General features: G+C 46.4%; 3 protein-coding genes across 10 annotated transcripts; 1 reads left to right on the top strand and 2 right to left on the bottom strand.

Annotated features, from left to right (window-relative positions):
• The first annotated feature begins 10,353 nt into the window (after positions 1–10,353).
• On the top strand, positions 10,354–25,678 carry LOC133381900 (zinc finger protein ZFP2-like). 3 transcript variants are annotated; one of them, XM_061621470.1, is made up of 7 exons: positions 10,354–10,462; positions 11,965–12,108; positions 13,642–13,719; positions 14,642–14,722; positions 16,133–16,219; positions 17,589–17,669; positions 23,721–25,678. In XM_061621470.1, the coding sequence occupies exons 2-7, from the start codon at positions 12,075–12,077 to the stop codon at positions 25,577–25,579; spliced, it is 2,220 nt and encodes a 739-aa protein (XP_061477454.1). In that variant the 5' UTR covers positions 10,354–10,462; positions 11,965–12,074; the 3' UTR covers positions 25,580–25,678. The 3 variants fall into 3 exon arrangements, with proteins under 3 accessions (XP_061477454.1, XP_061477455.1, XP_061477456.1); XM_061621471.1 differs by lacking the exon at positions 10,354–10,462 and adding an exon at positions 10,472–10,809; XM_061621472.1 differs by lacking the exon at positions 10,354–10,462 and adding an exon at positions 10,994–11,302.
• On the bottom strand, positions 17,043–60,363 carry LOC133381898 (zinc finger protein 91-like). 6 transcript variants are annotated; one of them, XR_009761748.1, is made up of 3 exons: positions 60,261–60,349; positions 59,589–59,666; positions 17,043–17,268 (listed from the first exon to the last, which is right to left on the bottom strand). XR_009761748.1 is itself a non-coding variant. In XM_061621469.1 (3 exons), exon 3 carries the CDS (start codon positions 43,878–43,880, stop codon positions 41,544–41,546), a length of 2,337 nt encoding a protein of 778 aa, XP_061477453.1. In that variant the 5' UTR covers positions 43,881–43,948; positions 59,589–59,666; positions 60,261–60,349; the 3' UTR covers positions 38,560–41,543. The 6 variants fall into 6 exon arrangements, 2 of the variants coding, with proteins under 2 accessions (XP_061477453.1, XP_061477452.1); XR_009761750.1 differs by lacking the exon at positions 17,043–17,268 and adding an exon at positions 37,009–38,385; XM_061621469.1 differs by lacking the exon at positions 17,043–17,268 and adding an exon at positions 38,560–43,948.
• A 14,808-nt stretch (positions 60,364–75,171) lies between these two features.
• Positions 75,172–78,825, bottom strand: LOC133379114 (zinc finger protein 501-like; the record flags this gene model as incomplete). Its single annotated transcript, XM_061613721.1, has 3 exons — positions 78,682–78,825; positions 76,954–76,967; positions 75,172–76,360 (listed from the first exon to the last, which is right to left on the bottom strand). Coding segments are annotated over exons 1-3 (1,347 nt in total), but the record flags the coding sequence as incomplete, so codon positions are not given.
• Positions 78,826–102,865: the final 24,040 nt, after the last annotated feature.

Here is a 102,865-nt window from a genome sequence, read left to right as displayed (position 1 = left end):
AGAACGATGGTCTCAGGGAAGGAGAGCATCCAGCCGAGGAAGAGGGAAAGGATCCCCTAGAAGGGACCCATTCCTTGGGGGATGAGCAGCTATCCTCTCGTGCCGAGGATATATCTCCAGGGGGTGGAGGGATCCTTGTAGTGGGTGATTCGATCATTAGGAACATAGACAGTGGGGTGTGTGATGGGCGTGTAGACCGCAAGGTGTTTTGCCTCCCTGGTACGAAGGTTGTGGATATCGCCCGTCGTTTAGATAGTTTGGTAGACAGTGCTGGGAAGGAGTCAGTGATCGTGGTGCACGTTGGCACCAACAACATGGGGAAATGCAGCCGTGAGGTCCTGGAAGCAAAATTTAGGTTGCTAGGTAGGATGCTGAAAGCCAGGACCTCCAAGGTGGCTTTCTCTGAAATGCTACCAGTTCCACGCGCAGGACCAGCCAGACAGGCCCAGCTTCGCAGTCTCAATGCGTGGATGAGACAATGGTGTCGGGTGGAAGGGTTCGGATTTGTTAGGCACTGGGGAACATTTTGGGACAAGCCGGGCCTGTACAAAAGGGACGGGCTCCACTTGAACCAGAATGGAACCAGACTGCTGGCACTTAAAATTAAAAAGGTGGCAGAGCAGCTTTTAAACTGACTGAGGGGGGAAACCCGACAGGAGCTGAGGAAGGTCCGGTTCGGAATAAACCTCCCCCCTGGGATAAAAACCAAAGAAATGATGAAAGTTTAAAAGGGGTAGGCCTAGAAGTAGGCATTGTGAGAGCAGGGGCACAGGATATAAATTCAGAAGAGCAAAATTACCACAGGCCTAACCATAAGTGCCAAAGACACTTGAAGAGAGACACTGCTTACAAGTGCCTGTATGCTAATGCTAGGAGCCTGCGAACCATGATGGGAGAACTGGAGTGCTTGGTCTTAGAGGAGAGCATTGATATAGTGAGCATAACGGAGACCTGGTGGAATGGAGAAAACCAGTGGGATACGGTTATCCCTGGATATAAACTATATCGGAAGGACAGGGAAGGACGTATTGGTGGCGGAGTCGCTCTATACATGAAAGAAGGCATTGAATCCAGCAAGCTCGAAACCCCAAAAGAGGCAGGCTCCTCCACAGAATCGTTGTGGGTGGTGATACCGTGCCCCAGGAGGGACTTAATACTGGGAACGATCTATCGTCCCTCTGATCAAAATGCTCAGGGAGACCTTGAGATGAGATATGAAATTGAGGAAGCATCCAAACTAGGAAATGTGGTAGTAATGGGTGACTTCAACTACCCGGACATAGACTGGCTGCATATGTGTTCCAGTCATGACAAAGAAGCAAAGTTTCTAGATATTCTAAATGACTATGCCCTAGACCAGTTGGTCATGGAACCGACCAGAGGGACGGCAACCCTGGACTTAATCCTCAGTGGGGACCGGGACCTGGTGCGAGATGTAAGTGTTGTTGAACCGATTGGGAGCAGTGACCACAGTGCTATTAAATTAAACATACATGTAAATGTCCAATTGCCAAGAAAATCCAACACGGTCACATTTGACTTCAAAAGAGGAAACTTCACAAAAATGAGGGGATTGGTAAAAGGAAAGCTGAAAAACAAAGTCCAGAGGGTCACATCACTCGAAAATGCTTGGAAGTTGTTTAAAAACACTCTATTAGAAGCTCAACTGGAGTGCATACCGCAGATCAGAAAAGGTACCGTCAGGGCCAAGAAGATGCCAGCATGGTTAAGGAGCAAAGTCAAGGAAGCTCTTAGAGGCAAAAAGTCTTCCTTCAGAAAATGGAAGTCTTGTCCGAATGAAGAAAATAAAAAAGAACACAAACTCTGGCAAAAGAAATGCAAGAAGACAATAAGGGATGCTAAAAAAGAATTTGAGGAGCACATTGCTAAGAACATAAAAACCAACAACAAAAAATTCTATAAATACATTCAAAGCAGGAGACCATCTAGGGAGACAATTGGACCCTTGGACGATAAGGGAGTCAAAGGTGTACTAAAGAACGATAAGGAGATTGCAGAGAAGCTAAATGAATTCTTTGCATCTGTCTTCACAGTGGAAGATATAGGGCAGATCCCTGAACCTGAACTAACATTTGCAGGAAGGAATTCTGAGGAACTGAGACAAATAGTGGTAACGAGAGAGGAAGTTCTAAGCTTAATGGACAATATAAAAACTGACAAATCACCGGGCCCGGATGGCATCCACCCGAGAGTTCTCAAAGAACTCAAATGTGAAATTGCTGATCTGCTAACTAAAATATGTAACTTGTCCCTCGGGTCCTCCTCCGTGCCTGAGGACTGGAAAGTGGCCAATGTAACGCCAATCTTCAAAAAGGGATCCAGAGGGGATCCCGGAAATTACAGGCCAGTTAGCTTAACTTCTGTCCCTGGAAAACTGGTAGAAAGTATGATTAAAGCTAGATTAACTAAGCACATAGAAGAACAAGCCTTGCTGAAGCAGAGCCAGCATGGCTTCTGCAAGGGAAAGTCCTGTCTCAGTAACCTATTAGAATTCTTTGAGAGTGTCAACAAGCATATAGATAGAGGTGATCCAGTGGACATAGTGTACTTAGACTTTCAAAAAGCGTTTGACAAGGTACCTCACCAAACGCTTCTGAGGAAGCTTAGCAGTCATGGAATAAGAGGAGAGGTCCTCTTGTGGATAAGGAATTGGTTAAGAAGCAGAAAGCAGAGAGTAGGAATAAATGGACAGTTCTCCCAATGGAGGGCTGTAGAAAGTGGAGTCCCTCAAGGATCGGTATTGGGACCTGTACTTTTCAACTTGTTCATTAATGACCTAGAATTAGCAGTGAGCAGTGAAGTGGCCAAGTTTGCTGATGACACTAAATTGTTCAGGGTTGTTAAAACAAAAAGGGATTGCGAAGAGCTCCAAAAAGACCTCTCCAAACTGAGTGAATGGGCAGAAAAATGGCAAATGCAATTCAATCTAAACAAGTGTAAAATTATGCATATTGGAGCAAAAAAATCTTAATTTCACATATACGCTCATGGGGTCTGAACTGGCGGTGACCGACCAGGAGAGAGACCTCGGGGTTGTAGTGGACAGCACGATGAAAATGTCGACCCAGTGTGCGGCAGCTGTGAAAAAGGCAAATTCCATGCTAGCGATAATTAGGAAAGGTATTGAAAATAAAACAGCCGATATCATAATGCCATTGTATAAATCTATGGTGCGGCCGCATTTGGAATACTGTGTACAGTTCTGGTCGCCTCATCTCAAAAAGGATATTCTAGAGTTGGAAAAGGTTCAGAAGAGGGCAACCAGAATGATCAAGGGGATGGAGCGACTCCCTTACGAGGAAAGGTTGCAGCATTTGGGGCTTTTTAGTTTAGAGAAAAGGCGGGTCAGAGGAGACATGATAGAAGTGTATAAAATTATGCATGGCATTGAGAAAGTGGATAGAGAAAAGTTCTTCTCCCTCTCTCATAATACTAGAACTCGTGGACATTCAAAGAAGCTGAATGTTGGAAGATTCAGGACAGACAAAAGGAAGTACTTCTTTACTCAGCGCATAGTTAAACTATGGAATTTGCTCCCACAAGATGCAGTAATGGCCACCAGCTTGGATGGCTTTAAAAGAAGATTAGACCAATTCATGGAGGACAGGGCTATCAATGGCTACTAGCCGTGATGGCTGTGCTCTGCCACCCTAGTCAGAGGCAGCATGCTTCTGAAAACCAGTTGCCGGAAGCCTCAGGAGGGGAGAGTGTTCTTGCACTCGGGTCCTGCTTGCGGGCTTCCCCCAGGCACCTGGTTGGCCACTGTGAGAACAGGATGCTGGACTAGATGGGCCACTGGCCTGATCCAGCAGGCTCTTCTTATGTTCTTATGTAATTTGTTCTAACACCCAATTATTGGCCTTTTTCACGGTCCATGGTACCCGTAAATCTCTACTCCAACACCACATTTCAAATGAGTGGATTTTTCTTTTCACTGTCCAACTTTCACATCCGTACATAGAGATCAGGAATACCATGGTCTGAATGATCCTGACTTCGGTGTTCAGTGACACATCTTTGCATTTGAGGAGCTTTTCTAGTTCTCTCATAGCTGCTCTCCCCAGTCCTAGCCTTCTGATTTCTTGACTATTGTCTCCATTTTGGTTAATGACTGTGCCCAGGTATTGATAATCCTGGATGTTTGGTATTGATAATCCTGGTTGGCCACTGTGAGAACAGGATGCTGGACTAGATGGGCCACTGGCCTGATCCAGAAGGCTCTTCTTATGTTCTTATTAACCAGTTGCCGGAAGCCTCAGGAGGGGAGAGTGTTCTTGCATTCGGGTCCTGCTTGCGGGCTTCCCCCAGGCACCTGGTTGGCCACTGTGAGAACAGGATGCTGGACTACATGGGCCACTGGCCTGATCCAGCAGGCTCTTCTTATGTTCTTATGTTCTTATGATATTAACCGAACTTGCTAAACAAGTTACAGCATGAAGTCTTTTCCCCTGCAAGAATGAGATTTTGTAGGAGGGGAGAAAAAATGACAGGAATTAAGAGATTTCGAGGGGCATGAAAAAAACTGTCATCTCGTACTGTGGCCAGGCTTATCTGTAAGAAAAAGCGGTAAAAAACCAGAATGCTGAAAAGATATTTATTGTTCTGTACGAAGGTACTATTAAAAATATATTGGAAAAGTATTTGCAAAAAAATTTTTTTGAAAAATAATTGCAAAAGCTAGAAATTATATTACAAGATGCTCTTAGAAGCTCAAAGCCCATCTAAGAGCATCTTGTAATATAATTTCTAGCTTTTGCAATTATTTTTCAAAAAAAATTTTTTGCAAATACTTTTCCAATATATTTTTAATAGTACCTTTGTACAGAACAATAAATATCTTTTCAGCATTCTGGTTTTTTACCTCTTTTTCTTGCATTTTGTGGATGCTAGACACTTTATTTTTTTTTTCAGGCTTATCTGTGCACTGATGAACACTCTTCTAGTTGACAGGGCCTTAAATGTAAAAGCTGCTCAAAGCAGCTGTGGCCTATTGAGCAGTTTTAGCAAACAGCAAGGAACCTGCTGATTAAAATATTACGAAGAATTTTAATATGGGAAAGGCTTACAGGGAGCCATTACCTAATATCTACATTTCTTAAATTTGGTTAAGCTACTTGACTCTACCTTTCCATTTTGATTTTTGCTTTATGAAGCCCAGCGAGGTTTAAAAGCTTGCTGTTACCAAATGGAAGTTCTGCCTGCCAAGGTTGAACAAATTTTAAGAATGGAGATGAGTGCATTACAAAAACAAAGTAAAATACAAGAACCAGTCATCATCATATTAAAAAAATACAATATTATACATTTAAAGGCCTGGGAAAATAAGAAAATGTAATATTGGCTACCAAGCAAACTTATCTGGAGAGGAAGATCTATAAAGAGGGTGTCACAACTAAGAAGGCACCCTCTCTGGTCACCACTTGCTTCACCTTGTCATTTCGTAGTAATATTGTGAATTTACAGTGTAGCTTTTTAAAACTTAGAATTCTGAACCCAGGAATAGATGTTGCAGTAGGTCAGTTTGAAGAGTCATTTGAGACTTCATAAACCTATGTTTTATGAACCTGGGAATGAGCATCCATTTTTTAAAAAATGTTAATCTTTATTAAGTTAAAATCAGTACAATGTCCAATTCATTTTTACCTTCATTTATCATAGCAGGGGAACTGGCTCTGAGGCTGCCAGGCCGCGTGGGCGCCGTCTCGGCAGCGGTTGCTAGGAGACGGTGTCCGAGTGGCCTACCAGCCTCAGCCAGTTCCCCTGCTCCGGAAAGGAGCAGTGTGGCGCTGATGGGTGGGAGCGGCCGCGATGGGGCTGAGGAGTCTGTGTGTGCGGTCGTTCCGAATCCGGTTGGGGGAAGAAGGACCGGTTTGAGGCCGGGTCGTTTGTAGGCCGTCGCGCAGAGGGAGAGAGAGAGAGGGAGAGAGAGATTTGTCTTGAGTCTGCTGTATTTAGTGAAGCTTGAGTCTGCTGTATTTAGTGAGCGGCCTGCCAGCCTCAGCCGGTTCCCCTGCTCCGGAAAGGATGGCCGGCCGCTTCACTAAATACAGCAGACTCAAGCTTCACTAAATACAGCAGACTCAAGACAAATCTCTCTCTCTCTCTCTCTCTCTCCCCCCCCTCTCTCTCCCTCTGCGCGACGGCCTACAAACGACCCGGCCTCAAACCGGCTCCTTCCACCAGCGGCCTTCTTCCCCCAACCGGATTCGGAACGACCGCACGCACAGACTCCTCAGCCCCATCGCGGCCGCTCCCGCCCATCGGCGCCACGTGGCTACAGCCTCCACTCACCACCCCCTCACCTGTACTTCTGTGGCCGGCGGGAGCAGCTAGGCTCTGCTGCACAGGGTGGGGGGGCGCGGCGGCGACTCAACTCCTCCTCCTCCTCCTCTCTCTCTCCAGTCCCTCCCTCAATTACAAAGGGCGGGAAGGCGGCCAGCCACAGCCTTCACGCATGCGTGTGTCAATCATGCATGCGTGGCTGAGCAGCACGCTCAAAAGCCGGAGATTAGCCTCTTCAAAGGAATTATGGCCAGAGGCCGGAGACGGCCCCCTTTTGTCAGAGACTCCGGCAGAAAACCGGAGACCTGGCAACCCTACAAATGACATTCCCAGCAACTGGTATTCAGAGACATTTCCTGCCTCCGACAGCGGAGGGAGCAACAGAGCCATTGTGGTTAGCAGCCATTGAGCCTCTAGAAATGTGTGCAACCCGCTTTGAAAGCCATCCAAGTTGGCAGGCATAGAATCATAGAATAGTACAGTTGGAAGGGGCCTGTAAGACCATCAAGTCCAACCCTCTTGGTCATCCCAAAGTGCAGCTGCTGTTCCCTCCTGCCCCATGCAAGGCGGCTTACTCTGCACCAGGACAGCCCCCCCCAAAAAATCTGGAGGTTGCAAGAAAACCAGGCAATGGAAGCAATGGAGTCTGGGCTCTGTTTTGCATTACATGGGATTGGAGTTGATTGCACGGAGAAGCCCTCAGGTTCTTAAAAGGGGTGGAGCCTGGGAGTTTATTCCCCTCTCCTCCATCCCCACTTTCCCCCCTTCTTTGTGAAGGAAACTGACCAGGCCGGAACAGGGAGGTGCAACGACCAACCAGAGACTCAGAAAAGCGGAGGAAGACATGCAGCCTTCCGGTCCTTATTCGGAGGCTGGAACTGGTTTAATTGTCGTCATACCTCTTTCATCCCCCCTCCTTGTGTTTCTTTGGACCGGCAGCCTTCCGCATTGCTGCTCTTGTGTGGGAACAGGAAGTGTTCCGGAGTCTAAGGACCACCCTATTCCTTTGGCCCATTAACCATTAGAGTTTTGTTGACCATTTCCTCCACCGGAGGAACCGCTCGCTCTCACATTCGTCACTCAATTTGAGAGCAAATCTAGAATGAGGGAGTGCGAAGGAGCCAGCCTGTGAGGTGGCAGGGCGGGTGCTGAGGGAAGAGGGCAGTCGCTGCGCTCTCTCCTGATCTCTCTCTCTCTCTCCTCCTTGGCTGCGCCTGCCGCTTCCCAGCAGTGGTGCCTAGGGCAGGGGCGGCGGCTTGTGGTGTCACCCCTGTCTTGTGGTGTCACCCGGTGCGGCCCGCACCCGCGGCACCACCCTAGTGACGCTCCTGAAGCCATAGGGAGACAAGGTGAAGTCTCCAGCACTATTGTTTACAGGGATTGGCTGGTGGTGCTGCCTAGCAGTGGGATCAATCCAGACAAGACCGAGACACTGCTGGTGAACGCCTTCCCCGCTCAGATGGTGGATGTTCACCCTGTTCTGGACGGGGTTACACTTCCCCTGAAAGAACAGGTACGTAGTTTGGGGGTTCTTTTTGATTCTTCCTTGTCTCTCGAGGCCCAAGTGGCCTAGGTGGCACGGAATGCATTTTACCATCTTCGTCTGGTAGCCCAACTACGCCCCTATCTGGACAGGGACGACCTCGCCTCCGTTGTTCATGCTCTGGTAACTTCAAGATTGGATTACTGTAATGCGCTCTACATAGGGCTGCCCTTGAAGACAGTTCGGAAGCTTCAGCTGGTGCAGAACGCGGCTGCCAGACTATTGACGAGGACCAGTCGGTCTTCGCATATAACACCTATTCTGGCGCGTCTGCACTGGCTTCCTATTTGCTTCCGGGCGAGATTCAAGGTGCTGGTTTTGACCTATAAAGCCTTACACGGCGTGGGACCTCAATACCTTGTGGAACGCCTCTCTCGCTATGAACCTACCCGTTCACTTCGTTCAGAATCTAAGGCCCTCCTCCGGGTACCAGCTCATCGGGAAGCCCGGAGGGTGGTTACTAGATCTAGGGCCTTTTCTGTGGTGGCCCCTGAGTTGTGGAACAGCCTCCCCGAAGAGGTACGCCTGGCACCTACACTTCTATCTTTCCGGCGCCAGGTAAAGACCTTTTTATGCTCCCAGGCATTTTAATCTTTTAATTTTCTTAATCTTTCTACTTTTAACATGTATCCTTTTTAATTTGTGTTGTATTTCGTTTTTGTTGTGCTTTCTGTTGTTTGTTTGTACATGTTTTTGTGATTTTTTACTATGATATATTATATTTTATCTTGTTTGTTCACCGCCCTGAGAGCTATTCTGCTAAGGGCGGTATATAAATTGAAATAATAAATAAATAAATAAATAATCTTGTGAGACCTGTGCTAGAGCGGAGTGAGAAAAAATGAAAATGACGATCCTGACTGGTGGTGTCCTGAGGTGGTGCCTAGTGAAAGGCGGTAGCCACAAGCAGGTGGGAACCTGACAGGGGGAGCAAAAGGTGGGAATGTCACAAGGACCACTATCCTGGAGGTAAGTAGTGACTTAGGATCAGGTAGATACTTTAGCTAAAACTTGGGTGCTCCACTACCGAGTAAAATCTGGAAGAGAAAAAGAAATACGGAGGAAGCAGGAGCCAAAGGAAGGGCCCTCCCGTGAAGATTAGGGTTAGGGTTAGATTCAAATCAGAGCTGAACGAGGCAATTGCAGAAACTCCTGAAAATGAAGTGTCTGAACCTGAAGTGGAGGATGATGAAGGATGTGCTACTCGCGACGAGAGTGCTTCTGTGCACGTTCAAAAAGCATTGCCGCCACCACGCCAGCTTATTGAGCGACCAGGAGACGCTGTACCTGGTGAAGCTGCCCATCCCGGCCGAGCTTCAAGCTGCTGTTGAAGGACAGATTATGTTGAGGCTTGTAAAGAATCTTTTTTTAAAACAACAACACAATGTTAATATTTTGTTATTTAAATTTCTGTGTACTGTATTCTCTTTTGATGTGTATTTTGGATTTCTGTGGTTTTTGTGTGAGTGAGCCGCCTTGAGGGCCTTTTAGCCAAAAGGCAGCATAGAAATAGAATTAATAAACAAAATAAATAAATAGCCCACAGCAGAGTTTGGAGTGGTCGCCGCAAATTACATATATTCCCCTATTAGCTCTTCATTATTTTAGCTGGGAAAGACTGGCATCTCATGGAATTCCTGGGGTGTATGATTTGTCCTGGCCCAGAGCAGATTTTGGGGTGGGCACCCCCAGTTACTTATTTTTGTCTGTCTCTTTTTCTCTATTTCTTTTTTACATCGATGCCTTTATCCATGCCCTGTGCCCAGCAGAAGCTCTGGGCCAGGCGGGGTGCACTGGCCTCTCGTAGAGGATACCCTCCCCTTTCCTGGGGTGTATGATTTGTCCTGGCCCAGAGCAGATTTTGGGGTGGGCACCCCCAGTTATTTATTTTTTCCTGTCTCTTTTTCTCTATTTCTTTTTTACATCGATGCCTTTATCCATGCCCTGCGCCCAGCAGAAGCTCTGGGCCAGGCGGGGTGCACTGGCGTCTCGTAGAGGACATCCTCCCCTTTCCTGGGGTGTATGATTTGTCCTGGCCCAGAGCAGATTTTGGGGTGGGCACCCACAGTTACTTATTTTATATGAATTCATGACATCATTACGTGTTTATGATACTATCAGACTCTGGAGGATGTTGATTGCATAAATGTATTGTTATTCCTGACGGGGAGAGTCCCCCGATCACAGCAATATATCATACAGGCTACTCCAACATATATTTTGGCCTTCAGAGACATCCTAACTTTGGCCTGAAGTTGCTGAAGCTGTCAATTTTCTCCGTTTTCAGCGTTTTGAACTTTCAGGCAAATAAGGAACTGGGAGCCAAACCCAGAGGCCTGACGTAGCAGGAACCTCTGCGCCTGCGCCCTGGATTTGCACCAGGGGTAGAGCCTGCGAGTAGTTTGCCCAGAGCGCGCCTGGCATTCAGTCCTCCAGCGGGGAAAGGAACTGAGCTCTGCTTCCTAGAGAGGCAGGATGTGGTCATGCAAATGGGAGGGAGGGAGGAAGACAATAGCGAAGCAAACAGGCTTGATTAATTTCCTAAGAGGAGGAGGAGGAGGAGGAAGGCTGGATCGTGGCCAATCGCAAGAGAAAGGAAGACGGGCAGCAGTGGGGGTGAGGAAGGGTCAGGAGTTTGCCTTTGGGGGGCGGAAAGAGGGAGAGAGCCTCCCCACACATCTCCACCGGAATCCATGGGGGGCAGTCGCATGCATGCAACCTAGGGGCAACATTGGGGGCCGAACAGCTGCAGCGCTTCCATTGCACGAAGATCCTCTTTGAAGCGCCCTCTGCCCCAGGAGTGGGGGTGGGAAGAGACGCCCTGGTGCAGAGGGGACCCCCGGGTGCCGGGGCTGAGAAAGCCGGCCTACCTCGCTGGGCTGCTGTGTGAGGACAAAAGGGGAGCAGGAGCAGGTGTTCCCTCCTCCCAAACGCCTTGGAGAAGAAAGCAGATAAAAACAAGAGTAAGCAAGCGAATAAGTAAGCAATATTTTCCCCACATCCAAACGGGGGCTGTTTTATTGCCCATTCTGGCCACAGTGGGTTTCTGTGAGCCCATTTCTGCACTGCGGTAGTTCCTGGGAGGAAACACGCTTTTTGTAGAATCATAGAGTTGGGAGGGACCTGTAAGACCATCCAGTCGAACCCCCAGCTCAGTGCTTACCCTCTCCCCCAAATGAACTTTGGCTCTTCTTGGGATCTCCTCAAACGTCCCTCCCCATTGTAGATACTCTCTCTCTGTCTCTCTCTGTCTCTCTCTCACACACACACACAAACACATTAGGACAATCATCTCCTTGCCTTCCTGACCTTACAACATCATTGCTGCTGCTGAAGGTTGGGGACGGGGAGATCAACCTACATTTCCCACTCTGGGGCCCTTGGAGGAAGGTCTGAATAAACATGTGTGGCCAGCAAATAAGCTCATCTCAGTCATCCAAACTGCAGCCCTGCAAGGTAGGCAAGAGTGGTATCAGCCTCCCGCTTTGCACCCCAGCTGCTGACTTTAGAGAAGAGGCCAGTTTTATTTCATTAGAAATTAAATGATCAGAAAGTCATTTACTTGAGGAATTGGGAAGAGTGACCAGGGATGATATTTTTGAAAGTTGGCTGTGTTTTTGTCAGCTTCATGGAAACAGAGGAAGGTGCCTTATATTGACTTGGTCCACCTAGCTCAGTATTGTCTACACTGACTGGCAGCTGCTGTCCTGGGTTTCAAGCAGGGAGCCTTTCCTTGCCCTGCCTGGAGATGCTGCTGAGAATTGAACCCAGGACTTTTTGCATGCAAGGCAGATGTCCTTCACCTAAATGGCCGTGTTGAGAAGTTCTGCATTTGATCCTAATGTTTTGCTCTTTTGGGGAATGGGCCAAGGTAATTGCCCTTTCTGCTTACGGCATTCACAGCCCTCCAGTCTCAAAACCAGCTGTGGGAACCCTTTCTGGGTCTGTGGGCCAGATCCTTACTTGGCCCTCAGGATCCAACTTTGATGCGTGGGAGGAGGTCTTTGAATGCTGTGAATGATTGAACCACACCCTGTTCCCCTTTCCCTTTCAAGCTGGATGCAATGGTCTGTGCCGAAGAGGCTGTCTCTTGAGCAGAGGGCATGTTCTTCTTCCAGGGTCTGGTGAACTTTGAGGAGGAGGAGGAGGAGGAGGCAGCAGCTGTGCATTTCACGGAGGAGGAGTGGATCTCCTGGATCCGGGCCAAAGCGCTCCGCACAGGGAAGCCATGGAGGAGAATTATGAGATTGGAGCCTCTTTCAGTAAGGAGACACGTTTTCTTAACTGATAGATGTTGAAGGCCATTTGTACCAATGATGCATGGAGTGGAAAGTCAGTTTCTCACTAGGGATTCTGGGAGCTGTAGTCCAAACTCTACAGTGGGAAGAGCTGCTCCCTTGGAGCTTGGGAGAGTCCTCTCTCCCTCTCCCTCCCTCTGCCCAGTGTTTGCCTTTGGGGCCTAGGCACCCCTGTGCTTAGTCTGTGAGCAGGACTGGTGCCTGCCTGGATCCTAACCTCATGCATCGGAGTTGAAGTCCTTGCCAGTTCTCAAGACAGCCCTAGCGCAGTTTCTGCAAGAATGTTGCTGCATTCCGCATATTGTTGTGCGTTTCGGTTGAGGAAGATTCTCTGGAGAAGCTCTCCATATAGATGCCACTGAAGAAGACTTGTTTCAAGTCGAAATGTGTTTGGCAAATTATGTGAGATATCTTGTGCATTTTATCCTTGCATTTTATATTTCTGTGTTAGCACACCTCTGCCTTTTATTGCTGTCTTGTCATTGGGAGTGTATGTACATCTTGTCTACAGAGCTAGCAGTTCACATCACACTCTGTGTGGTAAATTGCAGGTGCATTAGAAATTGGACATTATTGTGCACTCAGCCATAGAATATATTTTCCATCATTCACTTCTACATATATTTTTCAGAATCATACCATGACTTAGACCTTCACTTTATGTGCTTTTGCATATTTTGTCTAATTCAGCATGTGCATGGTTGGTACCAGAGATGGATTATGGGGGGTAGGGGGTGGGGAAAAAAAACTCTCTCTGACAATTTTCTCACTCCCCCACCCACCACCCCCATTGCTGGAGCCCTTTCGATATGCAAATTATAACTGAATCATAAACTGGAAGTTAAAATTAAGCTGCCATCCCAAACATGCTTGCGTCAGAGTTGATTCCTCAAAATCAATAGGACGTTTTTCAGAGAAAATGCATTTAGGAGCATTTATTTATAAGCAACACACCATCATTTCCCTTTCAGAGATCCAAACCATATACTCTGGCCCTGTTCTGTCTCTTCCCGACTCCAGCATTGATATTTGCATATACATTCTCAAGCTACGACACTGAAAAGCTTATGGGAGCATTTCTGGCTACACAAATATCTTGCGGTGGCTTCACTCTTAATCTGCATGGAGAAAGGTTTCCTCCAGAAGTGTAAATGTGAAGTGCAGCCCTGCTCCCTTTTGGAAGAGGAGGAGTAGGGTGAAGCTCTCAGGGCTGGTTTTCACTCTCTTTGTGACGAGATGATGTTGTCCAAATGAAAACAGCCGGGTTGGCTGAGTACCACCGTGCCCTCCCCAACAGACAGTTCAGGTTGGGCGTCATATCCAGTGAGCGCATGTTCCCAAGTGCCAGGCTGACCCTGCTGGGACCACATGGCCCCGTCCTCTTCAGGGAGTTAACATGTTCCAAACAATCCCTCCTCTTAGCTACAAATGGCTTGACTTGGAATGGCTGAATATCTTGTGGTCAAAAGTAACTAGTCCTGTCTGTTTCCTTGGAAGAATCGGAGCTGAATTCCTGTTTGGAAGACGGAGAGGATCTTCTTCTTCAGGTTCCCAAAGAGGAGGAGACCTCAGCAGGTCGGTGCTTAGCTGTGCTGTGGGGCCCCTTTTGGTCTGGGAATTGAAGCTTTTTTCTGTTCCTGAGTAATATCATCCAGGGGAGAGTCACCCATCAGGCTGTGAATTCTCCTGGTGGACATCTCGGATGGTTTTAAAAGGGGCTAAGGAAAATGGCTTCATCCCCAGTCTGTGTCTGTTGGAATTACTTTTTAAGATGTTTTTGTTTTAATATATTTTAAAGCCTGTTTTTAATGATGTGTTTGAGAGTGTTTTTAGTGTTTTCGCTTGCCACCCTGGGCTCCTACTGGGAGGAAGGGCGGGATATAAATCTAAATAAATAAATAAATAAATGCATGGAAGAGAAGGCTCTCAAGGGCCACCAGTCCTGATGTTTATGGGCCACCTCCGGAATTACGGGAAGAGCAACAGGAGATGGGCTCTTGCCTTTCTTAGCTTTGAGGTTGTAGAAATGGTTTGATATGGAATCCCTGACTTTTTATGTTTTATTTATTTTATTTATTTATTTAGTTTAATTCATATGCCGCCCTAAGCCCAGGGGCTCTCTGGGCGGTGTACATAACAATAAAACTACAAGAAATATATAAATACAATAATACAATAAAATCAAACCAAACAGACGTAAGCTAAAATAGTCAGAGCAGCAGCAAAATACATCAATAAATATTAATAGTACACATTAAAATGCCTGGGAATATAAAAAGGTTTCACCTGGCGCCGAAAAGATAGCAGCGTCGGCGCCAGGCACACCTCATCGGGGAGACCATTCCACAATTCGGGAGCCACAACTGAAAAGGCCCTATTTCTAGTCACCACCCTCCGAGCTTCTCGATGGGATGGTACTCGGAGGAGGGCCTTAGATGTTGAGCGCAGTGTACGGGTAGTGGTTAAAAGTAACTCATCTTGTCTGTTTCCTTGAAAGAACGAGACCTCGCTTCCTGTAAGGAAGAAGGAGAAAGTCTGTTTATCCAGGTCATCAAAGAAGTGGAGGAGACCTCAGCAGGTTGGTGCTGAGCTGTGCTGTGGAGCCTCTTTTGGTCTGGGGATGGAAGCATTTTTCTGTTCCTGAGTAATGTCATCCAGGGGAGAGTCACCCATCAGGCGGTGAGTTCTCCTGGTGGACATCTCGGATGGCTTCAAAAAGGAAGCTGGATAGATGCATGGAAGAGAAGGCTCTCAAGGGCTACAAGTCATGATGGCTGTAGCCTTCTGTCCTTGTTTTCTTAAGAAGATGTTTTGTTTTAAAGGTGAGTTCGGTCCTTCATCATTTTTTTGCCCCCCTGGATTCCCTTTGGAAGGAAGGACAGGATATAAATTTTATTAGTATTATTAGGACTGATTGTGGGATTCCCATACACATTGATTCAGGCCCTGTGGAGATGCTGGACTAGACAGGACTTTGGTTTGATCAAGCTCATCTCATGCTATAAAGAGGAAGGTTGGCTGTCAGGTGGAAGTTCCCCTTCTGTCCACTGAGAGATTCCCCAAATTAAAATATCTGGCTTGGATAATCAAGTTATCAATGGCTTGGATAATCTTCTGGACTGGAATGACGTGATGGAGCTTGATATAGAGAAAATCTATGGAATTAACTGCAGCCATGTGACAATGGAAAAACTCTTAAGAGATGAGCCAGTGCATTTTGTAAAAAAGAAGAACACAGATATGACTTTACAACAGTATTTCAGCAACTTATTCAGAATGGATGGCAAGAAAATATTTGGGATAGAGGAAATTCCCATCAGACTCTTATTATATGACTATGGCTATGACAGCAAGATTACTATGGGATATTGATAATGGAAGAATGGATACTGAAATTACTGGACTTAACAGGACTATTGAAGATGGAAGATGGAATTAATAGGGATAATGGAATAATGGCTATTGAAATTATTGGACCTAACAGATTCTGATGAGATGGATTAATCGATATGTTTATTTGGACTATGGTTATGACAATAAGATTATTATTATTATTAACGAGATGGGTTAATCGACATGTTTATTTGGAGAAAAATTGATAGATATATTTCTTAAAGAATTGAAACCTCTCTTTGACTTTTTGTGGAAAGAATAAAGTAATGTTTATGAGATTTGATGATTAATTAAGATAACTACTGGAGGAAAGTGATTTTATAATATAATTTAAGAGACAGGATTGTTATATATTGTAGACCTATAACTGATCTGCGACAAATGGGAAGTCAACATTTTATTTTTTTGTTTAATCATTTTTGTTTTGTTTTGTTTTTTGTCTTTGAATGTTTTATGATTTTGTTTTGTTTGTTTTATGAAAATTTGAATAAAAATTATTGTAAAAAAAAAAAAAAATCTGGCTTGGATTCCAGACCCTGACAGTCTGAAGGAGACCCAGCTAGTACCGAAAGTAACTTGTGTGTTTCCTTGAAAGTGCTAGGCCTCATTTCCTGTTGGGAAAGAGGAGAAGAAGATCCACTTATCCAGGGTCTCAAAGAAGAGGAGGCAGAGACATCAGCAGGTAGTGTTGTGGGGCCCTTTGTGGAACTGAAGATTCCCCACCCACCCCTCTTGTTCCTGAATAATGTCATCCAGGGCAGGCTAACCCATTAGGCTACGAGTTCTTCTCATGGTTTTTCCCTTTCCATTCCTCTGCCACCTAAAAATCTCACCACATCTCATTCCTCGGAGTTTCTCTTCATCCACAGACCTTCGGTTGTGAAGGATGAAATGGTCCCATCCCACCCAGGATTCTGGGCAGGACTGTGGACCATTGATCTTAAGAAGAGACGCAGTGGTAAATTTTGGGACGCAGGAGCCCCAAACATTCAAACCTAAAGCTTCTGTCCCAAACATGAGTATCTGGCACTTAATTTCCAAGTTAAAGACTATTAAAATTTGAATAGATAATAGTTGCAGCGGCACCGGATTCTTCCCATTCTCTGTGGTGTGTGTACTTTGGGTTACTCGCTTTCGTTGTCAGGGACTATTTGTGCCACAGACTCCTTTTTCTGGTTGTGGATCCTGCAGACTACTTGATGGCTGGTCCTTCAAGAAAGGAGGTAGACAGTCGAAGAGGACTTAGAGGCCATGCATGCTCTGCAAGAGGGTCCCCGTCTCGCAGTCATGCAGCTGAGATCTTGCCAGGCTGCACCTGCCTGAAGCCAAATTCAGCATTAATTGTAAAAATGAGCCCCTCTGAACAAAAGTGGCTCTTGCTTCTCATTAAGCCCTGCATCAAATGGAGCTAGAAGCTTCTCAGCACAGATATTATCTGGCAAAGCTACACAGCTCAGGTTTTGCACAGGTTTTTATATGAACCCTTTTTAAACCCAAGACACATTCTAAAGCATATTTATTGGTTTATTTAAAAATGTATAGCTCACTTTTCAAGGAAGGCAATGGTAAACCACCTCTGAATACCGCTTAACATGAAACCCTATTCATAGGGTCACCATAAGTCGGGATCGACTTGAAGGCAGTCCATTTCCATTTTCTTTTCGAGGAACTTCTTCCACACAGCAGCTGACAATTTCCAATAAAAGCCAAACTTCACAGGAAAAATAATATCTATATAGAAAACAGAATAAAAGACCTAATAAGGATTATAAAAACAGTAATTAATAATTCTTGGTGGGGGGGACAAAAAGCTTCCAACAAACTTGGAAAGCGTAAGAATGTCTGGGTTTGTTTCACTTCAAAGGTAAGAGAACTCCAAAGAACTGGCTCCACAGTGCTCAAGGCACATGGCCCGAGTTGCAGGCTGTTGGCAAGGCTTCACCCCTTTGCTCTCGTTCAAAATGTTTTGAGCGTTCAGATTTGATTTGGAATTCCCAAATACTTTGTGGTCAAAAATAACTAATCTTGCCTGATTTCCTTTTTTTTTAAAGAACCAGACCTCATTTCCTGTTGGGAAGAAGGAGAAGATCCGGTGATGCAGGAACCCAAAGAAGAGGAGGAGACCTCAGCAGGTAGATTTATTTATTTATTATTTAATTTATGTCCCGCCCTTCCTCCAATAAGGAGCCCACATGTCCTGTGGGGCAGGAGGGTGGACTCGAGGCACTGTTCTGGGTCAGATCACTCTAGCTGTCTGTCCTTGGGGTTCAGAAAAGCAAAAAGGGACTTTGCTTTATTTTTAATCGGATTTCACAATGGAAACCAAACTCTTGGCAGGGGCTGCAGGTCCTTGGTTCAGAGGACAGGGATTTGTTTACTCCTTCAAAAGCCTCCGTGAGAAATGGAATCCCTTTGGCTCTGTAAGGACTAGTGAGAAGATTGGCCGGCTGCCAAAGCTGTTTACATTGATTGCCAGAATTTCACACACCCACGAGCCCAAAAAGTTTATTTAAAAAAGAAAATACAGAATAAAGGATCTCTGTTTCAAAGGGGGTGGATAGGAGAAATCCACAACAGTAGGGCCCCGCTTCTTGGTGCACCACTTTTTGGCATTCCGTTAATACGGCGCCAGTGGGGTGATCAGCTGGAGGGGGGTGGAGCTCCCCGCACTCGAGCTGATCGTGCTGATCAGCTTACTACAGCTGATCTTCTCCCCTTCTGGTGCAATCAGTGGGTTAGGTTCCAAACCCTCGTGCTACAGCTGATCCACTTTTCGGTGTTTTTTGCTTTCCGGCGGGGATCTGGAACCTAACATGCTATTTGAGTGGGGCCCTACTGTATATTCCAATGATTTTAAAAAGCTGCCTGACTGCCAGCAATTCCCAACAATACATTTTGATTCTACAATTGCAATCCTATGTATAATTAACTTAGGAGTAAGTTCCACAAGGTTCTTTCTTCTGAGAAGTCATGCAGAAATCCAACTTGCAAAATAGAGCCCTTGTTCAACAAGGACTGTCTTAAGTCAGTTGAAATGCATCCTGTATTTATCTATTTAACAAAATCTATGTACTGCTTACTCGACAGAAAGCCTCTAAGTGGTTCACAAAGAACAATTTAAAATATGCATTTAAACAAGGAGAAATTAAAAGAGAAATCTAACAGGTAAAGGAAACTGGGTTTAGGCTAACCTAACCTGTTCCCTCAAAACCTTTTTTAAAAATGTGCCTGGCATTTTTATTTTTAATGTGGGGAAGGGTCACCGGCCAGAAAGGGGCTTCCCTCTCCCCTCCCTCTCCATGTGAAGCGGGCGAGGAGCTTCAGCCACTTTGCTCTTTAAGGGTTAACCAGTGAGGACAGACCGAAAGGGAAGAGCCCAAAGGAGGGACTTCCCCTTCCCGCCCCACCTCTCTGCAAGAAATGCAGGGGGAGCCTCGAAACAAAGGTATGCAATTGGGGCAGAGGGGAGGGTGGGTGAGGGCGAGGACGCCCCTGAAGCGCCCCTCCCAGCAGACCCTCCAGATCGGAGGCTGCAGCTCTGCCCTGTCCCGTCTGCCTCTCCCCTGAGATGAGCTGGCTGTGTTGGGGCCGGATCGAAGCATCCCTCGGAACATTTGTGGTTCTGGTGATGAATTTCAGGGCCTTCAGCTTGGAGATGGAGGCGCCTGATAGTTGGAACAGAGCTAAGGAGACAACAGCGCGGTGAATGGGCCGGTTCTTCATGTGTCCTCATTTGTCCTCTGGTTCACCTGTTGAATAGTGAGGCTCTTCTTTCAGTGCCTTCATTGTGCCTGTTGCACTGTGTGTATTTGTGTGTGCTTAATTTCGTTTAAAGCAACACAACAGCAGCAAAGTAACAGCAGATGTCGAAATGCGAGTGTGCCAGCATGTGCTTGTGTTTGCCTAGGAAAGCAGGCTTTTACCCTGCATCAGCATCACTGAGACTGGAGACTTGGTAAAATAAGAAAAGCTTCTTTATATGTAGAAATCCATAGTAGATGGAAAAGCAAACCTATTTTAAAGCAAGTAGGCAGGACTTACTTAGGTATTACAGTTTTTATTCTGTAGGAAACGAATACTGATTTTTTAAAAAATAATACTGATTTTTCTGCAATGACCAACTGGTTTGACAATAAACTATTATATGGCCTGTATGTATTTATACATCTGCAGTGTGTGTGTAGTCTTTCCAACAACCCTGTGAGGTAGGGTTGGAAACCAAGGTAGCTCACAACAAGAAATAAAGCCATTTAAAACCCAATAACATAAAGCTAGAATAAACAGTTGGAAAACAGCCTAAAGAGGCATGATTCTGAATTTTGGGTTGGGTGAATGAAGTTTATTTATTTATTATTTGATTTATATCCCGCCCTTCCTCCCAGTAGGAGCCCAGGGCAGCAAACAATAGCACTAAAAGCACTTTAAAACATCATAAAAACAGACTTTAAAATATATTAAAACATCTTTGAAAATATTTTTTAAAAGCTTTAAAAAAGCATCTTATTTTTAAAAAAAGAAAAGGCTTAAAAACATATTAAAAAGCAATTCCAACCCAGACTCAGTCTTGGATAAGATCTCAACTTAAAAGAACAAGTTGAAAGAACAAGTTCCTTATCACTTGAGGCTGTAGTTCTCTGCACACTTCCCAGTTTGAGTAAGCCCCATTGAATACATTGGGACTTGCTTCTGAGTAAACAAACATCGGATTGCACTATAAATATATTTACAGATTGTGTAATTCATAGACGTATTTGATAGTCATGTTTATGTAAATATTTTTCATACTGTGTCCCAATAAGTATTTGATTTCACACTATGGTTGTAGATGATTTTTCCCTCTACATTTTAAGTGTGCCCTTCTTCCTGGGGGTGGTCCATTGTTTTCATCCTGAGGGGAGGATAGGCTGAGAGATGGTGAGTAGCACATTTAAGGTCTCTTCACCTCCCCCCCTTTTTAATTTGTATTTATTTTATATTTCTCCAATATCTTCCCCTGGCTGTTTTTATTTATTTTAAATATTTTTAGATTAAATCAATAGGAAATCATAATTGTGAACCTCCCTAAAAGCAATTTACCTATCCTTATGTTTTGGCAAAGTGATGGTGTGAAGGCCTGCTGGTAGAACAAGAGACCATGTTTGAGGCATGTTATAAGGTGTTTGAGGACTTTGTCACACATTACTTTTTGAGACCTGCAGATTCATGTTGGAAAGAAGAGGTGCACGTATTGAATGGTGGCTTGGGTGCTGTTTTTTCAGTCTACGCTGCATGCGTAGCGAAGGTGATACATCATCTAGCAGCTAGCTTCATAACGTGAGAATGAAAAACATTTGGATCACCATTCACTTGTTTACTTTTCTCACTATTGAGACCACTTCATATATTACTTTTTCATACACAGAAATTTAATCTTTGTATAGGAAAAAGTATTTTGTAAAATGTGAAGGACGGTGGCTGCCCAGTCAGTATAACCACTGTACAAGATCTACTCAGCCACTGTAATTACCTGTTTGTTTTGAGTGCCCTTTTGTCTGGGTCTTGGTTCAGGTGTGTATCCAACTTTGATGTGCTTATGGAAGGGGTGTGCAAGTAGTGCCCCCCCCCAAGTGTGGAGGCTTGGACAAACATTGTGTTATGGAAAACCAAAGTCTGTGTGAAAGTACATATTTGGAAATGCCATCAGTGTAATCCTAAACACACTTAATAAATAATATCGAACTTGCACATCACAAAATATATTATGGTCATGTCCATAAGCACCAGGAGGGTAGTCACCCAGGGGGTCTTAGTCCCTCTGCTTTTTTGGGAGCAGGGTCCCTATGTCTCCAGGCATCCTACAGTCAGCATGAAAAGGGAGTGTGTTAGTCACTGAGAAGAGTCTTCTAATATGCTTCCTTGCCTTTCCTGCTGAAAGGAGATGAGTCAGCCACTGAGAAGACTCTTCTCAGTTGCTAACGCTCTCCACTTACATGCTGATTGGCTCCTAGAGATGTTTGTTGTTGTGAGAGAATGCATTAACAAAGATCTCATTCTTAATCCAGGAGCAAAAAAGGGTGTACGTGGCTGTAACTATCATGAAGGGACCCTGCAGCTCTGAATTTTCTACTAAACAACTGATAAATACCTATGTAACTTTGTGTCTGGAGACTTATGATTAAGAATCACTTTCCATAATTGTAAGGAGGTGTGTCCACACGCATGCATCCCAGGTACCTAAATGAGGGGTGGGAGCAGCATAGGGACATGAGCAGGTGTCTTATTCTAGGGGTTCCCAAACTTTTCTTCTACATAGACCACTTGAAAATTGCTGAGGGTCTGAAAGTATCTGAAAATTTACTATGGGCATATGCAAGATAATTAACTCCCATTAGTGATAAGAGCAAGAATTTGGGCTGTGCGTATGATATTGTAATTTTAATTTTGCTAGTTGTTTATGTCACTACTATTGCCATTCCATCCAGTGATATAAGGGAATTACGGTTTACGAGTAACATTAGTACAAAAAACATTACAAAGGATTCTGTATGGTCTGGTATGGGAGGAGGTCCATGGGGGTGACACCATGAGTTACCGCACTGGGTGACACCAACCCTAGTGACGCCACTGCCCTTAAGGAGGCATTAATTAAATATACTAATCATTCAGCCACTCCCCATCTGGCAGATTTGATTACCCAGGATGGGCAAGGGTCAAGCGAGCAGGTAGTGGCCCTCAATTCTCCCAGAATCCTGTCCACATCCTCAGGCTTCACAAGCTGAAAAGTATCCATGGGAAAATGACCAGAGGAAGCTTCAGGGACATCTGGCACAACTGTAGTTAATGAGGAGTCCAATTCAGTCCGAATGCAAGCAATTTTATCTGCAAAGTGCCTCGAAAACATGCCACAGTTAGCGACTGAGGGTTCAGAGTCTCATGTAGGGCCAGAGCCCCAAAGACCCCGGACCACTCAGAAAAGCATCACCGGATGACACTGAGCAGACACAATGGTGGCAGAGAAGTGCACTTTCCTCGCTGCCATCACAGCCACATGATAGCCTTTGTTAAATCAGAAGCGGACAGAGTTCTTCTCCATCGTCGCTCTAGCTGTCGTCCCTGCCGCTTCATCAGGCCCAAGGTTTGAGTAAACCAAGGTGTATTATGGGCCTTCCCTGGTGGGAGAGGATGCTTTGGAGCAATAATGTCCACCGCTTGGGTCACCTCCGTATTCCAGAGATTGACCAGGGCTTCGGCAGTATCACCAGCCATGCTGGGAATGTCCCCCAGAGCATTCAGGAAACCATCTGGATCCATGAGTCTCTGGGGGCGGACCATCTTAATCAGGCCTTCACCCTTGTGAAGGTTACCAGGGGCACAAAGTCTAAACCTTGTCAGATGTTGATTTGTCCGTGACAAGGGAGTCGCTAAGAACCCCTCCACCCTCAGATCACCTTCCTGTCCTGAACAGGAGACAAGATCAAGTGTGTGTCCTGCCACATGCGTTGGTCCCCACCCACCACCCCCTGGATCTAGGCACGAAGATGTCTTGTATCCCTTCCCCTGGTACGGCCAGTCTGCCTCCCACCACTATTATGTCCCCTGCCCAATAATGGCAGGCCCCGCCTACTCCTACCCCGGCACATGTTCAAAGAAGCCCGAGACTGAGGGACATTGTTACTGCCTTTTCTAGTGAATCATGTCTTCTCATTACGTGTCCAAAGTGTCATGGAAACCTGAATCCAAGATGGTTGTGTAGCAAAGAATTGTGGGGTTTCATATGTTAATGCGGGATCTAACAGCGCTACTCGTACTTGTCCTTTGTTCTTCCCCAGTAGCATCTTCCAGCACTATTTTGGGAGGGAGGGGATGCAAACTGCCTTCTGGGCAGTGGAAAGGGCCATGTTCCTGTCAGACAGGATCCATCCTAGGTTTGTACATTCCAGCTGTGCATAAGTACTGGGCTGTCCACCTTAAATGGAGGAACAAGAGAGCAGATTTTCATTAGAATTCTCTCTGTGTGTGTCCCTTTTCACAACCTGCTACCAAGCAACTACTGCTAAACTAACTCCGTACAAGGCCTCAAGCTTTGACAGGTAAACTCTGATATCAACAGAGCTCCCAGAAATATGTTTTCATAAGTACGAATCATAATATATTCACAGGATTTCTCCACAGCATTTTATCTCCTTTCCTTTCCTTTCCATCAGGATACATCTGGGGGGTCAAGGCTGAGGGAGAACCATCTGAAGTATCACTGGAAAAAGCTGAGGAGCACGTGCAGGAGCAGAAACTGAGGAGTCAAGATGGAGCAAAGAGACAAGAGGAGAGACAGACTCACACAGGGGACAAACCTCATACATGCTTGGAGTGTGGAAAGAGCTTCAGATGGAGTAACGCCCTTACTTCGCATCAAAGATGTCACACCGGGGATAAACCTTATAAATGCTTGGAGTGTGGAAAGAGCTTCAGGTGGAGTAGCGACCTTACTTCGCATCAAAGAACTCACACAGGGGACAAACCTTATCAATGCGTGGAGTGTGGAAAAAGCTTCAGTGAGAGATGCACCCTTACTTTGCATCACAGAACTCACACAGGGGACAAACCTTATAAATGCTTGGAGTGTGGAAAGAGCTTCAGTCAGAGTGGCCAACTTACTTCTCATCAAAGAACTCACACTGGTGATAAACCTTATAAATGCTTGGAGTGTGGCAAAAGTTTCTGTCAGAGTAGGGACCTTACTTGTCATTACAGAACTCACACAGGGGACAAACCTTATAAATGCTTGGAGTGTGGAAAAAACTTCAGTCACAGTAGCAACCTTACTTCACATCAAAAATGTCACACCGGGGACAAACCTTATAAATGCTTGGAGTGTGGCAAAAGCTTCAGTCGGAGTAGCGAGCTTACTTCACATCAAAGAACTCACAGAGGGGACAAACCTCATAAATGCTTGGAGTGTGGAAAAAGCTTCAGTCAAAGTAGCCACCTTATGGTGCATCAAAGAACTCACACAGGGGACAAACCTTATCAGTGCTTGGAGTGTGGAAAGAGCTTCTGTCAGAATAGCCATCTTACTTCGCATCACAAAACTCACACTGGGGACAAACCTTATCAATGCTTCGAGTGTGGAAAAAGCTTCAGATGGAGTAGCGCCCTTACGGTGCATCAAAGAAGTCACACAGGGGACAAACCTTATCAATGCTTCGAGTGTGGAAAAAGCTTCAGATGGAGTAACGCCCTTACTTCACATCAAAGAATTCACACAGGGGACAAACCTCATAAATGCTTGGAGTGTGGAAAGTGCTTCAGTGAGCGATGTGCCCTTACTTTGCATCACAGAACTCATACAGGGGACAAACCTTATCAATGTTTGGAGTGTGGAAAGAGTTTTTGTCAGAGTGGCCAGCTTGCTTCGCATCACAAAACTCACACCGGGGACAAACCTTATAAATGCTTCGAATGTGGAAAGAGCTTCAGTGAGAGTGGCCACCTTACTTTGCATCACAAAACTCACACAGGCAACAAACCTTATCAATGCTTGGAGTGTGGCAAGAGCTTCAGTCAGAGTAGCAACCTTACTTCGCATCAAAGATGTCACACTGGCGACAAACCTTATAAATGCTTGGAGTGTGGAAAGAGCTTCAGGTGGAGTAGCGCCCTTACGATGCATCACAGAACTCATACAGGGGACAAACCTTATCAATGTTTGGAGTGTGGAAAGAGCTTTTGTCAGAGTGGCCAGCTTGCTTCGCATCACAAAACTCACACCGGGGACAAACCTTATAAATGCTTCGAATGTGGAAAGAGCTTCAGTCAGAGTGGCCACCTTACTTTGCATCAAAGATGTCACACTGGCAACAAACCTTATAAATGCTTGGAGTGTGGAAAGAGCTTCAGTCAGAGTAGCAACCTTACTTCGCATCAAAGATGTCACACTGGCAACAAACCTTATAAATGCTTGGAGTGTGGAAAGAGCTTCAGGTGGTGTAGCGCCCTTACGATGCATCAAAGAAGTCACATGGTACAAACCCTATCAGTGCTTGGAGTGTGGAAAGAGTTTCAGTGACAGTAGCCACCTTACTTCGCATCACAAAACTCATATAGGGGACAAAACTTATCAATGCTTCGAGTGTGGAAAGGGCCATCGACCATGGTATCCTTGTGGGAAGATTGGCTGAGTTGGGAGTGGGAGAGACTGAATGGTGGTGGTTCTGCTCCTATTTGGTGGGTCACCTCCAGAAGGTGGTGCTTGGGGAACATTGCTTGGCACCCTGGATTTTCCAGTATGGGGTTCCGCAGGGGTCAGTTCTGTCCCACATGCTGTTCAACATATACATAAAACTGTTGGGTGTGGTCATATGAGGCTTTGGAGTGCGTTGCCATCAGTATGCTGATGACACGCAGCTCTATTTCTCCTTTTCAGGTGAGGCTGTCAATGTGCTGAACCCATGCCTGAGGCTCTGGCAGCCTCGGTGGCACAGAGTGCCTTCTACCAACTCTGGTTGGTGGCCCAGCTGTGCCCCTATCTGGACAGGGATAACCTGGCTTCAGTTGTCCATGCTCTGGTAACCTTCAAGTTAGATTATTGTCATGCACTCTACGTGGGGCTGCCTTTGAAGATGGTTCGGAAACTGCAGCTTGTGCAAAATGCAGCGGCCAAATTGGTAACAGGGACCAGATGGTTCGAACATATAAAACTGATTCTGGCCCACTTGCATTGGCTGCCTGTACGTTTCCGAGCTTGATTCAAGGTGCTGGTTTTAAGCTATAAAGCCTTACATGGCTTGGGACCACCATATCTGATGGAACGCCTCTCCCGACACGAACCCACCCATACACTATGCTCAACATCCAGGGTGTTGGCTGTGTGTGTCTATGTGCTTAATTTAATTTAAAGCAACACAATAGCAGCAGAGTAACAGCAGTCGTTGAAATGTGAGTGTGCCAGCACGTGCGTGCATTTGCCTAAGAAAGCAGGCTTTTACCCTGCAACAGCATCACTGGGACTTGAGACTTAGTAAAATAAGAAAAGCTACCTTATTTACAGAAATACATAGTACATAGAAAGGCATACCTAGTTCTTGCTAAGTTGGAGGCTTAACGCCCAGGTGCGGGAGTTAGCCCCATGGCTTGGAGAGAGAGAGAGACAAAGGGATGTCTCGTCTCTCCTGGACAGCTGGAGGACAAAGGAGTGGAAAGGGCGGAAGGAGGAGGGGCAGGTAAGCTTCCCTAAAGACGTCACAGTCTAGCAACAGAAGGAAGTCAGTCAGAGCATCACAGGTAAAGGTAAACAAGCCTCTCCATCTGGAGGACCCTAGCTCTATCTCCCTTCTGGTACACAAGCAAAAGACCAAACCAGGAGTTGCTCTTGCCCCACTTCCAACACAAGGCCCTCCTCCCAGTGTCTCCTCCGAGGGAAGCTGGGAGTCTGGCAACAAGGTAGAGGGCCTTCTCAGTGGTGGCCCCCAAATTATGGAATGCTCTGCACCTGGCACCAACACTGTTATCTTTTCAGCACCAGGTTAAGACTTTCCTCTTCTCCCAGGTATTTTAGCATGTGTTTTTAAATTGCTTTTTAAAAACTGTGTTTTTAAATATGTATATATATTTTTTAATGTTTTAATTGTTGTAAACCGCCCAGAGAGGTTTGGCTATGGGGCGGCATACAAATGTAATAAATAAATATAAATTAATTGCAGTAGATGAGCAAATAAATAACTCTCCTTCCCACCCCAAAAAATCCCAAGCTACTGTTTCAGACTGGGGGAGGATGCTGCCCCCTCCTCCCCTTCCTGCCCCAGCAGAAGCCCCCTTTGCTGCTGCCCCACTGATGTTTGGGGTGGGATCTCTGCTCACCTGGAGGCTCCTCCATGCCCAGCAGAGGAGGGGCCCCATCCTCTCTCCCCCTCCTCTGCCCCACATCCAACTCCATAGTGGGACTTACTCTGCTCAGCCCCAGAAGAACAGCTGCCCAAGCCCCACCCCTTTGCCCTGGGGATTGGGCAGGAACTCAGGGGGTTCCGATCTGAGGTGGCATCATCGGTCGCCAGGCAGGAGAGTCCCGAGAACTTCAGGCACTTGTCACAGAAAGGGGGAAAATTTAGATTTATCTCTGATCTATCTGCCCCTCCCAGATTTGCAGGGGGGGGATCATGGCTTATTCTGACGTATTGGTTCTTTCATTGCACATGAGTAAATATGTTGCTGCCAGCAATAGATCCGTAAAGAGCAAGGGCGTTTCGGGGCAGTCGTTCCAATCTGTGCTAAGCGACTTCGGGGGCTGTTGGAGCAAGTAAGGAGCAACTCTCTGGCAGCCGTGGGGTTGCTGCACACCCGAGAAGAGCACCCCCGCCCCACAGACACACAAGACTGTGACCCCAGACCCTTTTCCTTTTTTTTTTATCATTAATTTTTATTCAAATTTTCAAAAACAAAACAAACAAAACAAATTAATAACTATTACAATAAAAACTATTGACTTCGATTTGTCTTAGATTAGCTATGTCTATAATATATAACAAACCTGTCTCTTAATAAAATTATACAATCACCTTCCTCCAGTGGTTATCTTAATTGGTATCAAATCTCATTAACATCATTTTATTCTTTCCCCAAAAAGTCAAAGAGAAGTTACTAATCCTTGAGATATATATCCATCAATTTTTCTCCAAATAGACATGTCAATTAATCCATCTCTTCAGGTCTACTAAGTCCAGTAATTTCAATAGCTCTTCTCCCATTCTCCCCTTATCAGTATTGATTCCATCTTCCATCTTTGCACACCCAATAATCTTGGTCTTGCTGCCATAGTCATATAATAAGAGTCTGATAGGGATTTCTTTCATCACAGATATTTCCTTGCCATCAATTCTGAATATATTACTGAAATGTTGTTGTAAAGTTGTATCTCTGTTCCTCTTTTTTACAGAATGCACTAACAGATCTCTTGAGAGTTTTTCCATTGTCACATATCTGGAATTTATTCTATAAACTTTCTCTATTTCAAGTTCCATCAAATCCTTCCAATCCAGGAATTTTTTCGAGTCGTTGATATCTTTATCTCTAATCTCTTCACCAATTCCTTCAGGGACAGCGTTGAATTCCAAACAGTAATATTTGTCTTTAGGATCCATCACAACGTAAAATCCAAATCTTTTTCCAGGTCCATATTTGATAAATCTATTCCAATCTCCAGGGCTTGAACCTTCCCTTTGATCTTTCTTTCATCTTCTTTTTCTTGTCCAATTATAGAATCCTTAATTTCTTTCAGCTCCTGTCTCATTTTGCCAAATCCAATTTTCATCTCTTGTCTGTTCTGTCCCAGCTCTTGTTTCGTTAGCTTAATCTCATTCATTATTTTCTGAAACATATTTAGAGAGAGAACCCCTTCCTGAACATCCAGGGTCTCAGCCACCTCCTTGATTGTCATTCTTAAAACCAAAAGAACAAAACCCCTTCAATTCCAATATAGTCTCTATTCTCAAGCAAAGAACAGTTTATTTCTTTTTCCAGTCACAAATGAGTTAATCTTCCGAAGCCAGATGACATCACCCTCTAGACAGCACGAACTGCCTTATCTCTTATATGTCCAAAACAAATTTAGTTCACAGCGTCCAAATGATTAGTGGCATAAGGAATAAGCAGATTCGCCAAAAAAAAAAGTAGACCAGAAAAAATAGTCCCAGACATATAATACTCAAATATCAGATAAATCAAATCTTCTCTTCAAATTAGATACCTCTCATCCGTTTATATCTTTAAAATGCTCAATTCCATGCCAGCTTTTTGCAATAAAAAACAAAGATAAGCTATTTCGATTTTCTTCCTCCTTAATTCCGTATGTAAAAGAGAAAGTTATAACTCACCCAGGGCTTCTTTGTTGCTGACTCTTTGACAAATCTCTTTTGCAGTAACAATAACAAAATAATGATAATAGACAGGAGGGTGCTTGCCTGTTAATTTCCGTTTTTCTTTGAAGAAAAAAAAATGTATCGCTTAATCAGTTAGAGCCTGTTTGTAATCCCTGGCTTCGTCCGACGCTGTTGGCTACTTTCCTTCATAGGCGAATCCAATGAATTCCAGTCCAACAAACAAAACAAAGCTTTCTGTGGATAATCTCTTCATTTCTTCCTTGCCTGGGAGAAAATTTTTCCAGTCAAAAAGTCTTCTGACTGGTTTTATAACTGAAAAAGCTTCCTCTGAGATGGGAGCTCATCTCAAAGGCTGCACAGGCGGAGCGATTCCTCCTGGGAAGTCCACCCCGGACCCTTTTCCAATTCTCTGACCCCGGGGGACCCTCAACACACATCACCCCCCTCCACCTTCCTCTGCTGTGTCTTAGAAAAAGAACATTGTGGGGGTCTCACTGGGACAACCCCATGAGGGTCTGTCACATCCCCCTCTTGCAAACCCAAGAGCCGGGGGCACCTTGAGGGTCACTCCCCTCCCCAGGAGGAGTGGGAGCCCCCTGTAACTCACTGGGCATTACTGCCCCCCTCCGGTTGCCAGGGGAGAATAGCAGTCAGCTGGGGGTTGCCCCCACACCCTCCAAAAGAGGCATCTTGCTTGAAGGTGGGAACCGAAGAAGAAGCCCTTCCCCCCAAAGTGACAACGAGTGAAAGGTCAAATATAACGTACAAATCACCAGGTAAGAAATGGTCAGAATAACGGAATAAAGTGCAGTGTGAAAGCACCCAGAGAGGTTTTTGCTTTTCCAGAGATGGGTGAGCACCCAAGATCGATGCTGAGGTCAAGGTGGCTGCATAAGCCAAAGTGGCCTCTTAACTGTCCAGTTTTCCCCCATCATATCCCCCTCTGGCAGTTTCTAGCTGCCAAATTCAATATTCAATGACATTTCATGTATTACTTTATCTACTTCCTCTAGATCAACGTTACCCAACCTTTTTCGACCCAACGCCCCTTTGCAAAATCTGTTTGTGCCCAACGCCCCCCTCAGATTAAGTATATGCCAATGCTTCCTATTATACTTAATATACTTAACAACAAACTCATTCAGTTTACCGGCATTCTTTCGTTAAACGAGTTCATTTAAACATCACAGAAACAACGGGTAGCGAGCGTGTCCCATTCCTGAAGAAAACCAGCGAATAACTGACTGTCTGCAACACCCGTTTGCACACGGCACTCATCCGTTGGAAGAATGCGCCCTCCACCAATACACCCAGCTTATCAAACACTCTCTCGTGATTGGTTCCAACATCCCTCAAGACAGCATCGGAACATTACCTAGTGCTGGGGAGTGGCTAATATCCCCATTCCTTGATATGACACTGGCCGCTATTCAGAATTTCTTTTCTAAAGAGCACACATTATTTATAGTGTTATTTCCATGAATTGAGACTATTAAATACATTCTAACTGGGGACAAAACAGTTTCAAAATTAATGATTTGTGTATTAAATAAAATTAAACTGAAATGCTTCAACTGTTGCATCAGACCACCAAATGTCAACGCCCCCCCTAATGAACCCAAACACCCCCTAAAGTTTGTAGTCATGCCAATGCCCCCTGAAAGGCTGTAATGCCCCCCTGGGGGGGCTACCACCCACGTTGGGAACCGCTGCTCTAGATCCTCCCTCTGTCATTGTTACCTTCATGTTCATCATTCATACATCAGCTTTTTGTGATGGACGTAGTAGTCTTTGTCACACAGCGACTAATACAACATAACACCAACTGGACTATTACATATATGAGCACGAGCAAGCATAATCCCATTATAACATCTTTTGGCAGATTTTTTACAAGGCCTCCTAGCCATCCCCCTGGATTCAGTAGCCATCCCCACCAAACAAAATCGCTACTCCGATCAACATAAGCTACTTTTGCTATTTGCTCGGCATGATCTATTCGGGAGTTGGCATGGGATTCAATCTCTCCAGCTGAACTGTTTATGTAGGAACAACATTCGCTTCCAATGAGGGCGCAATTTCCTCCATCCGTAGTGAGCAAATAGTCAAGCGCCACCCTCTTTTGGAGAGCCATAGAATCATATGACAGCTGACAAAGCGTCAAGGCGAGTTAAGCAGCAGAGCGAAAAGAGGGTAAGTAGCTCCCATTTATTCCATTATTTAATTGAAGTAAAACAGCTCAGAGCAATAAGTAATAAGGGCAGCCCAAGGTCACCCTGAGCTAGGAGCCAAATCCTGAAAGAACCTATATCTTAGGAGACAGATCCTAGGAGAAGGAAGCCCATAGAAAGCTAGTTTTCACCACCACCCTAGCAGGAAAGCTTCAGGGGACACTGTAAACAAGGCTAAATTCCAGTCGGAGAGAAGGGGGAAAAGGAAACTCCACCGACACATACAGGGAGAGAGTCAGCTCAGTCCTTGCTAAAAAGGGCAGCTTCAGCCTTCCTGAAACACAACCACAAGCTCTGTTTCCCTAGGTTAAAGAAAGGTCAGGCTGTTCTAGGTGGGAAAACAACAAACACAAAAGACTTGCCTGGAAGGCGCAGCCCCTTGATTAGATTAAAAGCATCCAAAAACTTAAACAGCCCCGCCCCTTGCTCAGGAAGGAAGGAAGCTTGAGAGAATACTAAAGTGTTAAGCCCCAGCTGATAGCCATCAGCCTCAAGTAACACATCATTGGCTGGCAGCAGTAGCTGGGAGGAACCAGCCACACATATAAAGTCAGAGCACCCTAGCGAGGGAGCCTGCTCCACGAGCTAGAGGGAGCCCCAGCTGACGAAGTGTCAAGGCGAGTTAGGCAGCAGAGCGAGTTAGGCAGCAGAGCGAGTTAGGCAGCAGAGCGAGTTAGGCAGCAGAGCGAGTTAGGCAGCAGAGCGAGTTAGGCAGCAGAGCGAGTTAGGCAGCAGAGCGAGTTAGGCAGCAGAGCGAGGAAGGCAGCAGAGCGAGGAAGGCAGCAGAGCGAGGAAGGCAGCAGAGCGAGGAAGGCAGCAGAGCGAGGAGGCCAGGGCCCCCCACTCTGCCCGTCTGTTCCCTGACCTCAACTAAACCACAGTCTCCAACCCATTGACGTAATAAACCTTAAACAAAACTATGCAGGTAAGAAGCCAGCAGGGGTGTGGGGGCTTTCCAGTGTTTTGCACTGCCTGCAGCATGTACGACTATCTGCCTGTTGGACAGAAGTCGTGGGTGTGCTCTCAGTGCAATGAGCTCCTGGCTCTCCGGGAACGACTTCATTTCCTTGAGGCCAAGGTGGCCGACCTGGAAAAGCTGAGAGAGGCAGAGAGGTGTGTGGAGGAGGCCTTCAGGGCCTTAAAAGCTTTAAAAGAAGATTAGACCAATTCATGGAGGACAGGGCTATCAATGGCTACTAGCCATGATGGCTGTGCTCTGCCACCCTAGTCAGAGGCAGCATGCTTCTGAAACCCAGTTGCCGGAAGCCTCAGGAGGGGAGAGTGTTCTTGCACTCGGGTCCTGCTTGCGGGCTTCCCCCAGGCACCTGGTTGGCCACTGTGAGAACAGGATGCTGGACTAGATGGGCCACTGGCCTGATCCAGCAGGCTCTTATGTTCTTAGATCACTGCACTCTGCAGGTGAGGGCCTCCTGCAGATACCATCTTATCAGGAGGTCTATTCTGTACAACATAGGAAATGGACCTTTAGTGGGGCAGTACGTACCCTGTGGAATTACCTCCCCTTAAATATGGACAGGCACCATCTCTGATATGTTTTTGGACACCTTTTGAAGACTTCCAACAAGCCTTTTAAGTTGAGACCTATCCCAGTCTGCTTCTGTGTTGGAATTGCTTTCTAATATGCTTTTAAACCTTTAAAAAGAAAACAATATGTTTAAAAAAATAGTCTTGAAACCGTTTTTCAATTAAATGTTTGTAAAGTTGTTTTGTTTTCACGTATTTTAATGTCTGTTTTTATGATGTTTTAAAGTGTTTTTAGTGTTTTTGTTTGCTGCCCAGGACTCCTGCTGGGAGGGAGGGAGGGATATAAATGAAATAATAAATAAAGTCTTTAAGAAATGAATGTTGTAAAACTACTCCTCTGTCCATTCCCCAGTATTTTTCCTGATATCTCCCAAGTCCCAAGCATTCTTGGGAGGGATCTCCAAACAAGAGCCTGTCTATTCAGATGACTGCTGTCAGTACACATGCAAGCTTAGGTGAGCACGTCAGAGGTGTAAGGAACCTAAATAGCCTCCGGGCAAAGGGGAGAGCGTGAGGACCCTGGATCCTGTGCATTCATAGCAAAGAGGCTGTCCAGGTGGTTTCACCCACCCCCCACTTCCCCCATGTTAACCCCTTAGATCTTCATCCCAGGCAACTACTAAGTCCCCTTTTCATCCTCCCAACCCCATTTCTGAAGCCCTCCTCTCATCTGTTAACAAAAGAATCCAACCCCCATTCCAGATCACAGCAGCCTCTTTCCTTACCCTTTCCTGCCACCTACTGTATTGCCCCCGAGCAGTGGGCACTCAAGGTTCAGGCATACCAGAGAGGCGTAAGTTTGCTTAAAAGGAGAGGTTTATTGGATAACTTTCTACCCACACGTGCACCCAATAAGGTGGAACAAGCTGAATGGCTTTGCACAAACCCCTGCCAGCCTGAACCCCAAACTGGGCAACAAGGAACCCTTTTATAGGATACATGTTTACAGCACAGTAACGAGCAACTAATTACTACAAAGGATTAAGTCACTGCTTTCCCAGCATAGCACTCCAGTGACGGAGGCTCTTTCCAGAGTCCAACATCATAACAATAGCTGATAAGCACAGCCTCTAGTTTCCTGGCGGGGAGGTGAATTGCTCCAAGGTCCACACTATCTGGTTCATAAGGCACCTTCCCAGCATCCCTGGCAGAGCATCAGACGGGAATGCTCATCAGCAGCCTCAGATTAGGCACCAGGTGGCTCTGAGCTCACATTGGCCGTCCCTTGACCCATCTCACACTGAAAGCTAGACTAGAGAAAACTAAGACTGGGGGGGAATACAAGCTCCCCCTACCTACAGGCAGCTATTCTGCTGATGAAGAGGCTAAGCATCTGCCCACGGGCCAATTCATTCCACCCCCAATGGTCAAGGGGCAGCCCAATGTGTCTTTGTCCCATCCTTCAACCTCGGTGGGGTATCAGTCATTCTCTAAAGTAGCACATTACATACTAATACTACACCACCAATATACACAAGTAGGAAGCCACATATAACAGTGATCCCAAATGCAAAACCAGTAACTGACCACCCCCTGCTCCCCTGCAACCAGGCTGGGCTCAGGTTACAGCTTGAGTCCGATTTCTAGTATACACCCCCACAATTGAACAGACACAGCATGATGCATGACCGTATTGCAAAAGCCTATCAGCATGATTCCTAAAGGGAAAAGTCATCAAACACCTCATATCCCCCCACGCATGCAAACATCAGAAGCGAACAGCATTTCAAAAGGCAGTACTGAAGTCATCAGAAGTCTTGCAGCAAATCAGTACACAGTCCCATATGCCTAACCCCCGCCCCAAGCCACGTGGTCACCCACCCGGCCCTTTGTCTTGGGGCTTCAGGGAGTTTACGATCCACGCTGATCCACGCTGCTGCCTGCAGGATCTCGGGACTCCAGGAACAGATGTGTCTTCTCATCAGCGTGCAGCAGGACGTAGCCAGTTCCTTCTCCCTCTTGGCTTTGGGAAAAGTCTTTAGGACGGTCCACTTCATCGCCTTCTCCCTACCCTATATGAAAGTTCCGCCACAAGTCTTTATCTGGGGGCATCTTCTTCAGGGCTAGCTGGCCTAGCCCTCCCAGGTTGACAGCAAGAAATTGGCTCTGTCCTCCCTCACAATAAATTGTGGGCTCAAACAAAGGCAAATAACCCTCCCTGTGTCTCTCACTCTCTAAACTCACAGGGCACGGGGTGCCTCTCACTGATGGAATTTGCCCAGGGACTGCCCCCAGGGCCAGTTCTAAAGGGCGGCCAGGTGAGGCACTGGCCTGAGGGCCCCAGAGCTACAGGAGCCCCTCTGCTCCCCTTCCATGATACATCCCCGCACGCCCCCCACCTACCTGTCAGCCGGCTTTTTAGCATTGCCTTTAATGAAGATGGCGGCCGCAGCTTCCCTAAGGTACTGAAGTCGCTGCCGCCATCTTAGTTGATGGCAGTGATGTGCACACGTAGCAAGCACAAGTGCCATCAACAAAGATGGCAGCAGAGGCATCATCCCCTTAAAGAAACCATGGCCGCCATTTTCATTAAGGGCAATGGTAAAAGACAAGAGACAGGTAGGTGGGGTGGGGGGCTGCACGCGCATGCGCGCATGAGCACATGCACGCACACATGCTGGAACCTAGGGCAAGCTGATGCCCAAGGTCCCCGACATGTCTGGAGCCGGCCCCGACTGCCCCATCATAGGAACTGCCTCCCCCCACAAGACCGTTATGGGGCAGCGAAGGGGCAAAGTCACTGGGGAACTTTATCCCTCCCATCTCTCCAGGTGCTGGAAGCTTCCCTTGGGCTTGCATTCCCGCCTCTGGCTTTCCCTTCTCCACTTTTTCTTGCACTGCCATTTCTCCAGGCACTGGCAGCTACGAGTGCACGTACGCCTCCAGCTCCTCCTCCTGCCCTTCCTCCTCCCCAGCTGGCACACACAGAGCAAACAGCTTCTTCTCCTGCACTTTCTCTTTCACAGCAGGCCCACGTGGAGCAGAGAAATCTATCAGCAGCATCTCGTCTTCAGCCGCTTCCCCACTTTCTTCCAGGGCCGCTTCCTCTTCATTTTCCAGCCTGCCTTCCGTCAACTTCTGGGGCTTAACTTCCAGTGTTTTCCTGTCCTCTCCTCTGGCAGGTTCCTGGAAATCACAGCTTCTTCCTCTTCCCCCGCTACTGACGGCAACTCCTTGCAGTCCATCCCCTCTAGCTGCCTGTTCTGGGTGCCCTGCAGCTGGGCTCCTGGGCCACTCCTGACCCCTTGCAGCGGCTGATAAGGTGGGGCTCTTGCCTCCTTGCACGGGGTCTCCTTTTCCTCTTCAGAGATGCTCTCAAATATCTCTCCCATCTGTTGCCGGTGCGCCTGCCACTCCTGTTGCCTTTGTGGCTGCTCCTCCTGGCTCTCTCTCTTCTGTACGAGGGGGCAAGCTTGAACCACAGGCACTGCTGCCTCGCTTTTCCCCTCGCTCTCACCGTCTCCCTGATCTTCAGTTTCAGGGTCACAGTCAGGAGAGGTGTTGATGCTACGCACTTTGGTGTGCTCTGGGCATTTCTTCCGGGTTCCGCAAATGAGCCTACCCGCCAAATTTTCAGCTTTATGTCACAGAATCTACACTCTGCTCCTCCTTGCAGCTACCAGTCTAGCTGGCACGCAGTCTCCCTTTACTTGTGGCCATGCTGTTGCTAATTGCTTTGTGCCTGGGGCCCACATCTCATGCTGCAGCCAATCCAGAAGTCAGTTCTTCCATCTGACAACCGCATCCTCCTTCCCTCTGATGTGTCTGAACATCTCGGCTCTTTTAGTACCCTGCTTGCTGCGCCAAATGTATTGCCCCCCAGCAGTGGGCACTTAAGGGTCAGGGGTACCAGAGAGACATATGACACAGACTCAGCAAGTTTGCTTAAAAGGAGAGATTTATTGGATAACTTTCTACCCGCACATGCACCCAATAAGGTGGAACAAGCTGAATGACTTTGCACAAAGCCCTGCCAGCCTGAACTACGAACTGGGCAACAAGGAACCCTTTTATAGGATACATGTTTACAGCACAGTAATGAGGAACTTGTAAAGGCTGGCTGGGGTACTCCCCCATGCCTTCCTTTGTCCCAGGAGTCAATCCCCAACCCAGGGCAATTGATCCTGGCAAATATCCTGCTTTGCCAAGGCTGTGCATGCTCACAACAGCCCTGTAAGGTAGTCAACTGCCACCACCCTCCTTACTGGTTAGCCACTCTGTGTTGAAGGGGAACCCAGAGCCCAGTCACCCACCCAGGCTTCTACAGGGCAATTTATTTATTTATTTATTAAGCTTATAAACCGCCCGACTAGCAATAGCTCTCTGGGCGGTAAACAAAGTACAGTAAAATCATAATACAATACCAGAGGACATAAAAACAATCAAAAATCAATTACAACAATTTGTATAAATTTAAGTTAAACTAAATTAAAATGCTTCGGTGAAAAGAAAGGTTTTCACTTGGCGCTGAAAAGAAAACAGCGTCTGCGCCAAGCGCACCTCCACAAGGAGACTGTTCCACAATTCGGGGGCCACCACTGAGAAGGCCCTAGATCTTGTCACCACCCTCCGGGCATCCCTATGAGTAGGGGCCCGGAGGAGGGCCTTCGTTGTGGAACGTAGTGTACGGGCTGGTTCATATCGGGAGAGGCGTTCCAACAGGTATCGTGGCCCTGCGCCGTATAAGGCTTTATAGGTTAATACCAACACTTTGAATCTAGCCTGGAAGCTTATTGGCAGCCAGTGCAAGCGAGCCAGAACAGGTGTTATGTGCTCGGACCGCTTGGTCCTTGTTAGCAGTCTGGCTGCCGCATTTTGCACTAGGTGTAGCTTCCGAACAGTCTTCAAAGGTAGCCCTACGTAGAGCGCATTGCAGTAGTCTAAGCGTGAGGTTACTACAGCATGTACGACTGATGTAAGGTCCTCTTTACTCAAATAGGGGCGTAGCTGGGCTACCAACCGAAGTTGGTAGAACGCATTCCTTGCCACCGAGGCTACTTGAGCCTCAAGTGAGAGGGAAGAGTCAAAAAGGACTCCCAGACTACGAACCCGCTCCTTTGGGGGGAGTGTAACCCCATCCAGGACAGGGTATATATCCACCATCCGATCAGAGAAACCATCCACCAACAGCATCTCAGTCTTGTCTGGATTGAGCTTCAGCTTGTTAACCCTCATCCAGTCCATTGTCGCGGCCAGGCATCGGTTCAGGGCATCGACAGCCTCACCTGAAGAAGTTGAAAAGGAGAAGTAGAGCTGTGTGTCATCACGAGCAAGAGCCAAAATACACTCCTTGTTCCTAAACGCTTTAGGTAAAACACTTTAAACTTACATGGTAGTTATGGTCGATGGTAAGGACTGAATTTAGGACTGGTCTCTCTTGTGAAATGAACACACACTGATAATAAAATTAAAGTTTATTTAAAAATAAAAGAAAAGTAAAAGAATACAAATACAAAGGTAACAAGATAAAAGAGGTGCACAAGGTCTAGCAGTAAAATATTTCCCTAAAGACCACACCCAAAGGGGCAAGGTACAGCAGACGATGTGAGAGTTCAGTCACAAACAAAAATAACAAAGTCTATCTAGCCTATGCTATACTTACAGAACTAGCCTTCTCCCCTCAGAGAGTTTCTGGTCAGGAAGATAAGTTGCAACCACAACTGAGCAGCATCAAGCAGGCATGATGGCTCCCAAAGGTGGAATAAAAACCTAGGCTTTCTGCCCCACACTTATGGCAAAAATCCCTGGCAACAGTCAGAGGCAATTAACCACTGAAGGATGTTATGATGAGATGAAAAAACTCCTTCCTCACAGGACACAAGGCGCCTCCTCCTCCAACTCCCCAAGGTTTATGGCCTGGACGGCACCAGGCCCCTTTGCTGATCACAAGGTGTTAGCTGGGCCTTGTCATCATCCTCAGCTGCGCTGTAAAACGGCCAAGTCATGCCTGTGAGCAAAACCGGTTGTTAACCTTTCAGGATCTTAGGCTATCAAAAGAGTATCAAGAAGAAAGACCCCACAATTCCTTGCTCTGCAGCCATTTTAGTTGCAGGCCAGGGGCAAGCTGGCATGACACAACTAATTACTACGAAGGATTAAGTCACTGCTTTCCCAGCATAACACTCCAGCGATGGAGGCTCTTTCCAGGGTCCTACATCATAACAATAGCTGATAAGCGTAGCCTCTAGTTTCCTGGCAGGGATTGCTCCAAGGTCCACACTATCTGGTTCATAAGGCACCTTCCCAGCATCCCTGGCAGAGCATCAGACGGGAATGCTCATCAGCAGCCTCAGATTAGGCACCAGGTGGCTCTGAGCTCACATTGGCCGTCCCTTGACCCATCTCACACTGAAAGCTAGACTAGAGAAAACTAAGACTGGGGGGGAATACAAGCTCCCCCTACCTACAGGCAGCTATTCTGCTGATGAAGAGGCTAAGCATCTGTCCAGGGGCCAATACACCTACAAAGAACAGCTCAATGGGTGTGGGGAGAAGAGGAGGAGGAAGCCAGAGCCCCCCCTAGAGGCTGAGTGTATCACTACACCATGACAACAATTTAATATGTCTATTATATAGAGGGACAAATATTTCAAGACAACACTTTGGCATTGGCTCTCACAGCAGTGTGCAAATAAACAACAGATGATACAATACAACAATAAAACAAGTGGCCACAGCAGAAAGTTTAAAACAGCAGCAAACAGAAAGACCTAAGTCCCCTCCCCAGCAGTCTTGTGATTGAAACTGCAGCCTCCCTCACACGGCTGAATTTTGTCTGCATGCGTGTGTGTTTCATATATATCGTATAAATTCCAGGAAAAGCTATAGGCAACTGAGCATCACATATTGCTTGATTCTTAGCCTGGCCACCAGGGGAAACTGGGGCATGATGATTCCTCCCTCCCCCCCAAAAAAAAACTCTACAGAGAACAAGCAGATTGGTTATTATGTTAGGAGGTTAGGATTCACTGAGTGTCTTTTGGGGATGATGGATGAAAGAGACTCTTACCATCTCTCTCCTTACCTCCCTTGAAGTCTCCTGGTCCACCCCTCCCTCAGTCTCTGAAGCCCCTTCCCAAATCTACTCTCTCTCTTCCCCTACCCGTCCAGCCCAAGGAGAAGATCACCCCCACAGAGGATGATTCACCATCACACAACACTTTGCTGATTTGCACCGTGGACGCCTTCCCCCCCTCAAAGATCGATATCAAGTGTTCAGGAATGGGAAGAAGGAGAGCAGAGTGTGGACCACAGATGTCACCCGGAATGAGGACTGGACATTCCAGATCGAGGTGAAGCTGGAGGTGCAGCCAAAGCGCGGAGATATCTACACCTGCCAGGTAGAGCATGCCCGCTTCGAGGGCTCTGTCACCTTGCAGTAGGGTATGACAGCCCTGATCCATCTTCCTAATCTCCTGGAGTGGAGGCAGACTCTTTCAAAAGGGGGCACCCCTGGGCCAAGGTCTCTCTGGGGATGCATCCTTTGGGCGCTTATCCCAGGCCTGCCTTTCCTCACTCAAAGCTTCTTCTTTGATTTTCTTTCTTCAGATGCACAATCGGACTCTGCCAAGAGCAAGATGTGGATGGGGATCGTGTGGCAACTGGATTCACCTTCTACCTGAAGAGCAAGAAAGGTAATGAGGGCAGTGCCGGGGGAAGTGGAAGTTTAATGTAATAGTCCAGTTGGTGTTATGTTGTATTAGACACTGTGTGACAAAGACTACTAAGTCCATCACAAAAATTGATGTTCGAATGATGCACATGAAGGTAGCAATGACAGAGGGGGAGGATCTACAGGAAGTAGATAAAGTAATACATGAAATGTCATTAATTGAATATTGAATGTGGCAGGTAGAAACTGCCAGAAGGGAGGATATGATGGGGAAAAACTGGACAACTGAGAGGCCATTTTGGCTTCTACAGCTGCCTTGGCCTCAGCATCCATCTTGGGTGCTCACCCATCTCTGGAAAAGCCAAAACCTCTCTGTCTCTGCAAAGGAAAAACTGACAGGCCTCAAAAATAGCAGGTGAAGGGAAGTGGAGCAGTCTGTGGTTAAGCTAAGAGGAGAAGATTCTCGGGGGTCTGAAACTCCGCATAAAAATCCTGTTGGTAGCCATATGGATCCTTTGATGCAAAGAAAGAGTTGAATTCTGCTTAAAGCTATTTCCACATTCAAAGCATTTATACATCTCTTCCCTTGTACGGATCCTTCGATGTGCCTGAAGGTAGCCATTCTGACAAAAGGTCTTTCAACACTACAACCAGGTATAAGGTTTGTCCCCTGTGTGACATCTTTGATATGAAGTAAGGTGGCTACTCTGACTGAAGCTCTCTGCACACTCCAAGCATTGATAAGGTTTATTTATTTATTTGTTTGTTTATTTATTTGTGAGTTCTTTCATGCACCGTAAGGGCACATCTCTCACTGAAGCTTTTTTCACACTCCAAGCATTTATAAGGTTCGTCTCCTCTGTGAGTTCTTTGATGCAAAGTAAGGTGGCTACTCTGACAGAAGCTCTTTCCACACTCCAGGCATTGATATGGTTTGTCTTCTATGTGAGTTCTTTGATGCACCATAAGGTGACTACTCCGACTGAAGCTTTTTCCACACTTCAAGCATTGATAAGGTTTGTCCCCTGAGTGAGTTCTTTCATGTGTACTAAGGGTGCCACTCTGACTAAAGCTCTTTCCACACTCCAAGCATTGATAAGGTTTCTCCCCTGTGTGAGTTCTTTCATGTGTACTAAGGGTGCCACTCTGACTGAAGGTCTTTCCACACTCCAAGCATTGATAAGGTTTCTCCCCTGTGTGAGTTTTGTGATGCACTGTAAGGGTGCTAATCCATCTGAAGCTCTTTCCACATTCGAAGCATGTATAAGGTTTGTCTCCTGTGTGAATTCTTTGATGCACTGTAAGGGTGCTACTCCACCTGAAGCTCTTTCCACATTCAAAGCATGTATAAGGTTTGTCCCCTGTGTGAGTTCTTTGATGCATAGTAAGGTTGCCACTCTGACTGAAGCTCTTTCCGCACTCCAAGCATTCATAAGGTTTGTCCCCCGTGTGAGTTTTGTGATGCGAAGTAAGGGCACTACTCCGACTGAAGCTCTTTCCACACTCCAAGCATTTATAAGGTTTGTCCCCTGTATGAATTCTTTGATGCAGCGTAAGGCAGCTACTCCACCTGAAGCTCTTTCGACACTGCAAGCATTGATACGGTTTGTCCCCTGTGTGAGTTCTTTCATGTATCCTAAGGGTGCCACTCTGACTAAAGCTCTTTCCACACTCCAAGCATTTATAAGGTTTGTCCCTCGTGTGAGTTTTGTGATGCCAACTAAGGGTGCTACTCTGACTGAAGCTCTTTCCACACTCCAAGCATTTATAAGGTTTGTCCCTCGTGTGAGTTTTGTGATGCCAACTAAGGGTGCTACTCTGACTGAAGCTCTTTCCACACTCCAAGCATTTATAAGGTTTGTCCCTCGTGTGAGTTTTGTGATGCCAACTAAGGGTGCTACTCTGACTGAAGCTCTTTCCACACTCCAAGCATTTATAAGGTTTGTCCCTCGTGTGAGTTTTGTGATGCCAACTAAGGGTGCTACTCCGACTGAAGCTCTTTCCACACTTCAAGCATTTATAAGGTTTGTCCCCTGTGTGAGTTCTGTAATGACAAGTAAGGTAGCTACTCTCTCTGAAGCTCTTTCCACACTCCAAGCATTTATAAGGTTTGTCCCCCGTGTGAGTTTTGTGATGCGAAGTAAGGTGGCTACTGTTACTGAAGCTCTTTCCACACTGCAAGCATTGATACGGTTTGTCCCCTGTGTGAGTTCTTTCATGTATCCTAAGGGTGCCACTCTGACTAAAGCACTTTCCACATTCCAAGCATTTATAAGGTTTGTCCCCTGTGTGACATCTTTGATGTGAAGTAAGGGTGCCACTCCGAGTGAAGCTCTTTCCACACTCCAAGCATTTATAAGGTTTGTCCCCTGTGTGTGTTCTTTGATGCACCATAAGGGTGTTACTGCGACTGAAGCTCTTTCCACACTCCAAGCATTGATAAGGTTTGTCCCCTGTGTGAGTTCTTCTATGTTTACTAAAGCCACTACTGTCACTGAAGCTCTTTCCACACTCCAAGCATTCATAAGGTTTGTCCCCTGTGTGAGTTCTTTGATGCAAAATAAGGTGGCTACTCTGACTGAAGCTCTTTCCACACTCCAAGCATTTATAAGGTTTGTCTCCCGTGTGAGTTCTTTGATGAAAAGTAAGGGTGCTACTCTGACTGAAGCTCTTTCCACACTCCAAGCATTTATAAGGTTTGTCTCCCGTGTGAGTTCTTTGATGCGAAGTAAGGTGGCCACTCCGACTGAAGCTCTTTCCACACTCCAAGCATTCATAAGGTTTGTCCCCTGTGTGAGTTCTGTGATGCAAAGTAAGGGTGCTACTCTGACTGAAGCTCTTGCCACACTCCAAGCATGTATGAGGTTTGTCTCCCGTGTGAGTTCTTTGATGAAAAGTAAGGGTGCTACTCTGACTGAAGCTCTTTCCACACTCGAAGCATTTATAAGGTTTGTCTCCTGTGTGAGTTCTTTGATGCGAAGTAAGGTTGCTACTCCACCTGAAGCTCTTTCCACACTCCAAGCATGTATGAGGTTTGTCCCCTGTGTGAGTCTGTCTCTCCTCTTGTCTCTTTGCTTCATCTTGACTCCTCAGTTTCTGCTCCTGCATCTGCTCCTCAGCTTTTTCCACTGATACTTCAGATGTTTCTCCCTCAGCCTTGACCCCCCAGATGTATCCTGATGGAATGAAAAGGAAAGGAGATAAAATGCTGTGGAGAAATCCTGTGAATATATTATGATTTGTACTTTGAAAACATATTTCTGGGAGCTCTGTTGAGTAGTATGTGCTTGGTAAGATGCAGAGAGAGACAATTGTAACAAAACTCTGCTCTCTTGTTCCTCCATTTAAGGTGGACAGCCCAGTACCTATGCAAAGCTGAAATTTACAAACCTAGGATGGATCCTGTCTGACAGGAACATGGCCGTTTCCAATACCCAGAGGGAAACTCACATCCCCTCCCTCCCTCCCTCCCAAAAAGGTTAGTCCCCTGTTACCTGCAACACGAGACAGTGCTGGAAGATGAGACCCCTAGATGAGCTGCTGGGGAAGAACAACGGACAAGTACGAGTAGCGCTGTGACTAATGACGCAGCTGAGTGAAAGCCGAAAGGAAGCCCAGAGGTTGATGCGCACAGATGCAGAAGGAGAGTCGCATCAATATTACAATACTTGGTGTGAGTGAATTAATATGGATGGGAATAGGACATTTTCAGGCAGCTACAAAATATTTTATGCAGGAAATGATAAATTAAGAAGAGACGGGATTGCTCTAATGGTGAGAAGTGACATAGCAAAAGCAATTTGGAGCTATAATGCAAAATTTGAGTGAGTGACGTCAATGAGATTTAATGGGAAACCTATCAACATAACTATCATCTAAGTCCATCTCCAATTGCAAACACAGAAGAAGAGGAAATTGAGAGATTTTACGCAGAAGTACAGGAAGAAATTAAAGGAAATTTAAACCATGAGTAGGGATGTTGAATAATCAACAGGGGAACACACTGACTGACTGAGATGAAATAAAAGGAAGATGGAAGCAATACACTGAAGAACTCTATAAAAGAGAAGCCAGGATGACAGATTCATTCACGGAGGAACCATATGATGAAGAATCAGAAATTTTAGAATGTCAGGTGAAAGCTGCTCTTAAAATACTTGGAAGAAACAATCACCAGGAATAGATGGCATAACAATAGAGTGGCTACAAGCTACTGAGTCTGAATCTGTCCAAATTTTGACAAAACTTTGTCAACAGATATTTATTTATTTATTTATTTATTTATTTATTTATTTATTCTGTTTTCATCCCGCCCTTCCTCCCAGCAGGAGCCCAGGGTGGCACGCAAAGCACTAGAAACACTTTAAAACATAATAAAAACAGATCTTAAAATACATTAAAACAAAACAGCGTTAAAGAAATATTAAAAAAATCTTTTTAAAAAGGGTTAAAAACATTATTAAAGGAACATATTAAGCAATTCTGACACAGACTGTCCACAGACAGTTACCCAATGCTCTTCTCTGAGAGTGACCCTGTGGATAGGATCGGAACCACCATAAAACAGTGCCTCCAATACCCATATCTGTTGGTTCTGTTGGTTCTGGGGGATGTCAACATCCATGCCGAGGCCACCTTATCCGGGGCAGCTCAGGAATTCATGATATCTATGACAACCATGGGACTGTCCCAATATGCCATTGGCCCAACACATGTAGCAGGGCATACTCTAGATTTGGGTTTTGCAACTGGACATGGAGTTGATCTCAATGTTGGGGGCCTTACATCAGTCCCTCTGTCATGGACAGATCACTGCTTGCTGAAGTTTAAGACTTACAGCAGCTTTTGCCCTCTGCAAGGGTGAGGGACCTATTAAGGTTCAGGACAGACAAAAGGAAGTACTTCTTTACTCAGCGCATAGTTAAACTATGGAATTTGCTCCCACAAGATGCAGTAATGGCCACCAGCTTGGATGGCTTTAAAAGAAGATTAGACCAATTCATGGAGGACAGGGCTATCAATGGCTACTAGCCGTGATGGCTGTGCTGTGCCACCCTAGTCAGAGGCAGCATGCTTCTGAAAACCAGTTGCCGGAAGCCTCAGGAGGGGAGAGTGTTCTTGCACTCGGGTCCTGCTTGCGGGCTTCCCCCAGGCACCTGGTTGGCCACTGTGAGAACAGGATGCTGGACTAGATGGGCCACTGGCCTGATCCAGCAGGCTCTTCTTATGTTCTTATGTTCTTAAGGTGGTCTGCCCCCAGAGACTAATGAATCCGGATGGTTTCCAAAGGGCTCTGGGAAGTTTTCCGGCTGATAGGGCTGGCGCTCCTGTTGAAACCCTGGTTGAACTGTGGAATACAGAAATGACCTGGGCGGTTGACACGATTGTTCCTGAGCGCCTTCTCCTGTGTAGAGCTCATACAGCTCCATGGTATACCCCAGAGCTGAGAGCAATAAAACAGTCTAGGAGATGACTTGAGTGCAGATGGAAACGAGCTCCTGGTGCATGCAGTTACACACTGGTAAGTGTCTATGGTAAGCTGTATTTAGGGGCAGTGAAGGGAGCAAAAAAACAATATTTTGCTGCCACTATCAAGCCATCAATCTGCCATCCAGCGGAGCTCTTCAGAATTGTCCGGGGACTATTACACTCTGGCCCCAGGGACATGGTAGAACCATCTGAGGCCCGCTGTAATGAATTTGCTAGGCACTTCCAGGATAAAACCTTTAGCATCCACCAGGACTTAGCCTCCAGTGTTATAGCAGGTGAATCAAGTGGGGTATCCAGAGCAACAAAGGCTCTTGCCATATATGGAGCGAGAAATGCCAGACGTCCAAGGAATTTCAGAAGGAAATCACCCTGTGCTTTATAGATTACAGCAAAGCCTTTGACTGTGTAGATCATGAAAAACTATAATAATAATAATAATAATAATTTAATTTTTAGGCCGCCTATCTGGCCGAAGCCACTCTAGGCGGCGTCCATATTAAATTCAATAAAATACAAAATACAGTAAATACAATAAATACAATAAAATACAAATAATCATCAGTGACAGAATAGCAGCAATTGTAATACATAGCAGCGGGGATTGAGTATATAATTAGCCCATCCCGATAGTCTCAAAGGCCTGACCAAACAGCCAAGTTTTTAATGCCCGGCGGAAAGTATCCAGGGAAGGGGCATGTCGAAGATCGAACGGGAGGGAATTCCAGAGAGTGGGGGCCGCCACCGAAAAAGCCCTCTCTCTAGTCCCCACCAACCTAACTACTTTTGTTGGTGGGATTGAGAGAAGGCCCTGCGTGGCGGATCGTGTCGGGCGGCATAGTTGGTGACGCTGGAGGTGCTCCTTCAGATAAACCGGGCCGAAACCATATAGGGATTTAAAGGTTAACACCAACACCTTGAATTGGGCCCGGAAAACTACTGGAAGCCAGTGTAGATTAAATAATACTGGTGTAATATGATCACGGCGACGGCTGTTTGTAAGTAAACGAGCCGCCGCATTCTGTACCTGTTTATTTAATCTATACGCAGAACATATCATACGGAAAGCAGGATTGGACCAAGAAGAAGGAGGTGTGAAAATTGGAGGGAGAAATAGCAATAATTTAAGATATGCAGATGATAAAATACTACTATTTTGGGTGTGGAAGAATTTGCGGTGGTTCCGTTGTCATGGACAGATCACTACCTGGTTAGGTTTAGACTCGCTGGGACTCAGAGCCTCTGCAGGGGTGGGGGACCTATTAGAATGGTCCGTCCCAAGAGGCTGATGGATCCGGACGGCTTTCTGATGGCTCTTGGAGATTTCCCTGTTGCCTTGGCAGGCGATCCTGTCGAAGCCCTGGTTGATCTTTGGAATAGGGAAATGACCAGGGCGGTGGACACGATCGCTCCCGAGCGTCCCCTCTTTCAGAGTGGAGCCAAACCGGCTCCATGGTTTTCCAAGGAGCTGGTGGTGATGAAAACATGTCAGATGGGGACTAGAGCGACGTTGGTGGAAAACTCAGAGCGAATCTGATCGATCTCGGGCTAGAGCCTACTTGAAGGCCTACTCCGAGGCAGTACAGGCTAAGAAGAAATCTTTCTTCTCGGCCTCCATTGCGTCTGCTGGGAGCCATCAAGCGGAACTGTTTCGAGTGGTTAGGGGGCTTTTAACTACTAGCCCCCATGAAGGTATTTCTGACCACTCAGCAGGCCGCTGTCAAGAATTTGCACGGCAGTTTGTGGACAAAGTCACTCAGATTCGCTGTGATTTGGACGCTAAAATTGATACAGTCTCTGAGGATGTAACTCCGGCACCTGTTTGTCCAATTAAAATGGATTCTTTTCAACTTGTTCTACCCGAGGATGTGGACAAGATCCTTGGAGCGGCGCGCGCCACTACGTGTGTACTGGACCCTTGCCCTTCCTGGCTCATTAGAAGTACCAGAGGGGGACTGGTCGATTGGATCAGGGGAATAGTTAATGCCTCTCTACAACAAGGCAGAATTCCATCATGCTTAAAGGAGGCAGTTATAAGACCACGGCTGAAAAAGCCCTCCCTTGATCCCTCTTTATTGGGTAACTACCGGCCAGTCTCCAATATTCCATTTTTAAGCAAGATAATAGAACGTGTGGTGGTCGCCCAACTCCAGAGATTCCTGGATGATACAGATTATCTAGATCCATTTCAATCTGGTTTCAGACCTAGCTATGGGACAGAGACGGCTTTGGTCACCTTGGTGGATGACCTACGCAGAGAACTGGACAGGGGAAGTGTGTCTCTGCTGGTTCTTCTGGACCTCTCAGCGGCTTTCGATACCATCGATCACGGTATCCTTCTGGGCCGCCTTGCTGAGATGGGACTTGGGGGCACTGTTTTACAGTGGCTCCAATCCTTCCTGGAGGATCGAACCCAGAAGGTGGTACTGGGGGACTCCTGCTCGACCCCTTGGCCATTGACCTATGGGGTCCCTCAGGGTTCTGTTTTGTCCCCCATGTTATTTAACATCTACATAAAACCGCTGGGAGAGGTTGTCCGGGGTTTTGGGGTTCGGTGCCATCAGTATGACACTCAACTCTATTTCTCTTTTCCACCTGAAGCCAAGGAAGCCGTACAGACCCTAAACCAGTGTCTGGCATCAGTGATGGACTGGATGAGGGTAAACAAGTTGAGATTAAATCCTGACAAAACAGAGGTACTCCTGGTCAGTCGGAGGGCAGATCAGGGAATAGGGGTTCAACCGGTACTGGATGGGGTCGCACTCCCCCTGAAGTCTCAGGTTCGCAGTTTGGGTGTACTCCTGGACTCAGCTTTGAATTTGGAGGCCCAGATTGCTACTGTATCCAGGAGCGCATTTGCCCAATTAAAACTGGTGCGCCAGCTGCGCCCGTTCCTGGAGCTACCTGATCTGACTAGGGTGATGCATGCCTTGGTTACATCCCGCTTAGACTACTTTAATGCGCTCTACGTGGGGCTGCCTTTGAAGACTGTTCGGAAACTTAAATTGGTACAAAGAGCTGCAGCCAGAGTGCTAACCGGGGCTGGTTACAGGGACCATATAACTCCCCTGTTACAACAGATCCACTGGCTGCCAATTTGTTTCCGGTCACAATTCAAAGTGCTGGTTTTGACCTACAAAGCCCTATACGGCTCAGGTCCAGACTATTTGACAGATCGTATCTCCCTACATGAACCTGTCCGGGATTTGAGATCTTCAGGTGAGGCCCTTCTTGTGTTCCCCACACCTTCGCAAGCACATATGACGCAGACACTATATAGGGCCTTTTCTGTGGCCGCCCCTAGCCTGTGGAACTCCCTTCCGAGTGAGGTGTGATCAGCTCCCTCCTTGCTGTCTTTCCGGCGACCAGTAAAGACTGTTTTATTTCAATGGGCATTTGGGACAGAGAACGACCAGGATTAATGTCTTATAGGCTTGGTGATCACATTATATGATTATTATTTTAAATTGTTTGCTGTTTTAACTTTTATCTTATAGTCTTTAATTGTCCCTTATAGTTTAATTCTTTTTTAATAATATACTCTGTATGTTTTAATGATGTTGTTTTTAGTTGTAAGCCGCTCTGAGTCCTATTGGAAAAGGGCGGGGTAAAAATAAAGTTTTATTATTATTATTATTATTATTATTATTACTAGCAGAAACCAGAAATGATTTGAAATGAATGCTGATGAAAGTTAAAGAGGAAAGCACAAAAGCAGGACTACAGCTGAACGTCAAGAAGACTAAAGTAATGACAAGAGAAGATTTATGTAACTTTAAAGTTGACAATGAGGACATTGAACTTGCCAAGGATTATCAATACTTCGGCACAGTCATTAACTAAAGCGGAGACAATAGTCAAGAAATCAGAAGAAGGCTAGGACTAGGGAGGGCAACTGTGAGAGAACTAGAAAAGGTCCTCAAGTGCAAAGATGTATCACTGAACACCAAAGTCAGGATCATTCAGACCATGATATTCCCGATCTCTGTGTATGGATGTGAAAGATGGACAGTGAAAAAGGTGGATAAGACAAAAATCAACTCATCTGAAAGGTGGTGTTGGAGCAGAGCTTTGCGCATACCATGGACTGCAAAAAAGACAAATAATTGGGTGTTAGAACAAATCAAACCAAAACTGTCATTAGAAGCTAAAATGATGAAACTGAGATTATCATACTTTGGACACATCATGAGAAAACATGATTCACTAGAAAAGACAATAATGCTGGGAAAAACAGAAGGGAGTAGAAAAAGAGGAAGAACAAACAAGAGATGGATTGATTCCATAAAGGAAGTCGCAGACCTGAACTTACAAGGTCTGAATAGGGCGGTTTACAACAGATGTTACTGGAGGTTGCTTATTCATAGGGTTGCCATAAGTCATAATGAAGGCACATAACAACAAAAACCTTGAAATGCAGGAAGCTGCTTTAGACTGAGGATCATTGGTTCATGTCTACTCATCTGAACAGGGTGGTTCATGACAGATGCTCTTGGAGGGCACTGATTCATAGGGTTGTCATAAGTTGTAGTCGACTTGGAGACACATAACAACAACAATCCAGAGCACAGCCTTTTCCCAATTTCTTGGATTAGTTTCAGTTGGTACAGCTTGAGGACGTTGACAAGGTGCTTCGACACGTTCGTGCAACCACTTCTGTGCTGGATCCTTGCCCTTCTTGGCTAATAAAAGCTAGCAGGGATGGAACAGCCGGCTGGGCCAGGGAGATGATTAATGCCTCTCTGCGAGAGGGGGTGGAACCTGGCTGCCTGAAAGAGGCGGTAGTGAGACCACTCCTGAAGAGACCCTCCCTGGACCCAGAAAATCTTAACACAATACGCTCATGGCAAATGTTCCATTCCTGGGCAAGGTGCTGGAACGAGTGGTTGCAGTCCAGCTCCAGACACTCTTGGATGAGACTGATTATCTGGATCCATTTCAGTTGGGTTTCAGGCCTGGCTTTTGCACAGAAACAGCCTTGGTTGCCCTGTATGATGACCTTTGTCGGGAGAGAGACGGGAGGAGTGTGACTCTGTTGATTCTCCTTGAGGCCAAGGTGGCGGACCTGGAAAAGCTGAGAGAGGCAGAGAGGTGTGTGGAGGAGGCCTTCAGGGACGTTATAGCTGTGTCCCACTCCAACGATGATAGCTCTCCTGCTATCATGGAGAACGATGGCCTCAGGAAAGGAGAGCATCCAGCTGAGGAAGAGGGAAAGGATCCCTTAGAAGGGACCCATTCCTTGGGGGATGAGCAGCTGTCCTCTCGTGCCGAGGATATATCTCCAGGGGGTGGAGGGATCCTTGTAGTGGGTGATTCGATCATTAGGAACATAGACAGTGGGGTGTGTGATGGGCGTGTAGACCGCAAGGTGTTTTGCCTGCCTGGTGCGAAGGTTGCGGATATCGCCCGTCGTTTAGATAGTTTGGTAGACAGTGCTGGGAAGGAGTCAGTGGTCGTGGTGCACGTTGGCACCAACGACATGGGGAAATGCAGCCGTGAGGTCCTGGAAGCAAAATTTAGGTTGCTAGGTAGGATGCTGAAAGCCAGGACCTCCAAGGTGGCTTTCTCTGAAATGCTACTGGTTCCACGTGCAGGACCAGCCAGACAGGCCCAGCTTTGCAGTCTCAATGCATGGATGAGACGATGGTGTCGGGTGGAAGGGTTTAGATTTGTTAGGCACTGGGGAACATTTTGGGACAAGCCGGGCCTGTACAAAAGGGACGGGCTCCACTTGAACCAGAATGGAACCAGACTGCTGGCACTTAAAATTAAAAAGGTGGCAGAGCAGCTTTTAAACTGACTGAGGGGGGAAACCTGACAGGAGCTGAGAAAGGTCCGGTTCGGAATAAACCTCCCCCCTGGGATAAAAACCAAAGAAATGATGAAATTTTAAAAGGGGTAGACCTAGAAGTAGGCATTGTGAGAGCAGGGGCACAGGATATAAATTCAGAAGAGCAAAATTACCACAGGCCAAACCACAAGTGCCAAAGACACTTGAAGAGAGACACTGCTTACAAGTGCCTGTACGCTAATGCTAGGAGCCTGCGAACCAAGATGGGAGAACTGGAGTGCTTGGTCTTAGAGGAGAGCATTGATATAGTGAGCATAATGGAGACCTGGTGGAATGGAGAAAACCAGTGGGATACGGTTATCCCTGGATATAAACTATATCGGAAGAACACGGAAGGACGTATTGGTGGTGGAGTCGCTCTATACATGAAAGAAGGCATTGAATCCAGCAAGCTCGAAACCCCAAAAGAGGCAGACTCCTCCACAGAATCGTTGTGGGTGGTGATACCATGCCCCAGGAGGGACTTAATACTGGGAACGATCTATCGTCCCCCTGATCAAAATGCTCAGGGAGACCTTGAGATGAGAGATGAAATTGAGGAAGCATCCAAACTAGGAAATGTGGTAGTAATGGGTGACTTCAACTACCCGGACATAGACTGGCTGCATATGTGTTCCAGTCATGACAAAGAAGCAAAGTTTCTAGATATTCTAAATGACTATGCCCTAGACCAGTTGGTCATGGAACTGACCAGAGGGACGGCAACCCTGGACTTAATCCTCAGTGGGGACCGGGACCTGGTGCGAGATGTAAGTGTTGTTGAACCGATTGGGAGCAGTGACCACAGTGCTATTAAATTAAACATACATGTAACTGGCCAATTGCCAAGAAAATCCAACACGGTCACTTTTGACTTCAAAAGAGGAAACTTCACAAAAATGAGGGGATTGGTAAAAAGAAAGCTGAAAAACAAAGTCCAGAGGGTCACATCACTCGAAAATGCTTGGAAGTTGTTTAAAAACACTATATTAGAAGCTCAACTGGAGTGCATACCGCAGATCAGAAAAGGTACCGCCAGGGCCAAGAAGATGCCAGCATGGTTAACGAGCAAAGTCAAGGAAGCTCTTAGAGGCAAAAAGTCTTCCTTCAGAAAATGGAAGTCTTGTCCGAATGAAGAAAATAAAAAAGAACACAAACTCTGACAAAAGAAATGCAAGAAGACAATAAGGGATGCTAAAAAAGAATTTGAGGAGCACATTGCTAAGAACATAAAAACCAACAACAAAAAATTCTATAAATACATTCAAAGCAGGAGACCATCTAGGGAGGCGATTGGACCCTTGCATGATAAGGGAGTCAAAGGTGTACTAAAGAACGATAAGGAGATTGCAGAGAAGCTAAATGAATTCTTTGCATCTGTCTTCACAGTGGAAGATATAGGGCAGGTCCCTGAACCTGAACTAACATTTGCAGGAAGGGATTCTGAGGAACTGAGACAAATAGTGGTAACGAGAGAGGAAGTTCTAAGCTTAATGGACAATATAAAAACTGACAAATCACCGGGCCCGGATGGCATCCACCCAAGAGTTCTCAAAGAACGTAAAGGTGAAATTGCTGATCTGCTAACTAAAATATGTAACTTGTCCCTCGGGTCCTCCTCCATGCCTGAGGACTGGAAAGTGGCAAATGTAACGCCAATCTTCAAAAAGGGATCCAGAGGGGATCCCGGAAATTACAGGCCAGTTAGCTTAACTTCTGTCCCTGGGAAACTGGTAGAAAGTATTATTAAAGCTAGATTAACTAAGCACATAGAAGAACAAGCCTTGCTGAAGCAGAGCCAGCATGGCTTCTGCAAGGGAAAGTCCTGTCTCAGTAACCTATTAGAATTCTTTGAGAGTGTCAACAAGCATATAGATAGAGGTGATCCAGTGGACATAGTGTTTGACAAGGTACCTCACCAAAGGCTTCTGAGGAAGCTTAGCAGTCATGGAATCAGAGGAGAGGTCCTCTTGTGGATAAGGAATTGGTTAAGAAGCAGAAAGCAGAGAGTAGGAATAAACGGATAGTTCTCCCAATGGAGGGCTGTAGAAAGTGGAGTCCCTCAAGGATTGGTATTGGGACCTGTACTTTTCAACTTGTTCATTAATGACCTAGAATTAGGAGTGAGCAGTGAAGTGGCCAAGTTTGCTGACGACACTAAATTGTTCAGGGTTGTTAAAACAAAAAGGGATTGCGAAGAGCTCCAAAAAGACCTCTCCAAACTGAGTGAATGGGCGGAAAAGTGGCAAATGCAATTCAATATAAACAAGTGTAAAATTATGCATATTGGAGCAAAAAATCTTAATTTCACATATACGCTCATGGGGTCTGAACTGGCGGTGACCGACCAGGAGAGAGACCTTGGGGTTGTAGTGGACAGCACGATGAAAATGTCGACCCAGTGTGCGGCAGCTGTGAAAAAGGCAAATTCCATGCTAGCGATCATTAGGAAAGGTATTGAAAATAAAACAGCCGATATCATAATGCCGTTGTATAAATCTATGGTGCGGCCGCATTTGGAATACTGTGTACAGTTCTGGTCGCCTCATCTCAAAAAGGATATGATAGAGTTGGAAAAGGTTCAGAAGAGGGCAACCAGAATGATCAAGGGGATGGAGCGACTCCCTTACGAGGAAAGGTTGCAGCATTTGGGGCTTTTTAGTTTAGAGAAAAGGCGGGTCAGAGGAGACATGATAGAAGTGTATAAAATTATGCATGGCATTGAGAAAGTGGATAGAGAAAAGTTCTTCTCCCTCTCTCATAATACTAGAACTCGTGGACATTCAAAGAAGCTGAATGTTGGAAGATTCAGGACAGACAAAAGGAAGTACTTCTTTACTCAGCGCATAGTTAAACTATGGAATTTGCTCCCACAAGATGCAGTAATGGCCACCAGCTTGGATGGCTTTAAAAGAAGATTAGACCAATTCATGGAGGACAGGGCTATCAATGGCTACTAGCCATGATGGCTGTGCTCTGCCACCCTAGTCAGAGGCAGCATGCTTCTGAAAACCAGTTGCCGGAAGCCTCAGGAGGGGAGAGTGTTCTTGCACTCGGGTCCTGCTTGCAGGCTTCCCCCAGGCACCTGGTTGGCCACTGTGAGAACAGGATGCTGGACTAGATGGGCCACTGGCCTGATCCAGCAGGCTCTTCTTATGTTCTTATGTTCTTATGTTCTTATCTCTCAGCAGCTTTCAATACCATCGACCATGGTATCCTTCTGGGGAGACTGGCTCAGTTGGGAGTGGGAGGTACTGCATTGCGGTGGTTCTGCTCCTACTTGGCAGGTCGCCTCCAGAAGGTGGTGCTTGGGGAACATTGCTCGGCACCCTGGACTCTTCAGTATGGGGTTCCACAGGGGTCAGTTCTGTCCCCCATGCTGTTCAACATCTACATGAAACCATTGGGTGTGGTCATCTGGAGCTTTGGAGTGCATTGCCATCAGTATGCTGATGACACGCAGCTCTATTTCTCCTTTTCATCTTCTTCAGGTGTGGCTGTCAATGTGCTGAACCAGTGCCTGGCTGCGACAATGGACTGGATAAACTGAGGCTCAATCCAGACAAGACTGAGATGCTGCTAGTGGGTGGTTCTCCTGACCAAATTGTGGATGTCCAACCTGTCCTGGATGGGGTTGCACTCCCCCTGAAGGAGCAGGTTCGTAGCTTCGGGCTTCTCCTAGGACCATCTCTGTTACTTGAGGCTCAGGTAGCCTCGGTAGCACGGAGTGCCTTCTACCAACTTTGGTTGGTAGCCCAACTAAGTTCCTATCTGGACAGGGAAAACCTGGCTTCAGTTGTCCATGCTCTGGTAACCTCCAAGTTAGATTACTGCAATGTGCTCTATGTGGGGCTGCCTTTGAAGACAGTTCGGAAACTGCAGCTTGTGCAAAATGCAGCGGCCAGATTGGCAAAAGGGACCAGATGGTTTGAACATATAAAACCAATTCTGGCCTTCTTGCATTGGCTACCTGTATGTTTCCGAGCTCGATTCAAGTTGCTGGTTTTAACCTATAAAGCCTTGCACGGCTTGGGACCGCAATACCTGATGGAACACCTCTCCAAACACGAACCCACCCGTACACTAGGCTCAACATCGAAGGCCCTCCTCCGGTGCCTACTGCGAAGGAAGCTGGGCATCTGGCAACAAGGGAGAGGGCCTTCTCGGTGGTGGCCCCCAAATGATGGAATGCTCTTTCTGATGAGGTGCGTCTGGCATCAACACTGTTATCTTTTCGACGCCAGGTCAAGACTTTCCTCTTCTCCCAGGCGTTTTAGCATGTGATTTTTTAAATTGTTTAAAAATTTTAAAGATGTGTTTTTAAATTTGTATATTTGCTTTTAATGATTTTAGTTACTGTAAACCGCCCAGAGAGCTTTGGCTATGGGGCGGTATATAAATACAATAAATAAATAAATAAAATAAATCTCACCAAGTCGGCCCAGAAGGATACCATGGTCAATGGTATCAAAAGCCACTCAGAGATCAAGTAAGAAGAACAGGGTCACACACATCCTGTTTTCTCCTGTAAAGGTTATCCATCAGGGCAACCAAGGATGATTCAGTCCCATAACCAGGCCTGAACCCAGACTGGGATGGGTCAAGATAATTTGCTTCATCCAAGAGTACTTGCAATTGCTGGGCCACAACCGTCTCAAGCACCTTCCCTAAGAAGGGGGTATTTGCAACCGGTTGGTAGTAGTCATAAACCAATGGGTCCAGGCTGGAACCACTCCCTCCTGCAATGATGCATTGAGCACACCCTGGATCCACTCGGTCAGACCCCCTCAGCAAGCTTTAATAAGCCCAGTAGGGCAAGGGTCAAGAGGAGACATTGCTGGCCACATCATCGCATCAACTGAAACCGTTCCCAAGAAGGTGCAGCAGACGATGCACTGGACACCTCATTGGGGACTACAGTAGATGTGGAGGGGGCATCAAGACTGCTACGGAGGTGAGAAGTTTCACTCTCAAAGTGCGTAAGTGGATGTGCCATAAAGGTTCTCGGTGTGGAGAAACTGGGTAACACCTTTTGATTTAGTAGGGAACTTACCCCAGGTGTAGGAAGAGGTAGCGGAAGTAGCTCCCACCGATTTGCACCCATTTCAGGAAAAACATCACTCGCTAAACAGTTTGTCTGCCGGGCTACCCAAAAACAAGGAGGGCAGGGCCACGTTTGTTTTCCTGAATTAAACAGTGACCTTAACATTGAAAGAATAGCCTCACTATTAAACTATCACAGCTGAACGAAAGGACAAAGGAGGACACAGGAAGAAGCTGTCTCATAACGAATCAGTCCATTTCTCTCATGATTGTCTACTTAGCTCTGTTCTATGAAGCGTCTACATCTCGAAGCTTGAGGCCATGAAATTGATAATCGTAACCACAAATATTCAGGGGAGGAGGCAGACGGGACGGGGCAGAGTTGCATCCCCAAATCTGGAGGGTCTGTGGGGAGGGGGCACTTAAGGGGGGTCCTTGCTCTCTTCTACCCTCCCCTCCCCCCAACTGCATACCTCTGTTTCGAGGCTCCCTCCGTGCAACCCCGCTCTGCAACATCGCTGCACACCAAGAGGAGCTCCTCCGGTGCTTCCAGACTGCATTTCTTGTGGAGAGGCGGGGTGGGAAAGGGAAGTCCCTCATTTGCGCTCTTCCCTTCTGCTCCGTCATTGGTTAACCCTTAAAGTGGCTGAAGCGCCTTGCTGCTTCACAGGAGAGCGAGGGGAGGTGGGAAGCCCTTTTCTGTCCATTGTCCCTTCTCCATAATAAAAATAAAAATGCATTGCACATTTTTTAAAAAAGGCTTCAACGGAACAGCTTATGGCATCCTAAACCCTCTTTTCTTTACCTGTCAGATTTCTCTGTGCAAGGACTTTTTGTGTTGACTTGTATTGGCGCTGAAGGAGAGCAGGGCTCTCATGCCTTTAACAGCTGAGTGGCAGGCATATATTAAACAGAGTAAGCTTTTCTGGTCCAGAACTGAAATTATGGGGAAAGCTTCACCTGTTTGATATTGTATTTGTCAGGCATCTTGTTACTTGTGTGTGACCTCAGATTGATCTTTGGGAACTCCTCCCCCTCCATCTGCAAAAGAGGGTGCACATTTGCTCATGACGTGAAGGGCAAGTACGTTTGTGTCATTGTCTGTGAGTGCAGCAGAGGGTGTGAGCCACATTTAGTGGACAGGGCCCAGAAAATCCTCTTAAGAACATAAGAACATAAGAAGAGCCTGCTGGATCAGGCCAGTGGCCCATCTAGTCCAGCATCCTGTTCTCACAGTGGCCAGCCAGGTGCCTGGGGGAAGCCCGCAAGCAGGACCCGAGTGCAAAAACACTCTCCCCTCCTGAGGCTTCCGGCAACTGGTTTTCAGAAGCATGCTGCCTCTGACTAGGGTGGCACAGCACAGCCATCATGGCTAGTAGCCATTGATAGCCCTGTCCTCCATGAATTTGTCTAATCTTCTTTTAAAGCCATCCAACCTGGCGGCCATTACTGCATCTTGTGGGAGCAAATTCCATAGTTTAACTATGCGCTGAGTAAAGAAGTACTTCCTTTTGTCTGTCCTGAATCTTCCAACATTCAGCTTCTTTGAATGTCCACGAGTTCTAGTATTATGAGAGAGGGAGAAGAACTTTTCTCTATCCACTTTCTCTTGGCAGTTTGGCCCCTCTGGTTGCCCAGGGAAAGGCGTAGGAGTGGTGGGAGGCCAGGCCTTGAGGGAGGAATCCCAAGCGAGTGAGGAGTGGAGGAGGCCAGCAGCAGGACTGAAGTAGACGGCCAGTGAGGCTGAATCCCAGAACTTGTCTACTAAGCTACTTAGCTGAATCCCAGAAGCAGAACCTGATGACTCTTCCCACATCCCCAACATAAAAAAAGGAAGCACGCCTCTCATCCTGCCTGATCCAAGGGCCAGGAGGAGCTGTGGGTGAGAATTCGCACATGTCGCTCGTGCATGCAGTAACTCTCGCAAGGGCCCCCCAGCTATGTACATATGTGCATAAGTCCTTGGAGGGGCAGCATCATGAGTACTCTGGGCCCCATGAACCCTCTGGGTGGCCCACAAACCTGACCTCGGGGGTTGTGGCACCAAAGGCACTCCTTGGCCAGGGTGCAATTTTTTATAACACACATCCCATTTAGGTTTTTAGAACACTTTCTGTATTTTTTTTATTTAAATGCATATTTCTGGTTTAATAACCTAACTTCCATTTAGATTTTACGCATGGACAGTTTGATTTCCTATTTATTTTACTGACAGGTTTGTTTCCAGTTTAATAACTGGCATAAATACTTATTTCAGTCTATTAAAAAAAGACATCATCTTTGCAAGACATCAGGTTTCCCGGTTGATTTCCTTTTTGCATTCCCAGTTCTATCTCTTCTTTCTAAAGTCATCCTAGACTTTTGGCAAATGATTCCTCTTCTGGAAGATAAAAGGGTGCTCTGAAAAAACCGTTTGGCTCATAAGCTATTGTCATGTGACCTCTAGCAAAGCATACCTGTGAAACATCAGGTTAGTCATTCCAACTCTGAGAAAGATTTGAATCCTGGGCGATACACGCTTCATGATCAAGGAGCTGCGGCCATAAAAAGAAAATCGATTCCATCAAAATATATTTATTAGCGACGTTCTGACACCTGGTGCAGGAAGAGGGAGCAGGAAGTATCTCCCACCAATTTGCACCCTCTTCAGGAAGAACGTCACTCGCTAAACAGTTTGTCTGCCGGGCTACTCTAAAACAAGGAGGGCAGCCACGTTTCGGCTTTCCTGAATTAAATGGCGACCTTAATTCTAACCGAACAGGAAACTGGGGAGGGCTGGCAGAATGAAGGCATTGAAAGAAGAGCCTCACTATTCAACCATCACAGCTGAACCAAAGGACAAACGAGGACACATGAAGAGGAGGCCCATTTAGCGCCCTGTTGCCCACTTAGCTCTGTTCCGACTATGGGGCGCCTCCATCTCGAAGCTGAAGGCCACGAAATTCATCAGCGGAACCGCAGATGTTCCGAGGGATGCTTCGATCCGGCCCCCCACAGCCAGCCCAGCCCAGGGGAGAGGCGGACGGGACGGGGCGGAGCTGCAGCCTCCGATCCGGAGGGTCTGCGGGGCGGGGGCGCTTCAGGGGGCTCCTCCCCTCTCCCACCCTCCCCTCCGCCCCATTGCCTACCTTTGGCTCCAGGCTTCCCCCACGCAACCCCACTCGCCAACATCGCTGCGCACGAAGAGGGGCTCCTCCGGTAATTCTAGCCTGCATTTCTCGCCCCAGAGGCGGAGCAGGAAAGGGAAGTCCCTCCTTTGCGCTCTTTCCTTCGACTCTGTGGTCCTTTGTTAACCCTTAAGGAGCAAAGTGGCTGTAGCCAGTGGCGTCAGTAGGGTTGGTGTCACTCGGTGCGGTAACTCATGGTGTCACCCCCACGGACCTCCTCCCATACCAGACCAGACAGAATCCTTAGTAATGTCTTTTGTACCAATGTTACTCGTAAATTGTAATTCCCGTATATCACTGAATGTAATAGCACACACACAGAGCCAATGGGAACCACAGATGTGATGGGAGGCAGGGAGAAGTGAGTGGGCAAAGGGTGCAGGTGCAATGCCGAGGTGCCGTCTCAGCAAAACTGACGCCAGTCCTAGTGGGTAAGCCCCATTCAACAGGGTGGGATTTACTTCTGAGTAAACATGCACAGGATTGCAAGGTGGGGGGGAGGAATAAATCCCCCTCCCTCAACCCCAGCTTAGCCCTTCCCTACTTTAAATTTGACAATGAGGACACTGAACTGCGAAAAAGACAAATAATTGGGTGTTAGAACAAATTAAACCAGAACTATCACTAGAAGCTAAAATGATGAAACTGAGGTTATTATACTTTGGACACATCATGAGAAGACATGATTCACTAGAAAAGACAATAATGCTGGGAAAAACAGAAGCGAGCAGAAAAAGAGGAAGACCAAACAAGAGTTGGATTGATTCCATAAAGGAAGCCGCAGACCTGAACTTACAAGATCTAAACAGGGCGGTTTACAACAGATGTTACTGGAAGTTGCTTATTCATAGGGTTGCCATAAGTCATAATCGACTTGAAGGCACGTAACAACAAAAACCTTGAAACGCAGGAAGCTGCTTTAGACTGAGGATCATTGGTTCATCTAGTTCAGTATTGTCTGCCCTGACTGGCAGCAGCTCTCCAAGATTCCAGGCAGGGGCTCTTTCCCAGATATGTCGGCGATCGAACCTGGCCCTTCTGCATCCAAGGAGGTTCTCTTCTAATGAGCTTTGTTTCGTTCCCCAAATGGTGAGTCCCCCTTCAAAAGAGCCACCACCTGTCCGCTGCTGAAGTGTATCCAGGGGGTGGAAGGGGGTGAGCAGCCTCAATGTCAAAGCAGGGGCAGAGAAAGGGCGGGCCTTGGCCTTGTTGGAGGCAGGTGTTCGTGGGGGCCATTACTGGCCCTGGGCTCACAGCCCCCCAAAAGTCTGGTGCCAGCCCTAGACCAACCCCTCTCCTAACATCAGAGGAGCCTGGCTGCTGGGTCAGGCCCAGAGCCCAGCATCGTGCCCTCAGTGGCCAACCAGAGGCCCCACTGGGAAGCCTGAAAGCAGGCCTCGAGGGCAACAGCAACACTCACCCCCAAATGACATTCCCAGCAACTGGTATTCAGAGACATTTCCTGCCTCCGACAGCGGAGGGAGCAACAGAGCCATCGTGGTCAGCAGCCACTGAGCCTCTAGAAACGTGTGCAACCCACTTTAAAAGCCATCCAAGTTGGCTGGCATAGAATCATAGAATAGTAGAGTTGGAAGGGGCCTATAAGGCCATCAAGTCCAACCCTCTTGGGCATCCCAAAATGCAGCCGCTGTTCCCTCCTGCCCCATGCAAGGCGGCTTACTCTGCACCAGGACAGCCCCCCCCCCCAAAATCTGGAGGTTGCAAGAAAACCAGACAATGGAAGCAATGGAGTTTGGGCTCTGTTTTGCATGACATGGGATTGGAGTTGATTGCACGGAGAAGCCCTCAGGTTCTTCAAAGGGGTGGAGCCTGGGAGTTTATTCCCCCCTCCTCCGTCCCCACTTTCCCCCCCTTCTTCGCAAAGGAAACTGACCAGGCCGGAACAGGGAGGTGCAACGACCAACCAGAGACTCAGAAAAGGGGTGGAAGACATGCAGCCTTCCGGTCCTCATTCGGAGGCTGGAACTGGTTTCATTGCCGTGTACCTCTTTCATCCCCCCTCCTTGCGTTTCTTTGGACCGGCACCCTTCCACATTGCTGCTCTCGTTTGGGAACCGGAAGTGTTCCGGAGTCTAAGGACCACCCTACCCCTTTGGCCCATTAACCATTAGAGTTCCATTGACCTTTTCCTCCACCGGAGGATCCGCTCGCTCTCACATTCGTCACTCAACTTGAGAGCAGATCTAGAATGCGGGAGTGCGAAGGAGCCAGCCTGTGAGGCGGCAGGGCGGGCGCTGAGGGAAGAGGGCAGTCCCCGTGCTCGCTCCTGATCTCTCTCTCTCCTCCTTGGCTGCGCCTGCCGCTTCCCAGTGGCGGTGCCTAGGGCGGGGGGGGGGGGGTCGGTGGCTCGTGGTGTCACCCCATCTCGTGGTGTCACCCAGTGCAACCCGCACCTGTCGCACCGCCATAGTGATGCCCCTGCAAACGAGTGCCTAATAGAGGGGAACTGTACTTCATACGATTTGGAAATGATGCTTCTTTTAATGCAACTTAAAATAGCATTTGCCTTTTTTGCAGCAGCATCACTGTGGTGAGCCCCCCCCAGGTGGCAGTGGATGGGTGGGGGTGAGTCAGAGGATGTGGACTTGGACTGGGATGAATCTCCCATAGAATCATAGAATAGTAGAGTTGGAAGGGGTCTATAAGGCCATCAAGTCCAACCCCCGCTCAATGCAGGAATCCAAATCAAAGCATTCCCGACAGATATCTGTCCAGCCAGGGAGGGTTCAAGTAGCAGGTCCAGCTTCCAGAGACTCCCAGCTCTGTCTTTGACACTATAGCTCCCCAACTCCAGACCCCCCAGAGGGAGTTCAGCCTGTTCCATCAGAAGCCTCCCAGTCAGGCACTCCTCCACCCCCTGTGCCTGAACTGACAGTTAGCAACCCCCTTCCATCGGAGGGGGAAGACAAGGGACTGGCCAAAGCCCCTCTTCACCCTGCACTCAGAGACACATGCGGTGGGAAGTTCAACAGACAGAGCTGAGGCTTCTTGTTGTGTAAATTTGTATTGAAACAATAAAGCAGAGATCAACAGCAGTCTGAAATCCTGCATGCAGGCGTGTATGTATTTACCTTAGAAGCAGGCTTTTACCCTGCACTGAGATCACTGAGACTTAAAACTTAGTACTTTCAAGGGCTGCAAGTCTTGGCTGCTGTTGTGGACTGATACGGCTGCCACCAGCTCCCCAGGGTTACAAGGAAGTTGCCTTATGATCAGCCTAGTTCAATGTTGCCTTTACTGTAATGTCTGCACTGACTGGCAGCGTCTCTCTGGGATTTCAGAGAGGGAGTCTTTCTCGCCCTTTGTGGAACTGCTGGGGACTGAATTGGACTGATCTTCCTTCAAGCCAAGCAGAGGCTCTGCCCCTGAGCTGCAGTTGGCATCTCTCTCTCTCTCTCAGCTGAGAGACTCGGCCTTTAGCGGTTGACTGCAACTGCAGCAGACCTGCCAAAGAGTGACACATTTGCACAAAACAAACCTCCAGGGGGTGCCCTGCTAAGCCAGAAGGCTGGTCAGAAACCTTAATTAGGGCCCGTCCAAACTCGCCTGGATAATCCCCTTTTTCCCTATTCACTTTGTGATTGGGTAGTCCCCACTTCTCTTGTTTGTCTGCTGTTTAAAATATTAAGAAATCCGTTCTTTTTTCACCCATACATTAAACACATTCTTTTCGGTTATTCCCAAAGCTCCACCTCTCAGTCTACCCCTATGAGGCAATTGGTTCACAATATATGACGTGTGCTCTCCCCCCTTGCAACCAAGCCTACTAACGCGCACGGGTGCAAGGCAAGAAACCCCAAGCCAGGCAGGGTGGGAGTTGCAATGGATCTCACCCGAGATGGGATGGGGGGAGGCAAAAGCCTCCTGTGGGCTATGCCGGCTTTGCCTTGGGATAGCCACCCGACCCAAATACAGTCAAGTGACAGAACTGGGGCAGGCACAGACACCACCACCCCAGTGCCCCACTGCAGTGTTTTCCACAGAACTATTTCCTGCTGGGGATAATTCTTCCCAGTTGCACATTTGGTGAATCAGGTTTGGATTACAGCCTAAACTGGCCAAGTCAGTGCATCTGACCACCTTGCAGTGGAGATGCCAGCACCACTGTGGGCAGCGCTGCGTGCAGATCTCCATCCAGTACCCGATTATTTCCAACTGTAAATGCTCCTGCTAGGGACGGGGGAAGAGAGGGGGCGAGGGAGCCACATGCTGCTCTTCAGCCCCCTCGTGCCACTAACGGCAAAAACGGCAGAAGAGCATCTCCCCCCCCCTCCTCTCTGTCGGCCTCTTCCTCACCCACCCACTTTTCAAAAATAAAGCGAACTCCGTTGGACGTGCGATGTCCAGAAGTGCATTCAGTACTCAAGATGAGGCCAAACGGGTGCCTAATAGAGGGGAACTGTACTTCATGCAATTTGGAAATGATGCTTCTATTCATGCAGCTTAAAATAGAATTTGCCTTTTTTGCAGCCACATCACTGTTGTGAGACCCCCCAGGCGGCAGTGGATAGGTAGAGGTGAGTCAGAGGATGTGGACTTGAACTGGGATGAATCTCCCATAGAATCATAGAATAGTAGAGTTGGAAGGGGCCTATAAGGCCATCAAGTCCAACCCCCGCTCAATGCAGGAATCCAAATCAAAGCAGTCCCGACAGATGGCTGTCCAGTCAGGGAGGGTCCAAGTAGCAGGTTCAGCTTTGAGGGAGCCCCAGCTCTGCCTTTGACACTTCAGCTCCCCAACTCCAGTCGGCCCAGTGGGAGTTCAGCCTGTTCCATCAGAAGCCTCTCAGTCATGCTCCTCCACCTCCTGCGCCTGAACTGACAGTTAGCAACCCCCTTCCATCGGAGGGGGGAGATGAGGGACTGGCCGAAGCCCGCCTTCGCCCCACGCTCTGAGACGCGTGCGGTGGGAAGTTCAACAAACAGAGTGGAGGCTTGTTGTTGTGTAAATTTGTATTTAAAGAAGACTTTCCTGTTCTCCCAGGCATTTTAGCATGTGTTTTTAAATTGTTTTAATTTTTTTAATTATGTTTTAAATTGTTTTTAAAATATATGTTTTTAAATTTGTATATTTGTTTTTAGTTACAGTAGGGCCCCACTCATACGGTGGGTTGTTCCGGACCCCCGCTATAAAGCGGAACCCTTTGAATAGAATGGCGCACGATGCCCCAAAACCGCTGTAAAAGCGGAACAAGCGCCATTTGAGTGGGGCTTTAGTCTAATTGCATCTAATTAAGACTGCCACATTAGCAAAGTGCCTTAAAGAGGGGCCCTACCGTACTGTAAACCTAGAGCTTGGAAAAGTTACTTTTTTGAACTACAACTCCCATCAGCCCAATCCAGTGGCCATGCCACCTGGGGCTGATGGGAGTTGTAGTTTTAAAAAGTAACTTTTTCCAAGCTGAGAGCTTCGGCTATGGGGCAGTTTATACATACATACAATAAATAAATAAATAAATAAAGCAGAGTTCAACAGCAGTCTGAAATACTGTGTGCCTGCGTGTGTGTATTTACCTGAGAAGCAGGCTTTTACCCTGCACTGAGATCACTGAGACTTAACTCAGTAAAATAAGAAAAGCTACTTTATTTATAAAAATACACAGTAGATAGAAAGGCATACCTACTTCTAACTAACTAACTAAGTTGGAGGCACATTGCCCAGGCTTGGGAGTCACCCTCATGGCTCAGGAGGGAGAGCAGAGACAAAGGGGTCTCCTCTCTTTAAGAAGAAGAGAAAGGAAGGAGGGGCAGGCCAGCTTCTCTGAGCATATCCCTTACAAGGGGAGGAAAACAAGCAGAGAACAGCACAGGTAAAAGTAGGCCAGCCTAGCCAGCTGGAGGACCCTCACTCTATCCTCCTTCTGGAATACAAACAGAAGAACTCAAACAGGAGTTGCTCTTGCCCCACTTCCAATAAGAAATGCATATGAAAGAGGAGAAAGAGCGAGCAGGTGCAATGAAAAAAAAAACAAATCTAGGGGACTAGAATATTGGTGAATCGCGTCCCTTGCCAAGGTGTCTAATGCAGCCGAAGCGTTTCAAGAAGAGTCACTCCTGCATCTGGAGATGGTGGGAGGATGAGGGGCAGAGTGTAGATGGGGGCATGAGATTTCTGCTGCTGTTTATGCAATTGACCCATGCGATGTGGGGGGCTGGGAAGTGGAATATCCACACAGCCTCCTGGAAGGAGAAGACAACGATCCCTTAAAAACATGTAACAAGAAAATGATTAAGAATAAGAATTCTGAATAAGAGTTACTCGTAGCAAACCGGGTGTCATGGAGTCTGCCACTCTAGCCCTCTAGGAGAGATTTAAAATAGATCCAGCTCTGTGGATTCCCATTCTATTTATTCTTTCATTGTGAAGTTTCAAAAGATGGCCTTAAGTTAGAAGTAGGTATGCCTTTCTATCTACTATGTACTTCTACAAATAAGGTAGCTTTTCTTATTTTACTAAGTCTCAAGTCTCAGTGATCTCAAAGCAGGGGAAAAGCCTCTCCTGGGGACCTTGTCCTTGGGGTGCCCTCCTTCTTCCTTGGGACAACCCCATTGACTGGGGGGCTCCCAGCTGCCCTCCTTCCAAGCCAATTCTCCCTCTTTCTCTGCCCCCCCACCCCATATTGCTCCCTCAGTGGAGGACACAGAGGTGGAGGTGGACTTCTATTTATTTATCTCCAAAAACAAACAGTCTTCCCAAGCAGCTCTGGGAAGTGAAAGTGACCTGGGAGGGGAGAAGGAAGAGGGCAGAAACAGGATGGAAAGAGATTGGGTGGCCACTGGGTCTCTGGCAGGGGAACAGGAATCTTCTCTCACATCCTTCACAAACTAAACTTCCCAGAATTCTCTGGAGGAAGCCATGACTGTCTCACGTGAAATCAAAGTCTGGTGTGGGTGTGGCCCCCTGACTAGGCAAGCCCAGCAGCTGTGAGTCTGGCTTGTAGAACACTGCCAATGGTTCTTACTGAGCATGCTCCATGTTATCATTGGCTTCCAGCCAAAATTTATTAATTAAAAATCAGCCAGGCATTTTTTCAACTTTTAAACTGCAGCAGATGAAGGTCAGAGTATGGGGCAAGGTCAGTAATAGGATTGCAGGTACTCTGTGAACATGGCTGATTTTTAATGAATTTCAACAGATTATGAGAACTTTCGGAGAAAAACATCCAAAAGGGCTCTCGGTTTTCTCTCTCTCTTTTTAGACTTTGAACTCTCGATTCTCTCTGACTGTTTTGTGTTTCACCATGAAAATTGACAGGGTTGTTAAGCAAGCGTTTCTGAGTTCAGGACTGTGAGTTTTGTCAGGATTTGTTTTGAAATGAGCTTATAGGAAGCCTCAGAATGGCATGGGGGTATTTTCAATTTAACATTGCGGAATGCAAAAAACCCTTGCTGACTATAGTATACAGCCACTCTCGTGGCTACATAATAACGTGGCACGCAGATTAATATCTGCCTTTTTATAGTATGGGGAAATTATGGGGAAAGCTTCACCTGTTGATATTCTTTCTGTTGGATATCTTATTATGAGTGTTAAAATGGAAATGGACTGCCTTCAAGTCAATCCCAAACCTACGAACAGGGATTTCATGGTAAGCAGTATTCAGAGGGGGTTGACCATTGCCTCCCTCTGAGGCTAGCCCTCCCCAGCTGGCCAGGGCCTGCTCAGCTTGCCACAGCTGCACAAGCCAGCCCCTTCCTTGTCCGCAACTGCCAGCTGGGGGGCAACTGGGCTCCTTGGGACTAAGCAGCTTGCCCACAGCTGCACAGGTGGCAGGGCACTTAACCCCTGAGCCACTCACTGTGGAGATGATCATTAGCTCGACCTTGACTCCCAGGAGACACGAGCAGGGATTTGAACTCACAGACTCTGGACTCCCAGCCAGGCTCTCCTCCCCATTGTGCTATACCAGCTGTTATTTGAGTGTTACCACTAGATTATTTTTGGTGCTCCACTCACATCTGCAAAAGAGGCTACAAATCTGCATTTAACACGAAGTGTAGGCACATTTTATGCAAATTTGTGTCTTTGAGGAGTGCAGCAGAGGGCCCAATCTGCATAGAGTACAGAGCCCAGAAAATCCTGTTGATAGCCCTGCTTCCTTGTATGGATCCTTTGATGCACACAAAGTGTTGAACTCTGCTTAAAGCTCTTTCCACATTCCAAGCATGTATAAGGTTTGTCCCCTGTATGAGTTCTGTGATGCAAAGTAAGGTGGCCACTCCGACTGAAGCTCTTTCCACACTCCAAGCATTTATGAAGTTTGTCCCGTGTGAGTTCTGTGATGCGAAATAAGGTTGTCACCCTGACTGAAGCTCTTTCCACACTCCAAGCATTTATAAGGTTTGTTCCCTGTATGAGTTCTGTGATGCAAAGTAAGGTGGCCACTCCGACTGAAGCTCTTTCCACACTCCAAGCATTTATGAAGTTTGTCCCGTGTGAGTTCTGTGATGCGAAATAAGGTTGTCACCCTGACTGAAGCTCTTTCCACACTCCAAGCATTTATAAGGTTTGTTCCCTGTATGAGTTCTGTGATGCAAAGTAAGGTGGCCACCCTGACTGAAGCTCTTTCCACACTCCAAGCATGTATAAGGTTTGTCCCCTGTATGAGTTCTGTGATGCGAAATAAGGTGGCCACTCTGACTGAAGCTCTTTCCACACTCAAATCATTTATAAGGTTTGTCCCGTGTGACATTTTTGATGCGAAGTAAGGTGGCTACTCTGACTGAATGTCTTTCCACACTCCAAGCATTGATAAGGTTTGTCCCCTGTATGAGTTCTGTGATGCGAAGTAAGGTGGCCACTCCGACTGAAGCTCTTTCCACACTCCAAACATTTATAAGGTTTGTCCCCTGTGTGAATTCTTTCATGTTTACTAAGGGTGCTCTTGTCACTGAAACTCTTTCCACACTCGAAGCATTTATAAGGCATCAGGCTGGAAGAAAGATGGCGACTATCACAAGTAAATTTATCTCTCTCCTCTGCTAGGAGGCTTTTTGGCAGGTTTATATAAACACAAGTCTGAATTTCTGGACGGGTCACTGTTTTATTAACTTTCCAACCCTTATTAATATTTTTAAAGTTTTAAAGTAACCCGGGACTAGAGCCCCGGGCGAGTTTTATTTCAACGTTCCAAGATATTCTTTCCTGCCTAGCCTCAAATCAACTTAGAACATTTAAAAAGTCTTAAAAGTCCAGAAGACAAGAAGTAAATAATGAAATGTTAGCTGGAGGAGGTAAAGAGCATAAAGCATAAAGTTACAAGAGGAAAGCCATTAATTACTAAAGCCGATGAGAGTTTGCTCCCACCTGACAATCTACTCCAGCCAAGGTAAGTTGTCTTATTAATAGCATTCTCCTGTCCTCGCCAATTTACACCCTGGGGGAAACTCTCTAGTATCAACAGGGCTAGATAAAATAAAAATAAAAAATAAAAAAGGAAAATGGTCTTCACCAGGAAAAGATACAAAGAGCTTGGCCTAGTGCCAGAAGCAGACATGGTCCCTTTAAAGACCCGGCAAGCTAAGATCACACAGTATTTTTCTCCTAAGAACGAACAGCTATCCATACTGAGACAGCCCAGATTTTTCCAACATCCTTAACACAACATGCTCTTGACTGGTCCTTAAACTATAAAAATATCAGTTATAGTTTTAGGGATGGCTTGATTTCTTCTGAGTCTTTAAATCTGGCCAAAGAAATAGCGGCAGCTGAACGCTGGACGTGTTCCCAGGGTGAAGGCATGGACAAGGGACATGTGGAGGGTTTACCTGAAACCACTCCCTTGCCTTCTCCAGACAACGTAGCAGATCCATCTCCCAGCATAAATATCACCCCTTCAGCAGGATGGTTTTTTATGATCCTGGAAGAACTGGATGTAGTCAAAACCTTTATCTCTGAATGTAACAACCTCCTGACTACACTGGTAAATGGCATGGGGAATTTTATACAGAGAAAGAGTGATAAAGAGGTAGGAGCTGGCCATGACACAAGGTCGCAGAAAAGGACCAAGATTAAAGTAAAGCCTGGAAAAGGGAAGATTTCCCTTAAAAAGTCATAAAAAATCGTAATTTCCCCAGTATAAAAACCTGGATTTTAAACCGTTATTCAAATTACTCGAGCCTTTAAACAAGATCCTGGCGGCAGGTTCATCACAGACATCTAAGGATTCCACATCGACCATATCAAAAGCATTAAACTACTCCCGTTCAAGCGAGGAACAGCACGGGCTATCGTCTCTTTTATGAGCCCCACCCTAGCGAGAGTGGTCTACAAGAATAGAGCTGCTTTGGAGGAGGTAGGGGTCCCAGTGACGAGATACTTTGTAAATGAGATCATACCGCAACCTTTAGTTTTTCGTAAGTCAACACCAATAATCAAAAGTCTCCACTCTCCACAGCCCCTACCTGCCAGTACATCAAGCTGTGCACTCAGCATAGCGATGCCCTCTTCGCCGCCCTGCCCAGAGCTTACGACAACTTGATCCCAAAGATTTTCTAACGAACCCTTTTATTTGGAAGAAGCACAGTTGATTAAGTCCTTTTGCGACCTACCAAAGTCAGAGCAAATCGCCATTACTTCCAGGCTGGTTCGACTTACAACATTATTAGAAAACTTGCAAGTGGATAAAGCTTCTCCTAATAATGTGCCAGGTTCAATGTCCTCTAACTGGTTGCACCTCCAGTCCTCCAACTCTCCTCCCAAACTCTTTGTTCAGCCTGCTATGTTGAACAATTCTATGAACTCTATCCTTTCAAGTACTACTACCACCCAAGCGGCCATAGAAACAAAATTGTCATCATGCCTCCATGTTTTGAACAACATGCGAAATAATGCCATGGATAGCCAGCGACCTGGGAGGACAAGGAATTTATTGGGTCCCTCCTGGACAGAAAGGCGTTATTTGGACCCCGATGAACTAGGATCACCAGTAAAACCAGCACCTATTTTGTGCTCTCTGAGAAGTCATACCGGGCTCCCCCTCTCTAATGTTTGTACATTAAACCCAGATATCGATGAAATTATGGAACTCAGTAACTCAGAGAAATGACGGAAACAGCCAAGTAAAACCCATTCTCCTCCTCTAATTCCCACTCGGCCACGGCCCTCTCCCCATATAGGGGATACTAATAATCCCCCTTACATGCTTCGCCCCAACGTTACAAACTCTGATATAATTCTCCTTTCGTGGAACATTGCGGGCTGGAACAATAAGGCAAGTGACCTAGAGTTTATAAACTTTTTACAAGCTTATGACATCCTTTGCCTTCAAGAGACTTGGCTACTGGATCCTCATTCTTTAGCTCTCCAAGGTTTTAAATCCTGGGATAAATCGGCAACGAGGACTGCCACCAGAGGTCGAGGCAGTGGTGGCTTAGCAACTTTAATAGCCACCACGTTGAATGTAGTTGTAACTGAACCCCCCGAACCAACCCCAGATTTCTGTCTGGTTTTAATAATATGCTTTACTGATCTTCCCCCCATCTTATGTTTAAATGTATATTTTCCCTCTTCTCCCCCACAAATTGCACTGTTTAACTGCAGCACATTAGAGAATTATTTGAAAAAGCTCTCAATTGATTATCCATCGCATTTGCTTTTAATTTGCGGTGACTTAAATGCAAGACTGGGTCCGAGTTACCCGCTTTTGGGAAATTTAGCTGGGGTTTCTCTTGACGACCAGTCAGTGTTACCTCGGTCGTCAAGAGATAAGATCTTTAATTCAAATGGGAGGGCCTTATTTCGACTACTGGTTAGACAGCAATTAATTTGCTTTAATGGAACGTACTTGGATTCCTCACACGGTTATTATACTTTCATTACAGGGAGAGGGGTAAGTGTGGTGGATTATATCCTTGGATCCCCTTTATTATTGTCCTCTGTTAAAGAATTGTCTGTTATAAGCAGGCCAGATAGTGACCATCTACCCCTTTCCCTTACCCTTCAAGGCCAAATTAATCACACTTCCTTAGGTCCCTGTAGTGTAGTATTAGATAGTTTGTCTGGAACCAAACATCTGAAGTGGACAGTAGACATTGCAATGGCAGTAAAACAGTCTTTGGGAACAACAGCCTTGTTAAATCTTTGCCAACAGGCCACCTCTACTCCAGAGGCCATTCTTGAAATATATGAGATGATTGCCACTGCCCTTAAGCAATTGGTGACCTCCTCTGCCCCTGTTAAACCAGTAGGTGGCCCTAAAACATGGTTTGACAGGGAATGCCGAATAAAGAAGAGCGAGTTGTGTGCCCAAATAAAAAATACCCGCCGGGATGCCTCAGATGAAGCCACTCTGCAATTACTTTCATTGAAAAGGGCTTACAAGAGGCTCCTTAAAGAGAAAAAACAAGCTTACTTTGCGAATAACTAGAGAGACTTAGGCCAGGCCCTATTACAAGGAAATGACCTGGAATTTTGGAAGCTTGTTCAGGGGGGGTTTGCCCAAAGTCTTTCCGTCCCTATTCCCCCGATTCTCCCCGAAACCTGGGTATTACATTTTAGCGCTATTTTCGGGTCTGTGTCATTAACACCACCCCATTTGTCTGACGATTTGCTAGCCCTTCCAGCGTGGCCCCCAGTCTCCAGTACAGAGATTGGAGATTTGATTTTGGCTCTTCGTGCAAATAAAGCGCCTGGGGAGGATATGCTGCCTTCTGAGATCTTTTTGGCAGAAATCTCATGGTGGGCCCCCCTTCTTGCTATTCTCTTCACACATATTAACACCATGGGAGCCGTACCCTTGGGATGGCGTACTAGTATAATTGTACCTATTTTTAAGAAAGGGGACCCTTCAGACCCCCGTAACTATAGGCCTATTAGCCTCCTTGACATCACTGCCAAATTATATGGGCGCTTCCTTTTGAATAAACTTATGGACTGGGATACTAAGCATTCGATTTTCATCAGGAACAGGCGGGATTCAGAAAGGGCAAGAGCACAATGGACCAAGCCTATATTTTACACCATTTAATATCTAAATCTTTAAAAGGGCCAAGCTCATCGCTATATGTTGCGTTTATAGACGTTGCTTCAGCTTTTGACTCGGTGGATAGGGAGTTGTTATGGCATAAACTGGATAAAACTAATATAGATAAAAGGCTTTTATGGCTAATTAAATCTCTTCATCAATCTAATTTCCTACGTGTCCGTCTAGGTAGGAATGGTGCTCTCTCCCGTGAAATTCCTGCTTCAAAAGGGGTCAAGCAGGGGTGTATATTGGCCCCCTTTCTTTTTAACTATTTTATAAACGATATTATCCCTGCACTGACTTCAAATAGATTCCCCCCCTCTCTGTGGGTACCAAAAAAATATCAGCTTTATTGTATGCAGATGATTTGGCCCTTTTTTCTTTAAATAAAATCGGCCTAAAAAGAATGCTAATCTGCTTAGGGGAATATTGCCACGCCCAGCATTTCCAGGTTAACCATACAAAACCTAAAATTATGGTTTCCAGGAAACATAGTAAGGCCAAAACAAACTGGACTTTGAATGAGAAACCGTTAGAACAAGTTCAGTCCTTTAAATATCTCGGTATAACTTTTAACTCCAAACTCTCATGGAAACCCCACCTTGAAGACACCAAACTATCAGGTGCAAGAGTTTTAGGACAAATGAAAAGGTTTTTTTACACCCGTGGGGGACAGTTGATTATACCTATGTTGAAAATTTTTACTGCCAAAGCCCTACCCAAATTACTGTATGGGGCAGAACTCTGGGGCCACTCATTTAAAGCCACTCTTGAGACCCTTCAAAATTCCTTCATGAGACAGATTTTGGGGCTCCCTCGTGGAACACCATCTGCTCATGTAAGGACCGAACTAGGCCTTCCATCTCTGACAGCCAAAATAGATCTGGCTGTGCTAAAGTTCTGGAGGAAGATCTTAATGGCGGACGAGACTTCCATCGTCAATTGGCAAGAACAATTACAGAAAGGAGGCTGGGCCCAAGCCACTAGAGCTCTAATAGATTTTTATAATCTCTCCCCTGGAGACCTTCTATCTTTTTCCCCATTGGAGCTTCACAACTGGATTTTGAACTTCAACGCAGACCAAGATAGGGCTTCCATAGTGTCATCGGCCTTTTCACAGTGGTTCCCCCTTGTAAAGGTAAATCATGCCATCCCATCATATTTTATTATTTTAACTAGTGCTCCTGTACGTAGAGCCTTCACCGGGATAAGATTCCAGACGATGGACACAGCTTTTTTTGGAGGGTAGATACAAGGGAATACCGAGAGCAGAGCGTTATTGTGTCTGTGGAAATAAGGCCATAGAGGATCTCGTCCATTACATGTTAATGTGTCCACTGTAAAATGACCCAAGACAAAAATTCTTGGAACCCTTGATTAGTTCCAGGGTGGGGCTACCCCCCAATATTTTAATAGTTGACTTATTGGTGGACAAGCAAATTACGGTTACATTGGCGGTGGCAAATTTTGCTCTTGCTGCAAAAAGGTCAGAGCAAAATATGTCAAATTACAATCTCATTAGATTTTGGATTGTTGTAACTGTTCTTGTCTGGATATAAATGTATTTTATTGCCATAGTGTTCATAGTTTGTTATGCAATGGCCTATGGCTATAAGCAAATAAAATTTGTTGTTGTTGTTGTCTTTCCACACTCCAAGCATTGATAAGGTTTGTCCCCTGTATGAGTTCTGTGATGCAAAGTAAGGTGGTCACTCCGACTGAAGCTCTTTCCACACTCCAAGCGTTTATGAGGTTTGTCACCTGTGTGAGTTCTTTTATGTTTACTAAAGGCACTACTGTCACTGAAGCTCTTTCCACACTCTAAGCATTTATAAGGTTTGTCCCCTGTGTGAGTTCTTTGATGCAAAATAAGGTGGCCACTCTGACTGAAGCTCTTTCCACACTCCAAGCATGTATAAGGTTTGTCCCCTGTATGAGTTCTGTGATGCAAAGTAAGGTTGCCACTCCGAATAAGGTTTGTCCCCTGTGTGAATTCTTTCATGTTTACTAAGGGTGCTCTTGTCACTGAAACTCTTTCCACACTCGAAGCATTTATAAGGTTTGTCCCCTGTGTGACATCTTTGATGTGAAGTAAGGGTGCCACTCTGACTGAAGCTCTTTCCACACTCCAAGCATTTATAAGGTTTGTCCCCTGTATGAGTTCTGTGATGCAAAGTAAGGTGGCTACTCTGACTGAAGCTCTTTCCACACTCCAAGCATTTACAAGGTTTGTCCCCTGTGTGAGTTCTGTGATGCAAAGTAAGGTGGCTACTCTGACTGAAGCTCTTTCCACACTCCAAGCATTTATAAGGTTTGTCCCCTGTATGAGTTCTGTGATGCAAAGTAAGGTGGCCACTCCAACTGAAGCTCTTTCCACATTCCAAGCACGTATAAGGTTTGTCCCCTGTATGAGTTCTGTGATGCGAAATAAGGTGGCCACTCCGACTGAATGTCTTTCCACACTCCAAGCATTTATAAGGTTTGTCCCCTGTATGAGTTCTGTGATGCAAAGTAAGGTTGCCACTCTGACTGAAGCTCTTTCCACACTCCAAGCATTTATGAGGTTTGTCACCTGTGTGACTTCTTTGATGCGAAGTAAGGGCGCTACTCTGACTAAAGCTCTTTCCACACTCGAAGCATTTATAAGGTCTGTCCCCTGTGTGACATCTTTGATGCGAAGCAAGGGTGCTACTGTCACTGAAACTCTTTCCACACTCAAAGCATTTATAAGGTTTGTCCCCTGTGTGGCTTCTTTGATGCAATATAAGGTGGCCACTCTGACTAAAGCTCTTTCCACACTCGAAGCATTTATAAGGTCTGTCCCCTGTGTGAGTTCTTTGATGCAAAGTAAGGTTGCTATCCTGACTGAAGCTCTTTTCACACTCGAAGCATTTATAAGGTTTGTCCCCTGTGTGAATTCTTTCATGTTTACTAAGGGTGCTCTTGTCACTGAAACTCTTTCCACACTTGAAGCATTTATAAGGTTTGTCCCCTGTGTGACATCTTTGATGTGAAGTAAGGGTGCCACTCTGACTGAAGCTCTTTCCACACTCCAAGCATTTATGAGGTTTGTCCCGTGTGAGTTCTTTGATGCACCGTAAGGGCGCTACTCCACCTGAAGCTCTTTCCACACTCCAAGCACTTATGAGGTTTGTCCCCTGTGTGAGCCTGTCTCTCCTCTTGTCTCTTTGCTCCATCTTGACTCCTCAGTTTCTGCTCCTGCATCTGCTCCTCAGCTTTTTCCAGTGATACTTCAGATGGTTCTCCCTCAGCCTTGACCCCACAGAAGTATTCTGATGGAATGAAAAGGAAAGGAGATAAATGCTGTGGAGAAATCCTGTAGATATATTATGATTTGTACTTTGAAAACATATTTCTGGGAGCTCTGATGATTTCAGAGTTTAACTGTCAAACTCGAGGCCTTGTATGGAGTTAGTTTAGCAGTAGTTGCTTGGTAACAGGTTGAGAAAAGAGATACGGAGAGAGGCAATTTTAACAAAAATTTGCTCTCTTATTCCTCCAATTAAGGTGAACAGTCCAGTATTTATGCACAACTGGAATTTACAAACCTAGGATGGATCCTGTCTGACTGGAACATGGCCCTTTCCACTGCCCAGAGGATAGCTCACATCCCCTCTATCCCTCCCAAAATGTTAGCCCCCTGTTACCTGCAATACGAGTGCTAGAAGATGAGACCCCCAGGTTAGAAGGCACTCACTGAGCTACTGGGGAAGAACAAAGGACAAGTACAAGTAGTGCTGTGACTAATGATGCAGCTGGGTCAATGCCAAAAGGAAGCCCAGAGGCTGATGCACACATCAACCAAGTCTATGCTCCAATGGCAAAGACATGCAAGTAAAGCAAAGGCTCTTACCACATATGGAGTGAGAAGTGCCAGATTACAGCAAAGCCTTTGACTGTGTAGATCATGAAGAACTATGGAATGCTTTAAAAGCAATGGGGGTGCCACAGAATCTGATTGTCCTGATGCGCAGCCTGTACTCTGTACAAGAGGCTACTGCAAGGACAGAATATGGAGAAACCGACTGGTTCCCAGTTGGAAAGGGTGTCAGACAGGGGTGTATTTTATCACCCTGTTTGTTTAATCTATATGCAGAACATATACAGAAAGAGGGATTGGACCAAGATGAAGGAGGTGAGAAAATTGGAGGAATATCAATAATTGAAGATATGCAGATGATACCATACTATAACCCTAAAATAACGACAAAAGAAGAGTTATGTAACTTCAAAGTTGGCAACAAGGACACTGAATTTGTGAAAGATTACCAAACTGGAGACAATAGTCAAGAAATCAGAAGAAGTCTTGGACTCTGGAGGGTAACTATGGGAAAAGATCCTCAAATGCAAAGATGCATCACTGAACACCAAAGTCAGGATCATTCAGACCATGGTATTCCCAATCTCTGTATATGGATGTGAAAGTTGGACAGTGAAAAGAAAAATCAACTCATTTGAAATGTGGCATTGGAGGAGAGCTTTGCGGGTACCATGGACCGCGAAAAAGAGAAATAATTGGGAGTTAGAACAAATTAAACCAGAACTATCACTAGAAGCTAAAATGATGAAACTGAGGTGCATATTTTGGACACATCATGAGAAGACACAATTCACTAGAAAATACAACAATGCAGAGAAAAACAGAAGGGAGTAAACAAATGGGAAGGCCAAACAAGAGATGGATTGATTCCATAAAAGAAGCCACAGATCTGAACTTACAAGATCTGAACAGGATGGTTCATGACAGATGCTCTTGGAGGTCACTGATAAATTGTAACTGACTTAAAGGCACATAACACACACACACACACACATACACTATGTGAGTTCGGCTTTAATTGATCCAAGAGAGCCCAGTATGCCATAAACTTATCTAGGAGGAATTATCTTTAAAAGATGGGCTGAGATATGCAGCCTTTGTCCCTCATCCACCATCAGGAAAAAGCCTGCAGTTGACCAGCCAAACAGCTTTACACCTGACAGGACCAATATCCTGGAGGTAAGCAGTGACTTTGGATCAGGTAGATACTTGAGCTAAAAGTCTGGTTCCCCACTTCCGAGTAAAAGGATTTTGAGGTGCTAAAGAAAAGCTGACTCTTCAGATTGGTGGCAGCAATAGAGGGAGAGTGTTGGTTGTAGGCCTTACAGGAAGTTAAAGAGGGCTCTCACTGGGAAGCACAGGGTGTGCTGTCCTAGGATCTTAGAATTATCAGTGCTAAATTGGCCCCCCAGAGTCTTCCTGTTTGGGAAAGGGGGGTGTAGGAAATGATGGCAGCTCTACTGGATAATCTGAAATGCATAGTGGGTCAGATTTGAGAAGCAGGGGTGCCAGGAAGGGAGTAAGAAGGCTATCCTTAAACTCTCCTAATTCTAACAGCATAAATCGCCATCTCATTAATCTCCTGCACGATCTCCTTGTACAGAGCTCTCTGGTCTGGATCCAGCTGAGCCCGTTCCTCCTGGGTGAAGTGCAAGGACACTTCCTCAAAGGTAACCCATCCCTGGAAGAAGAAAACCATTGCCTTCCTCATTAATACTTCCAGTCAAGGCGTGGACATCATCTGCCCTCCACTCGCACTATGAAGAGAGATGGGGCAAGCAGGATCTTTTCCTTTGTTGTTGTTGTTATGTGCCTTCAAGTCGACTACGACTTATGGCAACCCTATGAATCAGCGACCTCCAACAGCATCTGTCATGAATCACCCTGTTCAGATATTGTAAGTTCAATTCTGCGGCTTCCTTTATGGAATCAATCCATCTCTTGTTTGGCCTTCCTCTTTTTCTACTCCCTTCTGTTTTTCCCAGCATTATTGTCTTTTCTAGTGAATCGTGTCTTCTCATGATGTGTCCAAAGTATGATAACCTCAAGTTCATCATTTTAGCTTCTAATGTAGTTTTGGTTTAATTAGTTCTAACTGTTGGTCAGTGACGCAGGTTGTGAGACTCACAGACAAGGTTTTTAGCAGAGAGAGAGAAACCTGAAGCAGAAGGGTTAAACTGTGAGAACAGAGTTCCAGACAATCAAGGTCAGTCTGGCTAGCTGAAAGTGTGATAAGCTGGGAACTGGCAGGATCTCGGGTGTGGGGGAAGAATTGTCAATGGAGGAAGATGTCTCTAATGTCTTTGCCTAGTAAAGACTCTTACATGAAACTTGCCTGGCCTGTCTTATTCCTGTTCTAAACGGCTCTTGGATCCATACCACGTCTCACCTACACACGCAGAGAGCTACAGGGGTTATGGGCCCAGATTATGAGGCGTTGTAGCGGGTTCGAGAGCTGGTGAAGTGGCATTGTTGCAGAGAGAAACAAACGCAAGTGAGAGGCAAGTAAGAGTGAGCAACATGGCTGTGAATCTGTCTTCCAGGATGCCGATGGAGAGACTGAATGCTGTAAATTACTCCAGCTGGAAGTGGAGAATGAGAGCTGTTCTGATTAAAGAGGATTTAAATGATGTCGTGGATAACCCCCTTCTGGCAGCTCCTTCAGCAGCGTGGCTGAAGCAAGACGAGAAAGCGAAGGCTTTTATTACTCTGGGGCTATCAGATTCACAACTGTTGCTGGTGAGTAATGAGCCGACTGCTAATCAGATGTGGGAAAAGTTAAGAGCTGCACATGTACAGCAAACTGCAGGAAGCAGGCTGTGTTTGGCACGGAAGCTTTATCAGATGCGTTTTACTGATGATGTGACTATGGAAGAGCATTTGGCTGAATTTCGTAGATTAAATGCTGAGCTGCAAGATCGAGGCGTGAATCATAATGACTTGCAGATGGTTTATCTCCTGTTATCTTCATTTGATCAAAAATGGGACGTGCTGGTTGCTGGTCTTGAAAGTCAACCAGACGGGACTCTATCATTGGACTTTGTGGAACAGAAACTTCAACAAGAGTGGTGTAGGAGACAAGAAAACAAGAAAATGGACTTAAAAGAGGCTGAGACTGTGTCTGTACAACGGAATCAAAGAAGCAGGGAAGAGACTAAAACATGTTATTTTTGCGGCTCACGTGGGCATATACAGAGACATTGTTTAAAGAAGAGGAATTACAGAGACTTTGAAAGTCAAAGGGCAAGCGTGAACTTTGTTTCTAAAGAGAGCAATAAACTGATTAACTCTAAGTGGCTTCTTGACAGTGGAGCGTCTAATTGCCTAATCACAGACTCTAGTTTATTTTACACTTCAAAGCCGTCGCAGGAGAAGCTTTATCTGGCTGACGGATCTACTCAGGACGCTACAGCAAGAGGAACGCTGAAGATGGGTAATTTGGGAATTTTAACAGATGTATTATTGATTTCTGGTTTAAAATATAACATTCTATCAGTGAGAAAATTGGCTCAAATAGGTTGTAAAGTTACATTTGAAGGGGATAGATGTTTTGTGAGAAAAGATGGTGAAATATGCATGCAAGGGAAATTACAGAACAACATGTTTATAGTTGAATGCAAGATTGATAAAGACATGTGTGCTTGGATAGCAGTAAATAAAGAGAAACATGAGAATTGTGTCCATGAATGGCACAGAAGATTAGCACACGGACATTTTCAAAAGATACAAAACACCCCAAAATATAGTCAAGATTTGAAGTTAACACACTGTGAGCATGTGGATGAGTGTGAGGTATGTTATAAAACAAAAATGACTATGAATCCAGTAAATAAGAGCTGTGAAAGCACGACTTCAGAACCCTATCAGCTTATACATGTGGATTTAGCTGGTCCTTTTCAGTGCTCAAAAGGTGGAGCAAGGTTTTATTTAGTGACTGTGGATGATTTTTCCAGATTTACACATGTGTTCTTATTGAAAAAGAAAAGTGACGCAGAAGAGAAATTAAAGACATTCATACAGAGAACAGAAACACAACATGGGGTTGTTATCAAAAATATCAGATCAGATAGAGGAGGCGAATTTACCAGTAATTCATTTCAAACATATTTGGAAAAGAAGGGAATAATTCAAAGTCTAACCGCTCCCTGCAGCCCATCCTCCAACGGCACAGCAGAGAGGAGGAACAGGTCTTTGCAGGATTCATTGAGAGCAATGCTAGCAGATGCAGATATGAATCAAACTTATTGGGGTGAATGTATACTGTACACTGTTTATATTCAGAACCGCCTAATGCACAGAACAATAGGCATGTCTCCCTATGAGAAACTGACTGGAAGAAAACCCAGGGTGACACACATAGAACGTTTTGGGGCAAAATGCTGGGTACATGTTGCAAAACACTCAAGAGCACAAGCAGGACGCATTTTGGGAGTTCAGAATTCATATTACAGAGTTTGGTTACCTGAGAAACAACAAGTGGTGTTAAGCAGAAACATAAAAGTGATAGATAAACCTTGGAGAGACAGTCAAACAGTGATCTTAGAGAGTGAAAGCAAACAGGAAGCTGCTGATGTTCCTTTCGGGCAGCAAATTCCATTAAAAACTGCTTTAACAGATTTAATACACGGTGGCAAACGTACTGTTAAAAGACTGAGAGGTCAAGACATAACAACACATGATACAGAAATGCCAAGTACGAGTGCTGGTCCAACTAAAGTTGAAAGTGAGGAAGAAATGGAAATAGATAATGTCAGGAGATCAGAGAGAAAAACGAAAGGTCAACCTCCTCAGAGATTTGCATTTAATGTTACACAACAGAATAATGAAACAGATGAAATTCCAGAGGAATGGGAAAAAGAGGGGCCTATAGATAAAGAAACAATGGATCTAATGTGGAAGTATTGTGTTGAAGAATGAAATGTAATGTATCATCAAAGAAAAGCAAACATGAATCTGTGAAACTTGTGTAAATAAAGAATAAAGAGAAACTGAACTGAACTGAAACTGTAAATAGAAACTGTAAGAAACCATGTACTGAAATGTATTTGTAATGAAGGTTAATGTTATAGAGATGTAATAATTGTAACTTGATGTTTTGTGGTCTGTAAGTCTCAGGTGGGGGCTGTTGGTCAGTGACGCAGGTTGTGAGACTCACAGACAAGGTTTTTAGCAGAGAGAGAGAAACCTGAAGCAGAAGGGTTAAACTGTGAGAACAGAGTTCCAGACAATCAAGGTCAGTCTGGCTAGCTGAAAGTGTGATAAGCTGGGAACTGGCAGGATCTCGGGTGTGGGGGAAGAATTGTCAGTGGAGGAAGATGTCTCTAATGTCTTTGCCTAGTAAAGACTCTTACATGAAACTTGCCTGGCCTGTCTTATTCCTGTTCTAAACGGCTCTTGGATCCATACCACGTCTCACCTACACACGCAGAGCGCTACACTAACACCCAATTATTTGTCTTTTTCGCGGGTCATGGTATGCACAAAGCCACATTTCAAATGAGTTTATTTTTTTCTTATCCGCTTTTTTAACTGTCCAACTCTCACATCCATACATAGAGATCGGGAATACCATGGTCTGAACGATCCTGACTTTGGTGTTCAGTGATACATCTTTGCATTTGAGCACCTTTTCTAGTTCTCTCACAGCTGCCCTCCCCAGTCCTAGCCTTCTTCTGATTTTTTGCCTTTTGTCTCCATTTTGGTTAATGACTGTGCCGAGGTATTGATAATCCTTGACAAGTTCAAAGTCCTCATTGTCAACTGTAAAGTTACATAAATCTTCTGTTGTCATTACTTTAGTCTTCTTGATGTTCGGCTGTAGTCCTGCTTTTGTGCTTTCCTCTTTAACTTTCATCAGCATTCATTTCAAATCGTTACTGGTTTCTGCTAGTAGTATGGTATCGTCTGCATATCTTAAATTATTGATATTTCTCCCTTCAAATTTCACACCTCCTTCATCTTGGTCCAATCCCTCTTTCTGTATATGTTCTGCATATAGATTAAACAAACAGGGTGATAAAATACACACCTGTCTGACACCCTTTCCAACTGGGAACCAATCGGTTTCTCCATATTCTGTCCTTGCAGTAGCCTCTTGTGCAGAGTATAGGGTGCGCATCAGGACAATCAGATGCTGTGGGACCCCCATTTCTTTTAAAGCATTCCATAGTTTCCATGAACAGAGCATTCCATGAACAGAGTATCCAAAATGCAACATGAACAGAGTTATAGCTATGAAATTGGTGAATTCCATGTGAGGGATTATTAAGACACAGATTGAAAATAAAACTGCCAATATCATAACTCCATTATACACATCTAAGATGTGATCCTACTTGGAATTATACAGCCAGCATGGATTTTTTGCATTCTGCAATGTTAAATGGAAAATACCTCCCCATGCCATTCTGATCCTTCCGACAAGATCATGTTGAAATAAAACCTTACAAAACTCACAGTCCTGAACTCAGAAATGCTTTCTTAACAACCCTGTGAATTTCCATGGTGATACACAAAACAGTCAGAGAGAATCGAGAGTTCAAAGTCTAAAAAGAGAGGAAAAAAACCCAGAGCCCTTTTGGACTTTTTTCTGCCAGAGTTCTCATAATCTGTTGAAAGTCATTAAAACTCAGCCATGTTCACAGAGTACCTGTAATCCTAATACTGACCTTGCCTCATACTCTGACCTTCATGTGCTGCAGTTTAAAAGTTAAAAAAAAAAAGTCTGGCTGATCTTTAATTAATTTAAGAAATGTTGGCTGGAACCCTATGATAAAGTCAGACATGCTCAGTAAGAACCAACTGTCAGTGTTCTCACAGCTGCTGGGCTTGGCTAATCAGGGGGCCACGCCCACACCAGACCTTGAATTCATTTGAGACAGTCATGGCTTCCCTCAGAGAATCCTGGGAAGTGTAGTTTGTGAAGGGTGCTGAGAGGAAACTCCTGTTCCACTGACAGAGCTTCAGTGGCCATATAGTTTAACAGTCAGCCACTCTGACTGAAGGTCTGTGAGGGGAACAGGGCGTCTCCTTGCAACTCTCAGCACCCTTCACTAACTACACTTCCCAGGATTCTTTGAGAGCAGCCATGACTGTCCAAAGTGGAATAAAGGCCTGGTGTGGATGTGGCCAGGGACAGCTTTGCTTTAAATTTGGGTGGGAGGCTACATGTGCCTGCTGTAGAATAAAAAGGTGGGGGAAATGCTGAAAAGCAATGATACTGTTGCGTGCCACCCCAGTCTCCAAGCAGTGTGATTTCTAGGGGTCACTGTGCTCGCCTAGGGTTTGGTTTCCTTGGGAAGAATGTCAGCGGAGACTGTGGTGTCTTTATGAAATATGATTTATTTATTTACACACATCCCAACCTGAGCATTTCCTTCCCTCTCTCCTCCTCTTCCTCCCTTTCCCATCCCCTGTGGTCAGTTTCACCTATTCTAAGCATGATTGCAGGGGAGTAAATCCCACTGAATTCAATAAGCATGCAAATGATCAATCCATTCTCAGCAAACTCGCAGAGGATCCCATTTCTTACCTCCCGTATTAAAAAGCAGAGAAATTCACTAATAAGCAAAAAACCTTGCAGTTTAAGAACGTACCTATAGCCCACAGATATTTCTATCAAACTTTAAAAAGCAGGGAAATTGGGTGGCTATAGAGAATACACCAGGGGAACAGGAGACCTGACCTCCTCTGTGAGATATTGGACTGCCCTACAAATTGGTCAAACTGCAAACACAATTTGGATTGGTCTTTCACAATCCAATCCACTTCTTGTGCAGCTTGGAAGAATTTGGTAATATGTGCCTCTGGGCATATGGTGAGTGGTGGCCTATTATTGAATACTGTCTACAGTTCTGGTTGCCTGACCACAAAAATATCATTCCAGAGGCAGAAGAGGTAGAGAAATGGGCAACTAAACTACTCAAGTGTGTCAACATTTGGGGATTTTTTCTGTAGAGAAAAAGTTTAGAGGAGAAATGATAGAAGTGTATGATCACACCAGACATTTAAAGCACATTCAACACCAATGTAAAGCACATGGCTTCCCCCAATGAATCCTGGATAATAGTTTTTACTCATTGTGCTACATTCCCAGCACCCTTAATAAACTACAACTCCCAGGACTCTTCGGAGGAAGCCACATGCTTTCAATGTACACTGTGGATGTGTCATAAAGGTGTGTGGTGTGGAGAAACTGGATGATATCCTCTGATTTAGTAGGGAACTTACACCTGGCGTGTAGGAAGACGGAGCGGGAAGTAGCTCCCACCAATTTGCCCCCTTTTCAGGAAAAACATCACTTCCTAAATAGTTTTTCTGTAGGGTTACCCGAAAACAAGGAGGGCAGGGCCACGTTTCTACTTTCCTAAACCTTAAAGTCGACCTTAATTGTAACAGAATAGGAAACTGGGGACCTTAATCCTAACAGAATACGACCTTAACGCTAACAGAATAGGAAACTGGGGAGGGCCGGCAGAATGGAGGCATTGAAAGAAGAGCCTCACTATTCAAACTATTGCAGCTGAACCAAAGGACAAATGAGGACAGATGAAGAAGCGGCTCATTCAGCACACTGGTGTCTCTTTAGCTCTGTTCCAACTACGAGGCGCCTCCATCTCCAAGCTGAAGGCCACGAAATCTCAGGGGAGAGGCAGACGGGACGGGGCAGAGCTGCAGCCTCCGATCTGGAGGGTCTGCGGGGAGGGGCGCTTCAGGGGGGTCCTCGCCCTCTCCCACCCTCTCCTCCCTCCCCCGATTTCATACCTTTGTCTCGAGGCTCCCCCCGCGCAACCGCGCTCGCCAACATCGCTGCGCACGAAGAGGGGCTCCTCCGGCGCTCCCAGCCTGCAGTTCTCGCAGAGAGGCGGGGCAGGAAAGGGAAGTCCCTCGTTTGCACTCTTTCCTTCCGCTCCGTGGTCCTTTGTTAACCCTTAAAGTGGCTGGAGCTCCTCGGCTGCTTTACAGGACGGCAAGGGGAGGATGACCAGTCCTCGCTTGCGCTGCGCTCTGCCGAGCTCCCAGCAGAGAGAGGCTTCTTAATGGATGGGGCTGGGGAGTTCTCAGGCTTTGCTCTGGAGCCCCGACCCTGGGCAGTCGGCCAGCGCCTGGCTCTGGGCAGGTGAACCGTCCCTTGAGGCAGTGGCGTCACTAGGGTTGGTGTCACCCGGTGCAGTAACTCATGGTGTCACCCCCATGGACCTCCTCCCGTATGAGGTATAGGGTTGCCAGGTCTCCGGTTTTCTGCCGGAGTCTCCAGCAAAAGGGGTCCGTCTCCGGCCTCCGGCAATACTTCATTTAAACTGGTGGATCTCCGGCTTTTCATTGCCCCCCTCAGGCACGCATGTGTGATTGACACACGCATGCGTGAAGGCTGTGGCTGGCCGCCTTCCCGCCCTTTCTGGAGAGACAGGAGGAGGAGTTGAGGCGGTGCCCTGCAGTCTCCATCGCGGCCGCTAGAGCACCTCATCGTTTGAATCAGCTCGGGATGAGAAGGCCGCTTTTCATGAGGAGCAGGTTGGAGGCCGGTTCGTAGGCTCTTTGGGCAGTGAGTGAGTGAGAGAGAGAGAGAGAGAGAGAGAGAGAGAGAGAGTGGGGGCAGGAAGGCAAGCCCTAGGCAGGCCCCAGGCAGGCAGACCCCAGGCAGGCAGGCGGGCAGACCCCAGGCAGGCAGGCCCCAGGCAGGCAGGCAGACCCCAGGCGGGCAGGCAGGCAGACAGACCCCAGGCAGGCAGGCTCCAGGCAGGCAGACAGGCAGACCCCAGGCAGGCAGGGCCCAGGCAGGGCCCAGGCAGGCAGGCAGACCCCAGGCAGGCAGGCAGACAGGCAGACCCCAGGCAGGCAGGGCCCAGGCAGGGCCCAGGCAGGCAGGCAGACCCCAGGCAGGCAGGCAGCCAGGCAAACCCCAGGGAGATGGGCTGCATAACCTCAGAGGGGGGGCAGAGAGAGCGGTGGGCTGCATAACCTCAGAGACAGGGGGCAGCTGTGGGCTGAACAATTCTCAGCGCTGATGTGCCTGTCCCTTCACCTTTATCTTGCTGTAGATAGCCGGGACGAGGTCCAGAACAGCCAAGAAACACGCACAGCAGGATCTTGGTAGGCATGCCTTTATGGAATCATATGGCTTCCTTTATGGAATCAATCCATGTCTTGTTTGGCCTTCCTCTTTTTCTACTCCCTGCTATTTTCCCAAACACTATAAAAGATTATTCTTATTTTGTATAATCTTTTATAAGACGTTTCATCTTGATGCAATTAAAAACCATTCAATTGCTTCAGCAGGTAAAAAAGTCATTAAGTGGTCTGCCCAGACCCTCAGTAATGTTCAAGTAGTGGTGGTGGTGAGTTTGCAAATCCCTGGTCTATCGCCTTGCTGTCTGGTTGTAAGCTTACAGGATGTGGTGGACACAGGATGCTGGGTTTGAAGAACATAAGGAGAGCCCTGCTGAATCAGCCAAAGGCCCATTTAGTCCAGCGTCTTGTTTGCACAGTGACCACCTAGATGCCTGTGGGAAGCCCACAAGCAGGACCCGAGTGCAGCAGCGCTGCCCCCACTTGTGATTCCCAGCAAATGGTACACAGAGGCATATAGCTTCTGATCTGAAGGGCCTTTACTCTGATCCAACAGGGTTCCTCCAGCAGCATTGTGGCATACTTGTGTGCAGGGCTGGATTACCCACTAGGCCCCTGCATTAGTGCCTATGAAACTCCTACAGGCCTACAAGAAAGTTTGGGTTCTACAAAATAATTTAATTAATGCAAATTATTGTCTGATGTAGCAGTTTACTCAGCCTTCACCCAATGAACAACAAACATATGTCTTAAGTAAATGTAGATTAAAAACTCACTTTGCAGCTGTTGTTGTTAGCAAAATCACAGATTACAATAGAGGAGCACAAGCCAAGATAGCCATGAAGCATTCTCAGTACATGAGATTTTGGCGTGAGGGACAAAATGATAAAATCTGACAGTGAAGCAGTTTGCTTCTCTTCAAGATACCGAGCTTATAAATGATGAGTAATAAAAATAGAGCTCAACCCACAAAAAGAGTGACTGGACAACCAGCCAGATGGGTTTTCCCAGCATTGTTGTCTTTTCTAATGAATCACGTCTTCTCATGATGTGTCCAAAGTATGATAACCTCAGTTTCATCACTTTAGCTTCTAGTGATAGTTCTGGTTTAATTTGTTTAACATGGCCGCAACCATATCTACTCAGAAGTGTCCTATTGAGTTCTATGGGGCTTAGTTCCTTAATAAGCATGTTTACAGTTGTTGCCTTCAAGGGCATCCATCTGTGCTCCCATCTAACATCTCTGCAACACTAAGCTCCTTTCTTCCAATAATGGTCTAGCCTGAGGGCACATAAACAATTCTTGCCAGAAGCAAGTAAGCGAGATTAAATGTTCCCTAAAGGCATTGAACTGTCACCTGGCAGACCAGGGTTCGAATCCTCACACAGCCATGAAGCTCCCTGGGTGACCTTGGGCCAGTCACTGCCTCTCAGACTCAGAGGAAGGCAATAGTAAACCACCTCTGTCTGAATACTGCTTACCATGAAGACCCTATTTGGGATCAACTCGAAGGCAGTCCATTTCCATTTTGCATCACCATAAGCTTGTGAGAAAGAATGACCTTGTCACTTCAGATGGACCGAGGAACACCCTATTTTAGGTAAGATTTCTATTTTAATCTCCAATCAGAGAATTTTTTTTGAATGGTATGCTCCAAGCAACTGTGGTTGATACAATGTGTCATGTTTAATGATGTCACTATGGCCCGCCCCATGACGTCACCAGGGCCCACCCCCATTTTCTCAGGTTTTTGGATGGTTCCGACCTGGCAACCCTAACGAGGTATGATAGCATTCTTCAAGTACATGAAAGGTGGGCTGGGATCTCTTCCCTATTGTCCCAGAGTGCAGGACACAGAATAATGGGCTCAAGTTGCAGGAAGCCAGATTCCGACTGAACGTCAGGAAAAACTTCCTGTTAGAGTGACTTGACAATGGGACCAATGAACTGGGGAGGTGGTGGGCTCTCCAACCCTGGAGGCCTTCAAGAGGGCAGCTGGACAGGGACCTGTCAGAGAGGCTTTAATCCGGATCCCTGCATTGAGCAGGGGGTTGGACTCGATGGCCTTGTAAGGCCCTCCCAACTCTCTACCATCCTATGATTCTATGAAATTTACACCTTGGAAAGGGGACAGTTCCAAAAACATCCATTTCGTAAACAAAAGTCACAACTCACGTGCTAGAAGTAAACCATTTCTGACATGCACTTTCATCCATTTTGGAAAGACAGGCTGTTCCCTGCAACAGGACAGGAGAGGTCTGTGGTTCTCCGGATGTTGTCAGACCCCCAACTCCCATGAGCCCCAGCCAGAATGGGCAATGGTCAGAGAGGGCCCAAATCCGTCCCTGCCCAATAGCAAATCGCCTCAGGCCCCCTTGGAAATTTATGCTGAAATGTGCTCCTTTGTCCCTGCAGATATTCCTGGACTCCAACCCCTATTAGCCTCAGCAAGCACAACCCATGGCCAGGGATGATGGGAGGTTCCCCATAGCAGTCCCAAGGTTTAGATGCAGTCAGTTTCCTTGCAATTTCCACCCATTGCCTCTACTGCTGTCCTCCTGAGTGACAAACATGCTCTATCTTCTACATCACAGCCCTTGAAGACAACTGTCACATCTCCCTCTAACAGTCTCTTCTCCAGGCTAAACATATTGAGATATTTCCATTGTTTCTCAACAGTTGCAAATAAGAGCAGGCCAGGTAGCTTTTTCAGTTAGTTGTCAATCCTGGCTAAGGTTGAGGATTAGTTCTGCATTCTAGTGTTTCTCAAACTACTCCTCGTCTCTGGAAAGCCATACCTGAAATACTCTTCTGATTTACAATATATGTCAGTCAAGAGATTTAGCAAGCTAGTCTTAATCATCATTTTCTGAAACATTTTCACAGAGAGGAATAAAACAGCAACAGGCAATTGGCAAGTTCTTCACCACTGGATGACAGAATCTGGAAAAATGTCCAAGTCATTAATTACATGTGGGAAAATGAAATAAATGGGGAGGGGAGATGAATCTAAATCCCGTGGAATTGTTGCAACAAGAGCTGTTAAACAGAATGTAAATAGTCCTTCATCAAATTAAAACCATAAACTGGCAATCATAGGGCTGTTAAAAAAATTAGATGTTACAGGAAAAGATTGACTTCATCTGTCTTTTCCTGAACCCCTTTCCAAATTCTTCTGCCACCAACTTGCATTGTTGTTGTTCGGTCATCGCACATGGAAATGCACTTCAGAAGAGTGAGATGTTGTTTTATTAAGCAGTCTGAGTTCATGTGTATTAAAATCAATGTTGCTTCCAGCATAGACAGGAAGACTCCAGTTTTATTCCCCAAGTGGAGAAGAATGTAGGGGTCCTGGCCCACCACTCTAACCACTACCCCACACCGTCTCTGTGCATCCTGCAGTCCACATCCCTTAGCTACCCCACTCTTATCTAGGACGAGACAGGTACCCCCTCTTCTCGCCCCTTGCTTTTGTCCTCACCTTCGGCACACCACATTCCAGCAGAGCTCCCTGTCCAGCTAAGCTTCCTCCTTACAACCCCTTGATTCATAGACTGCCTTTCTATAGATGCACACCAGGCGGTTTGGAATTTTAAAAATACACTAAAAATGAACTATTTTTAAGAACACCAGAGAGGACTTTCTAGGGCCTTTGGTGCTGAGGAGCTAATTAGTGTGATGCACCTTTGCTGTTTCTATGATCTGGTAAACTCCCTTGGGAAATGTTTATACCGACTGTGAAAATGAAAGCCGGGGAGCTGGCAACAAAATGTTGCAGTGTGAAGTGCTTCTGTTCCGGATGCTCCATTCCATCCCCTTTTCCCTGCCCCAACCCTATTCTGCAGCCACTGAGCACCCACAGTCCTCCTTGGGCTGGTGGGTGGGTAGGTGGGAACCTCTTTAAATCACCCACCCCAAAAATATTTTTGTACTTCTCCAAACTTTGGGGTTTCCCTGAGCCTGCGAATATCTCCCTGTTGCGTGAGGATGGCGCAGCACTCACCTCTGAGCATCGGAAACAGAGGGAGCCACAAATATGGAGGCCGAGATGTCCGTATTCAGAGTGACAGATTCATCTTCGCCTGGATGCACAGTATTAAGTATCCATGGTTTCAAACTCGGGCACTCAGCTTGGCTTGGTGACCTTGGGTCGGTTAGTCCCTCAGTCACTCTGTGTGTCTCTCAGGCTAACCTACTTTGTGGGGTTGTTGTGAGGATAAAATGGGGGGGAGCTGTTGGGAGAGAAGAACCTTGTGCTTGTGATCCTGAGCTGCTTGGAAAGGAGAGTGGGATGCAACCTGCAATAAATAAAATGAACTGGTTGCCTTGGGCTTCCCCCCTCAGAGCCGCAGGGCTGCGGGATCCTACACACTCCTCCCATAGAACTCAACCCGACTGCATATCAGACAGGCGCCATCTCTTGTTATCTTTTTGCCACCAACTGAAGACCTTCCTATTTCAACAAGCCTTTTAAATAGAGACTTTATGCCAGTCTGTCTCTGTGTTGGAATGGCCATTTAAGATGTTTTTAGAGCTTTTCTCTTTTTTAATAAAGGACGTTTTGTTTTAATGTGTTTTTGAAGTCTGTTTTTAAGATGTGGTAGAGCCTTTTCAGTGTTTTGTTTGCCGCCCTGGGCTCCTCCTTCTGGGAGGAACGTAATGCCTAAATAAATAAATATGGAATCGCGCTGTAAGGAGAAGCACCAACAGTAGCCCCAATTTAGGCTACTTGTATACTTTCCCCCGCCCCATATAAAACGAACCGCTTCAAGAGACGATCCAGCGCCTGTCCCGCTATCTCCACACCTCCAAAATAAGAAAGGACGTTTAGGGAGTGAGGGGGGGATATTGAGGGCAGGGGAGAAAGCTGCGTCACCCGCCCCCTCCTCCCTAAATCTCAGCAAGGGGGACGGGGAAGGCCGGCCTGGGGGGCGGGAGAGACCAGGACGACGCTTGGCCACGCGGTGCGCGAGAGGCGATGATGGGGGCGGGAGGCGGGCGCGGGGCCAGGCGGGCAGCAGGGCGCACGTGGAGAAGGCAGCGGCTCCTCTGGCGACCCCTCTCCTTCCCCCGCACACCCGCTCTCCGCCCGCGCTCTCATCGGAGGAAGCCCTGGAGGGGAGGGTGGCCAAGGCGGTCGGTGGGCGTCAGGCCAAAAGCCGTTGCGCCGCCGCCGAGGGAGGTCTGCTAGCCCGCTGCAGCCGAGCAAGGACCAGCGCGCCTGGAGGGGAAGCAGGCCTGGGAACGCCGGCGCGCCTCCCTCGCCCCGAGCGACGGGGCAGGCGGCTCTGGGCGTCACCCCCTTCATGGTGTCACCCGGGTGCGGTGCACACTCCCCGCACCCTCGTAGTCGCCACTGGCTGTAGCTCCTCAGCTGCTTCGCACGGAGAGCGCGGGGAGGTGGGAAGCCCCTTTCTGGCCGGTGACCCTTCTCCATATTCCAAATAAAAATGCCAGGCATTTTTAAAAAAAGGCTTCGAGGGAACCCTGCTTTCCTTTACCTGTTAGATTTCTCTGTGCAGGGACTTTTTGTGCAGACTTGTATGGAGGAACATCCCCCTCTGCTACTTCCCTCCTGCAATATGAAGTGACAGACTCCAGCCAGAGACAGATCTCCTGCCTAATGCCTTCCTTCTGGGACTCTCGTGTTACTGTGGTGAGCACCGACAGTGCACTCCTAAGACCTGCGAACATCCTGCAAGCAAATCAGGAGGAATGCTCCCTTGTGGTCGCATTACCTGCCCATGAAGAAATCAGAACAAATGCTCAATAAAGATATGAGAGGGTTGAATCCTGCTGCTTCCTAAGTGTGCTTGAAGATGGTAGCCTGAAAGCAGAATTCTCACGAGTGTTTCTTATCCACACTTCACCAGGAGGTCCCGGGGTTACCATTTCAAGAGGATAAAAGATTCCCCCAGCTAAGATATACAACAATACAGAACTCATTTATAGCTCATGCAATTTTAGATCTTTGCATGGGTTCCGGTTGGCGCTGAAGGGGAGCAGGGCTCTCATGGCTTTATCAGCTGAGTAGCAGGCAGATATTAAACAGAGTAAGCCTTTCCTAGTCCGGAACTAAAATTATGGGAAAGCTTCACGAGTTTGATATTGCATTTGTCAGGCATCTTGTTACTTGTGTGTGATCCCGATTGATCTTTGGGCTCTATCTGCAAAAGAGGGTGCACATTTGCTCATGACGTAAAGGGGATGTATAGTGGTGTCATCATCTGTGAGTGCAGCAGAGGGTGTGATCCACATCCAGTGGACCATTCCCAGGAAATCCTCTTGGCAGTTTGGCACCCCGGTTACCCCAGGGAAAGGCTTTGGAGTGGTGGGAAGCCAGGCTTGAGGGAGGAATCCCAAGCGAGTGAGGAGTGGAGGAGGCCAGCAGCAGGCCAGAACAAGAAGACCTGCAAGGCTGAATCCCAGGAAGCAGGAAGAAGCTGTGCCAGAAGGGGCCTGGAGTTGGAGGAGGTTGTGAGGAGAAGCAGAACCTGATCCCTCATCCCTCATCCCCAATGTAAGAAATAAAACAAAGCACGCCTCTCATTCTGCCTGATCCAAGGCAAGGAGGAGCTGTGGGTGAGAATTCTCACGTGTAGCCCGTGCATGCAGCAATTCATACGTGGGGCCCTTGGAGGGGCAACAGCAGAGTCCTCAACATCATGCGTGTTCTGGGCCCCATAAACCCTCTGTGTGGTGCTGCAAACCTGACCACGGGGGTTGTGACACCGAAAGCACTCCTCGGTCAGCGTGTTGTGTTTTCTAGGGCTGCCCTTGCATACTTTATAATCAATAGCACACATCCCATTTAGGTTTTTAGAACAGTTTCTGTATTTTTTTATTTAAATACATATTTCTGGTCTAATAATGTAACGTCCATTTAGATTTTACATATGGACAGTTTGATTTCCTATTTATTTACTGACAGGTTTGTTTCCAGTTTAATAACTGGCATAGTTACTTATTTTGGTTTATTAAAAAAAAGACATCATCTTTGCAAGACATCAGGTTTCCTGGCTGATTTCCTTTTTGCATTCCCAGTTCTATCTCTTCTTTCTAAAGTCATCCTAGACTTTTGGCAAATGATTCCTCTTCTGGAAGATAAAATGATGCTCTGAAAAAACCATTTGGCTCATAAGCGATTGTCACATGACCTCTAGCAAAGCATACCTGTGAAACATTAGGTTAGTCTTTCCAACTGTGAGAAAGATTTGAATCCTGGGCGATACGCGCTTCAGGATCAAGGAGCTGCGGCCATAAAAAGGAAATCAATTCCATCAAAATATAATATTTATTGGTGATGTTCCAATGTGTTCCATGATATGCTGATCCATTGAGTGCAGGAGATGAGATGAAATCCCTGGCAACCTTGGCACTACACAGCCCCGAGAAGGGACTCCCCTTTTGCAAGAAGCTCCGCTTTTGTAAAAAGGGTCCTCCTTCCAGAGATGCAGGGGGGGCTCTGAACCAGGGGCCTTTGCATGCAGAGCAGGTGATGCTGTCACTGAGCGAGGGCCCTGCAGACTCTCATTCCCGCCCAACCCACTTGGCCCTCTCCCTCTGGGCTGCCCCACACCTTCCTCCAGACCTCCACGGTGCGCTAAATGTGTAGAGTGTCATTTATCAATGGCAACACTCCTGACCCCCACCCAGCCTTATTTACAGCCATCAACCGCAGGCTTAGAGCCCCCCCCTTTACTTAGGAGCTGCCCTGAAAGAGAGAGGGTCCCTTTTGTTCCTGTTTCAGTCCTGGAAGGAACCTCAAAGGTCATCCAGTCCAACCCTCACAAAGTGCTGGGAATCTGCTGTGGTAGGGGGGATCCAGCCTCTGCCTAAAATCCAGTAAACAAAGGGAACCCACCTATGTCTGAGGCAGTCTCTGTTCCCTCCAGGCATGGAGCCAGCCTAAAAGTTCAAGGGGGCACAAAGAAAAGAGGAGGAGCCAGATTTTTTCTGTAATAAAGTTAATTCTTTATTTTTTGGAAAAATATTTAGGGAGGCCTGAAAATTATTAGGGTGTCAGGGGGCCCCTGACCCCTCTGCCTATGGGTCTGATCCTCCCGTCAAAGGATTCCTCTTGACCTCTCTCTGGGGAAGCCTTGAAGTTCCCCGGAACTCTCCTGTGAGTTGGGAGTGAAGCCAAAGGGGTGGGGGGAAGCCAGGCCACATGCTGTTGCCCCTCCAAATCTCCTGGGAGGCATTTGAGCAGAACGGCCTTTGCTGGAACTGGAGTGTGTCCTGTGAGGGGAATTTGGGGCCAGGTGGTTCCAAACCAGATATGATAACACTCTTCAAGTACATGAAAGGTTGTCACATAGAGGAGGGCTGGGATCTCTTCTCGATCATCCCAGAGTGTAGGACATGGAATAATGGGCTCATGTTGCAGGAAGCCAGACTTCAACTGGACATCAGGAAAAGCTTCCTAACTGTTAGAGCCATATGACAATGGAACCAATGACCTCGAGAGGTAGTGGGCTCTCCGTCACTGGAGGCATTCAAGAGGCAGCTGGGCAGCCATCTGTTGGGAACGCTTTGATTTGGATTCCTGCATTGAGCAGGGGGTTGGACTCGATGGCCTTATAGGCCCCTTCCAACTCTACTATTCTATGATTCTCACTCTGGCCTATGTTGTCACAAGCCACTCTTTCTCAGTGACAGCTTCCCCCCTCCAATATTGATATATTTTATATTAATACCCCCCACTTTCCTCCCCAGAGCTCAAGGGGGTGTACATGGGTCTGTCCCTCCCCCATATTGTTATCACAACAACCCTGTAAGGAAGGTTAGGCTGAGAGGCAGTGGTTGGCCCTCAAGACTACTTAGTGTGGGGGATGTGAACTGGGGATTCCCAGGTCACAGTTCAGCTCCCTAACCACTATTCCACACTGTCTCCCCATGGAGGGAATGGAGTGCAGGTTGATTTTCTGAAATGGTTGAAAACTAACATGTAAAATAAGACCTGAGTTAGAAAGAGCTTTCCTCTATATATCAACCTGGCCAAAGTCACAGAGCAAGATGTAAGAAGCCTAGAGAGGAATATAACAGAAGAAGAAATAAGAAACACCGTTCAGGCCCTGGGAAATAAAAAAAACCTCCTCGTCCAGATGGATTAACGAGGGAATGCTAAAATATTTGCAGAAATATTAACGCCACACCACAATGAATCTATTCAGCAACGAAAACTACCAGCATCATGGTCAGAAGCTAGAAACAAAGTTATACCAAAACTAGATAAAGACCCTAGCTTGCCCGAGTCGTATCAGCCAAAGTCGCTTTTGAATCAAGATGCAAACATTTGGACTTCCATTATAGCAAAAGGGCTTAATGTAATACCAAATTATATTAAACCAGACCAAACAGGATTCAAAACAGGAAATTACAGCATAGTGTCAGAAAACTAGTTGATTACATAGAATTAAGTCAAAAGTCAAATTAAGGAAGCATGTTAGAAGACTCTTCTCAGTGGCTAACACACTCTCCTTTCATGCTGATTGGCTCATAGGATGCTGGAAACATAGGGGCCCTGCTGGGACCCTGCTCCCAAAAAAGTAAGGAGTCTAAGACCCCCAAGTCCCTGAATGACCAGACCGCTGCTTTTTTTTCATACCCCTCCCCTCAAGATTTCTGTAACATGATGTTTTTATAACACAAGTTGCATCAGAGAAATCAACGTTCTTTTCTAGTGTTTTGTAGTTTGATTACCTTGATATTTATTGCTGTGCTGGTGAGAGCTTATTGTAGGCAAATATAAAACCGTAATTTATTTTTTCTTATAAAAAGAAAAAGTGTTTGTCTCTCCCCCCTGCCCCCAGGCCAGGATTGCTCCCTGGATCCCAATGGGCTGTTCTCACTTGTTGAAAAAGCTTTTGGGGGGGGGCAAAGGGCCTGGCCCCGTGGGCCCCTTCCTCCACCTCGCCGGGGAGGATGCCAGAAGGTGGTGGCAGTGGGGGGATATGGCAGGATGCATGTGGGTGGGGTAAGGTGTCCCCCCATGGAAGGACTATCCCCCTGCTCTCCTCATCCCCCGCAGAGCATTTCCTCTTCCAGTTGAAGGGCGAGTGCCATTTATTCCCTGCCGCTGCCGTCAACAGGACGCAGCAACTCAACTGCTACCTGCACCGGTGGTTCTGGAGCCAGCAGGAGCAGGGGGAGAGGGGAAGACCCCCAGGGGCCGGAGGGTGGAGGAAGGACGAGTGGAGGGGGGCTGCAGTGGGAGGGAAGGGGAGCAGGGGAAGCCGGGGGAGCCCCAGTTGGTTTGCTTTCCTGCCAGGCTTTCTGGCCCAGAAGATCTCAACCCCAAAGTGGCAGTCATCACTTGTAGGCATCTCTCCCTCCAGAGACACCCTGTTGGGGAGGGGAAGAGCCCTGAACTCATGGGGGAGGGTTACTTCTAAGTAACTGCATAGGATCAGGATTGTGCTGCTGCAGGGTGCCAAAATTAAGCTAACAGTGGCAGCGAAGCATCTTTGGGCCAAAGTCCAGGCCCCGCATCCCCAAATGACAGGTGGGGGGCAGCAGCCAACAGACCCCCCCCTCAGGGCAGCCCCTGAGTCAGCATGGGCCTTCTGGGGGTGGCCCTGTTCACCTTCACACCCCTTCTTATTTTTTTAAACAATCACATTTTGTACTACTGGAGGTGGCTGGCTAGCCAGGAATTCATTCATTCATTCATATCCCACCCTTCCTCCCAGCAGGAGCCCAGGGCTGCAAACAAAAGCACTAAAAACACTTTAAAACATCATAAAACAGAATTTAGAATGCTTTAAAATGAAAACGAAACATCTTTAAAAACATTTTTAAAAAGCTTTAAAAACATCTATTGTATTTAAAAAACAGGTTTAAAAAACACTAAAAACCAATTCCAACACAGATGCAAACTGGGATAGGTCTCTACTTAAAAGGCTTGTTGAAAGAGGAAAGTCTTCAAAAGGTGCCAAAAAGATAACAGAGATTGTGCCTGCCTAATATTTAAGGGGAGGAAATTCCACAGGGTAGGTGCCGCCACCTGAAAGGTTTGCTTCGTATGTGGTGCAGAATGGACCTCCTGACAAGATGGTATCTGCAGGAGTCCCTCACCTGCAGAGCGCAGTGATCGACTGGGTATATCAGGGGTAAGACGGTCTTTCAGGTATCCTGGTCCCGAGCTGTATAGGGCTTTGAACACCAAGACTAGAACCTTGAACTTGGTCTGGTAGCAAACGCGCAGCCAGTGCAATTCTTTCAGCAGCAGCAGGGGCAACATGTTGGAGATATCCTGCCCCACTGAGCAGTCTCGCTGCTGCATTTTGCACCAGCTTCAGCTTCCGGACCAACCTCAAGAGCCTGACGTTGAACTGCCTAGTCCTTTCCCCCGGGCACAGTCCCCCCCCATGCAGGCCACGGAGGCTCCATTCCGAAATGCAAGAAGGGCATAGATGCTGCTCAACCCTGATGGCATTTTCCTGCTAAAATTAACCCAACATGGACCCTGCAGTGAAGGCAGGCTCTTCTCTCCCAGAGGCTACAGAATCAATCTCTTCCATCACTTGGTCTTCTCTCCTGGACAATGTGGACAGGATGTCTGATGCTGTGAAGGCCACTCTCTTTAAACTGGATCTGTGCCTGCCTTGTGTGGTTCATGCTGCAGAGTCAGATGTGATGGGCTCTCGGCCCAAATTCTTGCGTTTGATTCTGGGCCCAGTTGAAGGTGCTGGTTTTGGCCTGCAAAGTCTTCAAGGCTGAGGATTTGCTGAAGGCACACTTTTCATCCCTTCCTTTGAGCCCTGAGAGAGATGTTTTTAGAACCCAGACTATTAACTGATTTCAAAGTTGTATTTTTAAATGGCTGTAACCCATGGCTGGATTAATACATACTCTGAGCATGTGCAGTTTCACAACTCTCAGCAAACACAAAATATTTTAGCAACCTTATTAAACAAAAAGAAAATACTCTGAGCATATGCAGTTTTGTATTTTAAAGTCTCTTCTCATTGTTTCTCCTCACTTCCCAACTTGGGCCAGTCACCAATTCTCAGCCTAACCTACCTTGCATGACTGGTGTGAAGATACAGAAGGAGGAATAAAATGGGTCAGAAGGGGAACTTAGTGCTTGTGTCAGAGGCATCTCAGTTTTGCTTTTTCCACACTCCAAGCATTTATAAGGTTTATCCCCGGTGTGACATCTTTGATGCGAAGTAAGGTGGCTACTCCACCTGAAGCTCTTTCCACACTCCAAGCATTCAGAAGATTTGTCCCCTGTGTGAGTCTGTCTCTCTTCTTGTCTCTTTGCTCCATCTTGACTCCTCAGTTTCTGCTCCTGCACCTCCTGCTCACCCTTTTCCAGTGATACTTCAGATGGTTCTCCCTCAGCCTTGACCCCCCCAAATGTATCCTGATGGAATGAAAAGGAAAGGAGATAAAATGCTGTGGAGAAATCCTGTGAATGTATTATGATTTGTACTTTGAAACATATTTCTGGGAGCTCTGTTGATATCAGAGTTTAACTGTCAAAGCTGAAGGCCTTGTACAGAGTTAGTTTAGCAGTAGGTGCTTGGTCGCAGGTTGTGAAAAGAGACGCAGAGAGAGTAGGGTTGCCATATTCCAATCCCACAAATCCGGGAGGCTGATTTGCATATTATGCAAATTATAAATTAATTGCATAATTTGCTTATTATGCAGACCATGTCCTAATTGGGCAAGTTAATCATGTTAATTTGCATTGTCCAGTTGTTTTGTTTTTGTGCCTAGCAGTTACCACCAAAAACTGGGGGAGGATGTGAAGATTTTAAAAAAATCCTTCATTTTCAACCTTAAAGGCCTTTACGGAATATTTATTTATTAAGAGGATTTATATTCTGCCTTCCACTGTTAAAAACGGAGTTCAGGGTGTTACGCAAAAAGGCTCTTTTCATCTGGAGGAAGCTCCAAATAATCACACCAGATGGGAAACCAGAGATATATAAAACCACACCTTTATTGATTAATTACCTACATCTTTTGCAAAAGAGAGACAAAGCATTCGACTAACACCAGAATCCTAGTCTGAAAAGCATAGCTGCACAGATAGATTGATATATGGCTCTCAAGTCCTCCTCACACACAGCCCCTCCCATCTCGTTAGCAACACTTGTCAGCGACTCCATTGTCTTTGCATTTACAGCGTTCTAATCTTGAGCGCTCCATGTGCTGTTCCTACCTCCCCCAGGCACAGCATATTCTTCGCTCAGTCCCTATCTTCTTGGAAGGTGTCCCGTTACATGAGAAGAGCAAACTAGCATTTTAAGTATCAAAACAGCAAATGCGCATTCGGCCTTCTCAGGCACTTTTAGTATCCACAGAGGAATTTTGCTTTTCTGCCTCTAAGTTAATTCAGGTTAATCCATTTTCTGCTGTGTCATATTAACACTACACATACTATAGTTCCCAAACTATATATCTCATTTATCACAATTCCCCCCTCAAAAAGCATGTGGGGGTTGAAACCTGATTGCTTAGGGCTTGTTTCAACTCCCTAAATGCTTTTTCCATTAACTCAGTCCATTTTCAATCATTTTAGCCCCTCCTTTGTCAGGGATTCATACAAAACAGTCGCTTTTACTCCGAACTCAGGGATCCATTTCGTGCAAAACCCCACTAGTCCCAAAAAGCTCTCAGTTCTTCTGGAGTTCTGGGGCTTGGCATATTACATATTGCTTCCCTTCTTTTAAGGCCCAAGGCCCCTTTTTGCCTTTTCCCATAGACCAGAGTATTATCCATGCTTCAGGAACTATTGGATAAGGGTTGGAGACCTTCTCAATGAGGCAGGCTTATGTTGCATCACCTCCTCAGGGCCATTTGATATGAAAAGCTACAACATTTAGGAATAGTGACTCTCATCAGGTTTCCTTCAAAGGAAATGAAAGCTTGCAGTTTTGTTAAAATGTCCCTGCCCAGTAAGGCAACAGGGCAATTTTGGGGATATCAAAAATTCATGCTGTATATGTCCATCTCCAATTTTGACCAACTGAGGCCATGTGAAGTGAAGATTTTGCTTTATCTCATCAATGCCTTCCACCTGAACGTGGGAGCTTATTTGGTCAGGCTGTGCCCCTGGCAAAATCTTCTAAAATCTTCTTCATGCCCCATTCAAGCTGGCGAATTTCCCTGTATGATTATGCTGCAATACCACTGCTGCTTTTTGACATGGACGGCCTACAATTTTTACCTTTACCAGTCCTTCTGGTATTTGAGTTACATCATACCAAAAAGGATCTGGGCAGTACAATATCTTTGGGATTGTACATCCCCAATCCACAAGCTTATGATACACGTGTGTATATATCTGCATGTGTGCTTCTAATTGACACTAAAAAAAACTAAGACTCTTTCTAATGAACAATGGGATTCACTGTGGGTGGGAGTGTATACACCAAGGAATAAAATAACATTTATGCAACAGCATTTAGCTCTGCCCTTGTTTTCCTTTGCACAAAACCTCTGGAACGCATCACCAGCTGTACCATCAGGTGGGGGTGTGTGAGAGATGGGGTGGGAGTTATAGCTCTTGGCCTTGCACCTCCTAGAGTCCATTTAAACTCACATGGGGTTAGCCAAGCCATATCACTCCCCCCTCTTTGAAATGTAGACATATACATCATTTCACAGTTCCACGAGCTGCTCCACGAGCTAGAGGGAGCCCCAGCTGACGAAGCGTCAAGGCCCCAGCATACAAAGTGTCAAGGCGAGTTAAGCAGCAGAGCGAAAAGAGGGTAAGTAGCTCCCATTTATTCCATTATTTAATTGAAGTAAAACAGCTCAGAGCAATAAGTAATAAGGGCAGCCCAAGGTCACCCTGAGCTAGGAGCCAAATCCTGAAAGAACCTATATCTTAGGAGACAGATCCTAGGAGAAGGAAGCCCATAGAAAGCTAGTTTTCAACACCACCCTAGCAGGAAAGCTTCAGGGGACACTGTAAACAAGGCTAAATTCCAGTCGGAGAGAAGGGGGAAAAGGAAACTCCACCGACACATACAGGGAGAGAGTCAGCTCAGTCCTTGCTAAAAAGGGCAGCTTCAGCCTTCCTGAAACACAACCACAAGCTCTGTTTCCCTAGGTTAAAGAAAGGTCAGGCTGTTCTAGGTGGGAAAACAACAAACACAAAAGACTTGCCTGGAAGGCGCAGCCCCTTGATTAGATTAAAAGCATCCAAAAACTTAAACAGCCCCGCCCCTTGCTCAGGAAGGAAGCCTGAGAGAATACTAAAGAGTTAAGGCCCAGCTGATAGCCATCAGCCTCAAGTAACACATCATTGGCTGGCAGCAGTAGCTGGGAGGAACCAGCCACACATATAAAGTCAGAGCACCCTAGCGAGGGAGCCTGCTCCACGAGCTAGAGGGAGCCCCAGCTGACAAAGCGTCAAGGCGAGTTAAGCAGCAGAGCGAGTTCGGCAGCAGGGCGAGGAGGCCAGGGCCCCCCACTCTGCCCGTCTGTTCCCTGACCTCAACTAAACTGCAGTCTCCAACCCATTGACGTAATAAACCTTAAACAAAACTATGCAGGTAAGAAGCCAGCAGGGGTGTGGGGGCTTTCCAGTGTTTTGCACTGCCTGCAGCATGTACGACTATCTGCCTGTTGGACAGAAGTCGTGGGTGTGCTCTCGGTGCAATGAGCTCCTGGCTCTCCGGGAACGACTTCATTTCCTTGAGGCCAA

Source organism: Rhineura floridana, chromosome 3 (assembly GCF_030035675.1).
Source record: "Rhineura floridana isolate rRhiFlo1 chromosome 3, rRhiFlo1.hap2, whole genome shotgun sequence".
Classification (NCBI taxonomy): Eukaryota; Metazoa; Chordata; class Lepidosauria; order Squamata; family Rhineuridae; genus Rhineura; species Rhineura floridana.
The sequence above is the reverse complement of the archived record's forward strand: the minus strand, read 5'-3'. Positions and strand labels throughout refer to the sequence as shown.

Coding starts and splice junctions, on each gene's coding strand:
- LOC133381900 (XM_061621470.1), top strand. CDS start 12,075: ATGGAGGAGAATTATGAGATTGGAGCCTCTTTCA. Junction 13,720..14,641: donor AGAGGAGGAGACCTCAGCAG/GTCGGTGCTTAG, acceptor TTTCCTTGAAAG/AACGAGACCTCGCTTCCTGT. Junction 14,723..16,132: donor AGTGGAGGAGACCTCAGCAG/GTTGGTGCTGAG, acceptor TTTCCTTGAAAG/TGCTAGGCCTCATTTCCTGT.
- LOC133381898 (XM_061621468.1), bottom strand. CDS start 60,303: ATGTTGGCGAGTGGGGTTGCGTGGGGGAAGCCTGGAGCCAAAG. Junction 43,949..60,260: donor GGGGAAGCCTGGAGCCAAAG/GTAGGCAATGGG, acceptor TCATTCCATCAG/GATACATCTGGGGGGTCAAG.